This window comes from Prionailurus viverrinus, chromosome X (genome assembly GCF_022837055.1).
Source record: "Prionailurus viverrinus isolate Anna chromosome X, UM_Priviv_1.0, whole genome shotgun sequence".
Lineage (NCBI taxonomy): Eukaryota > Metazoa > Chordata > Mammalia > Carnivora > Felidae > Prionailurus > Prionailurus viverrinus.
The window spans coordinates 30,317,968-30,435,893 of record NC_062579.1 but is presented as its reverse complement, the minus strand read 5'-3'; the positions used below and the strand labels follow the sequence as shown (position 1 = coordinate 30,435,893).

At 43.8% G+C, this 117,926-nt stretch overlaps 1 protein-coding gene across 2 annotated transcripts; it reads left to right on the top strand.

The window, feature by feature from the left end:
• Nucleotides 1-5,844: 5,844 nt before the first annotated feature.
• SRPX (sushi repeat containing protein X-linked) lies at nt 5,845-117,338 on the top strand. 2 transcript variants are annotated; one of them, XM_047843435.1, is made up of 10 exons: nt 5,845-6,055; nt 56,448-56,507; nt 61,835-62,026; nt 63,962-64,138; nt 74,411-74,537; nt 77,431-77,552; nt 78,282-78,461; nt 80,021-80,154; nt 101,458-101,579; nt 116,792-117,338. In XM_047843435.1, the coding sequence occupies exons 1-10, from the start codon at nt 5,968-5,970 to the stop codon at nt 116,973-116,975; spliced, it is 1,386 nt and encodes a 461-aa protein (XP_047699391.1). In that variant the 5' UTR covers nt 5,845-5,967; the 3' UTR covers nt 116,976-117,338. The 2 variants fall into 2 exon arrangements, with proteins under 2 accessions (XP_047699391.1, XP_047699392.1); XM_047843436.1 differs by lacking the exon at nt 56,448-56,507.
• Nucleotides 117,339-117,926: the final 588 nt, after the last annotated feature.

The window sequence follows — 117,926 nt, the reverse complement described above, 5'->3', positions numbered from 1 at the left end:
GATTACATGGTAACTTGGTGACCCATGGTCAGGGATTCAGTCTCTAATAATGCCCAGTGGCAGGCCAGAATTGTTTCTAGAAAGGAGAGTAGTAATCAAGAAAAGGTGGCAGGGATTTGCCACAAAATTTGAAGGGTCAGGTTTTGCTTCACCTATAGGAGCTTGCCAAAGACTTCAACATACATCCCTATCTGCCACTGACACCTTGAGTGCCACCTTGACCCGCTCCAGGGCCAGCTTGCACAGTGGCATCTTTTCTCGTTCTGAGCCCCACTCAAAGCTAGCATTTCCTAGGTCACATTCATACCGTGCCTCTTTGTTTTAAAATTTGGGGGGCAAGCCTGATTGGCCTGCCTGGGATCCGTGCTTACCTCTCTAATGACGGTGTCTCAGGAATAAAGTTCTATCATTGACCCAACCTGATTCCTGTAACCACACCTATGACCAAGACTTGGAGTGGCTGTGGTTGTCAGGTCCCCTCCAAAACCACATGGGCAGTTCCCTGAATGATGTTTTTCTGGGAATCAATCATCAAGGCAAGTGAGGGAAATGCCCTTCCCTGAGGTGAGATAAGGCTTTGGTAAAGTCCTTCCCCTCACAGAGAGGCCCATTTGTGCAGAGAGGTCTCTGAGTATATTTCAGCATGATTATTCTTCCCCTCCCCCTGCCAGAGCAGGTGGGGTCTCTCTTGGACCTTCATCGTGAAAACCTGGTAGGGTTCTTGGAGGTAAAGCCCACAGCAGTGGGGGAGTTTCTGCCGTGGCTCAGCCCCAGGAGTTTCTTATGCTCCTAATTGTCCACACTCAGCTTCTGGCAATTTTTCTAGATGGCCATTTATGTGTTCCTACCAATGTATGGGTCCTGGTGTTTTCTGCTCCAGGCAAGCCGATCTCCACTGTGACTGTCTGAATATGCCTGTCTTTCAGGGTAGTGATGGGTGACGAAAACGCACTTCTTTGTTGGATCCGAGAAAAGGCACTGATTTTTCTGCTTGCCCAGCCTTTTCTGGTTGCCAAGACAGGAATGATGGCTTCCAAGCATGTGGCAATTGAAACTGAAAGCCGTTAATTACCTTTTTAAATCTCTGCGTTTTTTTATTTCTCAATTCTCGGTATGACCTCCTGTTCCTACTTTATAAAAGCATTTTCCTTGAATCTGTTACTGAATATGCCAAATAGATATTTTTTAAAATTGCTTTTCCTTTTTTGTAGCTTATTATTTTTATAAAAGAGGTGATTTCCTTTGAATCTTTAGAGCAAAAATATTCCCTTTCCCTTATGCTGGGGACATTTTTCATACCCTAGAGCTTGTATTGTTTCATTCTGAATATTTATCTTAAGGAAGAAATCTCTTTAAGCCAGGGGATTGTAAACAGATACTATTCTTGGACTGGCCTTAGCTTTTTGATCTTGATCTCAAGCATTCTTACCTTAACGCTCTCAGATCTGGATATTTGATATATACCTATCAGCAAAAGTTCCAGCCCAACGCACCCTATCTTTCTGCCATTCCTTTAGCATGATTCCAACAGACTGAGGTCAAATTTCCTTGTCCTTGTCTTGAGTTCCCAGAAACCTGCAGTCTACTATCGTCTGTGGTTCGTATGGCAACAGTATTAAAAAGCTAAATCCATGGGGCGCCCTCGATGGCTCAGTCAGTGGGGTGTCCGACTCTTGATTTCAGCTCAGATCATGATCTCATGGTTATGAGATTGAGCCCCGAGTCAGGTTCTGTGCTGACAGCATGGAGCCTGCTTGGGATTCTCTCTCTCCCTCTGCCCCTCCCCCAACTCAGGCTTGCTCGTGTGCTCTCTCTCTCTCTCAAAATGAATAAACTTTTTTAAAAAAGCTAAATCCACTATATCTCTGCCACTCACAGTATAGCCCCAGAGCTGTGCTGCCCTCCCTCTCTCTCTCTTTTTTTTTTCATTTTTTTTTCTAGTGAGTCATGTTTATTGATTTTATAAAAGCATTGGCCAATGATGGATTAAAAATTTTAAAATAATAGTCCCTCATGGGGCGCCTGGGTGGCTCAGTCGGTTGGGTGTCGGACTTCGGCTCAGGTCACGATCTCACCGTCTGTGGGTTCGAGCCCCGCGTCGGGCTCTGTGCTGACCGCTCAGAGCCTGGAGCCTGCTTCAGGTTTTGTCTTTCTCTCTCTCTCTTCTTCCCCTCTTGTGTTCTCTCTATCAAAAATTAATAAACATTTTAAAAAAATTAAACATAATAGTCCCTTACTACAGATAGTTTGAGAAGCATTGATTTAGGCTGCATCACTTCGGAGCGGCTCCTTGACTTTGAGAAACGCCAATCCATTTCCCAAGGTACAGCGAGCCACCAACTTTCCCCTCAAACTTCAGGCCCTTAACTCTGAAAGAGAAGAACTGGTTTGAAGGGGGAGGAGAATGAGGAGGTGTGGGAATGTGGCCGGGGTACGGGGATGGAAGGGCCTTGACTGACGTCCTCAGGAAATCTCTCTCCTGCAGCAGGTAGGTGGCTGTCAGGTCCTCCTTCAGTGTCGTTTCTCACTTGACAAGCTCAAGGCAGAAATTGGGGGTGAATCCCGGGAAGCCTCCTCCTTCCATGCACAGTGGGTCATTCTGCTCTGACTCGGGATAAGACTGTGGTGTTTAAGCCAACCTCCTCCTCAACATGGCACAGAGGTTGTGCTCTCACAGCACCAAGTGGGAAGCCACTCTCCCCTCCTCTCTATCTGTGTGCTTGGTTTTTGAGATCTAATGTAGAATGATCTACTTACCATTCAGAGTCCATACAGCATTGCTGCCTGGAGAGATGTTTGGAACCTTCTTCTCGCCTGCCTAGCTTGCTGTCTCATGCCAACAGTGTCTTTTTTTCAACTCGTTAATAGTTACGTCCAGCAGGACAGGAATGAGATCATAGCTCTGGGGCTCCCCCTGAGTGACTTCTCTTCCTGTTTCCATCAACTTATTACCACATCTTCTGGGTTCAGGTGTTAGACAGATCTATGAATCTACGTAACCCTCCCATTGTCTAGCAAGATACTGTGGGATAAACTGATAACCTCTCTTCCTCCCCTTCCTCTGCCTTCATCCCTTCTATCCGAGAGAGACCTAGAATAATAGTAATAGTAATGGGGCACGTGGCTCAGTCGGTAGATTATGTGACTCTGGCTTTCCCAGTTGTGGGTTCAAGGGTGTGGAGCCTACTTAAAAAAATAATAAGAGTAATAGCAATAATAATAAAATCTGACTGGAGTTTTCTTTAAGGTAGCAGAGAGAAAAACTTTTTTTTTTACCGTAAAACTTGGTATAACATTTTGTTTTTATTTTTAATTTTAATTTTATTACAGTTAACATACAGTGTTACATTAATTTCAGGTGTACAACAGAGTGATTCAACACTTGTCTGCATTACTCGGCGCTCACCCTTCGTTTATTTCACCCCTCACCCCCGCATCTGTAACCATCTGTTCTCTGTAGTTCAGAGTCTGTTTTTCGGTTTGTCTTTTTTCCTTTGTTCGTCTGCTTTGTTTCTTAAATTCCACATATGAGTGAAATCACATGGTATTTGTCTTTCTCTGACTGACTTATTTTGATTAGTGTTATTCACGCAAAGAGTGTATAACATCAAGAGTGGTATTTCGTCTAATTCAGCCAGACTCAGGGGCTAGGAGAGAGCCACGTGTTCCTTCTCAGCCCCGTGATAGAATAGAATTGCTAGTTTTTATGAGGAGAGCTTGCTTCAGAGGTGATCTAGAAAAGGAAGGCCACTGGACAAACTAACCTGGAATTTGGGGTGTGCATTCACTTGTGCTCATGAGCCTAGAACAGTTGTTCTCCACTGGGGGCAAACATTCCCCCAAGGAGATATTTGACCACGCCTGGCATTTTTTGGTTGTCATGACTTGGAAAACGAGGTGTTTTACTGGAGTCTGGTGCACAGAGGCCAGGGATACTGCTAAACATCCTTCAATGCACAGATGGCTACTCTCCTCAACAAAGTAGTATCGAGCCCCAAATGTCAATAGTGCCTAGGTTGAGAGATGCTGGCCTGGAATTTAGCTCATTCTAAAACCTGCCCCACTGAGCATGGGGGAACAAAAATATGCATCTGCTCAGGGGTGCCTGGGTGGCTTAGTGGGTTAAGCATCTGACTCTTGATCTTGGCTCAGGTCGTGATCTCACAGTTCATGGGTTCGAGTCCTGTGTGGGGGTCTGCACTGACAGCATGGAGCCTTCTTGGAATTCTCTCTCCCTCTCTCTCTCTCTCTCTCTCTCTCTGCCTCTACCCCACTCGTGCTCTCGCTCTCTCAAAATAAATAAACTTTAAAAATTTTTTAAAATATGCATCTGGTCAAACTCCAGGCCACATCCCTAAGGATTCTAGTTTCATCGGTCTGGGAGCCAATCCTGACATGGTATTTTCATGAAGCTCACCGCCCCCCCTGCCCCATTCTTGTGGGTGGAGAGACTGGTCTGATGGAGGCCACAGATGAGGCTGATCTCCCTCATTTTCTTGTGACTGGTGGGGGCGTGGTTATTGAAGGGCTGTTGGCTCCTTGGGGAGGGAGCAGCAGTGGAGAAACCCACAGATGCAGACCCCCCCCCCCGCCCCCCCCAGCCCTAGAAAAGATAAGATGGAAGTTCAAGGCAGGAGCTTTTGTGAAAATTGGGAAATGGGCTTGCCTCTAGATAAAAGAATTCAAAAACCTTCTGGATGGATGTTCCCAGGGCCCTTAGTCTACCTGGTGGATCAGACTGCTTGTGGCGAGGAGAAAGTTCCCTTCTACCGTGTATGTGGCCCTTGCCAAGGCACAGAGCTCCCTGCCCCAAAGGTGGCTGGATTTGGGCTCCCACTTGCCCCTGCCTCCAGGCACCTTTGTACAGTGCACAACCTGACACAGCAGCCCTGATCAGAATTTGCCTTAGCTAAGATCTCTTTGGGGGCAGGAAAGGAGCGAGGTGCTGCCTTGTGGGTTTACAAAAAAACAAAAAACAAAAAAAATGGGGGGAAAGCCTGGAAGAAGAAACCAGATCCATACTGCAGGCAGCCTAGAAACCCTATCCTGGTGCCAGGCCACAGGGTGGAGGTTTCAGGCTGGTCCTGGTGTCCTTGGAGGTGGTAGAGAACAGCCCAGGAAATGGGGAACTCTGGTTGCAGAAAACTACAACAGCTGGATTCCCCAAGACTGGGAGTGAGACAGGGAACTTTCTGTGCCTTGCGCTTGTCCATCAGCCGACCCTGGAAAGAGAACCTCAAGCCCCATTCATTCCAAACCGCAGTGCAGCTGGCACCCAGTCCAGCCCTTGATTCATTCCCTTACAAAAGAGAAACAGAAACGCTGTAGTGTGGACCTCGATGCCGGCAGAACAGCACACCTAAGTTCAAATCCCTTCTCTGCCCATAAGGGTGAACTGGGCAAGTTTCCAAGCATTGGTGTCTTCTTGGGTAAAATGGGCATAATATACCGAACTTGAGACGTGCTCATGCGAACGTGGCCGTTAATAACGGGCGGCAGCGGCCAACGTGGACCCGATCGGTTGCCCCCTCTTTCTGTGTGACTCACGCAGCTCTCTGCACAGATAACAGTGTGGGGGCCCAGGATCTGGGAGGCGGCTGGGCACCAGTGTGCGTAGTCGGGGTGAGCGGAATCGGAGAGCAGGAAAATATTCGGGATCATCTGGTGTCCTAGGGCACGCCCCTGGCGCTCTCTGGCCCTGGGGGGCCAGTCCCGCTTCCAGAAGAAGCGCTGGCACCAAAGGAGGGGCTGGGTCGGAGCCCCGGACCGCGCCAGCGTCCCGGGGAGGAGGAGGGAGGAGGGCAGGCCCCAGGCGGGAGGGAGAGAGGGAGGGATAGCGGCGAGAGGAGGAGTTTTCCAGCACGGCTTCGCCCGCTCGCCGCGCAGCCCCTCGGCTGCGTCCGTCTCCTCCACCCCCTTGGAAGCGCGCAGCGCAGCGCAGGGAGCCGAGCGAAGTGCCGGCGCGCCATGGGGAGCTCCGCACTCCGAGCCGCGCTGCTGCCGCTGCTGCCGCTGCTGCTGCTGCTGCGGGTCCCGCCGAGCCGCGCCTTCCCAGGTAGGGCCGGAGGCGGGGCAGCCTCCCCGGCGGGGCGCCTTTTGTCTGCCCCGGACTCGGCTTCGGCGGCCCCGGGGAGGGGTGGGCGGCGCGCGGCGGACTCGCCTCTGGAAGCCGGGAGGGGAGAGCCGGCCGTCAGCCCCCTCCCGCCCGGCGCCGCGGACCCTCCGCGTCTGGGCTTCCAGGGGCCCCGGGCCAACCCGCGTTGGCGCCCGAGGCCACGGAGGGAAGTTTGGCGGCGCGCTGCTTTCTCACCACCTGGAGTTGTGCCTGTCACGCCGTGGCGCGCGGCTGAGGCCCAAAGGGGCCGGCAGCTGGTCCTGGAAGGCGCCCCTACCCGCTCCCACCGGAGGTCCCGGGCCACCCCCGGGGCTGCAGGGCACGAGCCTCGGGAGAGCGGCTCTTGTGGACCGCACAGGCGGGGCCTCTCCCGCACCCCCCAACCCCCCCTGCTGGGGATTCCGAGAAAGTCTGCGCCTCTGGGAGAGAGGTGCCAGATGAGAGTGGTGACTTGTGGCATGCGCTCGGTTAGCCCCAGGGAAACTGGACGGCACACGCGCGACTCTGCGAGGCGGGGGGCGTGGTTCTAGCATCTAAGGGGCCCCCTGGTGTTTATTAAGACTCTCTTGGTGTTGAAAACCACCTAAAGCCTTTGGAGATGTCCTTCTAAAAAGCTTCAGCTGACTCCCTCATCTGGGAGTCTTAGGTTAGCTGAGAGCCTCAGGGGAGCGGGGCAACATGGGCGCACCCCCGTACCCCTGGAAGGGAGAAGAAATCCAGGGGCGCATTTTAATTTAGTGCCGATGGGAAAGTGGGTGACATGGGCTTTAGGGCGTGCAAACATTTGGCTTTGCGTTCAACGCTGTGGGCAGTTTAAATCCGCGGTCTGAGGAATGAACCTACCAAGTTCTGGGTGAAAGACTGGGGGGGAGGGAGAGGCGGTGGAGGGTGCCCAGATAGTGTGCTTGGGAGATGTAGGGATGGTTGCTGGAAATACTCCGCACATCCCCAAATGATTGAGGGAATCAAACGTATAAAGTGATAAGAAGGAACATTTGTGTTTTGAGCGGTCTTTAGTAAGTTTTAAGCTGTTTGGTTGGTAGAAACTGATTCAGGGCAAAGTCGAAAGGAGACGTAATCCTCGGCCCCAGGCAAGTGCCATTCCCATGGCCCCCACTCCGCTTTAGCGGGAGTTGGAGTTGGGTTAAAATGAACCTAGAGGAGAAGGGGAGGTCAATACTGGACAGGGAGCAGAGGAGAAGTTGAGTATCTACAGGCAGCCCTTCCCGCTGAAGCGAGAGGTGTCTCTGAGCTGCCTGTACATCTGCTCCTGGAGCCTTTCGCAGCCAAGGGGCCTCTTCTCTTTTTCCATCTGACCTCCCTCTGCTCTCCGTTCTCCCGGCTTCTACCCTTATATAGTGTAGCCTGCTGCCAGGGCCCAGCCATGCACAGAATCATGGGTTTGCCAGTTTGGGTACTCCTTTCTGTCTTTGGAGAACTGCCCCCTGGCTAGCTTGGCTCTCTCTGCCAGCCAGGAGGCTGCCCCCAATTTGGCATCTCTCGGTGGGGTCTCTCAGGAAATGTGCCCTGCTGGGGCTGTTGAATCCAAAGGAGTCCAAACCACAGGTTTGGGAAGGCTGGGGAGGGGAGACTTTCTAGGACAGTGGGTCCCCAGGCAAATGATGTCAGCTGAGGTCACCCCGAGTGCTGGGTGACAGAGAAGTGTTGCAGATCATTTCAGAGGCACTCCCGGAGGCAAGTGGATTATGTCTCCAGTGAGAGAAGGTGAAAGGCCTGGAATCAGAAACCTCTGAAAGAGGGAGATGGGGATGAAGGGCCCCATCACCACCCCCTTCCATTATATAACTGCCTGAGGTTTAACAGCCAATCTGTCAGAGTGAGAGTAAATCATTCCCATTCTGACTCCTAGAAGGTCTCTGGAGTTCTTCCATTTTTGAATTTGCAGCTTTCCTGGCCATCTGATTCATTCTTTAAATATTTTTTTTAACGTTTATTTATTTTTGAGGCAGAGAGAGACAGAGCATGAGTGGCAGAGGGGCAGGGAGAGAGGGAGACACAGAATCTGAAGCAGGCTCCAGGCTCTGAGCCGTCAGCACAGAGCCCGACGCGGGGCTCGGACTCACGGACCGTGAGATCATGACCTGAGCCGAAGTCGGACGCTCAACCGACTGAGCCACCCAGGCGCCCTTGATTCATTCTTTGTAGCCTAGCAGACAGTGTCTGTAAAAATCTGCATGAAATCTATAGAAAGTTCATAGCAAAGTTGTCTGTGTTTGTATGCCTATAAGAGGAGTTTTTATTCTGTTCTTTTGTTGTTGTTTTTTTGAGGTATAATTGACATGTAACATTATGTTTCAGGCATATATCCTAATGACTTGCTATTTATTTATATTGTGAAATGATCAGCACCAGAAATCTAGTACCATCAGTCACCATATGTACTTACAGGTTTTTTTCCTCTTGATGAAGACTTGTAAGGTTTACTCTCCGAGTAACTTTCAAATATGCAATACCGTATTTGTAACTGTAATCATCATGCTTTATATTATATCCCCAAGACACATTTTTTTCTAACTGGAAGTTTGTAACTTTTGACCCTTTTGGCCCATTTTGCCCACCCTCCATATCCCCCCCACCCCAGTTTTGCAACCACCAATCTATTTTCTGTGAGCTTGGGTTTTTTTTGTTTGTTTTGTTTTTTAGATTCTACATGTGAGATCGTATGGTGATTTGTCTTTCTGTCTGACTTATTTCACTTAGCGTAATGTCCTCAAGGTTCCATGTTGCCAAATGAGTATGGCAAGATTCTATTCTTTTTTATAGTTGAATAGTATTGCCTTGTATATATATACATACACCACATCCTTTTTATCCATTCATCTATCGGTGGACACCTGGGTTGCTTCCATATCTTGGCTGTTGTAAATATTGCTGCAATAGACATGTGGGTGCAGATATCTTTTTGAATTAGTGTTTTCATTTTCTTTGGGTAAATACCCAGAAGCGAGTGCTGGATCATAGGGTAGTTCTATTTTGAGTTTTTTGAGGGACCGCCATGCTGTTTTCCACAGGGGCTGCACCAATTTACATTCTTGCCAACAGTGCAAGAGGGTTCCCTTTTCTCCACATCCTGGCCGACACTTGTTGCTTCTTGTCTTGTTGATGATAGCTATTCTAACAGGTGTGAGGTAATAGCTCATTGTGGTTTTGATTTGCGTTTCCGTTTTTATTCTGCGCTTAAACGAACTGTTGCGACCTCATTCACACCAGAGAGTTTGGAGGTTCCCTCCACCTCCTCCTGCAAGGAGGGCTGAAGTTGGAGACTGAGCACCGGTGGGGACTAAGGCTCCGTGAACCTTACACCTGGAGAAAACCTGGCCAAGTAGTGTGGTTTCACCGGTCAGGAAAACCGGATGAGGTTTGCTAGAAGCCCAAGCAGACCACATCAGCCGAAGCAGTCCTCCAAAAGTGCCGCACTTGGAGATAAGTATTAGGAACTGAATACCTGGCTCAGGCTATACAATTAAAGTCTCTCCAGGAACAGCCTAAGCTGGAAATTTCTATTTGGGGTTAAAACATGTAAGGAGCTGATGGAATTCCTCTTCATTAAAAAGGGGGGAGGAAAGGGGGAATGCTGGAGAGAGCAGGACATTCTCATCTAGCATTTTCTTCACCGAGAATACTTCCAGTCCAGTGTATTGGTGTTACTGCTTCTCCTTTCACAGATGTGTGCACTGACAGACACCAGAAACCATCCTTCAAAGCACTGTCTTTTTTTTTTTTTTAAATGTTTTTATTTATTTTTGAGACAGAGACAGAGCATGAGCAGGGGAGGGGCAGAGAGAGAGGGAGACACAGAATCCGAAGCAGGCTCCAGGCTCTGAGCTGTCAGCACAGAGCCCAACGCGGGGCTCGAACTCACAGACTGTGAGATCATGACCTGAGCCGAAGTCAGACGCTTAACCGACTGGGCCACCTAGGCACCCATCAAAGCGCTGTCTTGAAACGCTCCAACCTCATCAGCCCTCACACCACAATTGAAATAGAGTCCCTCTCTTTTCGAGGATTCCTAGAACATTCTCACTTTTAGTCTCTCTCATTCTAACTCATGGCCAGATACTGTTTATTTATTTTAAAAAAATTTTAATATTTATTTTTGGAGAGAGAGAGAGAGAGAGAGAGAGAGCGAGCGAGCATGAGTGGGGGATGGGCAGAAAGAGAGGGAGACACAATCCAAAACAGGCTCCAGGCTCTGAGCTGTCAGCACAGAGCCCAATGCGGGGCTCGAACTCACAAGCTGTGAGATCATGACTTGAACCAAAGTTGGACACTTCACCGACTGAGCCACCCGGGTGCCCCCAGATACTGGTCTCTTAAAGTACAACTTCACTTTTATCATGTTACTCTCCTACTCAGACACCTAGAGCAGCAGCGCCCTGTCCTCTCTCAAGTTACCTAGAAAGTTCTCAACTGTTTGCAGGGGAGTGTACATTTGCTTCCAGTCTAAGTTTTCAGTCTTTCTCCCCTGGTTTCCTAAAATGTGGCCAAAATACACTACCTGTTTTTGCAGAGCTTGACTCACATTTTTCCTCCTCTTGACGATTACTATTTCCTGCACCTGGGATGCTTCCCGCGCCCCTCTGCCCAGCCACCTGTCTGCTCAAATTCTGCCCACCCTCCCATGACTTCCTCTCTTGGTTGAAACTTTTACTTGGTCCCTTGAATGGGAAGCTTCTGCCTTCCTTTAAACACCCACGGCGCTTCATGTTTCTCTTGTAGTGTTTGTGACACATGCCGTACGCTGACTTATGTCTTTTCATTTCCCATGGTGCCTAGCTGAGCCCCTTGAGCCAAGTGGGTATTTGCGCTTATGGAGTTAATAGCCCTATAATTTGGCTGATGGGCCATTGGAGAGAAAGGGGCTGAGTGAAATGTGCACAGGTAAACAGGGCTTTGTGCCACCATGAATCTACATGCGTAGGGACTGTGGCTTGCGGGCCATAGAGGTTGCTTTTAAATCCATGAACACCCTCTGTTTAAGCAATAACCTTCTCTGTTGGGGGCTGTAAGGCAAGAGACTTACTGCAGCCACAAGCTGGAGCGTACATTTATTATTTTTGTTGGCCACTTTGCTGCAGCCCCTTCCAAAGTGGTTGAATGGTTTCCTTAGTAAAGGAATATGTGTGCTACATCAGTTCCCCTTTCAGAGAACGCAACTAAAATGGGTAATTGAAGGGGAAGATTGAGTTTATACAGAGGAAGGTTACTTTTGCCAGGCTATAACATAGTACGAAATTGTGGCAGCCAAGTTATGATTAATACCCAGGTTAAAGATTAACTTCCAGCATAGCAGTGTGAATGGGCTCCAGGTCCTGGGGAGTTTCTCAAGCCAGCCCCTTAGTTCGCCATTGTGTGATTTCTTGACTGTCAGCTTTTTTGGGCCATTGTTTATGGGAGTCTGTTAAGCCTGAACTTTTCTCTTGGATGTTTGAATGTAGATCTGAAATGGAATCAATTGTTCCCTTTTCTAATGAAACCTGGGCTCTACCCAGAGACTGACTTTTTATTTATTTAATTTATTTTTAAAGCTTTTTTAAAAAAGTTTATATATTTATTTTGAGAGAGAGACAGTGCAAGTGGGGCAGGGGTAGAGAGAGAGGGAGACAGAGAAGCCCAAGCAGGGTCTGCGCTGTCAGCACGAAGCCCAGCATGGGGCTCGAACCCACGAAACCATGAGATTGTGACCCAGCCGAAACCAGAATGGGACACTTAACTAACTGAGCCACCCAAGTACCCTGATACTTACTTTTTAAAGTGGACACTGAATGATGGAGTGCTTGGGACGATAGGGCAAAGAAGGTAGGGAATTCCTTCTCTTACAGCTTTCTGTCTTCTGGAGAAATAGACACTGAGTTATCTATGGGGGCGGGGGGCAGGGTAAATGTTGTAGCACAGGTGGGTCAACGGGTCCTGGTAGCGCAGAGGGCGGCAACGCGGTTAGATGGCCAATGCCAGGGACAGTGGCACTGCAGGCCCAAGGAAGGTTAATGGAGGTTGCCTGTGGGCTTCTCTAAGAACACTTGGAAATTGGAAACAGAAATCTGCATGGGTGTTTTTTTTCTGGGGAGAAGGTCCTTATCCCAATTCCGAACCACTGTTCACTAGATCGTCTTCGCGACTTCTGTGAGATGTGCCTCAATGGGCACACAGATCCACATACAAAGTAAGACGAAATTGCCAGAGCAGGGGAACTACGATTGAACCAATAAGCGGGTGGGGGAGGGGGGAGTCTCGAGTTGTAACCAGTGGTGCAGTTTCTCATTCTTCTTGTTTAAAAAGCAACACCAAACAAAGCGGGTGTAATCATCGATTGTAGTTGTATTTTGGCCTGGGCTGGCAGCTTGGTGTACCCCTTACTTTGCATGGCATCTGTGCCCTGAGGGAGGGTCATTAGTCAATATTTGTGCATCAGTTGATGAACTGAAATAATTGTGACAGAGAATAAACATTCTTTTTTTTAAAAAAATTTTTTTAACGTTTATTTATTTTTGAGACAGAGAGAGACAAAGCATGAACGGGAGAGGGTCAGAGAGAGGGAGACACATATTCCGAAACAGGCTCCAGGCTCTGAGCTGTCAGCACAGAGCCCGACGTGGGGCTCGAACTCACGGACCGTGAGATCATGACCTGAGCCGAAGTCGGACGCTCAACCGACTGAGCCACCCAGGCGCCCCTACACATTCTATTTCAAGTATCCCTGCAGGATTTAACTGGAATTTCCAAGATGATAATTCCCAAAGAAAAAGGAATGCAAGGTAGCAAGATGTCAGAGGAAATTTGCACTGCTCTGAACAAGGACCTGTCTGGACAGGCAACAAGTCAGGGCATGGTTAATTGTTGAGGCTCTTGGATTTCAGATCACCCTGGGACACTATTCCAGGAGACTTAGAAACTCCAGAGAGCCCCAGGGGTGGGATTTTCAGATAAAGATATAAGGGGAAAGCTTGTGCAAGAGAAAGTCACCGGTGGCATTCATTGCTAAGCTCCCAAGTTTTCCAGATGATAATTGGTTTCACCTGGATTGTACGGTTTGCATGGCGCCCTCGACCCAGAAACCTCTGGAGTGCTCGTTCCCGAGCGGCATGATTCACTCACCCGTAATCCTTAGCTCATACTGGATGCGTCTTTATGCATTGTTCCCCAGGGAGAAGATAAATGGGTTTGGACATAATGGCTTGGATTATCCCAGAGGTTTGGGGTTGTAAATTGAGTATATTGGTTTTAAAACTTTTGTGTGTGAGTAATAGTTAGACCAATCCAAACATAGAATTGGGGGCCGACTTTCTGCCTTGGCCTTGAAATAGCATTGCACTATTTCTTCTGCCCTGCTCATACAGTGACCTGTCGTGTTGATGGGTCACGTGTACCAGCAGCTCGTTTCACCTGCTGTCACCGGCTGTTTGCAGTGTCTACCTAGTTGTGCCTAATGAACATCTATTTCTTCAATGCCGATTGTACCCCAGGACCCTCTGACTGATGGATGACCTGGCCTGCCATTTACTGTGTGGGTGGCTGAGCTGAATGGCCCTGCCAGTTCCAGGGATCCAGGAATGTTCACAAAAACTGGTTAAATTAGGGCCACAGGGCAAAGATTGAGCCAAGGTTTGGCAGGCCCCTTGTGGAGTGGAGAGGAAGTGGGGGCGTATAGGAACTCTGACAGACTTGTTGCCACTGACTCAGCATTTGTCAGACAAAGGCTCTAATTCCTTTAAATATCCAGTGTTGAAATCCTGTTTCCACTTAGATTTTAATTCAGCTTTCCAAGGGGTGGAATCATATTGTTTCCCCATTAGTTACTCATGGATCTGAGGCCTCCAGCCATGTGAGCCGATCTGGGCTCTCTGGTTCATTTTGTGTCCTCACGGCGGCTCTCAGTGGGTCTGTGGAATGAAATCTGCCAGGGAGAACGCCTCTAGCCAGTCTTGACCCTGCTGAGTGTCCCAGGCTCTGTCTAGATCCCCAGAGGAGTTTCCCATCCACATCTAGGCTCCCCGGTGTGGGCCACCTGATCTCTGGAACTGTGGAATCTCAGACTGGTGGGGCCCTGAGATGCAACTCCCTGTGTCTTAGTGATGAGCCTCCGAGGCTCAGTAAGTTGGAGGGGTTTGTTTGGGGTGACACAGGGCGTGAGAAGCAGAGCTGGATTTAGAGCTAAGTGGTGGCCCCAGAATTCCTATCACTCTCCCCCAGGCATGTGCCAAATTTGGTTTTTGAGTGGCTACTTCGCGTTCGGACACCATCCCGGACACCGGCGATGGGCAGGCTGGAATCAGTTGCCCCGTGCCCGCTTGCTGAGGGTGAAATACACCCGTCCGGGTGTATTTCGGCATGCTTGTGTATATCAACACTTAGCTGCAATGTCAGGCTCTCATGCCCGGGGCTGCTTGCACGTTCCTCCAGGGCTGTGAGCCCCAGATGCTCCCTCTCTATACCACTTGCTTTGAGCTCCCCAACTGGTATGTCAGGATATTATTAACAGCTTGATTGAGACATAATGCACATCCCATACTATTCATGCATGTAAACCAATTTGGTGATTTCTAGTGTACTCACAGAGTTGTGTGTCCATCACAATTTTAGGACATTTTCATTAGCCCCAGAAGAAACGCCACGCCCCTCAGCCGTCACTCCTCACCCCCAAGCCCCTAGCTCCAGGCACCCGTTCATCTTTTTTGTGTCTCTACACATTTGTCTCTTCTTTACACTCCATATAAATGGAATCATGCCATATTTGTCCTTTTGTGTCAGGCTTCTTTCACTGAGCATAATGTTTTCAGGATTCATCCGTGTTGAGGCAGGTATCAGTACTTGATTCCTTTTTATGGTTGAATTTTATTCCATTGTGTGGTTATAGCACATTTTATCCATTCATCAGTTAATGGACATTTGAGTTGTTTCCACGTTTTGTTTTGAGAGAGAGAGAGAGAGAGCGAGCGAGCGCATGTGCATGCAGAAGGGGCGGGGGAGGGAGAGAAAGAGAGAGAATGAGAATGAGAATCTTAAACAGGCTCCATGGTTAGTGTGGAGCCCAGCATGGGGATTCGATCCTACAACCTTGCGATCATGACCTGAGCCGAAATCCAAAGTCGGACACTCAACTGACTGAGCGATGCACGTACACCTCTACTTTTGGATTATAATGAGTAATGCTGCAAACATTCCCATAGGTTTCTGTGTGGGCATGTGGCTTCATTTCTCTTGGGTATATACCTAGCAGTGGAATTGCTGGGTCCTATGGCAATTCTGTGTTTAACCATTTGAGGAATGACTATTTTCCAAAGCGACTGCAGCCTTTTCCATTCCCACCAGCAGTTGTGTGGTGCTTCCAGTTTCTCCACACCCTCAGCAACTCTTGATATTATCTGTCATTTGATTGAGTGGTATCGTTTTTATCTCAGGTCATTAACAGCCTCCACTCAAGGACTGAACGAGAAAGCAGTCTCTGTTCTGCCAACTACGGCAGGATACTGGTGAGAGTCACCTAAGGCTGCCTGCCACCCTTTCACTGCTGGCTGCAGGTCACTGCTAGTCATCGGGCACCCTTGGGCAAATCAGAAGAACATGCTGTGGGGGCGCCTGGGTGGCTCAGTCTGTTGAGCATCCGACCTCGGCTCAGGTCATGATCTCACGGTTCGTGAGTTTGAGCCCTGTGTCAGGTTTTGAGGCGACAGCAAGGAGCCTGCTTGGTATTCTCTTTCCCTCTCTGTCTCTGCCCCTCCCCCGCTTGTCCTCTCTCCCTCCCTTCCTCTCTCTCTCTCTGTCTCTCTGTTTGTCTCTCTCAAAAATAAACATAAAAGAACATGCTCTGTGTGGTTGCATGTAATTCCATGGGCACGGGGCTTGGTCAGGAGACAGACTTTGGGCTAATTAGGAAAAGGATGGAGACCCACCCAGGAGTCGGGATTGAAGAGCACAGGGCAGGATGATTTGAGACCCCGCTTGCTCTTTTGGTGGGTGTGACGGTGTAGGGGATAACCCGAACAACCTCACGTGGATGTCAGTGGCTCACCCCAGGTGGGACGGAGCTATGGACCCCATATTTGTTCACAACTTGTGGCTGTCTAAAAGGAGAGAGAACAAAGCAAAACAGAAAGCGTGCTTGCATATCGGCAGCATCCTCCCACGTGTGAATCCTTGGATCCCCCGGGAGCAGGTCAGAAATGCTGAAGTTCAGGCCCCACCTGAAATCTACCAAATCAGCACATGCATTGTGATCAGATCCTTCCGCGATCCTTATCCACAGTGAAACTTCAGAAGTCCTGGTGTGATGAATGTGTTCAGCCCTTTGCCAAGTCAGGGCGGCTTGCCTTGTTTCTATCTGCCGCAGAAGGGCTCCCTTACCCGCCTCCCCCTTTTCCTGTTGGCTTTGCCTTCATCATGGTCCTCTAGACTTCCTAAGTTCCCGACATTCCTGAGATAAGCCTGCACAGCCTTTAGGTCTCTACTCCCTCTTATAACTCAAAAGCCAAGCCAGTCCTTAGGAGGACCTTGACTTCGTGTCCTTTGAAGTCCTCCCGCCTGGCCTAACGTCCAGCCATCCGGCCGCAGAACCGTCTTCAGTGATTGGTGACGGGGCCCTTGCATGGCTGTGCCCTGCAGCTAGGCTGGGCCTTAGAAATCTTAGAAGGCTCCTTAAGAAAGCCACAAGATTGTGGTCGGGCCCTACCTTCCCTCCCCAGCAAGACCTCGTCCTGTGACTGAGAATTGCTAAACAGACACAGGGACTGCACATCTTTGTGCTAGAAACCAATGCCCGTGCTTGAGGGAGGAGGCAGCCCCTGGGATGATGCGTGAGATCAACACCAGCGGGGAAGTCAGAAGAACACATGCAGCCACTCATGCTCAGCGCCCCAAACCCCACGAATTGGGCAAGTCGGGAAGACTGAACTGGTAACAGCAATAAAGGGGGAGCCTCCCACCTTTTCCAGGGGGTGGGTGGACTCTGTATTCTGCTTTGGCAGATCCGGGCTGGGGATGAGTCATCCAGGCCAGGGGTGTCCCAAGTAAGTATGGGCAGGCCACGTAGGGCCCACTGCCTGGTCTTGTGTGACCAGTGAGCCAAGAATGGTTTTCAAGTTTTGAAATGGTTGGAAAAGTCAGAAGGAGAATACTTTGTAGCATGTGAAGGTGTTATAAAGTGCAGGTATCTGTGTCATTGGAGCACAGCCATGCTTATCTGTTTGGGAACTGTCTATGGCTACTTGGTGACAGGATGGCACAGTTGGGTAGCTATGACCCAGACCAGGTGGCCTGCAATGCAGAAAACGTTTATTATCTGGCCCTTTGCAGAAAACGTCTGCCACCCCTAATCTCGGGCCTTGCTACTCAAGGTATGGACTGAGAACCAGCCTCATGGGGGAGCTTTAGAGGACTGTAGAATCTATTCTTGCCAATTCTCAGCCAAGGCCTCCTTTCCTAAGTCAAAGTTGGAGGCAGACTGGCCTTTGCTACTTGCTGACAGACCTCCTTGATGCAGTGAGGATTTCCGGGCGTCTTTCCAGATCTGCTGCCCTGCCAGGACCTTGCTATGTGGTGTGGCCTGCAGCACTCCACCGCCCCTTACCTTGGTGCTGAGGGCTTAACTGGACATGTCTTTTGCCAGTTGCTGTTCTTTTCAGGAGCCTGTCATCTTTCTGCCAGTCAGGACTGTCCCTAGTAGAAGATCTCCCAAAGCGGCTTCCTGGAAGTGCTTCCCAGAGAGGTTCATAGATACTCTAGGGGTAGCAGAATGCATTGTCATTGGGAAATGCAGGGTTAGGTTTCTTTATTATGGCAGGACTGCTGAGGGTCATTGATATGCTAATGACCCTGTTACCGTCAGGGAGAGGACAGCGGAGACTAGTGAAGACCACAGACCCGCAAGGGCAGCACCACCTGGGAACTTATTAGATATGTAAATTCTCAGGCTGCACCCCAGAGCTGCTGAATCTGGATGTGAGGGGAGGTGGGCCCAGCAGTCTATTTGTTTTCCTTACATTTTTTTAAATTTACATCCAAGTTAGTTAGCATATAGTGCAACAATGATTTCAGGAGTAGGTTCCTTATTGTGCCTTACTCCTTTAGCCCATCCCTCCCACAACCCCTCCAGTAACCCTCTGTTTGTTCTCACTATTTACGAGTCTCCTATGGTTTGTCCCCCTCCCTCTTTTGTTCATTTTGCTTCCCTTCCCTTATGTTCATCTGTTTTGTATCTTAAAGACCTCATATGAGTGGTCATATGATATTTGTCTTTGTCTGGCTGACTAATTTCGCTTAGCATAATACCCTCTAGTTCCATCCACGTAGTTGCACATGGCAAGATTTCATTCTTTTTGAAGCAGTCTATGTTTTTTTTAAATTTTTTTTATTAAACATTTTTATTTATTTTTGAGAGACAGAGACAGAGCGCCAGCGGGGGAGGGACAGAGAGAGAGAGGGAGACACAGAATCCGAAGCAGGCTCCAGGCTCTGAGCTGTCAGCACAGAGCCCGACGGGGGGCTCGAACCCACAAACTGTGAGATCATGACCTGAGCCGAGGTCGAACGCTCAACCGACTGAGCCACCCAGGCGCCCCAAGCAGTCTATGTTTTAACAAACCTTCCACGTGATTCTGATGTTCGCACAAGTGTCCGAATCACTGGTGTGGTCATTTCCAAATTGGTTTCTCAGAGCACCTCATCAGACTAGTGTTCCACATTTTGTTTTTGTTTTTTTTTATATTTTTTAAATTGAAGTACAATTAACATACAGTGTTAATTAGTTACAGGGGTACAACATAATGATTCACCAATTCTAGACGTTAGTGCTTGCCACGGTGAATGTAGCCATCATCTGTCACCAAACAACGTTAATGCAATATTATTGACCATATTCCCTATGTCTTTTCATCTCGGTGACTTAATTATTTTGTAACTGGAAGTTTCTGCCTTTTAATCCCCTTCATCTGTTTCACCCATTTACCCAGCTACCTCCCTTCTAGCAGCCACCAGCCTGTTCTCTGTATTTAAGAGTCTGTGTAGGGTGCTTTTTGTTCGTTTGTTTTGTGTTCTTAGATTCCACATATAAGTGAAATCATATGGTATTTGTCTTTCTCTGTCTGACTTATTTTATTTCATCCTGTAGGTCCATCCATGTGGTCGCAAATGGCAAGAGCTCATTCTTTTTTTTTTTTTTTTAATGGCTGAGTAGTAGTAGTGTGTGTGTATCACATTGTCTTTATCCATTTCTCCATCCACGGACATGTGGGTTTCTTCCATATCTTCTCTATTGTAAATAATGCTGCTATAAACATGGGGGTGCCTATATCTTTTCAAACTAGTGTTTTTGTTTTCTTTGGGTAAATATCCAGTAGTGGTATTACTGGATCCTATGGTCATTCTATTTTTAATTTTTTTTTTTAAGGAAACTCCATACTGTTTTTCACGGTGGCTGTACCAGTTTGCATTCCTACCAACAGTGCATGGGAGTTCCTTTTTCTGCACATCCTTGCCAACCTTTGTTATTTCTTGTCTTTTTGAGTCTAGTCGTTCTGACAGGTGTGAGGCGCTATCTCATTGTGGTTTTGATTTGCATTTCCCTGATGATGAGCGATGTTGAGCATATTTCCACATGTCTGTTAGTCATCTGGATGTCTTTGGAAAAATGTGTATTCAAGTCCTCTACCCATTTTAATCATATTATTATTTTTTTCTATGTGTGTGTTGAGTTGTGTAAGTTTTTTATATATTTTTAAATATTAGACCCTTATCGGATATACCATTTGCAAATATCTTCTCCCGTTCAGTAGGGTGACTTTCCATTTTGTTGGTTGTTTCCTTTGCTGTGCGGAAGCCTTTTATTTTGACGTAGTCTCAATAGTTTATTTTTGCTTTTGTTCCAAAACACCTTGCCTCAGGAGACGTATCTGGAAAGAAGTCGCTCCCGCTGATGTCAAAGAAGTTACTGCTTGTGCTCTTGTCTAGGAATTTTATGGTTTCAGGTCTCACAATTTAATTTACATGTAGCTGTCCACTTTCCCCAGCACCATTTTTGAAGAGACTGTCTTTTCCCACTGGATATTCTTGCCTCCTTTGTTATAGATTAATTGACGTGGGTTTATTTCTGGGCTTTCCATTCTGTTCCATTGATCTGTGTGTCTGTTTTTGTGCCAGGACCATAATGTCTTGATTACTGCGGCTTTGTAGTATATCTTGAAATCTGGGATTGTGATACCTCCAGATTTATTCTTCTTTTTCAAGATTGTTTTGGCTATTCGGGGCCTTTTGTGGTTCCATACAAATTTTAGGATTATTTGTTCAAGTTCTTTTTTTTTTTTTTTTTTTAATTTTTTTTTCAACGTTTATTTATTTTTGGGACAGAGAGAGACAGAGCATGAACGGGGGAGGGGCAGAGAGAGAGGGAGACACAGAATCGGAAACAGGCTCCAGGCTCCGAGCCATCAGCCCAGAGCCTGACGCGGGGCTCGAACTCACCGACCGCGAGATCGTGACCTGGCTGAAGTCGGACGCTTAACCGACTGCGCCACCCAGGTGCCCCTATTTGTTCAAGTTCTGAAGGGAAAAAGCTGCTGTTGGTATTTTGATAGGCATTGCATTAAGTCTGTAGATTGCCTTGGGTAGTATGGATATTTTAACGATATTAATTATTCCAGTTCATGAATTGGAATATCTTTCCATTTGTTTGTGTCATCACATTTGTTGTTTTTTAAAGGGAACTGTGTTTTTGGTTTCAGGACAGGACATTTGAGAAGATGAAATTGAAATTGTTGAAGCCAGTTGCAGTGACCGCTGCAGGCTCAAGGGGGAAAAAAAGAAAACAAAAATCCAACTCTTTGGGTAGCATCATCTGTCCCACATCTGCCCCGCTAAGCAGTTGTATGCATACTTGGTTAAAAGAAGTTTCTTCCGGCTTGGAATTCCTTCTCTCTCTCTCTCTCTCTCTCTCTCTCTCTCTCTCTCTCTGTTTCTGCCCCTCCCCTGCTCACGCACGCTCGCTCTCTCTCTCTTTCAAAATAAATTAATTAATTAAAAAAAATAAATGAATGAAGAGCAAAGGCCTGGGCAAGAGAACTCAGTGGTTCCTCTCACCTCCCCTTCCATTTTTGAACTAAGAGACAACAACACAGTGTTTACAAACTCTCAGATAGCAAACGATGAAAAGTGTCCATCTGCAGGCCCAAGGTTGTAACACCAAGCCGGCGCTGCACTGTTAGCATGGTGCCCGATGCAGGGCTCGAACTCACGAACCTCGAGATCATGACCTGAGCTGAGGTCAAGAGTCAGACGCCCAACTGACTGAGCCACCCAGGCGCCCCTTGCCCTTCGTTTAAGTGGAGGTGAGGCCTCAAGACGACCGCAAGAGGTGATGTGGATGGGTGGGTTCGTGACTTGGTTTTGCTTCCTAAATAGAATCTAAGGAAGCAGGGTCACCTGATTGCCAGGGAACAGAGGCAGTTTGGTGGGCCCCACATGTGAATGGGGCGCTAGAGTGAGCTCATCCCCTGCCCCGCGGCTCCTGCGCGTGCTGGCCAGCTAGGATGCCATGTGACCTCAGCCGGTGCCCAGCCTTTCTCCTTTCTTGGATTGGGAGTGTGTTTCAGTTGACCTCTGAGGAGGACCGGCGAGCCTTTGGGGGACCATATGGAGTTGCTTTTGTTCTGCTGTCTGGTCTTACTTTTAAAGGCAGACCTCTTTTTGTCTGTCCATGCCAAATGTGCACGGTCAGCCCCCAGGGTCTTGGGGGTGCCCCTTGGTGCCACCAGGAGTTACTGTTTGTTGAGGGCCTGTGCTTTGGGCTGACCTCAGATTTAGGTGCCCTGTTTCTCCTCTCTTCCAGCCTTCGGCGAGAGGCAGGAACCCACTTTGGCTCTTTCTAATATTAAACGATAGAAGGAGACTAAACTGAAAAAACAGTATTATTTTTCCCTCGAACGAGAGTAATGCCTTCATTTATAAAGCTGTCCTTTTAGCTTGCTTTTTGTTAGCTGTGTGAAATATGGCCACAATTAAAATTTCGTAAACCACATCCTGTCTTAATTGTCTTTGCTAATGAAAGGCGGGGTGCCTGGGGACTGTGGGTGCCTTCCCTTTGGGCTCTTGTGTGGAAGGGTTTGAGTACAGGAAGAAACATTCTGTCAGGCGAAGCAGCTGTAGAAGCAAGGCTTGTCTCTGTGAGCTCCTGTCTGGCAGGGATGGCTTTCTCGCCGACCCCCCACCATATTTACCACTTGTATTTTTTTTTCTGGAGGAAATAAAGTTAGAATGGACATTTAAGAGTAGCCTTAATGGGGAAAGAAGTTACCTAAGGTTGGTGTTGGGTACAAGAGAGGGAGGAAGAGCCCCCTCCCCCCCCCCCCCCCCCCCCCCCCGCCCAACCATAGGATGGAGTCCTAGTTGTCCACAGCAGTGGCCCAGTAAGCAGTAGACTTACTGCCTTCCCTCCCTTCCCGTCATTTTGCTTCCTGGGAATCTCCTCCCAAATGAGCTACTTGCACTTTATTATAGAGTCTGCTTTTGGGGCAACTCACACAGTGTCAAAGCTGGAACTTTACCCAAGATTTTAGGTTCTAATTCAGAGTTCTCTCTACTGCTGAATTGATTCTTGCTGAACAGAACTATCTAGGTCAGTAAGTGAACCAACCATAAGGCAGACTTCCATGAGGAAGCTTGGGGAGTGTTCCAGTCATCTGTTGCTGTGTAAGAAACCATCCTAAACCTTAGTGGCTGAAAACAGCCACCACCACTTATTGGCTTAGGAGTCTGTAATTTGGGCAGGGCTCAGTGGGGATGGCTCATCTCTGCTCAACATGCTGTTGCCTGGGGCAGCTCGTATGGGGCTGGAGGACCCAAGATGGCTCCACTCAACGTGTCTGGCACTTCATCTGGGATGACTGGAATGGCTGAGATGGCAGGGCCTCCCTTTCTACCTCTCTGCAAGGCTCCTATTCTCTACATCTTCTCTGTCTCTCCGTTTGCCTTTCTGTCCGGCGGAGGAAATGGGCCTCTGTACCCACAGGTAGCTCCTCAAGGGATGAAAGCCAAAGCTGCCGGGATGCTTAAGGCCTGGGTGCAGGACCATCACAGCACCGCTTTTGACACGTTCTGCTTGTTAAAGCAAATCACAGTGCAGGCCTAGTGGTGGTGAAGGTGGATAGACTCCACTTCTGGAAATGGGAAGAGTGGTGTCAGGGAATTGTTGGCGGCCATTTGCAAGCAGTCCCCTATGGGTTTGGTTTGGAAGAACAGAGTAGAAATGTCAGTTTAACCTCGCAGGGTGTATGCTGGGTGTGTTCTGATTAAATGCTGGATTAGCTCTCTGTGTATTAGGCTATCTAGCTATAGAATGTGCATGCCCTGATTCATGGCCAGTCCGTAGAAGTGAGCGAGTCTGTGTCCCGGAAATGTCCAAGGTTCATTTGCCAGTGCTTACTGGTACTAGCAGCAGCCTCCATCCTTTGCTTCCCCAGACCTCTTTTATTTTCATCAATGGCAATGACTGCTAAATGAAAGGTAACTCGGGGTACTTGGGTGGCTCAGTCGGTTGAGCGGCCGACTCTTGGTTTTGGCCCAGGCCACAACCTCGCAGTATGCGAGTTCAAGCCCCGCATTGGGCTCTGTGCTAATAGCACGGGGATTCTCTCTCTCCCTCTCTCTGCCCCTCCCCAGCTTGTGCGCCCTCTCTCTTTCTCTCTCTCGAAGATAAATAAATAAACTTAAAAAAGATTAAAAAAAAAAGGTAACTCAAAGTAGGTCATAGACAAAAATATAAAACCTGTAACTGTAAGACTTGTTGGTGATAATATGGGGAAAAAATCTTTGTACACTTGAGTTAGAAAAGATTTTCTTAGATATGACACCAAGAACATGATGTATTGTGCTCGCTCTGGCAGCACATTTACTAAAATGGGAAAGAGCGTGATTTATAAAGGATAAAAAATTTAAAAAAGGGGGGGGTGCCTGGGTGGCTCAGTCAGTTGAGTATCCGACTTTTGATATCGGCTTGGGTCAGGATCTCACGGTTCGTGAGTTGCAGCCCCGAGTAGGGCTCTGTGCTGATCGTGTGAAGCCTGCTTGGGATTCTCTCTCCCTCTTTCTCTGCCCCTCCCCCACTCACAACACACACACACACACACACACACACACACACACACACACACTCTCACCAACACACATGCGTGTGCACACAAAAATAAATAAACTTTATTAAAAATAAAGAGTAAAAGAAAGTACATTTTTCAAAAGACACAGTTAAGAGGATGAAAAGATAAGCCACAGACTGGAGAAAGTATTTACAAATGACATATAATCCTGACAAAGCACTTTTGTCCAGAATATATAAAGAGCTCTCTAAACCCAAATAATAGGAAAACAAGTAACCCAATTTAAAGAGTAGGCAAAATATTTTATTTTTTAAATGTTTATTTATTTATTTTGAGAGAGAGCATGCACGTGTGTGTGTGTGAGAGAGAGAGAGAGAGAGAGAGAGCGAGCAGGGGACAGGGAGGGAGAGGGAGAGAGAATCTCAGGCTGTTAGTGTCGATCCCGACTCAGGGCTCAATCCCACGAAAGAAGAGATCATGCGATCACGACCTGAGCCGAAATCAAGAGTCAGACGCTTAACCAACTGAGCCACCCAGGCGCCCCAAGGGTAGGCAAAAAAAATATTTTAACAGACACTTCACCAAAGAAAGTGTATGCAAAGATGCTCAGCGTGATTATCCACCTACTGGCTGGATGAACTTGGCCAGCTTCACTTCTGCTTTCATCTGCCAAATGTGAACCATGCCACCTGCTCCCCTGGGGAAGTGATTTGTAATGTGCAGCACAAATATAAGGTATCGTTGTAACTCCCCCAGAACAACTCGCGCACATCTTTGTTCCTCGTAGAGGGCTGACTAGCCATTTTCTCTCTCTCCCTCATTGGACCGTATGTGACAGACACCCACAAATTGCTGGCTCTGACGGCGAGGTAACCACTGGCCACTGGCAATTTGAGGCCAGTCATTTACTGTAAGCTCAAGTGGACGTGGGTGTCTCCCACCGTGCTTTTCCAAACCAGTCTGGTTTTTAGGGCTCCCTAAAAAAATCTCCCACTGTCTACTTCTTCTGCCCTCAAGTGTCCCAATGTCCTTTCATTTCAAGGAACTTGCATCATTTGTGCTCTGTAACCAAGGGCCTCAGTGTCCCTGAGTACTGTCAATACCTAAGAGATTGACCTTGGCCTTGATTTTTTTTTTTTTTTTGTCTTGGAATTCATTTGTTATCAGTGGCAAAGTCTGAGATGTATTATTTTATATTCTCACATATTATATATTTTCTCTAGGACCTCATGTTAAATTCAGTGCTGAATGCTTAGTAAGGACACTGATTGTGCGAGGAGTGAGTAAGAGAACATTTTTCATCAAGTTTCTAAATTTGGAAAAAGAAGCTTGGATGAACAGCTGCAGTATCCCAAATGATTTTCCATTTCTGTGAATCCCAAAGGCCCCTCTTCATGCATTTAAAATTCCTGGAATTCCTGAAATTAAAAAAAAAAATACTGTGAGAGGAACACACAGGGTTTGTTTTTTTTTTAACAGCTTTACTGAAGTCTACTTGACACAGTAAACTCCACTGAATTACCTTTGCAGCTTTTCTTTTTTTTTAAGTTTATTTATTTATTTTGCAAGAGAGGGAGCGCAAATGGGGGAGGGAGGGAGAGAAGGAGAGAGAGAGAGAGAGAGAGAGAGAGAGAGAGAGAGAATTCCAAGCAGGCTCCACATTGTCAGTGCAGAGCCCAATGTGGGGCTCAAACCCACGAACCTTGAGATCATGACCTGAGCCAAAGTCAGATGCTTAACCGACTGAGCCACCCAGGCGCCCCCTGCATCTTTTCAAAAATTAATTGGCACGTTTGTTTTTTGCAGGTCTGCTTCTGTGTTCTTTATTTTGATCCATTGATCTGTGTGTCTATCCTTTCTCCAGTGCCACATTATTTTGATTACTGTAGCTTTGTAAATAGTCTTAAAATTGGGTAGTGATGTGGAAAACAAAGACAGAAGAAAAAAATGAAAGTTCCTTACAACATACAGCCCATGGACAAGTCCTTGAGACAGGCAGAGTGACCTTCCTCTAGGAACTCAGCTGCCTCGATGTTAATACTTTGCTAAGGGCAAAAGGCAATCTTAGCTTAACATTAGCCTGACCTCCAGGATCCTGTAAGTCTCCTCTAATGTATAAAAATCCCTTTGGAAACTTCCTTATCTCTATCCCCCACCCAAGATACATGTTAGCAGTCATCCTCCAAAAATATGGACCTCTGATATACATCTGGAGGGTCTCATGACTAAAGGTTTTACTAGACACTAATAAATGACCTTATCCTAACAGCAACCAGCCTCTCAAGGTGCTGGAAACCTTGCTTCCAAATTCCTTAGAGATTTAGACTACCCCTAACCCCCTCCCAACTTGAAAGTATATAATCAGCCACCTGTCACAACCCCAGTGCAGCTGTTTGTGCCCATGGGTCCTGTCCCCATGCTTTAATAAAACCACCTTTTTGCACCAAAGACATCTCAACAATTCTTTCTTGGCCATCAGCTCTAAGCCCCAACATTTCCATATCAGGTAGTGTGCTTTCTCCAACTTTATTCTTTTCCAAAATGGTTTTGGGTCTAACCTCCATGTAAATGTTAGAATCATCTTATCTATATCTACCAAAAAAATCTGCTGGGATTCGGATCAGAATGGTTAAATCTATCTATCAGTTTGGGGAAAATTGACATTTTTTCTATTTTGAATCTTCCAACCCACAAATACAGCATCTCTCTCCATTTATGTAGGTCATTTTTAAAATTTCTTCTGTCAGTATTTTGGAGGTTTCAGGCTACAGATTGGGTGCATGTTTTGTTAGCTTTATACTTAAGTATTTCATTTCCTGGAGCAAATAGAAATGGTATTTTTTAAAAATCACTTTTTTTTTTAACTTAAAAAAATTTTTTTAATGTTTATTTTTGAGATGGAGGGAGACAGAATGCGAGTGGGGAAGGGGCAGAGAGAGAGGGAGACACAGAATCTGAAACAGGCTCCAGGCTCTAAGCTGTCAGCACAGAGCCCGACGCGGGGCTCGAACCCACAAACCGAGAGATCATGACCTGAGCTGAAGTCGGACACTTAACCGACTGATCTACCCAGGTGCCCCAAAAGTCACTTTCTAACAGTTGTTTGCTAGCAGGTAGAAATACAAGTGATTTTTGTGGGTTTTTTTAGTTGCAGTATAATTAACATACACAGTGTTATATTAGTTTCAGGTGTGTCATGATCCAACAATTTCATACATTGTACTCAGTGCTCATCACGACAAGTATACTCTTGATCCCCATCTCTTATTTCATCTGTCACTCTACCCACCTCCCCTCTGGTGACCACCAGTTTGTTCTCTGTAGTTAAGAGCTTGTGTGGGGGGTGTTTTTTTTTGGCTCCTTTTTTTTTCTTCATTTGTGGGTTTCGTTTCTTAACTTTCACATCTGAGTGAAATCGATTTTTGTGCTTTGACTTTGTATCTTGAAACCTTGCTAAATTCGGGAGATATTTCATAGATTATTTAGGACTTTCTACGTAGATAATAATGCCATCTGTGAAGAGGGACAAGTGTACTTCCTTTCCAATCTGACTGCCTGCCTTCTTTCCTTCCTTCCCTTGTTCCTCCCTCCCTCCCTCCCTCCCTCCCTCCCTTCCTCCTTTCCCTCCCTCCCTTCCTCCCTTCCCTCCCATATTGCCCTGGCTGGGGCTACCAGCATAATGTCGAATAAGACTGGTGAAGGTGAATGTCTTCACGTTTTCCCCAGTCATTCGGGGTGGGGGGGAAACACTCAATCTTCCACCATGGAGCATAATGTTAATTGTAAGCTTTTTATACATCTTCTTCATCAGGTTGAGGAAGTTCCCTTCCCTTCCTAGTTTACTATGAATTTTGGTCATGAATGGATGTTAAATTTTATCAATGCTTTTTCTGTATCAATTGATATGATCATGTGAACTTTCTTTTTTAGTATGTTAATGTGGTAGATTACATTGATTGATTTTTTCTTGATTGATTTTTTTAAATATTAAGCCAGACTTATATTCCCAGGATATAAATACCACTTGATGTTGGTATTTTTTTTAAATGTATTGTTGGTTTTATCTGGTAATATTTCACTGACTGTTGCATCTGTATTCCTGTAATTTCTTTGTCTGGTTTTGGCATCAGAGTAATGCTGGCCTCCTAAAATAAATTGGGACATGTTCTCTCCACTTGTTTTAGGAAGAGATTCTGTAAAATTTGATGTTATATCTTCTTTAAATATTTAGTAGAATTCACCAGTGAAATCATCTGGGCCTGGAGATTTTAACTACAAATTTAATTTCTTTAATATTTATGGGATTATTTGGATTATTGATTTCATTCTGGGTGAGTTTTGGTAGTTTGTGAGTTTTGAGGAGTTGGTCCACTTCATCTAAGTTGTCGAAGTTATGTGTAGGGTTATATGTAGTATCTGAAGTGATATCCCCTGCTCTACTCCTGATATCGGTAATTTGTTTCTTCTGTTTTTCTTTGTCATGTTTTCTAGAGTTGTACCAATTATATGAATATATTTAAAGAATCAGCTTTTGCATTGACTTTTTTTTCTATTGTGTTCTCTATTGTGTTGTTTCATTGATTGCTTTTACATTTATGATTTCCTTCTTGCTTTGGCTTTATTTTCTTCTTTTTTAAAAGTTTATTTATTTATTTTGAGAGAGAGGGAGAGAGAAAGTGCACGTGCACGTGTGCAGGCAGGGGAGGGGCAGAGAGAGGGAGAGAGAGAATCCCAAGCAGGTTCCATGCTGTCAGTGCAAAGCCAGTGCAGGGCTGGATCTGAGAGATCCATGATCTCTCATGAACTGAGAGATCTTGACCTGAGCCACAACCAAGAGTCTGATGCTTAACTGGTTGAACCACCTCTATTTTCTTCTTTTTATCTAATTTGTTAAGGTGGAAGCTTAGTTTATTGTTTTGATACCTTTCCTATTTTGTGATATAAGCATCGGATGCTATAAATTTCCCTCTATGCACTGCTTTAGCTGCATCCCACCACATTCGTTCTCTTCTCCTTCTTGAACTCTGTTGCCTTGAGTGGTAGACCTTTTGGTTTTGTCCCATAAGTCCCTGAAGAACAGAAAAAAAAGATTGGAAAAAAATTAACCAAGCAAGGGGAATACAGGGAAGGACAAAAAGCCATGGGTGATCGCCCCTACCTTTTGAGACCATAGCTTCTCTAGTTTTCCAGAGACAAAGGTTCCCCCTACTCAGGACTTTCAGGTGCCCACAGACCCCTGCTGCTACTTCCATAGCTGCCAATGCCATCACTCCTGCCTATTGCCACCACGAGGTTACCTGGGGCCCGGGACACAAGAGAACAAAGAAGACAAAGGAAAACTGAAGGATTTTCCCTTCTTTTTGGACATTAAGAGTCTCCTTTTCTACTCTGAGCCAGAGCTAAAGGGCTTCTTCTGGAACTGTGTCTGCACCCAGTGTCCACTTTTGTGTTTGGGCTGACCTGAATTCAGTCCAAGGGAAAGCTACCACCAATGCAGTGGCACTTCAAATTTTGTCTTCTTCTCCAGTCTGTCTGCTAATGTTTATGTTTCAGAGTCCTCAGATAGCTGTTCAGTGTACCCTGTTCGGGTTTGCTAGTTGCATTCTGTAGGAAAGTCAAGGTGGAGTGTATTTACTTCATCATACCCAGACCTGGAATCTTGTGAGCTGTTCTGGTAATGTTATATAATCTTTTTCGTGGTGGTCACATGGGTGATTTCCTTCCTCCTGTCTTCCTTTCTTTTGTTTCTTCTTTCTTTCCCACATTTTCTTCTTTTTTTAATGTTTATTTTTGAGAGACAGAGCACGAACGGGGAGGGGCAGAGACAGAGGGAGACACAGAAACTGAAGCAGACTCCAGGCTCTGAGCTGTCGGCACAGAGCCCAACGTGGGGCTGGAACTCACCAGCCGTGAGATCATGACCTGAGCCGAAGTGGGATGCTTAACCGACTGAGCCACTCAGGCGCCCCTCTTTCCTACATTTTCTTGACTGTGGTACCAAGTATATTGGTAGACTTTGATAAGTAACTTCTTACTTCATTGCAGATGCTAAAAATGCTTTTTGCATTTGCATGATGTTTTATAAATATTACAATTTTGAGAAACGACTGGAATGCTTTGCATTGGAACACACTTTCTGCTCACCAAAGATATATCTAGTAGGATGAGATTAGAAAACAATCGCAATTTAAAAAGTGGGGAATACTAATCTTATGGAGTCACTCTGAAAGTTCAAAAGGATAATATACTTCTATGTGACACAGGTGTAAGTTACTTTTGTTCCTTTAAATGAACTCAATTCTATCTAAAGTTTTTTTTTTTTTCATAACGTAATGCCGGTAATGATTGAAGGAACATGACTATGCAGAGCAATTATACACCAAAGGCCTCCTTCTTTTGCTTTATTAGATAGCTCATCTTAGTGGCGAATGAACGATCCTATCTGTAGCCTGAACAATGGAAACTGTGGAATTAATGGAGATTCAGTAAAACATGATTTTTCATACAGATGAGGCTCTTGGTGAACTTTTCAATTAATTACTTTAATTTTGGCACTCGTATTGGTATCATGAAAGTAAAAAGCTTTAAAACATAAGTGAAGGGGCGCCGGGGTGGCTCAGTCAGTTCAGCGTCTGACTTTTGGTTTCAGCTCAGGTCATGATCTCATGGTTTGTGAGTTTGAGCCCCGCCTTGGTCTCTGCGTTGACAGTAGGAATCTGCTTGGGATTCTTTCTCTCTCTCTCCCTCTCTCACTGCCCCTCGCCTGCTCTCTCTCTTTCTCAAAATAAATAATTAAACTTAAAAAAACATAAGTGAAATTATATCCATTTTATTTATAAAAGAGCGAACTCGAACTGTGTGGTTCTTTTCTACTTTAGTCAGGTGACTGCTTTCTGCAGTAGACCCATGAGCTGTGCAGGTCATGTACTAGGTGGCCCTAGCTCAGGTGATTGGTTCTGCTTCCTACTCCCACCCACGCTATTTCCAATCACAGAGGAACCAACCATACGTCCTGATTTTGCACAGACATCTGAAATTGACTGCAGCTTAATTCGAGTGAGAGCTGAGGTTCAGAAAACAACATTTGCATTAACATCCAATTTCTGTTCAAAACATCAGCAAAAGCCAGGGGCACCTGGGTGGCTCAGTTAAGTGTCCGACTTCGGCTCAGGTCACGATCTCGTGGTTTGTGGGTTCAAGCCCCGCGTCGGGCTCTGTGCTGACAGCTCGGAGCCTGGAGCCTGCTTCGGATTCTGTGTCTCCCTCTCTCTCTTCCCCTTCCCTGTTCACGCTCTGTCTCTTAATAATAAATAAGTGTTAAAAAAAATTGAAAGAAATCAGCAAAAGCCAAATCCCCCAGTTTAATAGGCTCTTTTGAAGTCTTCTCTTGTGAGACAACAATGTTGACGTGTAATCATCATTAGCTCATAGAAACGCTTCAGGAGTATAAGTCAGGATCGAATCTAAAATGGGGCCATGCTGCTTTTGACTGGAGCTTCCAGCCCCACGAGCCGAGACCTTCCCTCCTTTCCTCCAGCCACTCTGTCATCGATCAGTCTGATCGTCCAGCTCATCTGTGTCCTCATGCTCACCGTCTTGAAATAAGTCTTTCCCTCTGTGGCAATGCCTGTGTTGAGTTTAACGATCTTCAAAAGAATACACCAACTCCACTTTTCAACGGGAGGACAGTAAGACTCAGAGACGGCGGGGCTGGCCAAGGTCGCGCAGCAGCCGGCCGGTACCTCTGCTACCCACTCCACTGTTTCACTCCCAGTCTTCTAGAAAGGCACCGCGCTGTTCCCAGAACCTCACCTCTGAAGGTACGACACTGCATTTTTAGTCTGCTTACAACGTTCTCTCCGCACTTTTTAAGAATATGAAAGAAAACAACCTGTGACGATGTTAGAAGTCAGGATGGTGGTGTAATTCTGGTTGTGGTCCATTTCTCGAGCGGAGTGTTTTTACGCGGGTGTCTTCAGTTTGTGACAGTTCGTGGAACCGTGTACTTTTCTGTAAATAAAACATTTACAAAAAAGTATCCGGAAGAGAGAAGTGCACAAGAGGAGAGAAGTGGCATGTGGCACGACTCCTGATTTTTTGCTTGGGCCTCAGAACTTAAAAATTCATTTTCCTCTTTAAGACCTTTTATTCTGCTCACCAGGGTACTTCTGCTTCCTGGCACCTGCATCGTCTTTGTACCATCAGTGCTGCAGAATCCTACTTAAAAGGAGGTATTTGCCGCAGCCGAAAATCACAGTGATGATCATGCAGTGATTTTGGTCCCCACCCCGGGGTGCTTGCTTGTTTAATATTTGCTGTGCACGCTTTCTAACAAGCCAGGGCACATCTGGATTTATAGTTTCCCTGCACGTCTGTGCTCCAAGGCTCCGACAATATGTGCGAGGGAGTCTGTAGCTTATTTTCTAAATGACAGCACTGAAACCTCTTGCTTTTCTCTTTTTCCATTGGATCCAAGACATAGGAAATGATTCTTCTTTGAAGCTTCTCTCGTTCCACCCCCCACCCCCTTCCTTTTATAGCTGGGGAGGGGGCAGGAGCCCAAGTTTGTAACCAACAGTGGATTGAAAGCCATAGATTCTTCCCTCCTCCCCAGGGCTGACGAAATGATCTTGTGGAGGTGTTCATCACCCTGCCTTTTCATTATGTCTCTCTCTTATGTTTAGAGTCTTCTTTGGTTCTTTCCTCCACCCTTCTGCCCATCTGTCCCTCCCCAGAGCCTGCTTTTCGATGACATAGAAGCCAATCTGGGGGTCTATGTGTGATATATTATTTGGTATTATAGTTTTATAGACCCATAGAATCTTAATCTTGGAAAGGGCCTGAGATCTCCATGCTCCTCCCCAGCACAAGGATCCCTGGCTCACTCCCCCCTACCCCGCCAGCCTCCCCCAGCCTTGCAGGAACATTTCAGGCTCCTTGAGATTTGATGGCGTCTCAAGATGGTCTCAAAGCCTTAGAAAATTTTTCCCCAAATTGAGCTGAAATTAGCTTCTGGATAACTTCCAAACACTGTCCCTGTTTTTCACTTTGGGGATTATCCAGACCAAATATCTCTCTTTATATTTTCATCCACGAGAAATCGGAACACAGGCATTCTTGTTTACCCTGAAGTCTAGTTTTCTTCAGACAACAAATTGAAACTTTCCTCACCATTCAAGAAACATTTTAATTATTTGGTTACTTATTTCCTTGTTATTAAAGCTAGTGCATACTGGTCACTTTTTGGTTTTTCTTTCTAGCCTCTTGTAGCAGGTCTGTGTCATTCTCTAAATGTGGCCCTAGAGTTGGTCTAAATGGCCTGGTATTCCTGGTGTAGTTGGTTCAGTCTAGAATAAATTGCTCTTCTGTAGTTTAGCCTCTGCCCTCTTGCTGGTCACTGTTGCTTTCTCTTTTTAACAGGTTTCTTTTTTTAAACATTTTTTAATGTTTATTTTTGAGAGAAAGCGAGAGACAGAGACAGACAGAGCATGGGCAGGGGAGAGGCAGAGAGAGAGGGAGACACAGAATCTGAAGCAGGCTCCAGAGCCATCAGTACAGAGGCCAGCATGGAGCTCAAACCCACATGACATCATGACCTGAGCCAGCCGAAGTTGGACACCTAACCGACTGGGCCACCCAGGTGCCCCATGTTGCTTTCTCTTTTCAAGAGGGTGCTTCACCTGCTAGTTCACAGTGTGGACAACTAGCTGACCAAGTCGGCCAGGGCAGATCCCCCCACACTGGGTTTGTACAGCTTAGTGTGGGAAGAAATATACAAGACTTCATGTTTATAATCTCTATTCAGTTTCTCCTTGTAGATTTCCAACCAGCTACTGCCTCTGATGATTTCTTCATCTGTCCTCTTGCCCGTTTGTAGCCGTTGCTGCCGATGCCCTGCCCCATTTCCCCTCAGCCCACCTTCGCATTCTCCTGCAGCCCAGGTAGACTGTTCCCACTCATGCTGACGGTTTCTCGCCTCGGATGTCCCTGTGTCTCAGAGGCTTTGCCTGCAGGCTTTCACTGGTGCTGTGGGAGCTTGCTTAGCAGAAAGTTCTGGAAGAGTAGAAGATAGAACACCCCTGAGGCCAGCCCTCAGCCAGGTAGGGGCGGGAGTCAGTGCATAAATACCCACTCTGCAGAGCTTCCCCAGTTGGGAATGAGTGTGGTCTTCTCCAGAAGCAGCCTGCTCATTAGCACACCTTTGTGGACTTTACTCTTTTTTTATTCTTACTTCCCCTAACTTTCTCATTATGGTTTCTGCGGTCACCTCCCAAGTCACCTACCTGCACCCAAGTCCTTATCTCAGGGCCCGCTTTGGGAGGAACAAAACTAAGGACCTGTCCTCTCCAGCTTTGTGACTTGTGAAAAGTATTCTTAATTCTTCAACTCCTAGAACTACACAAAGCCCTACGGCGTATCTCCTGAAGGAGCGTCACCCATTAGTGGGTTATAAACTCCGTTTCCTGGGTCATGACCAGCACTTTAAGAAAAAAAAAATTAATGTTTATTTATTTTTGAGAGAGAGAGAGAGACAGAGTGTGAGCGGAGGAGGGGCAGAGAGCAAGGGAGACACAGAATCCGAAGCAGGTTCCAGGTTCTGAGCTGTCAGCACAGAGCCCGAGGCGGGGCTCGAACTCGGGAAGTGCGAGATCATGACCTGAACTGAAGTCGGAGGCTTAACCAACTGAGCCACCCAGGCACCCCTTCACCAGCACTTTTTTGAAACTAAAATGGAATAGAACACAAAATATGAGAAGGCATCACACCTTAAGTATTGTTCTGTGACACTTTTTTCCATCATGTAAATGTGTATGTTTACTGAGTCACTAGATACAGTTTATTTCTCACTGTGGGTTGTGGTAAGAAAAAAAGTTGAAAAGTCACTGCTTTTGCAAACACAGTATATAAATCAGTATATTTTAGGGTATTTATATCAGCTTAAAGTATTACTGTCCAGACACAGGGATATCAAGTGAGGGTGTGTGGGCCTTCATACAAATGCAATGTGCTGTATCAGAGGGCCATTCTATCAAGTAAACCAAGGAAATGAGGTTAATTTGGCCTGATTTTTCCTTTTGAACCAGGGCGGATTCCAAATTATCCCTATTTAAAAACATTCTCCTCATTTTTCTGTTTAAAAAGACCTTCTCAAACAAAACTGAGGGTAGAATTGAAGATTTTCCTGTCTGTAGTTTCTACACTCCGTATGTTAACCGGTTTGAAAATTGCCCGTCCTTCGTCTTTGACATTTCTTTGGTTCCCTTTTGTCTTTCAGTGATTACAAGGAATCGTTCCATAGCCTGCCCCGTATGTTCTTTCAGGCCCTGAGGTGGCTCTGGAAATTTGAGCCTGCTGGGGGTCTCGCTGCTCTTGTTTCAAACCCTCTTCTCTCTGTGTGCTGTTTTTCTCTACCTCTGATGGTAGTTCATCTCCACAGAGGTGCCGAAAACATAGCAGGAGTTGAGAGAAGCTAGTGTTCATCTGTTAATCTGTTAATGTTTCCACAGCCTCTCAGGTAGTATAAAATTCATCTTTATCTTCTTGTCACCATAAAACTCTCTGTTTAGATGAAAACATATGGAATCTGGGCACTTTGTGTCATAATAGGATGGACAGGATGCTGCTCTTGCCTGGTCACTAATTCAGCAACTCTTCCACGTGACTATGGGAGTAGCAGGCCATGGTGGAAGCTTCTAGATTCCTGAGAGGGCAAGACAGCATTTAGGGCCGGGTGTCGAAAGCCAGCTGGCGCAGCAGCAGCAGGGCCGGCATGGCTGCCTGGGCTTTGGGCTTGCTCCACTCTGCCCCACTCCCAAACTCACCCCCTTCCTGCTTTCCACCCTTGAAATACTTTAGCTCTATTCTCTACTTGCTTTTTTGGAAATAACTTATTAAATAATTGTAAAAGTAACGCCAGGCCGTTGAAAAAAAATCCAAAACGACTGAAAAGCATCACGTATGAAAAAGAAAATCAAGTCACCTGTAATCTACCACCCAGAGATAACCACTTTTAATGTTGGCGTTTATGTTTCTAGGCTCTATTCTCTACGTACGTTCACATAACGACACCAGTGTTATTTATCCATCTGTGTTTGGGTAATCTGCTCTTTGTAAACTTAAAATTTGCGGGGGTCCCCTTTCCATTCTAACTGATATTTTTACCAATAAAATGTTGGCAAAAATTTCAAAGACACTGAAGAGTTGGAGACATTTTTATGGTGAACAGCCATATGGTACCAACTCAATTCCACGATTAACATTTACTATACATGCTTCATTGCATATCTATCCATGCCTCTATCCGTCCATCAGTGTATCTAGTTTTTTAAAATATATTTCGCACGTATAGACCTTAGCACCCGCCCCCATGCTTTAGTCTGCATACCATTGTCATTTCAATTATTTTTTGTATCATTATTATTTAAAAAAAATTTTTTTTAATGTTTATTTATTTTTGAGACAGGGAGAGACAGAGCATGAACAGGGGAGGGTCAGAGAGAGGGAGACACAGAATCCGAAACAGGCTCCAGGCTCTGAGCTGTCAGCACAGAGCCCGACGCGGGGCTCGAACTCACGGACCGTGAGATCATGACCCGAGCTGAAGTCAGCCGCTCAACCGACTGAGCCACCCAGGCGCCCCTTGTATCATTATTTTTAATAGCTCTGTCATAATTTATTTAACCAGTCCCCTTTTGATGGACATTAGAGTATTTTCAGCTTCTTGTTAGGATAAACACCATCACAGTGAACATCGTGGTTTATGCACACTTCTCTGTTCCCTTAGGATGAATTTTGGAAGTGACTGGCATACGGTTCATGTGTGTTTTTAAGGATCTTCATGGGTATTGCCAGTTTGCTTTCCAGACAGACTCCTGCCAATTGCACATCTATAAGCGATATATGTTTCCCCACACTGTAAGAACACTAGATACTGATGATCTTTTAAAGTTTTTCTAATCTCTTTGGGAAGATACATTATATGAATTTAATTTATAAGCCTTTTCCCTTTTGTTCTTTCCCAGACTTCAGATCCTTTCTCGTCTTGCCATGGTGATCAGCACTTCCAGGCCCTTCTCTCCTGGGCAGTCTTCTTTCAGAACCCTAACTTCCCATTGCAGAGATGGCAAGTTCTATTGTCTGTGCACTTGGCCTTGCCTTCAGTTGACCTGAGCCCCGAGAGGCCTTTTCTGTCCACTTTGTTATATTCTCATCAGCCCTTTCCCACATGTATCTGACCCACACAGAAGGTTCCTCCTGAGCATTAGTGGTAGCGATGGTAGGATATTGGCATACATATTAAAGCAAGAAAAATTTTCGGTAGGCTTTAAGGAAGGACCGTGGACCATCCTAGAGGTAAAATGTTGGGAGTTGCTTGAGAGTTGGCTGGGACAGTATGTCCTTGAAGCTGGTGTCTGCATCAGATTATCTTCTGAGAGTGTTTCCAGATCTAAGACTCTCTAATTTCATTGGCAAAGCATGCCTTTTACTGGAGGCTCAAATGGTCATTCTTAAGAACTTCTAGGATAAACAAGTTCTTGTAATTGCAAACAAATGAAAAACCAAACTAACAAACTTTTTGCATCAAAGACGTTATAATTGCTCTGGTTAAAAAAAAAAGGTTTAAACATTGAATAGAACAAAAGAATATATAATATGGGTAAAGTCATAAACAACAACAGCAACAACAAATAGCTGTGTACTTACCAGCTAGTTTAATCAAACAAACATTATCAAAAAAGAACATAAGCATTATCTCAGAGTCCTTGCTACGTGTCTCCTGGATTCTATCCCTTCTATCACCTCAGAGGTAACCAATATCCAACCTTGAGGTTAACCATTCCTCTGGCTTTCTTCATAGTGTTACCAAATATGTTTATATCTCTAACAATGTATTATTTATGTTTGCATGTGTTTTTGACTTTTGTGTGAATGGTCTCATACTGAATGTATTCTTCCTCAACTTGCTTTTCTCAACATTAGATTCTTCAGATTTGTTGATATTATCGCATATAGTTTTCGTCGGCTCATTCACATTACTCTATAGACTCCCATTGCGTAAATATGCCCTCCTTTATTCATGGTGCTCTTGATGAGTATTTGGGTTCTTGCTAGTTTTCTGTTATCACAAACAGTGCTGTGAGGAAGCTTCTTGTGCATTTCCCTGAAACAATGTGCAGGAATTTTCTAGAATGAATACCTAGGTGTGGAATTGCTGGGTCACACTACATGCATAATTTTGAGTTTGTTCAGCAATACCCAATTGTTTACTAAAGGCACTGTATTGTACCAATTTGTACCAATTTAAAGTCCTACAACCGATGTGTGTTTCTTGGCGCTCACCATCGTTGTCAACATCATTGTGATCTCGTTAGATTTAAAAATTTTTCCCAAACTGGTTGGGTGTGAAATGGTATCACTGTGGCTTTAATTATTATTAATGAGATTCTGGTAATAATGCAATAGCAGTAATAGTGTAGTCATCAATTCTCCTGGGAGGGTTTTTTCATCTTCCATTCAGTGCTAGGATGTAAGACAAGAACTTTTCTTTGTAGGCCTGGTACGTGGACTGGATTTATTTCTAGCTTACTCTTTATGCTGAGTGTGTAGACGTTTGGCGTATCAGCTCTGTGTGGGTGATGAGGGGAGGAGAGAGGTCTCCTCTGAAACTTTCAGTCTTCAGTGAGTCCAGTCCATGGAAGTCAAAGTTCAATTTCAATAGTTGTCCTCAGAATGAAAGGTGAAACCCAACCTGTGCTTATCTGACCAGGTTCCTGCTTTTGCAAAGGTTTTGGCCTCTAAGTATTCCTTCTTTCTTGCAAACTTGAAGTAGATTTCAAAAAATTTTTCAAAAATTGAAAATTTTTACTTGATTTTTGTATGATCCCAGTCAGGCTACAATGGTTCACATGCTGCTTGAAATGGAGTCCTAACTGCTTGACTTTGCAACCGGTTCCCTTTCCAACCTATAGTTACTTTTAAATGTATTGTATGGGGGGCACCTGGGTGGCTCAGTCGGTTAAGCATCTGATTTCAGCTTAGGTCATGATCTCATGGTTTGTGGGTTTGAGCCCTGCATCGGGATCTGGGCTAACAGCTCAGAGCCTGGGGCCTGCTTTGGATTCTGTGTCTCCCCCTCTCTCTGACTTTCCTCAACTTGTGCTTGGCCTCTCTTTGTCTCTCTATTTCTCTCTCAAAAATACATAAATATTAAAAAATTCTAAGATGTATTTTATGGGATTAGACCAGCACAGTCTAGTAGTTTGATGGGTTGAAGGACACTTGTACCTCAAGTTCACATACTATAAAATTCTATGTGGAGATGGCTACCCCATCACTTGTTCAGCATTTTACACTAAAACAAAGGGTTGCCTTTGCTAAATTGCTGGGATGCTTCCTATGTACTGCCCGCTTTTAGTTTTCATTTGCAATTCCTTGGTCAGCATTTCATTGAAGAGTGGTAGTTTCTAGGAGACATCTGTATTCATGCTCTAAAAATGCTCATGTGTTGCTTCCCCAGTGCATCCTTACTGATGAAAAAGATTCCATACCTGATTTGATTTTGCTGTATAGGATTTGAGTGTGACATGACTACCATGCATCTAGAAAAAACTTTCAAAGACCAATACCACCCCAAACAATTTACTGCCAACTTTTGTAAGGGGTGCAAAGTAGTGTGTTTACATTTTTCCTTCTCTTTATGAAGGCTTCATATGAATACATTGATTAAATAAATACTTGATGTAAATCACCCAGGGCGGTGCCTAGGGTAGTGTCTGTTCATAAATGGTAGGTTCTTCTTCCTTTCAAGCTGTGAGCACCTGTGTTAGGACTCACGGGTGTCTACTTTGGCCAATAGGCCGAATAAAGTGGTGCTGCACAGAGCTGCTTGTGCAGGATGAAGGGTTGGAGGAATCACTGCTACTTCATTGCATTTACCTTTTATTTCGCTGTTTCCTTCTTACCCTGGACTTGCATCTGCTCATCAGGCTGCTGGAAAGTTGTGCAGAAAGATGTGACTTTGGCAAATTTCCCTTCAGGGTGCGTACTTCCTTCCTCACTGGCCCCTGGCTTCTGAGAACTGGCCTCAGCCCTGCAAATGGGGACTTGACCAGCTCCACCAGTACCCTCTCTGCTTGCAGTCTTGCCTTGACCCTGGGGCTTAGTGGTGACATAAGTTGCCGGAGGAAGGACAAAGGGAGCTCGTCACTGCAGGCCTGTCTCTAGCAAAGGGCTGGGAAGGAGCCAGCATGCCAACAGGCTCCTGTATTGACAAGTTGCAGCATCCTTTACAGCATCCAAGACATAAAAATGCGATTTTCTGTTTGCATCTGGAATTTCTGAGCTTTGAATTCTTGGACCAGAGGATTCTCAGTAAGAGAAACCAGGACGCACATGTAAGCATCCATATGGGTATTAGTCTCTTTGTTAGACTCTAGGTCAGCAGATCAAGACCGCCAACTAGCAGCATGATTGTACTGGGAATAGACTGAGCTTGAATGTTGTGTCCTGGGGCTGGGGCGGGGAGCAGCAGATGTGGGATGTTGCAGGAGCTGGAGAGAGGAGAATGCCCTCTCCTTTTAGTGAGGACTGAGTCACCCCCCGGGAACATTATGACTTAAAATGGCTCCTGTGGACTCTTCAGGGGATCTGATCACCATTTATAATATGGTTTCCAAGGGAAACCCAAGTTCAGGTTGTAAGCAGCTGACTTAAAATTGTACTTTTGGGACACTGACGTGTGTAGGCGAGAGGCACTTGGGCTCCACTCTCACCAGTGCCTGAAATCCTGGCAGGGTTACAAGCCATCCTGTGCCTCATTTTGGGCAGGAGGCTACATGTGGTATTTGTTGGATGATGACACCAGAAGCCCATTGATGCAATATACTGCCCCCCACTCCCTGTTCTGCTACCTGAAGTTTTCCTGTGAAGATCGTGGGGTTTCTACAATGAGAAGGAAGCCATTTTTTTTTTTTTTTTTTTTTTTTTACCTATTCTGATCTAATGTATTTTGTTGAAAATAAAGCTGGTCCCAGTGAATTTGTTTAACACACTAATGTGCTTTAAAACTGAGCTGCGGTATTGTTTTCAAATAAGGGATTGGAGGTGATAGGCCGAGACTGACTTGTTATAAGCAGCTGACCGACTTGTTATTCCAAACCCGATGTCATGCCCTGTGTTGTGGACACTCATTTTGCTCAGATGTGAATTGATGGCCTCCTGTTGAAGTCAGAAGTCTTGATGGTGAGTAATAGAAACCCGTCTTGAACTAGCTTTGGCCAAAGGGAGATGGTATTGTTTTATGTAAAGGCAGGAATATGCTGGTGGGCCCAAGGAATACTGGAGCCAGGGACTCAAATTCTGTGGCATCTCTCTTTCTCTCCCTCTTTCTCTGTTTTTTCTCTGCTTTTCTCTGGTGATTCCATTCTCTTGGAGATTAGCATTTTCTTTGAGACTTAACCTTTGTCATTGGCAACTACAGGGCTCATATCTTCCTTACTTTACCACCAGAGAAGAGTCCTCTGGAGGATCTGATCGTCCCAGCTTCATTCATGTGATTGCCCCTGTGGTCAGGGGATGGGATAAAGCCATCGCCACTAGAGTTGCCCAGGTGGCATGGGGAACGATGTAGTTCTCCAAAAGGAAGGGTCTTGTTTCATGTAGAAGAACACAGTAGATGTCCCTCACACCTAGACCCTAGGGATAGCGCCAGGCATTGTGTCCTGTGTCTTAGCCTCTCCCAACAAGTGTTGTGCGAGGCCTGCAGATTATCATTTTGAAAACCAGAATTGCCATCCGCTCAGTTCTATCTTCTTTTTTTCCCCCAGAGCTTGAGTCTGCCAGCGAAGATAATGATAACTGACAGCAGCCAGCGTGTGACTGTCAGTTCAAGGGCACTATATGGGAAATAGGTGCTTGCAAAACCAAAGAGAGGAGCTACCCCCAAAGAGAGCGTTCTACCTCCTATCATGGGTGGAGTTGGCTAAATAAATCATGCGTGAGGGCTTCAAGGGAAGGCCAGGTTTTCATCCTTGGGTGCTCGCGCTCCGTCTTCTGCCAGGGAACCAGAGAATGTTGCAGAAGGACAACGCGTCAGGTTTTAGCTGAGCAGGCTGCAGCCTAGCACTTGTAGACATTTTCACAATGTTCATGTGAGGGCTGTTGACTCGAAGTGTCTTTCCTCGCAGGCTCTTCTCTCTCCCTCCGTCTCTCTACCATTTAATCTTTATTAAAATATCATTGTACAGCTGTGCAATGAATGGCTTCCTGCCTACCATACCTGGTACACACTGCTGCGATTTCATTTTCTTTTCTTAGTAGCTTGCTTGAATCCTGTTATTCTCAGTTTTGCCACAATGTGCCAGAATTTTGTAAATTATACCACTGGTTCAGTGCCAGGAATGATGTACCAGTTGCCACTTTATTTGGGCAGCTTCTTTGAATCTTAAATACAGTATCTGTTTCTGTAAGTGCAGCCTTCACTAAGGGAGATGGGTGTCTCATTTTGACACTGATGGGACAGCTCGAACAGACCAGTGGTGTGGGGTACTTTGTTAGTTTCACTGGGGCAGGAAGAGGAAATGAAACCCCACCATATTCCTTGAGGAGTCTGATGTTTAGCTGGGAAGGCAGACTGGAACCATATGGGTGGCCTGGGACACACACGTCTAAAATGACTTCTGAAAATCCAAAGCAATAGAAGATCAGTCCTAATTCCAAAAATGTGAAGAGAGCCTAGCCATGTGAATCAGATTTAAAGTAAAGGTTAGAGAAGACAAACGAGAGGAACCGGGCTTTGAAATGGCTCTTAAAACAGGAAAGGGACTAAGAAGGAGGGGAAGGACTTTTCAGGTTGGTTGTGCCAGGAAGGCATGAAGACAGAAACGAGTGGTTGTAAAGTTGTAAAATCTGATTTACGGTCAGAGGAGTCCAAGCCTTCTTTCTCTTATCATTGATATTCACTTCATTCTCGGAGCGCAGCTTACAGTCGTGAACAAGGTAGCAAAGAGTTGCTGCCCTCCCAGCTTTACATTCTAGTGCCTGGCTCATAAACTACCTCATGGGGTTGTACCGAGGACTTGAAGAGGCAAGGAAAATGAGAGAACCTGCTGAACAGTAGTGATTCCCTCTGCTAATTGTTTCTGACTAGTCAGAGGGGGAGGAGGAGGGCAGGTTGATTTGCTTGACCACAGTGATCTCAACGACAGGTTGAAGGTGGGATTGTTGTGAGAGAACATAATTTGAAAATACATACTGTCCTCTATGGTCGCTCTCTTTTGCAGATGAGCAAATTGAGGTTCAGGAAAGGCGAGTGGCTTCTTCCCCAGTTGGGACCATACAGTTAGTAGAGGGGCTGGAACTTAATCACGGGGTTCTTCCTTTTATTTATTTATGTATTTATTTATTTTTAATGTTTATTTATTTTTATTTTTATTTTTATTTTTATTTTTTTTTAATTTTTTTTTCAACGTTTATTTATTTTTGGGACAGAGAGAGACTGAGCATGAACGGGGAAGGGGCAGAGAGAGAGGGAGACACAGAATCGGAAGCAGGCTCCAGGCTCTGAGCCATCAGCCCAGAGCCCGACACGGGGCTCGAACTCCCGGACCGCGAGATCGTGACCTGGCTGAAGTCGGACGCTTAACCGACTGCGCCACCTAGGCGCCCCTAATGTTTATTTATTTTTAATGTTTATTTATTTTTGAGAGACAGAGATAGGGTGTGAGCAGGAGAGGGACAGAGAGTGAGGGAGACACAGAATTTGAAGCAGGTTCCAGGCTCTGAGCTGTCAGCACAGAGCCTGTCGCGGGGCTCAAACTCACGTACCGTGAAATCATGACCTGAGCCGAAGTCGGATGCTTAACTGACTGAGCCACCCCGGTGCCCCAATCCCAGGGCTTTCAATTGCATCCTACCAGCCAGGGTGGCCATGGGCAGTTGAAGAAACTCAGTACCTGCTTGACTTCCATGGGCTTGAACATCCATGTCCTAAACAAATCAGGGGGAAGCAAAGGCTTCTGTCACAGCTCCTGGGGGCCTTTCTTAGGTAGATATCTTCATTTTGAGGGAAGAAACAAAGAATTAACACGACAAAGCCATTACCTATGGGTTTTTTAAATACCGTATTCAGAATCACTGTTTTTCCAATTATTTTGACTGAGACCCATAAGAAGACATATATATTCTACTGTGGCCTATTATTAGAGTGACTATATCATTTACTGTCCAATCAGGAGGCTTTCGAGTGTCAAAAGGAGCACTGTTGATAATGCTGGGACAACAGACACAAAATTGAAGTTTCCAATGCAAACTGGGGACACCTTATCACACACACCCATGTAATTGAAACAAAGTTGCACAAAGCAGCATTTATATTTAATATAGGTAGCAGACTGTGCTATTTTCTTTTTTTTTAATTGAAGTATGGTTGGCACACAATGGGTCCATTAGTCTCGGGTCTGCGACACCGTGATTGGACAAGTATATACATTACGCTCTGCTCACCACAAGGGTAGTTACCATCTGTCACCATACAGTGTTATTACAACACCATTGACTGTATTCCCTTTGCTGTGTTGTTATTCCCCTGACTTATTCATTTCATAACCAGAAGCCTGCCTCTCCCACTCCTCTGCACCCGTTTTCCCCATCCCCCTCCTCCCTCTCTTCTGGGAGTCACCAGTTTGTTCTCCATACTTAGGGGTCTGTTTCTCATTTTTGTTTGTTTATTCATGGTTTAGTTTTTCGATGGCACATGTAAGTGAGATCGTATAGCATTTGTCTTTCTCTGACTGGTTTCACTTGGCATAGTCACTAGGCCCATGTATGTTGCTGAAAATGGCAAGACCTCATCCTTTTTCATGGCAGAGGGGAATATTACTCTGTAGTATATAATTACATACATAATGTAATACATAATGTGTCTATGTATGGAGATAGATCTATATCTATGTCTATATCTATATCTATATCTATATCTATATCTATCTATATCTATATCTATATCTATATCTATATATCATCTTTAGCAATGCATTCATCTATCGATGGACGCTTGCAAACCCTGCCATTTTCAATTCTCTTTCACTACAGAAGTACCTTATGACCCATGACATTGGGTTAAAAAGTTTAAAACGCACTACTCTAGTTGATTGTTGGTACATGTCAGGGGCTTGGGAAGAGAGAGAGTGTGAAGTGAATGTCTTGAGATACACTCCACTTGTCCTATCTGAACATTTTGGTAAACATTCTCCCCCAAGAAAAACACTGGTGATAAACATTTCTTTCATTCTATTCCTCGTGATTCGGGAAGGGTTTAGATTGATTGTTCTGGATCCACTTGTTCCGCTCCCACCCCTTCACTTAGGTTTGGGCTTTCTTCGGTTAGCCTGCTACTGACTTGGATGAGTGAGGCTTCCAAGGAAGAGTGGCTCATTTACAGGTACTGGCCCTCTGCATGCTTTTTCTGGGCCTGCATCTTGAAGTTGAAGCTCTTGTCAAATTAAAGTGTCTAATCTGCTCCACTCCTTTAAACACACACATTTAGGGGCTCCTGGGTGGCTCAGTTGATTGAGTGTCCGCCTTTGGTTCAGGTCATGATCTCGCGGTTCATGGGTTTGAGCCCTGTATCGGTGTCTGTGCTGACAGCCCAGAGCCTGGAGCCTGCTTTGGATTCTGTGTCTCCCTCTCTCTCTCTGCCCCTGCCCTGCTCACACTCTGTCTCTCTCTGTCTCAAAAATAAATAAACATTAAAAAAATTCTTTTTTAAAAATTAAATAAACACACACATTTATACACAGCTCCTGGGGGTGCCGGGTGGCTCAGTCGATTGAGTGTGTGACTCTTGATTTTGGCTCACGTCACGCTCTCCCATGAGATCGAGCCCTGTGTCTGGCTCCGCGTGAGCGTGGAGACCGCTTGGGATTCTCTCTCCCTGTTTTTCTGTCCCTCCCTCACTCACGTGCACGTACACTTTCTCTCTCTCTCTCTCCTTCTGTCTCTCAAGATAAATAAACTTAAAAAACATAAATATTCACAGATCCTGGAATGGACTCAGTCTTGTGCTTCTTCAGTGGCCTCCCATATATTAAGAAACCTTTGTAAATTTACCCACGGAGGAGAGAAGGGCTACCACTCTGCCCCCTGTCTACCCTTCCTCAGGGCCTCCAAATATTTGAACCCTCCTATGTGCTACCAGGAGCCACAAAAATATGAGATGCAGTAGTAATATTCCACAGCAATAAAATCACTTTCTGTAGGTTCCCTGTTTGTCAAGATCTTAGATTGTGAAGGCACACAGTGGGCAGCAGGGGTTTTTCTGCCTCAAAGGATAAGCTACGGTGATATTTTGAGCCCGAGAATCACTTTTTTTCTAAGGCGAATCTTATCATCTGATCATCTGAATCCATAGACTAAATTTGACATAGTTTATTTTACTAGAGGATTGAATATGTGGCTTTTCCTGGTGGTTATTGAGAAAAAAGTATGTGTGTATACACACAAACACACACACACACACACACACATTATACAAGATGGTTTAGTTGCAGGAGTTTGAAAACATCCACAGTAAACTTCGGTAGCACTGAGGTTCCTGACTGTACTTAATGCTTTGAAAATTCTCAAAAAACATATTAGGCCAGATTAAGTTTGTCATATTTTAATATGTTTACCAGAAGCTCATTTACATGCATAATAGCTCAAGCTAATGGAAGCCTAAAATATAATACACATTGAATTCAATAGAAAAGGGGATTATAGACCATCAAATAAGAAATTTATAAAAAAAACCAAGCACTGTACCAATTATTGTATTTTAATATAGTACTTTAAAAACCTATACATATGCCATTTGACCTTTACAGCAACCCTATGGCACATGGCCAGTTGGGGTATTTGACAGCCAGATTCAATGGCTGTCTTAACTTGGTCCCCCAGAAGCTGAGTCTGTGGCTTGTGGAGGGACTGCTCTCAGGGAAAATCTACAAGTGAGGGAGGGGAGCAAAAAAGTGCCGAGCACGGATACGGTCTCAGGTAAAATCTAGCAGCATAAGATGCTCAAAACCATATATTCTGCCAGGTCGCACTCCCTCCCCCACTCAGCCATCTTAGGGGACGCATACCTCAGTCTGTACCTTCTGGCACCCAAAGACTCATGTCATTCCCCCATGCAGAATCCATTCACCCCCTCCTGGGGTCCCTAAAGTCTCATCTCATTCTACCATCAGCTCAGAATCCACAGTCTCATCATCCACATCAGGTCTGGGTAGGTATGAGCCCCTTCATCTATACTTCCTTAGCTGTTACTCCTTAAATATAGTTTTTTCTTTATCTGGAGACCTGTAAAACTAAAGACATAAGTTATCTGCTTCCCATGCACCCAGCCTACAATGGTGGAGTAGGCATAATATAACTGCTATAGACATTCCTTTTAAAAATGAGGTTAGGGGTGCCTGGGTGGCTCAGTTGGTTAAATGTCTGACTTTGGCCCAGGTCATGATCTCGTGGTTCACGAGTTTGGGCCCCATGCCGGGCTCTGTGCTTGCTTCAGATTCTGTGTCTGCCTCTCTCTGCCCCTCCCCAGCGTGTGCTCTGACTCTCTCTCTCTCTCTCTCTCTCTCTCAAAAATAAACAAAAACATTAAAAAATTTATATAAAAATGAGGTTAAATTGGGGGCACAAAGTAGTCACTGTTCTCTAGAAACTCAGAAATCTAGCTGCCTCAATTTTGGTAGTTTCTTGGTCATGTGTCACAGTCTGAAAATAATGCTTTTTATTTTTTTATTATTTTCAAAATTTATTGTTTATTTTTTTTAATGTTTACCTTTTGAGAGAGAGAGAGAGCATGAGCAGGGGAAGTGCAGAGAGAGAGGGAGACACAGAATCCAAAGCAGGCTCCAGGCTCCGGGCTGTCAGCACAGAGTCTTACGCCGGGCTTGAACTCACGAACTGTGAGATCATGACCTGAGCCGAAGTTGGACACTTAACTGATTGAGCTACCCAGGTGCCCATATTTTTTTATTTTTACAGAGAGAATGTAAGCAGTGGGGAGAGACAGAGGGGGAGAGAGAGAAAATCCCAAGCAGGTTCTACACTCAGCATGGAGCCTGATACGGGGCTCAATCCCACAACCCTGGGATCGTGACCTGAGCCAAAATCAAGAGTCAGACACTCAACCAACTGAGCCACTCAGGCGCCCCTGAAAAGAATTCCTTATGATTCTCTGCCCTCTTGATTCCAATCTCTGAGCACTATTTTATTTTATTTTATTTTATTTTATTTTATTTTATTTTATTTTTATGAAAGATCACACCTGTTGACAGCCAAGCAGTTCTGTGAGCCTGCTTCCTGACAGGACAGTTCTGGGAGTTCAAAGACCTTTCCTCATTCTGTAATGTTTCTGTCTTCTCCGTCATGCCGGGGATATTTCTGCATATAGAATTCATTAAGAACATTGTGGGTCTTCTGTGAATCTTCTTGGAATTCACTTCATTAGACAAAACCACAGCCACAGATTTTATAGATATAAACTCTCTTCTGCTGTTTGGTTGAAAGGATCTATGAGACACATCCTCATTCTCTTTCAGGGACCTATTGTATGATTGAAGATACTGAGGCACCACCTTGATTTAACAAAGGATTTGACAGTCATACCTTTGGCTTTGTCTTTAGCCTCTGTTTTCCTGGCAATGCCCTGGATTTGATCTTTGTTCATAAGCCATCCAAATGTCCTTTTCACTTTATTGCGGCTGCATTGTAGCCCCTTTGGCAAACCATTTGGTAGCACTAAATCGTCTGGCTCCCACAAATAAATACCCTCTGGCTTCCAATGGTACAAAATACCTTTGTCTAAACATCCAGATCTCTCCAGCATTGTCACATTTCAAATTTATGTACCGAAGCTGTACCGAGTAGGATAAAACCATTCCAGACACATAAGCAAAGAACACATGCTTTATGTGTCATAAGAAACTTAAGGGGATTTTTCTCTACCAATTCTGAGTCATATACTAGGTATACAAGGCATACATGGTTCTCACAGCTGAGCTCTTTAGAGATATAATCTGTCTCCACAGAGTATTTTTTAAGTTTATTTCTTTACTTATTTTAAGTAACCTCTACACCCAATGTGGGGCTCGAACCCAAGACCCCGAGATCGGGAGTTGCATGCTCTTCCAACTGAGCCAACCAGGCGCCCCTCCATAGAATATTAAGTCGAGACCTATGCTGCCTAATGTGGTCACTACCAGCCACGTGTGGCTATTTGAATTTAAAAGCACTCTGTTCCCCAGTTGTGCTAGCCATATATTTCAAGTGGTTAATGACCACATATGGCTAGTGGCTACAGCAGAGACAGCAGAGACAGCAGAGATATAAAACATTTCCATCATTGCAGAAGGTTTCCTTCAACATCAAAATCTAGGGGAAAAACAATACGATCTAATAAAGATAAGCATTTATCTCTGGTTTAAATGTATTTATCTCTCTTCTCCCATACTAAAGGAGATACTGCATGCTTCAGTAAACATTCTGATATGCTTTATAGTAAAGAATGCCATAAAACTGTGGTTCTTCATATCTTTTGGATCATGGACCCTGACTAAAAGCTGAAAGTTAGCAACTTTTCCCCCAGGAATGTGTGTATTCATGTACCAAAAGGCATGTCTGATTACAGAGGGTTCATGGACTACCTCCCACAAAGCCCTTCCATTGATTCTCTAGAAGGCCAGGGACTTGGATTAAGGATCTCTACTGTAAAGTGAATTTTATTTTGCTACTGACTTTCAGTATAAAATTGATGATGCAGTTTGCTATTTAATATGATGACTTCTGATAATAGTAAGAGTATATTTAGAATAATGATGATGGGGAAAAACAAAAATTTCCTACAGACATTAAGAATGCAGAGCTGTCGGGGCGCCTGGGTGGCGCAGTCGGTTAAGCGTCTGACTTCAGCCAGGTCACGATCTCGCGGTCCGTGAGTTCGAGCCCGCGTCGGGCTCTGGGCTGATGGCTCAGAGCCTGGAGCCTGCTTCCGATTCTGTGTCTCCCTCTCTCTCTGCCCCTCCCCCGTTCATGCTCTGTTTCTCTCTGTCCCAAAAATAAATAAACGTTGAAAAAAAAATTAAAAAAAAAAAAGAATGCAGAGCTGTCTTCAAAATAACTGAAACATAAACCCAACCCTTTGAACTAAAAATTAAAACTATAACATAGAACCAGCAAATCTTTCAATTTGGATCCTGTATCACAATCAATAAAGAAGTATATAGTTTTAGCAAATTGGCTACATTTTCATTAGTCTCAAATGCTCCCCCCCCACAACCACGAGAAAACTTTTAGGCTGGTAGAAGGAACATTCTACTAGCCTTCTAAAATCTAAATCCCCGGAACGTCTGGGTGGCTCAGTTCATTGTCCGACTCCTGATTTCGGCTCAGGTTGTGATATCATGGGTTCATGAGATTGAGCCCCACATGGGGCTCTGAGCTGACAGTGCGGGGCCTGCTTGGGTTTCTCTCTCTCTCTCCCTCTCTCTCTGTCCCTCCGCTACTCACACAAGAGTATGAGCATGCTCTCTCAAAATAAATAAAAATAAATAAAATCTAAAGTCCTGTTGTAACTCTAATACACATAACAGGAAGACCCTTATTTGAACTGTGGGGGAGAAAAGTGGCTATTTCTTTGGAAATCTGTTGAATTAGATGAAGTTTCTGCAAGGAGAGCAGAATTATAAATGGGATTGGCTCCAGGTATGGCTGAGGGACAGAATCCTTCATGGCACCGAGTTTCTGATTTCTGAGCCAATGTAGAATTTGTATTTGTGTGGAAGAAGCAATGAAGCATTCTTTCCAAAGAGTGGTAATCTGAACCATATGAGGACTGATTAATGGTTGTCATAATAAAACCTCAGTTAACCAGAATTCTAAAGGAATAGACTTTCCTAAATAACGAAGAATGTGTTAGGGAGCCTCCTTCTCTCCTCCCCACCCTCTGTCTGTTTCTTCCTTCCTTTCTTTTCATTGTAACCCTATGGAACATCCCCAATATGTATGAATCTCTTCTACTGCTTATTAAACTCTAGAAGTAAAAGCCGCTGAACAACATGTTCATCTTTGGTCCGTCCTATCGTATTGTTCAGTATGTTCCTTTTGTAGACTGGTCATTATTTTGTATAGAAACTGATGTATGCATTTAGGCTGAATTTAAACTGGACACTTTTGGAGAGGGATGGCTAATATCCATTTATTTTCTTTCCACTTCTTTTATCCCCTATCGGTAATAGGCAGTAAATTTTCCCTTCAGTTTGGATGCACTCAGCTGCGAGTACTAAACAATGCTACTCATAGAACCTTAAATTGAAAGGACGTTTATTACTGACCTAACAGGAAGTATGGAGGGAAGATGTCTAAGTTGATTTAGTAGCCCAATAAGGTCATTACAGACCCCAGATTCTTGTTATCCTTCCACTCTTTCATCCTCAGCTGAAAATCTTTAGGAGTCGCCACATCTTACCTCATGGTTGCAAAATGGCTGCCATAGCTTTAGGCAGTCATCCTTACACAATAGCTTCCAAAACAGGAGGAGTGAAAAGAGGGCAAAAGAGTTTTCTACTTGTGCGGTTCTCTCTTTTATCAAGGAGAAAATCTTTCCCATATGCCCCATCCCCCCAAATCAGACTTCTTTTTACTTGCCATTGGCCAATACTGGGTTTCTTGCCTACCCTTGGAACAGTCGTTGGCAAAGGGGAATTCCCGACTTACAGCCATTATAGTTCATCTCCTGGGGACGGGCATACTGCTGCTGAACACAACCTGGGGGTCTTTTAGCGAGAAGAAAGAGGAGAATGGCTGACAGGCTGACAGCAGCCTTTGGCGAACACAGATCCTTCTTGCTTTTGCGGGGCTCCCTCTTCCCTGGCGTACTTGTTATTGCAGTATGCAAAATCCATTTGCCGTTTGCCGCCTGTCAGTGCTAGGGAGACAGATAATGGTGGGTTGGGATCTAGGCGGAGGGGGATGGGCCAATGTAAGTGAGCTGCTAATCAAGATGCTAATAAAGGTAACCTCTGCCAGGATTCTGAATTGAGATAATCTGAAATGTCTGCCTTGCAGTCTCTAATTTAAGTAAAAGCAGTAGTGAGAATGCTTGACTTTGGGTTTGAGCCAGCCATCCAAAGAAACAAATGAAGAAAAGAAAATGGTTGCTTTACCCCTGCCAGGGAGAGCGCTGTGTTCAGGGTGGTCATGTGAACCATCTCTGTCTCCTTTCAGCTCATTATCAAGGTTTTCTCTTTTCTTTTTCCTGAGGCATATGTCTAGACGTGGAATGGCTGATTTGAAGGGTTGGTTTCAAACGCAGCGCAAAGCTTCTCTTCACCCTAGTAGTACCAGTTGTACTCCACCAGCGGAACTTGAGAGTTCCCAGTGTGCCTGGGTGGCTCAGTAGGTTGATGGGTTCGAACCCCGTGTCAGGCTCTGTGCAGACAGCTCAGGGCCTGGAGCCTGCTTCAGATTCTATGTCTTCCTCTCTCTCTGCCCCTCCTCCACTCACACTCTGTCTCTCTGTCTCTCTGTTTCTCTCTCAAAAATAAATATTAAAAAAAAAAAAAAGAACTTGAGACTTCCCGTATCAACACATTCTTGCCACTTAAATTTGTGCCAATCTGATGGTGTGAATTGGTATCTTGATATATATTGTCCTGATCACTAGTGAGGTTCAGGAGTCATTCCTAGTAACATTTTGTCCCATTTGCTTTAAATTCAGGAGTACTTGTTCATATTTGTCATTTCTTTCCATTGGACTGTTCTCTTCATATATCCTGGATAGTAATTCTGTATTATATGCATTGCAAATATTTTCTCCAAGTCTGGGACTTGTCTTTAAACTTTGTTCATGTGTCTCTTATTACAGCAAATTTTTACATTTTATTTTATTTTATTTTGTTTTGTTTTGTTTTATTTTATTTTATTTATTTTATTTTATTTTTTAAGCTTATTTATTTTTTGAGAGAGAGAGAGAGAGAGAGAGTGAGCGAGTGCACAAGCAGGGGAAAGGCGGAGAGAGAGAGAGGGAGATACAGAATCTGAAGCAGGCTCCAGGCTCTGAACTGTCAGCACAGAACCTTGTGTGGGGCTCAAACCCATGAACCGTGAGATAATAACCTAAGCTGAAGTCGTACACTTAACCGACTGAGCCACCCAGACATCCCCAGAATTTTTACATTTTAGTGTGGTGAAGCGTAGCAGTATTTTCCTTTATAGGTTATTGTTTGTAAGTTTTGTTTATTAGTCTTTCCTTACCTCATGATCATGCAGATATTCAGCATTTTTTTCTCCCATTTTTGGCTTTCAAATTTAGGCCTATAACCTCTCTGGAAATGTTTTTTTGGTGTGGTGCAAGATGGGACTCATTTTTTTCTTCATATGCATATCCATTTAATCCTAGCATATTTATTGACCTTTTCCCCCACTGATTAGTCCTCCTACCTTATCATATTCCAAATCTGACCCACATGGGTCAGTAGTATATGTATATGTGTGTGTATATTCAGTTTTATGCTTCATTCTGTAGATAGTTTGCAGTATTTGCTTTTTTCCTTGGCTGTATTTCATACACATTTCCCTATTGCAAACTTGATTAGTGGGTATATAATAGCTTGTTGATAGAGGATAACTTGGTTGCTCATTCCCCTATTGTCACATGTTTAATTTGCCCTCTAATAAACAATATGTGGTGAATGTGTCTTAAAATGCTGATCTCCTGGCAAAATGGGACTGTGCACCCCAGGGTCACCTGCCTCTCCAGTAGGTCTCAGCCTCTTCCCTTCTCTATGGAGTGTCCTCCCCCACCATGCACTTACATATCTCAAGTTATTTGTCAATGAGCAAGTGTTGTGGTGGTCATGGATTGCCCTGACCAGATCTTCCTTCAAGGAAGGGCCAGTGGTCTCAGCTGGAGGCAATGCTGGCCTTGGTCAGCCATTAGCTTTCAACCCCTTCAGAGACTGCCTCAGCTGTTGGGAGTGCTTTGCCCGTGGTCATGTCCTTCCAACGTGGGCCATATCCTATGGCTGATGGAGGCAGGAATATAAAGGCTCAGCCATTTATACCCAACCTGAGAGGGTGTCCTTGGGCTGACATCAAAGCTCGACTTGTCCCTCTGCCCAAACCTGTTTCCTTCTTAGTCCCTTCACAGGGGTTGATCCCTAATAGACCTCCTGTGCACTATACGCCATCTCACAAGCCACTTCCCAGAGAACCCAACCTGTGACAGTTGCCTTCTTTGCTTTGAACCAGGAATATAAGTCCAGAGCCTCTTACTGCCCAGGTAGATGATATGGAGGCCAGGCTAACTTGGGGGAAGAAGGAAGTGCTATTAATATGAAATAGATCTCTTGAAACTTAATATGAGCTATGCCATATGGACTTGAAGAATCCAGCAATTCTTTGAGGAATCCAGTTCAACTCTGAATGTGGAGAGAAATGGGGGCAGGGTGGGAGGAGAGGGACAGCAGATTCTTAAACATTTCTAATATATTCAAAATGTATTTTGGAAGCTAAGCTTCTCTGAATTCTATGCATAATAAAGTTTATTTTCCATTGTGAAAGTAATACATGTTTATAGTAGAAAATTTAGACGGGAAAGAAGAAAAACATCCAATTAGCATAAGGTCTTCTAAGCATTGTTTATTTTGAATTTGGTTGTTTTACATTGGTATAAATCACACCATTTGTATAACTTTGCCATAGCCCATTGTTTGCTTAATGTTATAACCTTTTCCCATGCTGTTGTATCTTTTTATAAACATTATTTTCAATGGACCCATTATAGTATAATCCAATGAATATGCTGTGGTTTATTTAACCATGATATTGACTATTTGGTCTGTTTAGAGTCTTCTGCTATTATAAGTGACGTTGCAAAGAAATCTTTGTGTGCAAATTTTTTTTCCTATATTTAATATTATTTCCTTGGGATAGATTCCCAGAAGTGGGATGACTCGATAAAGGGGTTTGAACATAGGCTTTTGATTCAGGTAGCTAGATTGCTTTCCTGAAGGGCAATACTGGTCTTCACGTTCACTTTTTGCTGTTGAGTGAGGAATAGTTTACGTAACTTTGTACCTGTTTGAGTGGCCAGAAACCTGGAGCAAAGAGAGACACAGAATTGGGCTTCCCTAGGTGGGGAGTAGGGGCTTTTTTCAAACGGACATGGTCCAGTCTTCATCACCTTCCCACTTTCAATTTCCATGCTCTCTCTCATCCAGAATATAACTAGAGCAGGGACCATGACTCATTCACTTATCCTGTGTGGGGATTTGAAAAGCCTCATGATAGAGAGTGTGCTTGCCCTTGCCCTTGCCCTTGTCCCTCTAGGTAAATGTGTGACCATGATGGTGCTAACTCCATGGTCAGTGATCAGACCAGGAAGTCTAAAGGGAAAGGTATGTAAATTTAAGATTGAGGTTTTGAAGTTTGGGTCCTGATACCAATTTAAAGATTAAGATTGTACCACTTACTGGAATTCAGTATTGGATATTCTAAAAATGATTTGGTTCCAACTGCTAAATGAGTTTAAATTTTAAAATTGAATACAGACTTTCCCTCTAAGGCTGTGGTTTTCAAGGGTAGCAAGACTCATCAAGAAACTTTACTTTAGTGATGCCTGGGTGAGAGGCTCCAAATAAACGTCCAGATTGTTGACTTCGGCCCTCTTTTCCTACAAATATATCAAAGTAGCTTTGCATTTCTTTTGTCATTAAGGTTAGACATTTGATTTGCCTCCTTATCCTCCACCCAAATTCATTTTACAAGATGGACTGATTTTCAGGTACCACAAACACTCGGTTCTCCTGGGTTTTCTTTGACTGCCGGAGAAACCGTAGGCCATGTCTGAGTCACACACATTTTACTGCGTCTCCCCTGGCATGAGATTCATATACATTGGCGTCTTCTCAGAGTGAAGTTGACTTTCTGTCCTGAGTCCAGAATTCCAGTTGGCTTGTGGTGATTCCAAAGCAGACGGAGGTTCGTTTTGATTGGCTCTGGCAATCTCAGCCCAGCCAGGTTCACTCTGAGAGGTGCCCCTGTCCCTTCGTGAATGGCCACCGAAGCTTTCACTCTTGGCTCTGCGTTCTAATAAGCCCCTCTTGCATGACTGTTGCCAAAGCAGTGCTTCAAAATATTCGTCCATATCATGTGGCTCTCCTTGCTGCAGTTTCTGTTCTTTTTTATTGTAGGATCTGGAGACTCACCGCTAGAAGACGATGAAGTCGGGTATTCACACGCTAGATATAAAGGTGAATGCTTTGCTTTTGTGCTAATGGGGACCTGCTGATGCCAGGAAAACTTTCCTTTTTGCCCTGCAGAGCAGACTATAATAAAGTGACCAGACAATGCATTAAAGTTCAAATGACCTGTCGGGGAAAAAAATGTATTTAAAAATTAATAAGCATATGCTCCCATTTAAAAACAAAATGAAAAGAAACGAAAGAAAGAAAAAGCATTTGGAATTCTCTGAAGTGCTGTCCTTCAGCACCGCGGTGGTCATTTTATTCTCGTAAATTTCTTTACTGTCCTTACTTCTGCAAAGCCAAGCTCTAGCTGATGAAAGTGAAAATCAAGCCGTGAATTCTGCCTGATTCGTACATTACAGCCAGAATGGTCCAGAGTAAACCACCTAAGGTTGAATCTGGACCCCGTGCTGCTAATGTACTGAGATGAATGGGGAATGGGAAAACTTGATTTTCATAAGCTCATTTCACTGTGCTCTTTCTGAGTCCAGCTTGGCTCCTGAAATGATAAGTAGAGTGTGTTGCCAGATGAAACTTTATTCTAATGATAAAGAACTCCATCTCTACACATTTCCAGCAATCCACCCCCCACCAGGTATAAAAAGCCTAATCAAGAAACTTCTAAGCAGGCTCAGGTAAGTATGTCCACAAATACTTCTACTGGTGAGTCATTTCTCTGACGCTTAGGGAGCCCTGGGAAAAGGGAAGGTACATTTAGGTGATTTCTCTCTGAAGCTGCTTCCTTTTTCAGTGGAGGGATGATGTGAAGAAAAATTGGTTAATAAAGTTCTGTTGCGGAACTTTTGCCCAAGAAATGTGCCCACAGGCTGGCAAGAGGACACTGCCCTGCTCTGTCGCGATATGTCCAAGTTGTAAGAGAATCAGGGTAGTACCGGCCAGTCCTTCGGTTGTTTTTCACATGAGTGAACAGTCTAATATAATGACCAGTGTCTGTCCAGTTGTGTTTCCCACCACATTCCACGTTTTCTTATGATTTGTGAATGCAGATACTAATTCCTATGCACAGCTCGTATATGAATTGCCTCAGGAACTAACCAATCAAAAAAGGACAAACTTGTTAATTAGGTGTTTGGGGTAAGGAGATATTCCAATTCCTAACACTTCTTAATTAACTGAGGGTTTAAAAAAATGTTTTTTTCCTTGAGTCCCTTCTTGAACAATCTTCCTAAAACACATATGTGCACATGTGATCCTTCCCTTGTGCAGTAGAGTTGCCCAGTGCCCTCAGCTCATCGTTCCCAGTGTTCATCCTCCCCTCATGGCACTGCAAGTGTGCAAGGTAGACCAGATGGCTAAAATATGTGCCAATATATTTAGATGGCTAAAATATGAGTGTTTAAGAATAAATATGTCTTAGGAAATTGTTTTTATTGTCAGGTTTATTTTAATAATTTCTACTCCCAACTTGGGACTCAAACTCACAACCCCGAGATCAAGAGTCACATGCTCTTCTGACTGAGCCAGGCCGGCACCCCAGTTTTTTTTTTTTTCAAGTCATAACACTTTAGAGGCAAACCATTGTTAACCAGGCCCCTGCACAGTGTCCGGCACAGAGTATATACTCAATAAGTGAAAGAAGGAAGAAAGGAAAATGTAAACGACATTTATTGTGTTCCCAGAATGTGGCAAGCGTTGCTTTTGATTCTCTTGCTTGGAATGCCATTGCGCAGTCACATGAATGGAGGGAAGGGGGAGGGCATGTTGAGATAATCTTGTTATTCCTTATTCATAGATGAAGGAACCACAGATTAGAGAGGGCAGGTGAGTTGCCCAGAGTCCTTCAGCTAGCCAACATTGCATTCAGGTGTGAAATCCAGATGTTTGAAGCTCTGTGTCCAGAGATTGGCTTCTCACTCATCTGCTCTAAGACATTGTCTACCCTAGAAACTCCAGGTAACTGGGAGGCTTACCGCTTTGGCCAAGGGGGGGCTGAAAAAGCTTTCCTGAATAACTGATTTAGAGTTCTCCCTAAATAAACCCCGTCTTAATTGAAGCAGCGTAAGGGCTTTGTTTCGCTAAACCTCTGTGTTAAACATCTTGCTAGTTCACTCTAACTCCTAGTGCTTTTGTGCACTTCAAGTTCAAGTCAGTCGCTAACATTTTAATTATGATTATGGCAGAGCTGTGAAACTGTCACAGTATCTTCCTTAGAAGATTTCTTGGAAAATGACCCCAAAACATTCCTTCTGCGAATAAATGAAAACAAGATTTTTTTCCCCACATGTTGACAACAGCGCAGCTTTCGATGTGCAGCCAGCACTTCTAGGAGGATTTGAGGACTCAGAACGAGGGACAGAAAGGAATCGCATTGAAAATATTGTATTGAAATATGTGAATTTGTGATGTATGTATACCCCAGTCATCCTCTACTGTACCTGCCAGCCTTAAATACTTGTCCTGGGTACATTTGTGGCAAAGCCGACCGTAACATGCGTGCTAAAGGGAAGGTATGCTGCTTTCACATTAGCTTCCTCAAAAATCGTGTCCCTCCTGAAAAAGAAGTCCAGAAGCTGGAAGGTGTGTGTTCAACATTTGAGTGAAAAACAAGTTAAGAATTGGACACTCTTCCCGTTTTTACATCAGTGGGGTTGTGATCGGGAGCCAGAATGCACAAAGGCTTTGCCTTCAGCTGGAAGGGTTACGAGAGACCACTCAGCAGGCAGAAGAAGGAGTAAGGAGGCGGGCATGGGCAGGGGATCGGAAAGGAGTAAGGCAGAGTTTGAAGCCTACAGCTTCAAAGCTAGATGGGACTTTGAAAATAATTTAATCCACTCCTGTGGCTTAGAGTTGAGGAATCTGATTCCCTGAAAAGTTTAGTGAATTGTCCAGGGTTGCTGGGAGAGGATGGAATTAGAATGTATGCCTGGGGCTCCTGTCCTTGCCTGGCATTACACCCCCCACACTTGACTAGTTCAGTACGTTTTCCTCCTCTCCCTCTGTGTCCCCCATATTCACTTCTCCCTCACCACCCTTCCCCCACCCCCAGTGCAGGCTTCACTTTCTCTCCCTGGAGGCCAGTTCTCAGGCTTCCACAGTTTGGCGTGTGAGATGGCAGAAAATAAGGCAGGAAAGGGGCCCAGTCGGCAAGAGGAGGAGGCCGGAGATGGGGAGCGCAGAAGCAATGCGGTCTAGAAGGAGAACAGGACAGACAGGGAAACTAAAAGGAAACGAGGCAGTGAAGGAGTTGAGAAGGGGTGGGGAAGATGATAAAGGGGTAAAACAACAGGTCGTTTTTAAGATCTTTTTTAGTTACCATGGAAATCCTCTGACAAACTGTAAAAAGTGCTTCTTTGAGACAAAACAGCAAGAGCATTTGGGAATTTCCTTGTAGGTGATCTTTCCTATTGGAGTTGGAAAAGAAAGGCAGAGAGAGGGAAGGAGGGAGGGAGAGAGACAGACAGGCAGACCTCACGTCTAGTAGTCACAGAAGCCGGTAGGTTCCAAATCTCAGTTTTATTTGACTGGTAGGCATCTATGGATTTTTCCAGAGTTTATCTTAAGATCATTTGATCACAGAAGAAATATCAATGCCTGTGATCGTGAAATCTCCTGGTTTCCTGGCTTTCCTGGAGCCATCACTGAAGAAAGGACCAAGGCATTTAAAATTGGTTCAAGAATTCTTTCATACCTAGAAGACAATAATGGAGACATGTATGCTGTTTTGTACTTTACTTCAGGGTCCAGATTATTCTTAGTTAAAAATGCTAGCACATGGGGCACCTGAGTAGCTCAGTTGGTTGAGCATCTGACTCTTGGTTTCGGTTCAGGTCATGATCTCATGGTTTCGTGAGTTTGAGCCCCACATTGGGCTCTGTGCTGACAGCATGGAGCCTGCTTGGGACTCTCTCCTTTCCCTGCCCTCCCCCCAAATAAATAAATAAACAAACAAAAACTTAACAAAATAAAAACGAAAAAAAATGTTCACACATACAATGTGTGTTAAGAGGAAACTTTGTTCAAGGAAGGTCCGTAGGCCTGATGTAACCTCCAGGAGGCCTGTGTCCGTGCGTCTGCATGGTCGAACTTAATCAGCCTCAGGCCAAGCCTGCAGGACATGACTTTTACCCAGAAAGTCCGGGAAATACTTGCTTGAGTCCTGACTGTAGGACCCACGTGGCAGCTGTCTGCAAAAACATTATATGATGAAAGTATTAGCCAAAGAAGTTCTGAAAGCACAAAAGAAAAAAAAAAAAACCCAAAACAGTCTGTGCACAAGCCCTGAACATGACTTGGTCTTCATGGCTGAGAAGCAGTCAGAAACACATCCTCAGAAAATTCCTTGGGAAGTCAGAGAAGGTGTCCTCCTTGGCCACATGATGGCGCACGCACCCCACTCACGGACAGCCCAGGTGCAGAGGAGCCTGGCAGCTGTGGGGAGGGGGCTCCTCTCGGAGGCATTGGGAGCGAGGCAGGCTCCACTCGTGGTAGATTGTGAGGTGGGCACTGTGGGAACTTCCCCACCAATGAGCCAGCCTTGCCCTAACAATTTTATGGCTTTCAGCAAGTACCTTCCAAAGGCACAGGGGAGAGGCTCTGATTTGTCAGCGTTCTCCTAGCTGTGCTCCGGGCAACTACTAGACAAAAATCAAAACACGCCAGAATTTTGCCATTTGGGAACTTTACCATTTGTGACACTTTCTTATCTGAATGGGGCCTAACCGGGGACGTCTGAAAAGGGGAGTTGCTTCCCTATGGGAAGCGATTGTTCTGTGACTTTAAGCCAAAATTATCTCCTGTGGTAAAACCTTGGAAATTGCAGCTTTGTTCACATGAGTTAAAATAGTATTATGAGTTTTTACAGAGAATATGCATGCAGATTTGGGAAAAAAAAAACCTAACCAATTATGGACTTCCTTGCCACTATGTATGGATGGTTGGGGTTAGGGTTTACAATGATATCAAATGCCTTCAAAAGAAGAATTATGTTATCTCCTCAAGGGAAATGCCAACAAGAACAAGCATGTATTGAATATTTGCTATGTGCTAGGCACTGTGCTAGGTGTTTGATATGCATTATTTTTTTTTAATCCTTAAAAGAGCCCTGGGACAGAGGTATTGGTATTGACTCAGAGAGGTTCAGTAACTTGTCCAAGATCACACAGTTAGTAATGGAGGAACTCGGATCCATAGACAGACATGTCTGACACCTAGTCCTGTGATCGTAACCTCCCCACCCAGAGACACCTTAAACGACTCCTTAAGAGATTCCAAAATATAGAGTGCAGTCAGCCAGGGACTTTGAGAATGAGGAGACACATTTTCTAAAGATGTCATTTCCTTTTTCTCCCCTCCTTTGTTTCTGCGACCTGCAGACACCCCATGGTGCTCCCCCATCAAGGTGAAGTATGGGGATGTGTACTGCAGGGCCCCTCAAGGAGGATACTACAAAACAGCCCTGGGAACCAGGTGCGACATTCGCTGCCGGAAGGGCTATGAGCTGCATGGTTCTTCCCAGCTCATCTGCCAGTCAAACAGGCGCTGGTCCGACAAGGTCATCTGCAAGCGTGAGTAGCTTGGCCCCGGTGGGGTGGGTTTTTGGGGCCCGTCAGCACCAAGGTTCTTTTGCTCTGAGATGAGATTAGAGCTTTTTTTTCTTTACCGAATGTTATGTGGTCTCTAATGAGAAAAACTGACCTTGTGAGCAGATGCCAGTGGGTTTGCGAGATTTGGTGGAAGGGAGAGAACACCTTTCAGACACCACAGTGTGATCAGCTGTTCAAGAAAGGGGGAGAGAACAGAGGTTTGCTCCGCAGACAGGTTTTGTTTCAATATGTGCTAGACCCTGAAAAGGTGTTGGGGATCTCGAAACAAATAAGACACACGCAGGCTCTGCCATCAAGGGTCTCACAGAATAGCATCGGAGAGCAGAGCAGGGGTGCAAATCGTGCAGAACGTACCAGGTACGAAGTCACGGACTTGTGTTCCTGGAGACAAGAAGTGTTCACCCAGAGGGCAGAGCTGACGGAGGCCGGCCGGCCGGGAAAGTTACTGAAGAATGCTATTCCAGGAAAGGGACCGTGCCTCAGGGGAGAAAGAAGATGGGCAGAGCGTTTCAGGGGCTCACTTTTAGCTGGAGGAGAAGTCACATCACATTCAGGCAACTGCCAGAGGTACAGCATTGTTGAAGCACATTTCAGGTGCCATTGTTATTCGAAACAGCCACCATTAATTGAGCACCTGTTGTATGCTGGGCGTTTGACATATGTCCAGTTTTTGCATTGAGGCTATTGACATGGGTGCCAGTACCTTAACTTTATCGTTGGGGAAACTGAGGTTCCGGGCTGCAGCCATATGACCCCGCCTATGCAGACCATGTGACAGGGTGACTGTATACGTAGTGGACATTTTTGGTGCTTCGCCCGGATATCCTTGGGTCCTGTTTTCCCAATTCTGGGTGTCCATCCCCCAGCTTCTGACTTGCATGTTAGATCTTCTTCAGAGGAAGAGAGGAGACTGTGTTCCTTCCGAGGACTGTTCTCTTTGTTCTGACAGGGAGGGCATCCCCAGTAGGCCTGGAGCTGCCCAGTACTGACTGGTAAAGGATTATGGGTGCCCAACTTCCTTGTGTGGAGACAGGACAAACCCCGGTGTCACTCTGCTCCAGAGCTCCCCTGGGGGGGGGGGGGGCAGGCCAAGGCTGACTTTGCCTGAGATCCCATCTTGCCTGGCCTCCTTCCTTCCCCTGTCCTACCTTCTCCGACCCTCGCTGGTCTCCCTTGGGAGAACTTTCTCACTAAATCACTTGCACACAAATCCACGCCTCAGGGTCTGCTTCTGAGGAACCCGACCTGAAACACTGGCTTAGCTAGGATGCCAATCCAAGCCAGTCTGATATGAAACTGTGTGCCCCTTCCTTGTAACAAGCAGCCACCCATGGTTTCTCTGGTTCTAGCCATGATCTTTTAAAAATTGTATTATGTTTATTTATTTTTGAGAGGCAGAGAGAGACAGAGCACCACCAGGAGAGGGGCAGAGAGAGAGAGAGGGAGACACAGAATCCCAAGCAGGCTCCAGGCTCCGAGCCGTCAGCACAGAGCCAGATGCGGGGCTTGAACTCGTGAACCAAAGTTGGATGCTTAACGCACTGAGCCACCCAGGCGCCCCTCTATCTGTGATCTTCTTTTTAAATTTTTTTTTAACATTTATTTATTTTTGAGAGACAGAGAGAGATAGAGCATGAGTGGGAGAGGGGCAGAGAGAGAGGGAGACACAGAATTTGAAGCAGGCTCTAGGCTCCAAGCTGTCAGCACAGAGCCCGATGCAGGACTTGAACTCACAGTGAGATCATGAACTGAGCTGAAGTCGGACACTTAACTGACTGACCCACTCTATCTGTGATCTTTAAATTGGCTTTGCACTCTGTGTTTTCAGAGTGTCTGGGCTCAAACTCTATGGACAAACACTAGGAAATGCTGAGTGTTTGGTTTTCTCTTTTTCAGAAAAGCGGTGCCCCGTTCTGGCCATGCCAGCGAATGGAGGGTTTAAGTGCGTCGATGGTGCCTACTTTAACTCCCGGTGTGAGTACTACTGCTCACCAGGATACACGTTGAAAGGGGAGCGGACGGTCACGTGCATGGACAACAAGGCCTGGAGCGGCCGCCCAGCCTCCTGTGTCGGTAAGAAAATACCCATCTTCAAGGAGCGCATACTTTGGGTGGGTTCCTACAGTGGATTTTACAGGAAGCATTAGCACCCCGAATGTAAAGCATAAGTACCCAGCTTTGCTTCCGGAAGCTCTCTTCATCCCTAGTCCTGTGGCTTAGCCCAGACCTAACCTCAGGCTCTATCCTAGAGCCCACTTCACCGCCAGGGGCTTGCATCTGATGCCTCTCTTTCTTGGCTTGCTCCTGAGGCCGCGGCAGGCTGTCAGGGGTGCTGCTTCAGTCCAGGGATCTGCCCTAAAGCACCGAGCAGAGTGGTTGACGTTTGCAGGACAGGCCCACAGAGAACATCTGTGTGTCTTTGAGCTGACAGACGGAGTTCATTTGTTGTAGACTGCGATGGGATGGTCAGTCAGCAGCACTCCCTTTGCTAAGCTGGGATTTGGAAATGTTACCTGACTCTGGGTTTGTTGAGCAATGGTTCTTAAGGTGTGCCCCTGGGAGCTACAGAAGCACTTGGGAATTCTTTAGAAAGGCAAACTCTTGGCATTGCCCCAGATCTGCTGAATCAGAGGCTCTGGGAGTGGGGCCCAGTGCTTTGCACTTTAAGGAGCCCCCGGGGCATTCTGAAGGGCTGAAAGAGAGCCCCTGGTGTAAGGCAGTACTTCTCAAACTTTAAAGTGCATTGGAATCACCTGGAAACCTTGGTGAAAATGCAGATTCTAATTCAGCAGATCTGGGGTGGGGGTCTAGCAATTGGCATTTTCTTAGGCCCTCCAGGGGATTCTCATGCTCTGAAGTTTGAGAATCTGCCTTAAGAATATCAAACTTGGGGGCGGGGCGCCTGGGTGGCTCAGTCGGTTAGGTGTCTGACATTGGCTCAGGTCATGATCTCGTGGTTCACCAGTTCGAGCCCCACATCAGGCACTGTGCTGACAGCTCGGAGTCTCGAGCCTGCTTCGGATTCTGTGGCTCCCTCTCTCTGTGCTCCTCCCTCTCTCGCACTGTCTCTCTCTCTCTCTCTCTCTCAAAAATTAATAAACGTTAAAAAAAATATCAAATATGGGAAGAACTTTAATACCTTTATGCCAGAAATAGTGCCCTTGGACCAGCAGTGTTAGCACCAGCAGGAAGCTTGTTAGAAATGTAGAATCTTGTGACCCATCCCACACTTGGCAGATGAAAATCCACATGTGAATAAGATCCCCAGGGGATTCCTGTGTCCTTTAAATACCGAGGCAGACTGCTCTGGGACAGTGGTTTTTCAACTCTGGCTTCTATTTAAATCTGAATCACTGGGGCCCTGGTATTTTTCCAAAGCTCCCTCCAAGTGGTTGAGAACCACTCTCCCAGAGGATCATTTACTTATGAACCATTAGAGCTGCCAGGACCCACCCTTACAGAATATTCTAGTCCCTTCCCCTATTCTACAGATGAGGCCTGAGAGGTCACCTGACATAAGCAAGGTTGTATAGAGCCAAGCCTGTGTCTCCAGGCTCTCAGGCCCAAAGTTCCTGGATCCAGAGATACCTCTGGCACTGACGTGCTAAAGCAACTGCCATAGGCGCTTGGCTCCTCCCTTGTTGGTATCTGCCCGTCCTCCGGAGAACTGGTCAGCTCAGTCTGCAAATGTGCCTTATGCCAAGGAGTCGTTCCTGACTGTTCATTGTCTGGGACATATACTTCAGGAGCAAGACTGAAATTGGATGCTACCCTCTGGGGGCAGAAATATAACAGTAACAACTCTGGCCTCAGTCCCAGGGCTGTCTTCAGGACGGCACCTCTGTCCATGGTCTTCCCTGGCAGCCATTCTCGCTCTTCAGTTCTGTGGGTACTGAGCTATAGCCGAGGGATCTTGCCCAAGATGTGATATGAACCCTTCTAGGTCAGAGTCACAGCCTGGACCATACCTTGTATCCATTTGCCGAGAGCAACAGGTCCAAATAAACCCAGATAACAGACTCAGATTGATTCTAGGCTTCTCTTTTTCTATGTTTTAGGTAGGAGTTCGTATTGGTCAGTAATTGGGAAAACAGAAACCATGCTAGGTATTTCAAATGGAGGAGACTTTAACACAGGGATTTGGTTAAAAAATATAAAAAGAGCTGGAGGAGCAAATGGTGCCATGGTGTTGTCACCCAAAGTTCATAAGCCTGGCCTTATTGCTGACATTTCTGGAACTGATGCCATCGTCGATGAGGGTGAAATCAGGAGCCCACACTCCTGCCGATAGTTCAGGAGTCCAGGAAACCCTCCCTGAAGCTCCACCTTCTTCTTGCCTTCTGTTCTCTGACAGGTGCCTCCTGTTTGCAAACTTATCTGGCACCCAGCAGGCAAAAAGAGTCTGGGAGATAGAATGTTGAGACCTTCAGTCCAGGTGGTAAAAGGGAGATTACAGAAAAACTGAGTAGCAACGGGATATTTGGTTCAGCAACTTTTCTCCGAGGGTTTGGACTTCTCCCCCTGAGTCACAGTAGTTCTCGGTGAGAAGATGGCAGAGTAGTCCTGGTCAACCGATGCAGGTAGAGTGGTGCTGAGGACACACACCTCTTGAAGGACATGACCTAAGGCCAGGCGGTCAAGTCAGCAGGACCTCTCACAGGTGTTGTTTTCAGTATCTCCCCTGTGACTTGCTCTGTGCAAGCTAGCTCTTCAGAACAGCCACCCAAATTTTAAATCTCTCCTCCCTCATGTCGGAAAGGACGGAGGTGATGGGAGGAAAGGAGATGTTTGAAAATCTTTCTGCTAAGCAAGCATTGGCGATGAGTTCTCTAGGGATCACACTGTTCAGGTGTCCAGATTGTGTGCAACAATGGAAAGAAAATGCTGATTGTTCTCAAAAAGCAACAGGCATGGCTTAAGCTGGACCAGATGGGGCTGGAACCTTCCCAGAGGGAGAGAGAAAGGACTAAGAAATGAACCCCAGTTGCAGGGAATCTATCTTAGAGTTTTCCAGGGCAAGGTTCAGGCATACTGGGCAGGGGAAGGGATATTGTGCATACAATGAGGTGGGAGAGGCGAAAAGGGGACCAGTGAGCCATAGGAGAGCATAGAGCTCCCAGGAAAAAGAGACAAACAGACAAAGCCAGCAGGCACTTCTTTCGTTAATTTTGGTGACAGAGAAGCTGGAGTTTGTCCCCAGTGACTTTTACTCCAGGGATGTCATGGACTCTGTTGGCTTTAAATGTATTAAATTAGCTTAATAACTTTGTTCATGTGTAGAGGGTCCTTGAGCATAGCTCAGAGCCTCAGCCTATTTTAGATGCTGACCCACGGTGGCTGAGTAGTTCCCAAATTTCCGCACAACTTCCAGCAGCGCGTCTTGGCCGGAGCTTTGCTGAGTGCTGAGAAAATGGTCCCAGCTCTCCTCCAGTCCTGGAGGGAGGAGAGAACACTGGCCATGCTTTTGACTCTGAGGTGGTCAGTTCTGTGGTCTGGCTAATTTGAAAGTACCATGAGTTAAAATTAATTCTCTTAGGCAGACCGCACTCTGGCAGTGGACTCAAGTCCATGGTTATTTCCAAAACAGATATGGAGAGAAAGAAGTCAATGCAGGAGAAAAATCCTGCTGCAATTGCAGGAGGGTTAAACTAAAGAGCCACAACTTCCATTGATCTATATCTATATCTAGGTACATAGATATATGAAAAAAACCTTGGAATTAAACAACTATTGTTTTTAGGGGATTTTTTTTCTTTCTTTCCATTTTTAGTTATTTTTGGTTACATTGGCATTTAGATAGAACAATGGACAGTTAGAATTACAAGCAAGCCCTCATCTAGATGCCAGATTTTGAGTTGATGTGTGACTTCTCCCTGAGACCAACACTTTTCCCTGAGCAAAAAGAGGAAGAGATAAACATTAAAGAAAATTAAAAATCACCAATAATAAAGACCCAGCCGATACCTTTTGACATGCAGAGAGCCCCCATTTAGTTGTTTTTTTTTTTAATTTTTTTTTCAACGTTTATTTATTTTTGGGACAGAGAGAGACAGAGCATGAACAGGGGAGGGGCAGAGAGAGAGGGAGACACAGAATCGGAAACAGGCTCCAGGCTCCGAGCCATCAGCCCAGAGCCTGACGCGGGGCTCGAACTCACGGACCGCGAGATCGTGACCTGGCTGAAGTCGGACGCTTAACCGACTGCGCCACCCAGGCGCACCCCCCATTTAGTTGTTTTAACAAAGGACAGTGTACAAACCAACTTGATTTTTGGAATTGCTCTCTGCTTCTTTTGTATTTCCCGCAGAGTAGAATAGATTGAGACTTAGCACACACGAAATTCTCGAATAAAATATCATCTCTGAGATTTCAGATACGCACATTGATGGATTGCTTTTGTGGCTTCTCAGCTCTCTGACAGCTGGGCTTACCCACTGACCCACAGGGACATTCGATAGACTGCCCTGCCTTACTTCCAGAGATTCAGTTGAAGATACACACATTATGGGGCTAAGAATAAATGTGTCAGTGCATCGTTATCAGTGATCTTAAATTATGCTACATTTTTCCTGGGTTGACAAGCACACATCCTTTGGCAAACCTTCAGGAAGCTAGTTTAGCTTTGAAACGACTCGTTGGATTGAGATACTGATCCACATTTTACCTGGCCTCAACAGGTAAACTCGTAGTGACCTTGTATAATATAAACATATCACCAATGAATTTTCAGTTGGGCATCTTTCTGGTGAAGATGGTGACTTTTTTTAAATTAAAAAAATTTTTTTTAATGTTTGTTTATTTTTGAGAGAGAGAGTGAGCGAGCAGGGGAGGAGCAGAGAGAGAGGGAGACACAGAATCCAAAGCAGACTCCCCGGGCTCTGAGCTGTCAGCACAGAGCCCGATGCAGAGCTTGAACCCAAGAGCTGTGAGATCATGACCTGAGCCGAAGTCGGACGCCCAACCAACTGAGCCACCCAAGTGCCCTCAAGATGGTGACTTTTAATTGTGGAATTCACTGCCTCCATTTCTTGCCTCTTGCGTCCACTGGGGAAAATTTTCTGATACTTTATATGATAGCAAAAAAACAGAACCACCTCTGAGACACATCCACAAGGATTATATTATACTAAAGCTGGGGGAAGCAAACAGTTGGGCAAGTTTACAGAGTTCAGGTTTGTTCTGCCTTTGGGAATTACTCTCTTCCTGTGCCCCATGTAGTGGCCACTTCCTTCCTCTGTCGCCAGCCTCAAACTGTTTTATATTTGTATCAGTAATCTATTCCTGCACAACGGACAACCCAAAATTCAGTGGCTTCAAACGACCATGTTATTGCTTCTGGTTGTTTGGGTTGGGGATTTGGGCAGGACTCAGTGGAGACAGCTCATCTCTGTTTGACATTGTAATAGCTGAGGTGACTGGGGACAAAGGATCCAAGATGGCTTCACTCACGTGTTTGGAACCTCAGTTGGCTGTGCTGGCTGGGGTTTGGCTGAGTGTGTCTGTCTGTCTCTCTCTCTTCATAATTTCTTGTCCTCTCCACACGGCCTCTCCAGTCAGATAATTAGACCCTTAGATGGCAGCTGGTTCCCAAGATAGCAAAAGTAGAAGGTGCCAGACTCTGTTAAGGGCCCAGACTTGGGACTGGCATAGATTTACTTCCCCTTACATTCTCTTAGTCAAAGTGAGTCACAAGGCTGGTGCAGATTCAGAGGGAGGGGAAATAGACTCTACCTCTTGGTAGGAGGTGCTGAATATATATAAGGGGATTATGAGTAGCCATCTTTGCCAGAAATTCACCACAATATTCTTTGTTTGAAAAAAAAGTGCTTAGAAATCATTAATTAAATACATCTTGGAAGATGCCATACAAGATGAAGAAGTTTGAAAAAAAACAGGTGTGATTGCTTATGTACCTGTTCGGCCACTATTAACAAGGCTAAAATCATAATGCTTTAAATGAGATACAGGTTCTATTCTCCTATAAACGTTTATGCTTAAGCAGCCTTGGGCAGTATCCGAGGCCCAACTCCTCACTTGTTCTTCGGTCTAAGATGGCTGCTATAGCTCCCCCACCATATATCCACATTCAAACCAGGGTAGAGGAGGGAGGAAAAAGGGAAAGGTGCGCTCTTCCCACCCTTTTTAAAAGCACAACCCAGAAGTTGCACAGGTCACTTTTCCTCATAGCCCACTGGTGGAGCCCATCACATGACCACGCCTAACTTCAAAGGAGGCTGGGAAATGTAGTCTTTCTTCTAGAAGGCCAAAGGCCCAGGCAGACTCCTTTGACTACAAAAAAGGGGATCAGAGAGTAGGTAACTAACCAGTCCCAGCCACACTGACTGTACAGAGTGAGAGGAAGTTGGTGTGAAAGATCAGGGGATAAAAGAGGTGAGAGAAGTGGGGTGCCTCGGTGCTTCATTCTGTTAAGCGCCTGACTCTTGATTTTGGCACAGGCCACCATCTCACAGTTCCTGGGATCGAGCCCCACATGGGGCTCTGCACTGACAGCTGACATCTCAGAGCCTGCTTGGGATTCTCTCTCTCTCCCCCTCTTGCTGTCCCCGCCAAGAAATAAATAAATAAACTTCATGGTGGGAGAAGCAGCAGGTAGAAAGCCAATTTGTACGTAGGAAGTCGGGAAAGGGACAGTGAAGAGTCTGTTTCTGTGAGGAGCCGTGACAACCTTTTACTTGGGTTAAGACCATCATCTTGCCTTAGAATGAGGCAGAGAGAGGGGACTCCACCTCAGGTCCCGCAGTGTCTGATAAAGGTATTGCCATGCTCTGAAGCGCCTGTTAATCATACGCCATCTTCAAACATGGCTCTCCGGTGGGAAACACTATTTAAGGAAACATTTGAGGATGCAGTTACTTTATAGCCTCAGTTTAAAAGGGTTTTTTTTTTTCTCTTGGAAAAAAGTGACCTGCTGGCCAGGACACTGTCCTTTTGAACCTCTTTCTTATTTCCACCACCTACCTGGTTAGATGTGTTAAGGATTCCCAAGCTTCCCCAATAAATAGTAGGTGATACAGTGAAATATGTTTGTTTCTGATATTTTATATGCAGAGGGGCAGCTAGAGCCCTGAGAAGGGGAACAGTTGGTCAGATGTCTCCTGTGCATGGCCTGGGTTCTCCCAGAAGTTTTAGGGCTTCCACACAGTAACTGGCTCTGCGGTCATCCTGACTCAACAGGGAATTGCAATTACATTTCTACAGTAACTGTGTTCATTCATGGAAATTTATGATCGCTTCTAGAAACCAATGAGGGCCATGGCTGTGTAATTATAGGCTTAGGTTTCTGGAACATCTGCTGAAAGGCAGGCTAGCTGGTCTCCTCAGCTGAATATGAGGGCAGCATGCTTGAGGGTGCAGCAGAATCTGCTCTTCAGGGATCGATGGCGAAGCTGTACCAGGCGACCCCAAAAGAATGTACGTGTTGGGAGGAAACTTACCGGGTCAGCAGCAGGCAGACACCCAGACGTGTTTGGCTTATTAAGATTATTAAAAAATATGTGATCATGTCTGAAAATCCCAGACCGTGGAGAAATTCCACAAGAGAGGAAATACTTCCTGGTATATAAATGGGGATGTTAACAACAATACTCAGTCTGGTGGGTGGCCGTGAGAAGTCAGTGACATAATGCATGGAGTGGGCAGGTAAGTTGGTTCCGTAAACATTCGCTGTTATTTTTAATGATTGATTTTTTTCTTGTTTCTAGTTTGGAAGAGCACTGCTTCTGAAAAACTAGGCCAGTTTCAGCTAATCACTGTTAGCCCGGACATAAGCTGGCTCTGGGAAGCTCTGAGAGCCTTCACCCAGATAATCTAATTTAGAGCACATTTGCTCACAATGGCGGTACGGATGGTTAAATACAGAAAACCCAGCATGTCTTCCAGATGTTTACTTTCCATGACACAGAGGCTAAATGTATCTCTTCACTCTGACAATGTCACCCCAAGAAAATAAGGAAACACCGTACAATTTTGCATTGAAATCTATCTCCTTTTCTCAGCCCATCCTTTTCTGCTTTAAATTAACAAAAAATATATATACTTTCTTTTTTATTTATTAAAAATTTTTTTTAATGTTTATTTATTTTTGAGAGACAGAGAGAGAGAGAGAGAGAGAGAGAATGAGCGAGCATGAGCGGGGGAGGGGCAGAGAGAGGGAGACACAGAATCCGAAGCAGGCTCCAGGCTCTGAGCCATCAGCACAGAGCCCATTGTGGGGCTCCAACTCATGAACTGGGAGATCATGATCTGAGCCGAAGTTGGCCGCTCAGCCGACTGAGCCACCCAAGTGCCCCTAAAAAAAATACATACTTTCTAGGATGAGATTGCCAGCTAGATTTGACCAGCAGGGGGCAGGTACTGTATACTCATCTTTGTGATTCCCCCAAAGCTGTGAAATGTTCATCTCAATTATAAATGTATGTCTTCTATCATCTATCATAACAGAAGTTAAAAGGATTATTTTTAAAAACTTAGCAAATGAAAATAGGCACCTCAAATGCATTTAAAGCAGCTTCCATTTTATCAGAACATGTATATACTTTATCAATTTTAGGAAGCATATTTGTTTACATTTTAATATCCCTGAAATTGGGATGCATCTCAAAATTGATTGTAACTTAGACGCAGTAAAATATGGTAATTATTCAATTTAGGATTAGCGTATTAAGGTTTGTAAATTCACACTCCATTGAAGCATGACATGGGAGGCATATGAATTTGCATAGCCGAAGGCGAAGTTGTTTACCAAGTTATTCATAACTTCTTGCCCTAAATAAAATGAGAAGTTATTAGAAAAGACATAGAAGGAGGGATGGCTGGGTGGCTCAGTCAGTTGAGCATCCGACTTCGGCTCAGATCACGATCTCAAGGTTCGTGGATTCAAACCCCGCGTCGGGCTTTGTGCTGACAGCTCAGAGCCTGGAGCCGGCTTCAGATTCTGTGTCTTCCTCCCCTGCTCATGCTCTGTCTCTCTGTCTCTCTCTCAAAAATAAATAAACATTAAAAAAAAAAGACAAGAGAAAGCATATGAAGACTTTACTTGGTGCTTTAGTCTCTCAAGGATGTTTCTGACTCAGAATGAAATGACATTTAATTTTCATTCAGGTTGTAGCATAGCGGCATTTAAATAATTATCAGTTGATGTCTAAAGCAATGCACATCTAAGTGTTGTAACTTGCCAGGCTGTCTTTAAATATCTTCTCTACCTGTTCAGAATCATCAAATGGAATTTTCGAAAGTTTGAATTCCCCCTTCTTGTGATTTCACTTTAGCTACGACAAAATGAAACCCAACCCAGTGAGGATTGACATCTCATTTATTTCTAACCCTCATTATCAACCCATCCTTGATACTGAGGGAGCAGAAATTCTGTTCCCAGGTAGAGAAACTACCTGGGCAAATTCAGGAGGCCTTTGGAGGGCCAGAGGCAAGGTAAAAACTGCTTTCCCGAAACACAAAACCATGGGTGTTGTCCAGTGGTAGTTGGAGAGCACAGTGCAGACCATTGTTTGTTGTAAGCTATTGAGGAGTGGGGAGTGGACTTAGCCAGAGGAGAGAGGGCTTGTTCTAGGAGTAAGTGCTTGGACTTCAGTTATAATTCACACTATCACTGTTTACATGCCTGGCCTTAAATAAATCACTTAAGCTCTCTAAACCTCAGTTTCCACACTTGTAAAATAGAGCATTGGGCCGTTTCTTTAAGCCTCTGTACCATTTGCTTCTGCCTCACCGGGGGCGGTACCATTTTCTACCTCGTGTCCTATTTTATGTATGGTGACAATAATCCCCCCAGTAGACTATAAACTCTTGAGAAGCACGTAATTCCCTTGCCTTTGTGCATCCCTAAACCTAGCAGTTGGAATGGTGCCTTGAGTAAGGCAGTCGCTCACTAGAGATGTGTTGCCTTGAATTGCATTGAACTAGAAGACAGCTAAGGTGCCCCTTCTGATGTTGTCATGCTGTCCTTAAAGCAGGAGGGACTCCCTATGGCTGAATGAGTTCTACCTGGGTGGCTGCAATGTTGTGAAGTCAGTAAGCAGACTCTGGAAGCGTGGGGAGAAGTTGCCATAGCTAATCAATTATGCTAGAAGACACCTTGCAAGGCCAGTTGATTGTGGGTCTGGCCCTGTGAGTTCTCAAGCAATCTTTAAAGCTCAGCAGGAGAGAAGAGGCAAGATGAATGGAGGGAAGAGAAATACAGAGGGGTGAACAGACTCTTTGAAAATGGGGAGCATGTGGAGCTACCAGCAGGTCGATTGCTGGTTGTTCCAGCCCAAGCCGACAAGATATTTCTTCGTGATGGTGACTGTACTGTGGTTCTGTTTTCAGATATAGAACCTCCTAGAATCAAGTGCCCAAGTGTGAAGGAACGCATTGCTGAACCCAATAAGCTGACGGTCCGGGTGTCCTGGGAGACGCCGGAGGGCAGAGACACGGCAGATGGCATTCTAACTGAGTAAGTGCACCTTTGGCAGTGGGAAGGATGTTGCTTCTTTTATGAGAGACGTTTACTGCCCAGAATGGGGAAGTGTATCTCTGCTGGTCCATTTATGCTTTCAGAGCACTCCTTTAGCAATTCCTCATTCATGCGCTATTTTTCTCCGTAGTGGTCTTCAGCACCTGGCATACTGTATATTTTACTTATGTATTTGTTTATTGCCTGTCTCCACGATAGCATGTTTACTGCCATATCCCTAATGCCCAGAAACAGGCCTAGCACAGAGTTGGTACTCGGTAAATATTCATCAAAGGAAAGGGAAGAAGGGAAGAAGAGGGATGGGAGGAGAAAGAGGACGCTAGCTGGTTAACTCTGGGATAAAATCACCCCCGTTGCCTGCCCACGGGGCTCCTACTGAAGCCCTTGGGCCTCGCTAAGCCATCACCCGCCTCCCTGATAAGCCTCCGTGCGTCCCAGGTAGAGCCAGACGCTGCCCTCCTCCCCTTGTGCTCTGTGAGTATGGTTTAGTGCAGAACTTTCTATCCGTTGGTTTTTGGCAACTGCTCCTTTCAAAACTTTGACTTCTAGTTAAATTTTTTTAAACTTGTGACCACAATGGGGAGCGTGGATGGCTTAGTCATTTGAGCATCCGACTCTTGATTTCAGCTCAGGTCATGATCTCACGTTCTTGAGATAGAGCCCGCCGTCGGGCCCTGTGCTGACAGTGCAGAACCTGCTTGTGATTCTCTATATCCCTCTCCCTCTGCTCCTCTCTGTGCTCTATCTCTCAAAAATAAATGAACTTAAAAAAAAGTAAAAAATAGAGGCGCCTGGGCAGCTCAGTCGGTGAAGCATCCAACTCTTGGTTTCGGCTCAGGTCATGATCTCGCACTTTGTGAGTTTGAGCCCTACGTTGGGCTCCACATTGAGAGTGCAGATCCTGCTTGGGATTCTCTCTCTCTCCCTCTCTCTGCCTCCTCTGACTTTCTTTCTGTGTCTCTCTCTAAATAATTAATTTTCAAACACTAAAAAAAATAAAAACTTGTGACTACATTAAAGACTTACAGAAGAAGTTTATAAAACCAGAGGAAGGGTCTTCACCTTTCTTCCCCACCCCAACCCCATTCTCCGGGACATACATCCAGAATGCTTTTTCAAATGTATGGTTCCCTTTGGGAAAGTTCAGCTACATGTTGTTCTAGTCTAGCACCTGGGCCTGTCCCCCTGCAGCTGTCTGATTGGCCTTGTTCCCTGGATGCCACTACTTCATGTCAGCACGTTCACATCTGTGTCTTAAAGTTCACGGCCCTGTCAGACCTACTTGAGTTTCCATCTGCAGACAAAGGATACCTCTGACTTACTGCCTTATGAGCTACACGGCGGGGAAAGCCTTGCTAGAATCCTATCAGGCTCACTGCGCAAGAGGAAATATCTTAAGCAATTATGGGCAATGAGAGAACATCTACTGGGAAGATGTTCAGTCTTCACCCCTAAGCTCGGAAACAAGTGTTTCCTGTGAATTCACTTATTGACTCCTGGTGATGGTTATTTTCATGTCGCAGATGAAATAGAGTCTCCAAGAGGTTAGCGGCCACTCATATTTGAAGTATGATTCCTCTCAGGTTTTTTTAAATGTTTATTGAGAGAGAGAGAGAGAGAGAACGAGAGAGAACACACGGGGAGGGCCAGAGAGAGAATCCCAAGCAGGCTCCGCACTATCAGCATAGAGCCTGATGTGGGGCTTGATCCCAGGAACCGTGAGATCATGGCTTGAGCTGAAATCAAGAGTCAGATGCTTAACTCACTGAGCTACCCAGGCGCCCTGCTCTCAGGTTTATGTGCATCTGAATTGTGCTTCCTGAGGACCTTTGAGCATCTAAGACCCAAAGTGACACATTTCTAATGGTGGGATTTCTGGCACTTTCCTAAGACCCTTCAGTTCATACCTTATGAACAGACACCATGTCCACCTCTCTGGGAGGATCTCTTCAGTGGTGACAATGATAATTTCACATATTCATTATATATCATCATTGCTGAGAACTGTAGAGAGAAGGCCAATGAACCATGTGTTGGACAACCAACCAACCTGGCATGTGATCATGCCGCACTTATTGGTATTCTCCTCAGACAGCCAAGAAGAAAGCTACTAGAGTCGCCCTAGTTATGTGATCTTGGGTGAGTTCCCTAAACTTTTGATGCCTCAGTTTCCTCATCTGTGAAATGGAGATAATAATACCTATCTCATAAGGTTGTTGTGAGGTTTAATATGTGTAAAATGCCTGGAACTGTGCCTAAAATATGTATATAAGGTTTATGTAAGTACAAAGAACTTATTACTACACCGGGATAATCAATGAATCACAATAAAGTTGCCTTTTTCTCAGGAAAGCTCTCCACTAGGCCAGATAGCAAAAAAAGAGACAATTCTAGCACCCCCCTGCAGGCCCAAATTTCCAATGACTACTTGGACTATACCCTCAGATGATTTTCCTCGCAGAAAATTCCCTCACCCTCTCCAGAGTGAGGCAATTAAGGGTCCCCCTGGAACAAAGGTGGGCCTGGAAGAAGACTTGGGCCCTGGGTTCTCAGCATGCCCCATCGTCTGTTCTACCTCCCAGTGAGAAAAATGAATCTAAATTTGCCAGGAATTGGCGACTTCCTTGTTCTGGTCTCAAACTGCTCTTCCAAAGCAGAATAAAGCTCAGGAAGTTCTGTTCTTCAAGAAATCTTTGTTCTAGTCAGATTGGCCTAATGGCTCTCCCTCAGTATCTCCACATCCAGGGCAGAGTGGGTGCTGAACACGTGCCCGTAATGATCATCATTGATCCTTAGGCCCACAATGGCCTAGTTGTTGTTAGGCCCTTAATGATCATCTTTGGTGTTTCTGTTTTTTTCCCCCTTCTTTAAGTGTTATTCTAAAAGGCCTCCCACCAGGCTCAAATTTTCCAGAAGGAGACCACAAGATCCAGTACACAGTCTATGACAGAGCTGAGAACAAGGGCGTTTGCAAATTTCGAGTTAAAGTAAGAGGTAAGAATACTGCTTATTGGCTTTTTCCTCTCTTTACAGGAGCAAAGGGAAGTAGGCCCTCAAGCAAGAACCCTTTATGAACTCCTGCTGCCATGGAGATACTTGCCAGCTTTGGATTGGCCTCTGATGATGAGGCTAGGGGAAGTGGGCCATCTTAATGGCTGAATTTCAGAGTACAACTCTGGATGAGGTGCAGTGCTGGCAGATTATTTATGAGGTCTGAGGGAGCAGTAAGCCAGTCTGGCATGAGCCCACAGCTGGCTGTCCCAGAAGAATCTTATTTTGATAACTTTTTCATCCCCGGGCTTGAGTGACCAGCTAAAGCCTCTAAGTCCTTCTATAAAGGAGGTTAGGAGCCCCCTAGCTTGGGCCGTCAGGAGTCCATGTTCTTGGTGTTCCAGAACCTTTGTTCTCCCTGAAAAAAATATTTTTAAGATTTATTTTATGCCTCATGGCTTGGGCAGCTAATTCCTAACCATCTTTATTCTTTATTCTTTTGGGTTCAACCTCCTCATGTATAGCACAGGGACTAAACCAGTTGATCTCAGTGGTCTCATTGGTATGAATGGTAAACATTCCAAGGCCCACCCACTGGCCAGATAGTCATATGTGCCCCCTCACTCATTCACAGGCCAGTAGAGAAGCTTGACTGCAAGACTGCTGCCTTCCCTGGTTACTCTGTAGAGGGTAGCTCAGCACTGAGCCTCCTCTGGCCTTGTGTCCCTACAGTCCGCCGCTGTGGCAAACTCAACGCCCCAGAGAACGGTTACATGAAGTGCTCCAGCGATGGTGATAATTACGGGGCCACCTGTGAGTTCTCCTGCATCGGTGGCTATGAGCTACAGGGTAGTCCTGCCCGAGTCTGTCAGTCCAACCTGGCCTGGTCTGGCACGGAGCCCACCTGTGCAGGTATGAGTACAGCCCTCTACCCAGCCAGCGGCAGAACCCGAAGACCCTTGCGTTCTGGATTCCAGTACAGGGAGCGAGGACTTCATTCTGTACACTTTGAAAGGTTCAGCGCCATCCCTCTTTATCTGAGGAGGGAAAATGGTCCCTGAATCTGGGGCAGCTCATCTCATCCACCTTCCTCCTTTGCCTCTGTCCGTCTCCTGATTTCTCTCTCATGCCCTCTAAGGAAGAAGCTGGAGGTGGGAACCCAGGGCCCGCCATTAGTGACTTTGCAAATTAGCAAAGTCCGCTTTAGGTACCCTTAGCCTTCCCTTCTACAAATGTGAGGGTCTTTTTTGGCAAAGCCAGGATACTACCGCGTATGGACAGTATAATGCCTGCTTTGCAGCACTGGCTTGAAAGTCACACAGACCGTGGGCATTCAGGATGTTTCCTCCTCAGGTCAAATGAGGAAGACCATACCTTACTTACTACTTGAGTTGTCGTAAGGAGTAAATGAGGTCATCCATTGAACAGTGGACTAGAGCAGTGCCTGTCACAGGGTAAGGGCTCAATGCATGTCCGCTCTTATTACCAAGGAACACAGATTGGGCTGGGTAATGATAATGGTGTGAAATTTGGACTAGCCAGAAGATTCTGGGCATAGCTTTTATTTATATACTCCACTTCTCCTTCCCCCACCCCGCATTTCCTGGTACTTTGTCATCTTTATGCTTCCTTTTAAACCCCAGCCATTCAGAGTTGGGTGAGAGAGAGACACATGTAGACCATCAGCTAAATGCCCAGTGTTCTTCAGTTTCATACGTTAAGGTACAAATAACTTCCTGAGGCAGGGAGAGTAATGCCCATCCTCCAAAGATGTTCCACAGCCTAATCCCTAGAACCTGTGACTATATTACCTGTAATAATATATTACCTGCATCTATTACCTGAATAATATATTACCCAAATACATTACCTAGGACCTGTGAATATAAAGGGGACTTTGCAGAGGTAATCAAGGATTTTGAGATGGGGAGGGTAGCTTGGATTTTCCAGGTGGGCCCAATGTAGTCACAAGGGTCCTTATAAGGGGGAGGCAGAGAAAATGATGGAAGCAGAAGGTGGAGAGGAGAGAAAGGTGAAGATAGCACGCTGCTTACTTCCAAGATGCGAGAACGGCCATGAGCCTGGAAATGAAGGTGGCCTCTAGATGCTGGGAAAGGCAAGGATACAGGTTCTTCCCTAGAGCACCGGGGGGAATGCAGGCCTGGCAACCCTTTGACTTTAGCCCAGTGAAACTGATTTTAAACTCCTGATTGCCAGGACTGGAGGAGAATTTGGTGGGTTAAGCCCCTACAATTATGGTGCTCTGGGATAGCTGTAAGAAAAAAACTGATATACTTCCCCATTCCCCAACCCTGTGCTTCTTGGGACCATCTCCCACATGAACCACTTACAGGTGAAATTTTATCTTGGGGTTTACTTCTTGATGCATACACTTCTGTAGGTTATCACAGGCTAGGTTGAGCCAGGACAAGCAGAGACTTTCTCACGCATCTGGCCATTTCTCATTCCAGCCATGAATGTCAACGTGGGTGTCAGAACAGCAGCGGCACTTCTGGACCAGTTTTATGAGAAAAGGAGACTCCTCATTGTGTCCACACCCACAGCCCGGAACCTTCTATACAGGCTGCAGTTGGGAATGCTGCAGGTGAGTCCTTGCAGCAGGGCAAAGGTGAGGGGGAGACCTCTCACAGGAAGGGCTCAGTGATTTCATTAAAAGCAAAGGCCAGATTCAGTGCCTCATCTAGTTACCACAAACTTCAGGAACTGGCACTTTCAAGCTATCTCCATTCATTTCTGGGTCTGGGGCATAACCTGCATAACTCACAGAGCTAACCCACTTGTTTTCCAACTAATAAGGTTTGTCTTCACTAGCAAGCCTCATTCACCTGCCATCCAGAATAGTTGTCTTTGTTGAACCTGTCCAGGATATGCCTATGCTGGAGGTCATCATTCAGTTGTTTGCCCAAAAGGAATGAGGGGAGTCCAGGAGCCCTCAGGCCCCAGATCCTGCTCCAGGGAGCTTCCCCAAGTCTCTTAGAGTTCCTCAGAGAACGATGGCTCTCTTTAAGAACAGTGGTTCTCAAAGTGTGGTCTGTGGACCAGCAGCATCCGCATCGCTTGGGAGCTTGTTAGAGGTACAAATTCTCCCCCATCACAGACCTACTGGGTCTAATCTACATTTTAACAAGACCTCCAGGTGATTCCTAAGCAACTGAAAGTTTGAGGTACACTTTTCTAGAAATGTGCCTTTCTCCGTGATGTAAATTTTGTAGCTACAAACTGAGGCAAGCAGGGTCTTCTGAAAACAAACAAACAAACCAAAAACCAGAAACAGAAAAGGATAGAAGTAGATCTTGCTAGATGTTGTCCAGAAGCTGCTATGCAACAAGAATGGCCAACCTGACTGAAAGCTAAAGAGGCAGAATGTTATGCTGGGTCATGGACAATGGTGCTTCACGTTTTTGTTTTTGTTTTTGTTTTTGATCTATTTTTTTTATTTTTTTTTTCAATATATGAAATTTATTGTCAAAATGGTTTCCATACAACACCCAGTGCTCATCCCAGAAGGTGCCCTCCTCAATACCCATCACCCACCCTCTCCTCCCTCCCACCCCCACTCAACCCTCAGTTTGTTCTGTTTTTAAGAGTCTCTTATGCTTTGGCTCTCTTCCACTCTAACCTCTTTTTTTTTTTCCTTCCCCTCCCCCATGGGTTTCTGTTGAGTTTCTCAGGATCCACATAAGAGTGAAAACATATGGTATCTGTCTTTCTCTGTATGGCTTATATTTCACTTAGCATCACACTTTCCAGTTCCATCCACGTTGCTACAAAGGGCCATATTTCGTTCTGTTTTTGTTTTTTCATTTCATCTATTACAGTGAATAAGACTAAGTGTTTCAAACAATCTTGGTTTAATCAAAAGCTACAATTTTACGTCTCATATCAGCATTAATGCAATGATAATGATAAGTCTTTCTTCCTTTTCCCCCGTGTACTTTTACGGCTTCATGTAAACTCTGAAGAATCGTGCAAAATGTTTTAGGCTCCTTTGACAGGAACTCAACTCATTACATCTTTATTCCCAATCCCTACCACCTTACTTCCATCTTTGTAACCTTTTGTCCCAGCTAGGGACTTGCTCTCAGGGATCACCAGCTTACACGGCTCCACTGTGTGGGAAGCTGGCCTTGCAGGCTACATTACATAAGCATACATTTCCTGACTCCTTAGTTTCATAGAAAAATGAATAAGCCAGACAACTTGCTTTTCCTCTACGTTGGCAAACTATGGCTTTTGCGAGTGAAATTTGATTGGAACGCCACCACCCTCATTCATTTGTGCATTGTCTGGCTGCTTTTGCACTCCAGTGGCATAGCTATGTAGTTAGGACAGAGACCATCCGCCCCGTGAAGCCCAAAATATTTACTATCTGGCCCTTTACCAAAAACTGTTTGCTGACCCCTGTCTGAGTCTATCTCATCCTTTCGGATACTTGCTAAATTACTGATGAAATAGTTGTGATGCCAGCAGGCAGGGTCCAAGGACCCAGAGAGGGCGTCCCTTAGGACCAGCCAATCGGGTCCCAGTCTGCACACAAGAGAGAAATTAAGTAGGAGCCAGCAGGAGGTGAAAGTGAAGTTTACTGAAGGTATAGAAAGCGTGTAGGTACAGAGCGTCTGGGAGACTCAGAAAGGAAAGGAGAGAGTGTCCCATCTTTGTTCCGGGTCTGAGGCTTATACTGAGGATCGTGGTCTGGTGCACGTGCCCTCTCAGGCATCCAGGAACCGGTCAGAACAAAGACGAGGGCCCAAGTGTTAGTCTTTGGAGCCAGGAGATCTTGGCGTCGAGATATCTAGCGCTAGTGGTCTGGAATATGCCTGTGATGGCTTCCTCTGGTCATTCTCACCTGGTCCTTCCTTAAATGTTATCTGTTCAAAAGAAGTCATTAATTTCTTGTCCCTTAGGAGGAGGACATACACTATTTGCATTATAACATATGTGTAAAGCGGGGGTGTGAGAATAGCAAGAATGGAAGCAGGAAGAGGAGCAAAAAGCAGATTTTTGTAGAGTCCTTCAGTTTGCCTGTCTCGGTTGGACAAGATATTTGGTATCGAGGTCCTCATGTGTGACCCCCATGACATATTTACATTGGCATTTTAACCAGAGCTTTCAAGGAAAGGTTTGATTGAGATAGGTGGTTCAGTTACAGTAATAAATCTATGTATTTTTATACTTTTTACCAATTCTGTTACCTTATAGAGAGTTGTTTCAGTGCAGTGGTACTGTAGGAAAATGCTTGGTGTTGTAATGACTCAGGAGTTTAAATTTTCTTTCCCCATTTAGCCAGATTCATCTTACATTACTTTCATGTTCCCTATTGCCATTGCTGTTCCTGATGTGACCTCCGGGCACATGGTTGAGGGCCACATTCCTGAAGCTCTTGCCAAGGGCCAACTTAGAGGATTGGAACTTGCTTTTCTTTCTCTGCCTCTTTTTTAATGTTTATTTATTTTTGAGAGAGACAGAGCGTGAGTGGGAGAGGGGCAGAGAGAGAAGGAGACACAGAATCCGAAGCAGGCTCCAGGCTTTAGGCTCTGAGCTGTCAGCACAGAGCCTGATGCGGGACTCAAACCCATGAACCATGAGATCATGACCTGAGCTAAAGTCAGATGCTCAACTGACTGAGCCACCTAGACGACCCTGGGATTTTCTATATATAGTATCATGTCATCTGCAAATAGTGAGAATTTTGGATGTCTTTTATTTCTTTTTGTTGTCTGATTGCTGTGGCTAGGACTTCCAGTAGTATATGTTGAATAAAAGTGGTGATAGTGGACATACTTCTCTTATTCCTGATCTTAAAAAAAAATTTTTTTTAATGTTTATTTATTTTGAGAGAGAGAGATACAGCATGAGCTGGGGAGGGGCAGAGAGAGAAGGAGACACAGAATCGGAAACAGGCTCCAGTCTCTGAGCTGTCAGCACAGAGCCCGACACGGGGCTTGAACTCACGGACACCGAGATCATGACCTGAGCCCAAGTTGGACACTTAACCGACTGAGCCACCTAGGCACCCCCTCTTACTCCTCATCTTAAGGCAAAAGCTCTCAGTTTTTCACCATTGACGATGATGTTAGCTGTGGGTTTTTCATATATGGCCCAGGGGCACCTGGGGGACTCAGTCGATTAAGCATCCAACTCTTGATCTCATCTTAGGTCTTGATCTCACGGTCATGAGTTCAAGCCCTGCATTGGACTCTATGCTGAAGGCTTGAAGCCTACTTAAAAAAAAAATTAGACTACAGAAAAACAGTATTTTCATATATGGCCTGTATAATGTTGAAGTATATTCCCTCTAAACCTACTTTGTTGAAGGTTTTTATCATGAATGGATGTTGTGCTTTGTCAAAATGCTTTTTCTTGATCTGTGGAGATAATCATATGGTTTTTATCCTTTCTCTTATTGATGTATCACATTGATTTGTGAATATTGAGCCATCTTTGCATTGCAGAAATAAATCCCACTTGATCAGGGTGAATAATTTTTTTAATGTATCCTTGGATTTTGGTTTGCTAATACTCCGTTGAGAATTTTTGCATCTATGTTCATCAAAGATATTGGCCTTCTTTTGTGGTGTCTTTATCCGGTTTAGGTATCAGGGTAATGCTGTCCTCATAGAATGAATTTGGAAGCTTTCCCACCGCTTTTATTTTTTGGAATATTTTGAGAAGAATATGTATTAACTCTTCTTTAAATGTTTGATAGGATTCAACTGTGAAGCCAACTGGTTCTGGACTTGTTTCTTGGGAGTTTTTTGATTACTGATTCAATTTCATTGCTGGTAATCAGGCTGTTCCAGTTTTCTATTTCTTCTTGATTCAGTTTTAGGAGGTTACATGTTTCTAGGAATGTATCCATTTCTTCTAGGCTATCCAATTTGTTGGCATATAGTTTTTCATAACATTCTCTTAATAATTATTTGTTTTTCTGTGGTGTTGGTTGTTATTTCTCCTCCATGATTTTTGCTTTTGAGTGCTCTCTTTTTCTTTTTTTGATTAGTCTGGCTAAAGGTTTATAAATTTTGTTAATCTTCTCAAGAAATGAGCTTCTGGTTTCATTGATCTGTTCTGTTGGGGGTTTTTAGGTTGTATTTCATTTATTTCTGCCCCAATCTTTATTATTTCCTTCCTTCTACTGGTTTTGGGTGGGTTTTTTTCTGGTTCCACCCACTCCTTTTGGGTGTTTTTTTTTTCTGTAAGATTAGGTTGTTTGAGATTTTTCATGCTTCTTGAGGTAAGCCTGTATTGCTAATAAACTTCCCTGTTGGAATGGCTTTTGCTGCATCACAAAGACTTTGGACCATTGTGTTTTCATTTTCATTTGTCACCATTTAAATTGTGATTTCCTCTTTGATTTCTTCCTTGAGCCATTCATTGTTTAGTAGCATGTCATTTAACCTCCATGTATTTGTTTCTTTCCAGATTCTTTCTTTTCTTATAATTGATTTCAAGTTTAATAATGTTGTGGTCAGAAAAGATGCATGGTATGACCTCAGTCTTTTTGAATTTGTGAGACTTTGTTGTGGCCAAACATGAGATCTGTTCTGGAGAATGTTCCATGTGCACTTGAAAAGAATGTGTATTCTCCTGTTTTGGGATATAAAGTTCTGAATATATCTGTTAAATTCATCTGGTCCAATGTGTCATTTAAAACCACTATTGTCTTGTTGATTTTCTGTTTGATTGAATTGGCCATTGATGTTAATGAGATGTGAAAGCCCCCTACCATTATTATATTCCTATTGGTTACTTCCCTTATGTTTCCTATTAGCTGCTTTATGTATTTGAGTGCTTTCATGTTGGGTGCATAAATATTTACAGTTATATCTTCTTGTTGGCTTCTCCCCATTTATAATTACATAGTTCCCATCTTTGTCTCTTGTTACAGTCTTTGTTTTTAATGTCTATTTTGTCTGATACAAGTATTGATACCATGGCTTTCTTTTCACTTCCATCTGCGTGATCAATATTTCTTCATCCTTTCACTTTCTTTTTTTTAAAGTTTATTTATTTTTGAGAGAGAGAGAGTGAGGGAGGGGCAGAGAGAGAGAGAGAGAGAGAGAGAGAGAGAGAGAGAATCCCAAGCAGGCTCCGCGCTGTCAGCACAGAGCCTGATGTGGGGCTCGAACTCACGAACCATGAGATCATGACCTGAGCCAAAATCAAGAGTCAGTTGCTTAACTGACTGAGCCACCCAGGGGCCCTCTATCCCTTCACTTTGAATATGCATGTGTCGGGGCGCCTGGGTGGCTCAGTCGGTTAAGCGTCCGACTTCGGCTCAGGTCATGATCTCGCGGTCTGTGGGTTCGAGCCCCGCGTCGGGCTCTCTGCTGACAGCTTAGAGCCTGAAGCCTGTTTCAGATTCTGTGTCTCCCTCTTTCTCTGACCCTCCCCTGTTCATGCTCTCTCTTTGTCTCAAAAATAAATAAATGTTAAGAAAAAATTAAAAAAAAATATGCATGTGTCTTTAGGTCTGAAGTGAGTCTCTTGTAGGCAGCATATAGCTGGGTCTTGTTTTTTTTTTTTTTTTTTTTTATCCATTCCATCACCATATGTCTGTTTTGATTAGAGTGTTTAGTCAATTTACATTCAAAGTTGTTATTGATACATTTGTACTTATGCCATTTTGTTACTTGTTTCATGGTTGTTTTTGTCTTTCTTCTGTTTCTTCCCTTGTTCTCTTTTCTCATGAGTTGGCTTTCTTTAGTGATAGACTGGGATTCCTTTCCCTTTATTTTTGTATATGTAGTACTGTTTTTTTTAATTGTGGTTACTTTGGGTTTATATGTAACCTCTATGCATTTTAAGTTGATGTTTGAGTTTGAGACCATTCTAAAATCACTAATTTTTTACTCTTCTCTGCTCCCAGGTTTAGGTATGTGATGTCAAACTTTACATCCTTTTATTTTGTGAATCCCTTGACTGATTTAAACAAATTTTTTAAATTTATTTTTTGAGGGAGACACAGAGCAGCAGAGCAGAGAGAAAGGGACAGAGAGAATCCCAAGCAGGCTCCACACTGTCAGTACAGAGCCCGATGCAGGGCTCAAACTCATGAACTGTGAGATCATGACCTGAGCTGAAACCAAGAGTCAGACGCTTAACCAACTGAGCCACCCAGGTGCCCCCTTTGACTGATTTTTATAGATATAATTATTTTTACTACTTTTTTGCTTCATACTTTTCTTATTCTTGATTATGGTCTTTCCTTTTTCCACTCAAAGAATCCCCTTTAGCATTTCTTGTAAGGCTAGTTTGGTGGTGACGAATTCCTTTGACTTTTGTTTGTCCAGGAACCTCTTTATCTCTCCTTCTATGCTGAATGATAGCCTTGCTGGATAGAGCATTCTTGGTTGTAGGTTTTTCACTTTTAGCACTTTGAATATATTGTGCCACTCCCTTCTGGCCTGCAAGCATTCTGCTAAAAAATCAGCTGATAACCTTATGGGGTTTCCCTTGTGTGTAACTGTTTTTGCTGCTTTTTGTCATTTTAATTACTCTGTTTCTTGTGGACTTTCTTGGGTTGATTTTGCTGGGGATTCTCTGTGCCTCCTGGACCTGGATTCTGTTGCCTTTCCCAGATTCAGGATGTTTTCAGCTATTATTCTTTCAAATAATTTTTCTGCCCCCTTTTCTCTCTCCTCTTTCCCTGGAATCCCTGTAATGCAAATGTTATTATGCTTGATGATGTAACTGAGTTCCCTTAATCTATTTTCGTTTTTTACTGTTCTTTTCTCTCTATTCAGCTTGATTGCTTTTCATTACTGTGTCCTCCAGGTCGATGATCTGCTCTTCTGATTCCTCTAGTCTACTATTTATTCCATGTAGAATATCGTTAGTTCCAGTTAAGTTCATCTCTGATTGGTTCTTTTTTATGTTTTCTCTCTCTTTATTGAGGGTCTCACTGAGGTTCTCCACTCCTTTTTCAAGTCCAGGTGAGTATCTTTATGACCATTACTTTAAATTCTCTGTCAGACATAATACTTCTCTCCATTTATTTTAGCGCTCTTGCTATGCTTTTGTTTTCCTGTTCTTTCATTTAGGACATATTCCACTGTCTCCTCATTTTGCCTCTCTATGTGTTACAAAAGAGGGATATATTTCCTTCTCTTCCTTTAGTGCCCTGCAGTGCAATGTACCGTGTTCACCAGAACCTGTTTGCCCTTTGTGGACAGGACTCGGTCCCTGTGTTTTTAGTGAGCCAGTCCAGGGCTGCCTTGGACCTGAGTTGGGTCAGACCAGACATTTGCCAGAACTGCAGGAGCACCGAACTGCAGGGTGCTCTCTCTGTGTTGTACCCTGAGAAGTTTTCATTGGTGGGCGGTGCCTGTAGTCAGACAAGATGTCTGCTCCCAGCCTACTGCTGGAGCTGAAGTTAAACTGGTGTGTGGGGTTTTCTTCCCCTCTCCCTGGGGCAGGAGACACTTTGACATGGTGCTTGCCCCTGTTGGGGTTGTTTGCACACTGCTGTACTTGGGGCACCACTTTGGATGGACTCCTGCTAAGGGTGTGTTGGAGGGGGTGGGGCCACAGGAGAATATCAGGGCAGAAGGGAGTTGCACAGTGCCAGCAAGGTGCCAGGGCAAGATAGCAAGATAGATGAAGAGTGTTAGTGCTGCACTGGTTCCTGCAGGTGTCGGTGTATCTGGGCTGGAGGGCTTGGGTGGGAAATGGGGCCCTCCAACTCTTTTGGTCTTGGAGAAGTCAAAAATCCCTGCCCCTCCAGCACATGCGCTGAGCTTAGGAAACAAATCTTTTCCCTGTATACCCCAGGCATTTTTCAAACTGCTGCTTTTCTGCTGTATCTCAGCAGGGCTTTTGTTGCGCTTTAAAAAAAATTTTTTTAATGTTAATTTATTCTTGGGGGGGGGGGAGGAGGGGCAGAAGTAGGGAGACACAGAATCTGAAGCAGGCTCCAGGTTCTGAGCTGTCAGCACAAAGCCCGATGCAGGACTCAAACTCTAACTCATGAACCTCAAGATCATGACCTGAGCCGAAGTCAGAAGCTTAACCAACTGAGCCACCCAGGCTCCCCTGTTGTGCTGCCTTTTTAAGGGTGGTGACTCAGTTTCCTGTAGCCTTCACATCTGAGCCCACTGTTTCAAAGTTCCATGTGTTGAGCCCCACTATACGGATTCACAGAGTTGACCCCTGTGCTTTTCAAACCAAATATTCTGGGGACTCATCTTCCCAGTGCTGGTCCCCCATGCCTGGAGTACCTGTTGTGGGGTCTGTTACTCTCCCCTTTCCACACCCACAGCATTCCTCCTTCCCATGGACAGTCCCACCAGTCAGTTTGTCTCCTGATTGCATCTCTACCCTTCCTAGCCTCTTTGCTGTGGCCTCTTTCCTATATTTAGCTGTGGAGAGCCTGTTGTGCCAGTCTCTGGGTCATTTTCTGGTTGTTTTCACTGATCTAGGTGTTATCTAGGTATATACATGGGATTCGGTGAGCCTAGGATCCTCCTATTCTGCCATCTTCCTGAAAACCTTTTGCCTTTCTTTTGATGTCAAATTCAGACTATTATCACCAAAATCTATGTCAAGGAGCTTATTGCCTTTTTTTTTTTAGCCCTAGGATATTTATGGTTTCAGGTTTTATATTAAGTGTTTAACCCAATTGATTTTATTTTTGTATATGGTATAAGATAGTAGTCCAGTTTTCCCAAGACCATTTATTGAAGAGACCATCCTTTCCTTTCCCTATTTTATACTCTTGGCTCCTTTGTCATAAATTAGACCGTATATGTATGAGGTTATTTTGGGATCTATATTCTGTTCCATTGATCTATGTGTTTTTATGCCAATACCATACTGTTTTGTTTACTATAGCTTTGTAATATAGTTTAAAACCAGGAATCGTGATGCCTCCAGCTTGGTTCTCAAAATTGCTTTCGGTTTTCAGGATCTTTTGTAATTTTGTACAAATGTTAGCATTGTTTGATATATTTCTATGAAAAATGGCTTTTGAATTCTGATAGAGATTTCACTGAATCTGCAGATTGCTTTGGATAGTATGGACATGTTAACAGTATTAATTCTTCCAGTTCTTGAAGATGGAATATATTTCTATTTGTGTGTCTTTTTCAGTTTCTTTCATCAATGTCTTATGGTTTTCAGTGTACAGGTTTTAACTTCCTTGGTTAAATTTATTCCTAAATTTATTCCTTGGAAAACAATTGGGATCATTTTCTTAATTTCTCTCTCTGATAGTTTGCTATTAGTGTACAAAAAGGCAAAAGATTTTTATATGTTGATTTTATATCCTTTAACTTTACTGAATTCATTTATTCTAACAGTATTTTGGTGGAGTCTAGGATTTTCCATATGTGTCATCTGCAAATAGTAAGTTTTACTTCCTTTCTAATTTGGGTGGCTTTTATTTCTTTTTCTTGTCTAATTGCTCTGGGAAGGACTTCGAGTACTATGTTGATGAAAGTGGTGAGAACGGGCATCCTTGTCTTGTTCCTGATCTTAGAGGAAAAGCTCTCAGCTTTTCACCATTGAGTGTGATGTTCAATGTAGGCTTGTCATATATGGCATTTACTATTTTATTTGTTTCCCCTATAACCACTCTGCTGAGAGTTTTTATCGTAAATGGATATTGAATTTTGTCAAATGCTTTCTCTGTATCTATTGAGAGGATCATATAATTTTTATCCTTCATTTTGTTAACATATCACATTGATTGGCAGATGTTGAACCATCTTTGTATCTCTGAAATAAATGCCACTTGATGTTGGCATATGATTCTTTTAATGTATTGTTGAAATACAATACATTATAGGTTCGCTAATGTTTTGATGAGGATTTTTGAATCTATGTTCATCAGGGATATTGGCCTGTAATTTTTTTCCTATGGTGGCCTTATCTGATTTTGGTGTAAGGGAAATGCTAGCCTCATAAAATAAGTTTAGAAATGTTCCCTCCTGTTCTAAATAATCGGAATTCATGATAGCTGCTCTTCCAGTTTTGTGGAGGAAGAATTTATTAATTATAAGGGAAAAGGAATGTAAGGAAATAAACAATTATAGTAAACTTAAAGAGGGAGAGAGGTACAGAGAAGAACAAAGAAGGCTTGACATATCGAATCAGGTACTTACAACATCCAACCTTCTGGCTGGGGAAGCCCTGCTGAACAGCCTGACTGGAGTCCCAGCTGACGGTCCTGGGTGAAGCGTCCTCCCCTCAGGTGAGACTTCCAACCAGCTCTTCCTGCCAGGGCAATATATACACTACCTGTGTGTCATTTATGGTTAGTCGTTAAGTTTGTCCAAGCACAGTCCCGAGCGAGCTGGGTTTGTTTTTTTTTTTTTTCTGTTTCTCTTATCATACCTCACAATCTTAGGAGTCTGGGAATCTGCATATACCTCTTCCCTCCCTGATCCATTCCAGGAGGCCAGCCTGGTCTGACTCAAGGAGGAAGATGAGGCACATTAATCCCTCCTGGCATCAGGAACAGAAGAGCCAGTTCTGATCCCAAGGCCAGATATGGAGTACAAGCCAATTAAGCCCCCATGATTGTATATGTGCAGCTCTGGGCAGAAATGGATGCCAAGTCACATAAACAACTTCTATGCAGAACACTTGCTCTTCTGTTTTTTGTTGTTGTTGTTGTTGTTTTGGAAGCACTTGAGAAGGATTTGTATTTTCTTTGAATTTTGGGGAGAATTCACAAGTGAAGCTGTGTGGTCCTGGTCTTTGGTTTGTTGGGAGGTTTTTGATTAACAATTCAGTATCCTTACTAAGTAATAGGTCTCTTTAGATTTTCTATTTCTTCATGATTCAATCGTAGAAGGTTGTATGACTCTAGGAATTTATCCATCTCTTCTAGGTTGTCAAGATTCTCGATGTGTAATTATTCAGAGTAGCCTCTTATTATCCTTTGTATATCTGTGTTATCAGTTGTAATGTTTCCTCTTTGATTTCTCATTTTGAGTCCTCTTTTTTTCTTTGTGAGTCTAGCTAACGGTTTGCGAATTTTATCTTCAAGGAACCAACTCTTATATTCATTGATCTTTTGTATTGGCTTTTTAGTCTCTATTTCATTTCTTTTCTTCTAATTTTGGGCTTTTCCTTTTTCTAGATCCTACAGGTGTAAAGTTAGGTTGTTTCATTGAGCATTCTCTTGCTTCTTGAGATAAGCATTTATCACTCTGGACTTCTCTGAGAGGATTGCTTTTAGCTGCATCACATAGTTTCTGGTACATTGTATTTCCATTTTCATTTGTCTCAGGGTATTTTTTCAGATTGCTCTTTTGACTTGCTGACCATTCCTTGTTCAGTGGCCTACTGTTTAATCTTCAATATTTGTGAATTTTCCAGTTTTCTTATAATTGATTTCTAGTTTCATACCACTGTGGTCTGAAAAAATATTTGATACGATTTCAGTCTTCTTAAATGCATTAAATGTTTTATGGCCTAACATATGATCTATCCTGGAGAATGTTCCATGTGTCCTTGAGAAGAATGTATTCAGTTGCTTTTGTATGGAATGTTCTATATATATCTGTTAAGTCCATCTGATCTAACATGTAGTTTAAGGCCAGTGGCTCCTTATTAATTTTCTCTCTGGATGATCTATGCATTGTTGTAAGTGGAGTATTAAAGTGTCCTATTACCAGGGGCACCTGGGTGGCCCAGTTGGTTGAGCATCCAACTTTGGCTCAGGTCATCATCTCATGGTTGGTGGGTCGAGCCCTGTGTCAGGCTCTTTGCTGACAGCTCAGAGCCTGGAGCCTGCTTTGGATTCGGTGTCTCCTTCTCTCTCTCTCTGCCCCTCCCCTGCTTGTGTGCTTGCTCGCTCTCTCAAAAATAAATAAATAAAAATCCTTAAAAAATTTAAAAAGAAGTGTCCTATTATTGTACTGCTGTTTCTCTCTTTAGGTGTGTTAACATTTGGTTTATATATTTAGTTGCTTCTATGTTGTGTCCATAAAGATTCACAAATGTTATATCCTTTTGTTGGATTGATCCCTTTATCATTGTGTTCACTGTATGATACCCTTCTTTGTCTCTTATTAGAGTCTTTGTTTTAAAGTCAGTTTTGTCTGATGTAACGGTAGTTACCCCAGCTCTCTTTTGGTTACCATTTGTAAGGAGTATGTTTTCTTAACCGTTTACTTTCAGTCTGTGTGTGTCCTTACATCTGAAGCGAGTGTCTTATAGGAAACATATATATGAGTCTTGGTTGTTTTTTCTTTTTTTAAAATTTTTTAATGTTTGTCTTTGAGAGAGCGAGCAAGCATGAGTGGGGTAGGGGCAGAGAGAGAGGAGACACAGAATCCAAAGCAGGCTCCAGGCTCTGGACTATCAGCACAGAGCCTGACATGGGGCTTGAACTCACGAACTGTGAGATCATGACCTGAGCCAAAAGTGGACACTTAACCAACTTAGCCACCCAGACACCCCTTGTTTTTTTATATATACATACATTCAGCTACTTTATGTCTTCTGATGGGAGAATTGTTTTTAATTTTTTTAATGTTTATTTTTGAGAGTGAGAGAGACAAGAGTGTGAGCAGGGGAGGAGCAGAGAGGGAGACACAGACTCTGAAGCAGGCTCCAGGCTCTGAGCTGTCAGCACAGAGCCTCACACAGGGCTTGAACTCACAAACCGTGAGATCATGACCTGAGCCGAAGTCAGATGCTCAACTGACTGAGCCACGCAGGTGCCCCTGATGGGAGAATTTAATACATTTACCTTGAAAGTCGTTATTGACAGATATGAACTTATTGTCATTTTCTTAATTTATGGCTATGTTTTTTAAAATATTTTTTAAAGAGAGAGGGAGAGCATGAGCTTGAGGGGCAGAGAGAGAGATAGAGACAGAGGATCTGACGCAGGCTCTGCACTGTCAGCATAGAGCCGGATGTGGAGTTCAAACTCACACACCATGATGAGATCATGACCTGAGCCAAAGCTGGACGCTTAATCAACTGAGCCACCCAGGCGCCCAAATTTCTGGCTATTTTGTACTACCTGGGTTTCCTTACTTCATCTCTCACTCTTTTATTTGTAGTTTGATGACTTTAGTAGTATGCTTAGATTCCTTTCTCATTATATTATGTTTCTTTTTAAAAAAATTTTTTTTAACCTTTATTTATTCTTGAGACAGAGAGAGACAGAGCATGAACCGGGGAGGGTCAGGGAGAGGGAGACACAGAATCTGAAACAGGCTCCAGGCTCTGAGCTGTCAGCACAGAGCCCGACGTGGGGCTTGAACTCACGGACTGCGAGATCACGACCTGAGCCGAAGTGGGCCGCTTCACCGACTGAGCCACCCAGGCGCCCCTCATTATATTATGTTTCTACCATAGGTTTTTGCTTTGTGGCTACCATGAGGCTTACACATAACTTTTAACAGTCTATTTTAAGGTGATTAGACCTTAAGTTTGAATCCATTCTAAAGCTCTGCATTTCTTCTCTCTTTCCTTCATTTTATGTTTTTGATGTCATAATGCACATCTTTTTATCTTATGTATCCCTTAACTAATTATTGTAGTTAAAGTTATTTTTAGTACTCTTTTAACTTTGATACCAGCTTTATGTGATCAATCCACTACCTTTACTATATATTTATCTTTACCAGTGAGTCTTTTATATGTTTTTTTTGTTATGAATTAGTGCCCTTTCATTTCAACTCAAAGAAGTCCCCTTTAATAGTTTTTTTAAGGCTAGTTTAGTGGTGATGAGCTCTTTAACTTTTGTTCATCTGTAAAAATCTTAATCTCTCTTTAAATTCTGCACGAAAACTTTTACTGGGTAGAGTATTCTTGGTTGGAAGTTTTTTTTTTTTTTCCTGCAGCACTTGGAATGTGTTTTGCCACTCCCTCTGTCCTGAAAAGTTTCTGCTGAAAAATCTGAAGGGGGCTCTTGGGGACTCCCTTGCACTTAACAAGATGTTTTTCTTTTGCTGCCTTAAGAGTCTCTCCTTGACTTTAACATTTGAATTTTTAATTATGCTGTGTCTTGATATGTGGGTCTCTTTGGGTTTCTCTTAGACTCCCTGTGCTTCCTATATCTGGATAGTTGTCTGCTTCCTTACTTGGGTTAGAGAAGTTGTTAGCCATTAGTTCATCAATAAGTTTTCTGCCCCTTTCTGTTTCTCTTCTCACTTCCAGGACTCCTTCAAGGTGAATGTTTCTCCAATTGACATCCCACAAGTGAGTTAAGCTATCTTCACTATTTCCATTCGTTTTTGTTTTTATTGCTGTAATTGTGTCCCACTGCTTTGTGTGTGAGCTCCCTGATCCTTCTGCATCTAGTCTGTTATTGAACCACTCTGATGTGTCTTTCGGTTCATTTAGCGTATTCTTTAGCACTGTGACTTCTCTAATATTGTATTCTATTTTTTAGCTGTGGGTTGAAGTTCTCACTGTGTTCATTCATTTTTCTCCCAAGTTCAGTAAGCACCTTTATGACTATTACTTTGAACTGCTTATAAGGTACATTACATATCTCCATCATTTCATTGAGTGTTTTAAATTTAATTTACTCCTTGAGAATCCACTGTATGCCAATGTCACATTCTCTTTTCTCTGGATCTTTTCCCCCTAGTTATAGTTACATATAATTGACCTACATCCTTGTATGAGTTAAGATGTACAGCAAAATCGTTTGACTTACATATATTGTGAAATGACCACCACAGTAAGTTTAGTTAGCCTCCATCAGCTCATGAATAAAAAATGGAGGGTTGGGTGAGTGGCTCAGTCAGTAGAGCATCCCGACTCTTGATTTCAGCTCAGGTCATGATCCCAGGGATGTTGAATGGACCCCCGCGTCAGGGTATGTGGTGATCGTGGAGCCTGCTTGAGATTCTCATTCTCTCTCTCTCTCTCTCTCTCTCTCTCTCTCTCCCCCCCCACCCCTCTCCCCCCTCCCCTGCTCATGCATGCTCACTCTCTCAGTATAAATTAAATAAATATATAATAGAATGGAAAGCAAAAAAAGAACAAATTTTTCCTTGTGATTTGAATGCTTAGGTTTTACTCTCAACTTTCTTATATATCGTACAGCAGGTGCTAACTATACTTATCATGTTGCAGGTTACATCTCTAGCATGTATTTATCTTGTAACTGGAAATTTCCACCTTTTGACCACATTTCTCCAATTCCCCCTCCCCCCAACTCTCACCCCTGATAACCACAAATTTGAATTTGATAATAGATTTTTCTGTCAGTTTTCTTTTTTTTTTTCTTTCTTTCTTTCTTTCTTTCTTTCTTTCTTTCTTTCTTTCTTTCTTGCATTTCACATAGAAATCAGATTGTACAGTATTTGTCTTTCTCTATTTTATCTAGGACAATGCCCTAGATTATTCAGGGTCCATTTGTGGTGTTGCAAATGGGAAGGTTTCATTCTTTTTGGCCGAATAATCTTTCATTGTCTGTGTATCTCCCATTTTGTTTATCCATTCATCCACCAGTGGACATTGAGGTTGTTTCTGTATCTTGGCTACTGTGAATAATTCTGCACTGAACACCTTTCAAGTTAGTGTTTTTGTTTTCTTTGGATAAATATCTAGAAGTAGAATTGCTGTATCATATGGAGGTTCTATTTTTAATTTGGGGGGTAATCTCCATACTATTTTCCATGGTGACTGCACCAATTTACATTCCCAACAGTGCACAAGGATTCTCTTTTCTTCACATCATACCAGGATTTGTTATGGCATTCTGACAGGAGTGAGGATATCTCATTATGGTTTAGATTTGCATTTCCCTGATAATTACTGATGTTGAGCATCGTTTTGTGTACTTTTTTGACCTTTCGCGTGTCTTTTTTGTAGAAATTTCTATTCGAATATTTCCCATTTTTGATGAGATTGTGGGTTTTTTGAGTTGTTTCGGTTTGGTTTTGCTACTGAGTTGTAGGAGTTCTTTATATATGTTGGATTGTAACCCCTTAGGTATATGGCTTACAAATATTTTTCCCAGTCTGTAGATTGTCTTTTCCCTTTTTTTTTTTTACTGTTTCTATTGCTGTGCAGAACCTTTTTAGTCTGGTGCAGTCCTACTTGTTTTTTATTCTGTTGCTTGTGCTTTAAGTGCATATCCAAAAAGTCAATGCCAAGATCCATGTCAAGGAGCCTTTTCCTTAATTTTCCTTCTAGGAATTTCATGGTTTCAGGTCTTATGTTTAAGTCTTTAATCCATGCCAAGTTAAGTTTTGCAAGTGGTATAAGATAAGGGTCTAATTTCATTCTTTTACATATGAATATTCAATTTTCCCCTGCACCATTGATTGATGAGACTGTCTTTTCTCCATTGAGTATTCTTGCATCCCTTGTCAAATATTAGTTGACTATATATACTTGGGTTTACTTCTGGGCACTTGAGTCTGTTTCATTGATCTACATGTCTGTTTTTATTTTTTTTTTTTAATTTTTTAAGGTTTATTTTTAGGAGAGAGAGAGAGAGAGAGACAGAGAGAGAGAGAGAGAGATAGTATGAGCAGGGGAGAGGCAGAGAGAGAAGGAGACACAGAATCCAAAGCAGGCACCAGGCCACGAGCCATCAGCACAGAGCCTGATGCGGGGCTCAAACCCAGGAGCTGTGAGATCATGACCTGAGCTGAAGTCAGACACCCAACCGACTGAGCCACCCAGGCGCCCCTACATGTCTGTTTTTATAGCAGAACCATCCTGTTTTGATTCTGCAGCTGCTTTGTAGTATAGCTTGAAATCAAGAAGTGTTAATACTTCCCGATTTGTTCCTCTTTCTCAGGATTGCTTTGGATATTTGGGGTCTTTTGTGATACTATAGAAGTTTTAGGATTTTTTTTCTACTTCTGTTAAAACAATGCCATTGCAATTTTGATAGTGATTGCATTGAATCTATAGATGGCTTTTGGTAGTATGCACATTTAAACATTTAATTGTGTTTTATTTCTTTCATCATTGCCTTGATGAAAATACGTTCTGGGTAGAGATCTTTTACCTCCTTGGTTATTTATTCCTATGTGTTTTACTGTTTTTGATGCTATTGTAAATGGGGTTGTTTTAGTTCTTTTTCAGATAATTCATTGTTAGTTTATGGAAATGCTGTGAATTTTCTAAGTTAATTTTCTATATTGTAACTTTATTGATTACATTGATTATATCTAACATTTTTCTGGTGGAGTCTTTAGGATTTCTTATATATAAGGTCATGTCACCTTCAAACAGAGAAAATTTTACTTCCTTTCCAATTCTGATGCCTTTTCTTTCTTTCTATTGCCTGATAGCTCTAGTAAGTTCTTCCAGTACCGGTTGAATAGGAGTAGTGAGAACAGGCACCTTTGTTTTCTTTGTTATCAGGAAAAAAGCTTTCAACATTTAACCATTTGGTATGAAATCAGATTTGGGCTTTATTATGTTGTGGTACATTCATTCTATACCTAATTTGTTAGGAGTTTTTATCATGAGCAGATGTTAAATTTTATCCATTTTTCTGCATCTATTGACTTTCTTCTTTTCATCTGATGTATTACATTGGTTGATTCACATAAGTTGAAAATTCTTGCATCTCAGGAATAAATCCCACTTGATCTTTGTTGAATTCTTACCTTGTTCATGCATTGCTGTCCTAATTATGCTTCCAATGTGCTGCTTAATTTAGTTTGATAAGGGGCGCCTGGGTGGCGCAGTCGGTTTAGCGTCCGACTTCAGCCAGGTCACGATCTCGCGGTCCGTGAGTTCGAGCCCCGCGTCAGGCTCTGGGCTGATGGTTCAGAGCCTGGAGCCTGTTTCCGATTCTGTGTCTCCCTCTCTCTCTGCCCCTCCCCCGTTCATGCTCTGTCTCTCTCTGTCCCAAAAATAAATAAACGTTGAAAAAAAAATTAAAAAAAAATTTAGTTTGATAATATTTTATTGAATATTTTTGCATTTGTATTCATCAGGGATGTTGGTCTGTAGTTTTCTGGTAGTATCTTTTTCTGGCTTTGGTATCAGAGTAATGGTGGCCTAATAAAATGAAATTGGAAGTATTCCTTCCTTTTCAGTTTTTTGGAAGAGTCTGAGATGGATTGGTTTTAATTCTTCTTTAAAGCTTCACCCGTGAAGCCATCATGTCCTGGGCATTCTTGTAGTTCACTACACTTTCAGAAAATTATTCTGAATTCTCTGACAGTTCATAGATTTCCATATCCTTAGGATCAGTTATTAGAGTTTTATTCCCTTTGGTGGTGTCCTTTATTGGTTTCCTTTGGTGGTTCTTCACAATCCTTGATTTCTTATGTTGGGATCTATACATTTAAGTAAGTGTTCTCTTCCAGACTTTGCAGGTTCACTGTGGCTGAGACCATTCCTTAGCAATAAGCCCAGTTTTGGTTTTTTGGACATGTCTGCTGATAATGTCCTTGGGCAGGTGGGGCCCGTTGTTAGGGTCTATTTTGGGGCAAGGCAACTGTTCAAGTTCTAGGGTCAGTGGCTGGGGGTGGGGTGTGTGCGCCACTGCTGAGAATATTGGGAAAAGTCTGCTGGCTGGGTTCCCTGTCCAAGTGAAGCTGTAGGATGGACTTCACCATTGCTTGGAATCCCTGGTCAGGCTTATTAGTTAGGACCAGATACTATACTCGGCAGTGGGGGGCTATGAGTTATCTTCGCTGTTCTGGTGGGGCAACAGGACAGAACCCAGGGCTTGCACAGCTCACTGTGGACCTGAATCAGAAAAGAGTGTGCACTGAATATCGCAGTCAGGTGAGGCTACCAGTTTTGCTCTGTAGACAGGGAAAGCCATGGGCAGCGCTCTCTGTTCAAGTGCCACTCTAAGCAGGGTTGTTAACTAGGCTATGCAACATCCCTTAAGCTGCGGTAAGGTTCCCTGGTTGGGCAGTCTGAAGACTGTATTCAGCAATAAGTGGGGCTACAAATCAGTGGGCTATGCACTAGTTTCCCTGCTTGGGTGCAGTGGGAACAGCAGCTCTGCGGCCACTAATGCTCTTTATTTTTGGTCTTGACTCAAGCTGACGCAAGCTTCAAGCTCCATGGCTGAACAGGGCTACTGTGTGTGTTCTGGGGACAGTCGGCTCTTACCATCCACCTCCCAGCTCTGGAGTTGCTGGGTTATGTAGTGTCCTGGCATTCTTACCAATCTTCCCTATTAGACGGGGCTAGAAGTCATACTCCATAGCTGGTGGGGCCATGACTCATGCTCCTGCCTGGGCAAGACTAGGAGGGTCACTTAGGGCAACTCCCAAAGTTTCCCAAACAGGCTTTCTGTTCAGGAGTGGCTGTGAGCCTTCATCCATAGTGAGTGGGGCAAGGAGTTCCCCTGCCTGGGCATAGCAGAGAAAACCAAGAGAGAGAAAGGGGGGGGGGGGCGCACGTGAGAGCGCAAAGATGGTGTGTACTGGCCTATGTTCTAGAGCATCCCTTTAGGGCTCTAGATGTGTGCCAAACCTGAATCTACCCCTTTAGCCAAAGATCCCAGACAGATGGGCTTCTTTCATAGAAATCCTGGGGTTGTACTTCAGTCTGCTGCCCGTGAAGTACCCTGGGGGCGATAACCTGCCAAGAACTGTCTGATTGTCACAGTTCCCTAGGACCCAGGAATGTAAGCCTTCCCAGCCACCAGAGCCAGGCCATCAAGGGGCATCCTGTGAGTAGCAGCGATAAAAACCAGGGCACCAACATGAGAACTGGGGCACTGCATACTTACAGAGCTCTCCTCCAAGAGATGCTGTCACTCTGGAATGTGGGAGAGGGAGAGCGTGAAGAGACAGGGCCTGCCCTCCAAGTTCTCTGGAAAGGTTGACAGCCTGCCCTTAGAGGCATATTTATTTGGAAGCCCACCCTTCAGGCTGCAGCTATGATCATAAACTCACAGGCCTCTTCCACAGAATGACTGAGCTCCTGGATCTGTTACCTCTTGCTGTGCCCTGAGGGTGCTGGCTGTTTAAGAACCCTCTCTCCTTTGGCTCTGGTCCTGTGGGACTGCTAGTGCGAGCCTCACTAGACACCACAGCTGGGTGTTATAGAGGTTTGCCCCGGCAGCAGCCATAAAAGTCAGGTTACCAGACAAGGGAATACGCTCCTTTCCGGAAGATCCCAGTGAGGTGGAATGAGGCAGAGGGAGAGCACAAAGATTGCACCCACTAGTGTCCATTCCCTGAGAGTCCCTCTGTAGGGCCTCAGATGTAGGCCCTTAGATGCCAAACCAGAAGCCTGCCCTTTAGGCCAAACCTCCTGGACAAGCAGTTGGTTCTTTTTCTCAGAAAGGCCACAGGTGTCTTTCAGTCTGCCATCTGTCCTGTGCTGTAGGAGGTGTGGTTCACCAGTAACCATCTCTCCAATTGTTATGGTTCCTTGGGACCCAGGATTGCAAGCCCCCACCCCTTACCCTCCACCTCTAGAATCCAGTGATCAAAGGGTGTCCTATGAGAAGCAGACATAAAAATCAGGTCACTAGATGTAAAAACTAAGGCACCAGATGAAGATTGAAACCTTTTATTACTGTGTGTTTTCTTTCTGTGTTTGGGCATGAGGAGTTTAGGGCAAGGGCATGGATGGTGGGGGGAGCAAGGCAGATAAGGGGACTCTGGAAGTATTCTTCTCTCCTTGAAAATACAAATAAGAATTCTCTGGGGCTGGTTTTGGATACTTCCTGGGATATTAGGCTCATGCAAATTCACACCACACCTGGAAATACGCAGATTGCCATCTTGCTTACATTTTCAAAATCTTATGGCCAAGCCATTTCTGAATGATTTCTCTAGGAGAGTATTTATAGGTTTTGTAACCACTAGTTGAACCAACATTTCTCACCTGTTTTCAAGACCATTGGAGTAGGCAAATCAACTTCCCAAAACAGAACGGTGCTGGTTCTGTCAGTCTGTAGTTTGACATGGGAGTCTCTTTCTTGAGTTTGCTCATGCCTTTCCTGTTGGGTTTTTTTTTTTTCCAGCAAGCACAGTGTGGCCTGGATCTTCGACACATCACCGTGGTCGAGCTGGTAGGTGTGTTCCCGACCCTCATCGGCAGGATAGGAGCAAAGATTATGCCTCCAGCCCTAGCTCTGCAGCTCAGGTAGGCGGAAGTTCTCTCCTTAAATTGTATCCCTATGAAGGTACTTTTTTTAGATCAGGTTCCCTGATTTCTTGCTATTTGGTATTGATTCCAAGTAACCTTCAGTGTTTAATTGCTTTTAGCCTGAGAGCTCTATAACCATGCTAATTGGCATGGTGCTGCTTGTCCAAATATATCATGCCGTGGGTAATTTCCAGTGTTCTCTTCTTGTCCCTTTTAACCAGGTGTCTTTGTTTTTTCTTTCTTTCTGCTTGGGGGGTGGGGGGGGTGGGATGGAAAGGGAAGAGCCTGAAAAAACGGACCTATGCAATCCTTTGTGTTATTAGGAAAGCAGGCATCCAATTAACCTTTCCAGGCTTCTTCTCTTTTCCCTCCATGCTTCCAGGCACTTGCCCATACCCCCATTTTAACAGCTAGATTTTATTTTGGTAATACTTACAAAGCTAGAATCATGGTGCCCAGGCTCTGTGTAATGGTGTGTTACAAAAAGCAGAATTCAACAGCCAAAAGGTAATTTCAGAACAGTCTCCAATTTTTACTTGCATCTCTTGACCACTCTGAAAAGGATAATTGGGCTAAAGAAAACCCAAAATCTTGCTTCCTCACCCATCCTTTTTCTCACAACGCAAGGGAGGGTGCTTTGTTTATAGTCTATAATCGCTACTCTTTACATTCAGGGTCCCAGGCTGATGGTGGCTCCACCATCTTGTAGCATCTTTTGGAACACATGACTTCCGGGTTTCCACAAAGGGGGAGGAGAGTAAAAACGAACCTCACCACTCTTTCACGCTTCATGTTGGAAGCCTGAAATTGCTCTCGCCAAGTCCATTGGCCAAAACTCGTCACGTGATTGCAACCCAACTTCAAAGCAGGCTGGGAAACGCAGTCTTTCTGTGTTCCCAGGAAGAAGAAAATGAAAGAGGACTCGATGAGCCCCATCACAGATGTTCAAAGAGGTTCACAGAAATTCCTTGAGAAATTATATGCTAGAACTATGCCCTTAGCCAGTGATATTATAGATTGACACAATAGATTGTTTAATTTGCGTATTTTCCATCTGCCTTTTGACCCCCACCCCATCTCTGATTTATACTTCTTCACCCAAAAAGAGTGCCCCATCCATACCATACCAAGGTAAAAAACTCAGAGGGTGAGGGATGCAAAAAGAAATGAGGATAACTGAATTATTTTTAGTTGGCTGAAAGAGGGAGAAGGCTGGGTATACTCACAAGCATAAATGTGTGTGTGTGTGTGTGTATATATATATATATATATATATATATACACACACACATTGTATGTATATGTGTGTGTGTGTGTGTGTGTGTGTGTGTGTGTGTGTGTGTATATATATATATATATATATATATATATGTCTGGCTACATTCAGTAACACCTCTCTAGAGTGTAACACTTTGAGGTCAGTACCAGATCTCCACAACAGTGCCCGGCACCATGTTGGAGGTAAGTGGAGGCAATGACTCTAAACTGAAACAGGTTTACTATTTCCAGGAGCGAGAGTGGCCTCTAAGAGTGTATTTACAGTTATATTTCAAGTTGAAAACAGCACAACTCGAGATTATGTCGACATCTGAAAAATTCCCAAAGTAGGTGTTTGAAGCTGTTGGTAATTTGGAACTACCTGTCTGTACCCTGTGTTAAAGATTTTTTAAAAAAACTTGTCACAGAATTTGCAACATGTTTCTCTTTGGATTGCAGATCTATAGAGAGGGAATCTTGATAAAATATTAATGTGATGTGATTTTAAACTATTGCAATTTGAAGAAAAGAAAACTCTGATTCAAGAAAAAAACTCTTGTCATTCAGGTTGTATATGTTGGGGCTACTCGAGACCCCTTCAGGCTGAGGATGATTTGAGCAACAAAGAAGTTACATACATGAATTACACAGTGGTTCTCAAACTTTAACCTGCCCTAGGATCCCCCCGGAGCACTGTTATAACATAGAACGCGGGGCCCCACCCCCAGAGCGTGTGATTCAGTATAGGATGGGGCCTGAGAATTTACATTTCTAGCAAGTTCCTGCTCCTGTTCCCCTGTTGTTGAAGCTGCTGGTCTGAGGATCACACTGTGAGAAAGACTGGCCTAGCATTTTACCAAAGGCTTCACACAGCTTTGAAATGGAAATTTTGCAAAGCAGCCTGTAAAAGGAGGGTCAGTCATTATTGTGTAGCCAGAAGATAGTCCGGGTCAATGTCACACAGAGATGATCCATCACATGCATTGTCTAAGGGATATGGTGTCAGGCTACATGTCCCCTTTATCAGACCTATCGGTGAGGAATAAGGGAGTTCACAGATGGATGTTTTATCTTCTTCCCTTTGAATTCGACCCCAGAGTCTAGTGCAGATGAAAAGAGCCAATTTAGGCAAAGAATGGGAAGCGTGAAAGAAAAGGAGAGGCAGAATGACTGGAGAATCTAAAAATTCTCCTGTATGGTTAGAATACTATTTTCAAATAGCACTGAGGCCATGATAAAACAATAAAGGGCATCAGCAGTGCCTGGTGTTGTAAAGATACCACCTTCCGGCTTCCTTGCGCTCGTGTTTTTTTAGAGATGAAGGTACGAGCAAATTCATGTTCCCTAGAGTAACTTTCCAGCAATTGCAAGGGTGACAGGGACCAAGAATTCCATGATTTTTATTTCCATGTTATTTTTCAGCTAGAATTAACACTATTAAAGTATACAACCTAATGATTCAATATTTGTATATATTGCAAAATGATCATGCTAAACTAAGTCTATTTAACATCAGTCACCATACATAGTTACATTTTTTTCTTATGAAGAGAAATTTTAGGACTTACTCTTAACTACCTTCAAATATGTAATACAGTATTATTAACTATAACCACCATGCTGTACATTAATTAATCCCTATGACTTTTTTATCTTTTATGAATTCAGAGACTTTAAATAATTTATTAAACCTTAAGTCAGAGTTTCTTTTTTCCTTCCAAGGTTTTTAGATTCAAATTAGTTAACATATAGTGTAGCATTGATTTCAGTAGAACCCAGTGATTCATCACATATACAACACCCAGTGCTCATCCCAACAAGTGCCCTCCTTAATGCCTGTCACCCATGTAGCCCTTGGCCCCCGCTCCCTTCCACAAACCCTCATTAAGACCCATGATTTATTTTATATCTAGGTTTCTATCCTTTGACCCCCTTCACACATTCTACCCACTCCTAACCCCCTGCCCTCTAACAACCAAGAATAAGTTTTTGTATCTATGAGTTTGGGGTTTTTTTGTTGTTATCTGTTGTTTTAGATTCTGCAAGTAAGTGATACAATATGGTATTTGTCCTCTGATTTATTTCACTTAGGATAATGTCCATAAGGTTCATCCATATTTTCACAAATGGCAACATTTCATTCTTTTTATGGCTGAATAATATTCGTGTGTATGTGTGTGTGCCATATTTTCTTTATCCATTCATCCATCGATGGACTCTTAGATTGTTTCCATCTCTTGGCTGTTGTAAATAATGCTAAAGATGAGGGTGCATATAGGTTTTCAAGTTAGCTTTTTTTTAAAATTTTCTTCAGATAAATACCCAAAAGCGGAATTGATTAATCATATAGCTCTTAATTTTTTGAGGGACATCCATACTGTCTTCCAAAGTGGCTGCACCAATTTACAATGTCACCAACAGTGACCAGTGTTCCCTTTTCTCCATATCTTCACCAATACTTACTTTTTGTATTTCTGATAATGGCCATTCTAACAGGCATGAGGTGATATTTCACTGTAGTTTTGATTTCCATTTCCCTGCTGATTAGTGATGTTGAGCATCTTTTTGTGTGTCTGATGGCCATCCTTATGTCTTCTGTGGAAAAATGTCTATGCAGTTCTTCTGTCCATTTTTAAATTTTGTGTTTGTTGTTTTGGTATTGAGTTGTAGCAGTTCTTTATATATTTTGGATATTAACCTCTTATCACATGTGAGTAGTTGCAAATATTTTCTCCAATTTAGTAGGTTGTTTTTCATTTTGTTGATAATTTACTTGGCTATACAGAAACTTTTTTATTTGATGTACTCCCACTGGTTTATTTTTGTTGTTACCTTTAATTTCGGTGTCAAATCCAAAAAAAATCATCACAGTGATAATAAACTTACTATCTATTCTTCCAGGAGTTTTATAGTTTCACGTGTTATATTCAAGTCTTTCATCCATTTTTTAGTTTATTTTTGTGTACAGTGATTGACGAAATTGTCCCGTCCCCATTGTAAACTCTTGGTTCTTTTGTCATAAATTAATTGACCATATATGTATGGATTTCTGGGCACCCTATTCTGTTCTGTTGATCTATGTGTCTCATTTTATGCCAGTATAATACTGTTTCGATTACCGTAGCTTTGCAACATAGTTTGAAATCAAGGAGCATGATACCTCCTGGTTTGTTATTTCTCAAAATTATTTTGGCCATTTAGCATCTTCTGTGCTTCTATACAAATTTAAGGTTTTTTTATTCTATAATTATATAGTTGGGATTTTGATACATATTGCATTGAATCTGTAGATTGCTTTGGGTAGCTTGGGCATTTTAACAATATCCCAATTCATGAGCATGGACTATCTTTCCATTTTTGTGTGTCTTCAATTTCATCAATGTCATATAGATTTCAGTGTTCTGGTTTTTCACCTCAAATTTATTCCTAGGAATTTTATTCATTTTCATGCAATTGTGAAAGTGTTTTCTTAATTTTCTGATATTTCATCATTAGTGTTTGTATCTTGATTTTGTGTCCTGTAGCATTACTTAATTCACTTATTCTAACAGTTTTTTTGGTGGAATCTTTAGGATTTTGTATTTCTATATATAATATGTTCTCTGCAAGTAGTGACAGTTTTAATGGATGCCTTTTATTTTTCTTTCCTAATTTCTGTGGGTAGGATTTCTAATACTGTGTTGAAAATAGTGGTAAGAGTGGGCATCCTTGTCTTGTTCCTGATCTTATTAGAAAAACCTTCAGCTTTTCAACATCATGTATGATGCTACATGTGGGCTTGTCATACATGGCCTGTATTATATTGAGGTATGCTTCCTCTATACATACTTTGTTGACAGTTTTCATCATAAATGACATTGAATTTTGCAAATGGTTTTTCTGCATCTTTTGATGAGCATATCATTTTTACCACACATTTTGCAAATGTGGTGAATCACGTTGATTAACATAGGTTGAACCATCCTTACATCCCTGCAAATAAACATTACTGGATAGGTGAATGATCCATTTGATGTATTAATGAATTCAGCCCTCTGATGTTTTGTTGAGGATTTTTTCATCTCTATTTACTAGGGATATTGGGCCTGTCTTGTAGTGTCTTCATCTGGTTTTGGTATCAAGGAAATTCTGGCCTCATAAAATTAGCTTGGGAGAGTTCCCTCCTCATGTATTTTTACAAACAGTTTGAGAAGAACTGTTATTAAATTTGGAATGTTTGGTATAATGCTCCAGTGAAGCTATATGGACATGGTCTTACGTTTGGTGGGAGGTTTTTTGATTATGAGTATCTCCTTACTGAGAAATTGATGTGTTCACATTTGCTATTTCTTCATGATTTAGTTTGGGAAGGTTATGTGTTTCTAGGGTTTTATATATTTTTCCAGATTATCTAATTTGTTAGTGTATAATTGTTCATACTAGTCTATGATTTTCTGTCTCCTCTTGCATTTCTGTTTGAGCCCCCTTTTCCTTGGTGAGTCTAGCTAAAGGTTTATCAAGATTGTTGGTTTTGGTCAAAAAGCAAGCTTTTCTTTCATCTTTCCTGTCCTTTTAGTCCTTTGTATTTATTTTGACTGTGAACATAATTTAGGGCTTCCCCTGTTCTTTTTCTGGGTGAGGTGTAAGGTTAGGTTGTTTCAGATTTTTTTTTCTTACAAGTTTTAGTATATTTTCATTCGTTCCATCTCAGGGCATTTTGTTGTTGATAAATGGAATTTTTTTTTTTCTAGAGAACAAACTAACACATAAAGTATTATATGAAGAAAATAGGGCACTCATCACATGAAACATTCTCTAGAATAGATCACATAGTAGGTCACAAAACAAGCTTCAACGAATTCAAAAAGGTTGTAGTCCTACCATGCATCTTTTGCCACCACAACGCTAGGAAACTAGAAATCAGCCACAAAAAAAAAAAAATTCTGGAAAGACCACAAATATATGGAGGTTTAATTTACATACTACTAAACAATGAATGCATCAACCAGGAAATTAAAGAAACAAAATATACATGGAAACAAATGAAAACACAATGGTTCAAAACCTTTGGGATGCAGCAAAAGCAGTTCTAAAAGGGAAATGTATAGCAATATAGACCTACGTCAATAAGCAAAAAAATCTTGAACAACATAACCTTACTCCTAATGGAGCTAGAAAAAGAACAAACAAAACCCCAAACCAGCAGAAGGAAGGAAATAATAAAGATTAGACCAGAAATAGGTGATATAAAAACTAAACACATCAATGAAACCTGGAGCTGGTTTTTTGAAAAAAATTAAATTGATAAACCTCTAGCCAGACTTATTAAGGAAAAAAGGGAAAGGACTCAAAGAAAATCACAAATGGTAAAAGAGAAATAACAACCAACACCATAGAAATACAGTTAGAATATTATGAAAAACTCTATGCCAACAAATTGGATGAACAGGAAGAAATAGAAAACTTGAACAGACTGATTACCAGCAAGGAAGTTGAGTCCATAATCAAATAACTCCCAACAAATAAAAAGTCCAGGGCCACATAGCTTCACAGATGAATTCTACCAACCATTTATTTTTATTTTTATTTATTTTGGGTGAGTGAGTGAGAGAGAGAATCCCAAGCAGCCCCACAGTGTCAGTGCAGAGCCCAACTGTGGGGCTCAAACTTCCAAACCATGAGATCATGACCTGAGCTCAAACCAAGAGTCGGATGCTTAACCAACTGAGCCACAAACATTCATTCATTCATTTCTGTTTATTCTTGAGAGAGAATGGGGGAGGAGCAGAGAGACAGGGAGACACAGAATCTGAAGCAGGCTCCAGGCTCTGAGCTGTCAGCACAGAGCCTGACACGGGGCCCTAACCCATGAGCTGTGGGACCATGACCTGAGTCAAAGTCAGACGCTTAACCGACAGAGCCACCTAGGTGCCCCAGTGAGCCACAAATATTTAAAGAAGAGTTAATACCTATTGTTCTCAAACTATTCCAAAAAAACAGAAAAGGAAGGAAAACTTCCACATTCGTTCTATGAGGCCAGCATTACCCTGATACCTAAACCAGATAAACACACCACAAAAAAGATGACTACAGGCCAATATCTCTGATGAACATAGATACAAAAATCCTCAGAATACTAGTAAACCAAATCCAACAATACATTTTAAAAAATCATTTACCACAGTCAAGTGAGAATTAATCCTGGGTTGCAAAGAATGTTCAATATTCGCAATGTGATACATCATATCAATAAGAGAAAGGATAAGAACCATACGATCATTTCAATAGATGTAGAAAAACCATTTGACAAAGTACGATGTCCATTCATGATAAAAACCCTCAACAAGGTAGGTTTAGAAGGAACATACCTCAGTATCATGAAGGCCATCTGTGAAAACCCCACAGTGAACATCATCCTTAATAGGGAAAAACAGAGCTTTTCCTTAAAGAGCAGGAACGAGACAAGGATGTCCACTCTCACCACTTTTGTTCACCATAGTACTGGAAATCCTAGCCACAGCCATCATACGACAGAAAGAAAGAAAAGACCTCCAAGTAGATAAGGAAGAAGTAAAACTTCCACTATTTGCAGATGACATTATACTATATATTGAAAGCTCAAAAGACTTTATCAAAAAACTGCTAGAACTGATAAATTCAGTAAAGGCACAGGATACCAAATCAGTGTACAGAAGCCTATTGTATTTCTGTATACCAATAATGAAGCAGCGGAAAGAGAAATTAATAAAACTCATTTACAATTGCACCAAAAGCCATAAGACACCTAGGAATAAAGCTAACAAAGGAGGTGTAAGGCCTGTACTCTGAAAACTGTAAAACACTGACGAAAGAAATTGAAGAAGACACAAAGAAATGGAAAGACATTCCATGCTCATGGACTGGAAGAACAAATACTGTTAAAATGTCTATATTACCCAAACAATCTACATGTTTCATGCAATCCCTATCAAAATACCACCAGCATTTTTCAGAGCTCGAACAAACAATCCTAAAATCCGTATGGAACCGCAAAAGACCACAAATAGCCAAAGCAACCTTGAAAAAGAAAAGTAAAGCTGGAGACATCAGAATTCCAGGCTTCAAGATCTATTACAAAGCTGTAGTGATAAAAACAGTATCATACTGGCACAAATATAGACACATAGAACAATGGAACGGAAAGGAACCCACAACTCTATGGTCAATTAATCATGGACAAAGCAGGAAGGAATATCCAGTGGGAAAAAAATCTCTTCAACAAATGGTGTTTGGAAAACTGGACAGCAACACGCAAAAGAATAAAACTGGACCACTTTCTTACACCATACACAAAAATAAGCCCAAAATGAATTAAAGACTTAAATGAGAGACATGAAACCATAACCATACTAGAGAACACGGGCAGTAACCTCTGCCATCAGCCACAGCAACTGCCTTCCACATAGGTCTCCTGAGGCAAGGGAAACAAAAAGAAAAATAAACTATTGGGACTTCATCCAAATAAAAGGCTTCTGCACAGCAAAGGAAACAATCAACAAAACTGAAAGGCAACCTATGGAAGGGGAGAAGATATTTGCAAATGACATATCTGATACAGTGTTAGTATCCAAAATATATAAAGAACTTATACAACCCAACACCCAAAAAACAGTCGAATTTTAAAATGGTCAGAAGACACGAACATTTTTCCAAAAAGACATATAGATGGCCAACAGACACATGAAAAGATGCTCAACATAACTGGTCATCAGGGAAGTACAAATCAAAGCTACAATGAGATATCACCCTCACCCCTGTCAGAGTGGCTGAAATCAACACAAGAAACAACATGAGTTGGTGAGGATGTGGAGAGAGGGGAACCCTCATGCCCTGTTGATGGGGATGCAAACTGGTGCCACCACTGTGGAAAACAGGATGGAGGTTCCTCCAAAAGTTAAAACTCAAACTACCCTCTGATCCAGCACGTGCACTACTAGGCATTTACCCAAAGGATGCATTTTATGTTTTTGATGTCACAACTCTATCTTTTTTATCTTGTGTATCCCTTAACCTATTGTAGTTATTTTTACAACTTTTGTATTTTAACCTTTATACTAACTTTATGTGATGAATCCACTACCTTTGCTATATATTTCCCTCTACCGATGAAATGTATACTTTCATATGTGGTCTTGTTAGTAACTCATGCCCATTCTTTTCAGCATAAAGTCCCTTTACCATTTCTTGTAAGGCTGTTTTAGTGGTGATGAACTCTTGTCTGGAAAACTATCTCCTTCACTTCTGAATAACTTTGTTGAACAGAGTATTCTTGTTTGGAAGCTTTTTTCTTTCAACACTTTGAATGTATCATGCCACTCCCTTTGGCTTGCAAAGTTTCTTCTGCAAATACATGCTGATAGTCTTATGGGGGTTTCCATGTATGTAACAAGTTTTTCTCTTGCTGCTTTTAGGGTTGTCTCCTTGTCTTTGGCATTTCATTATAATGTGTTTTGGTATAGGTCTCTGGTTTCTTATTTAGAATTCTCCTTGATCTGGATGTCTATTTATTCCTCATGTTGGAGAAGTTTTCAGTCTCTCCCTCTCTCTTCTCCTGCTGGGACCCCTTGCATGTGAATAATGGGACCATGTTATATATGAAAGTCTGCTTGATATTTTTCCATATGTCCTTTAAGCTATCTTCATTGTTTAAAATTCTTTTTTCCTTTTGATTTTCTGAATGGGTAAATTCTTCTTCCCTGTCTTTGAGTTCACTGATTATTATATCTTCTGCTTCATCTAGTTTGTTGTTGAAGTCCTCTTAAGTATCTTTCAATTCAGTTATTGAATTCTTCAGTTCTGTGACTTCTGTTTGGTACTTTCTTATATTTTTTTAACCTTTTTGAAATTCTCATGATACTAAACCATTCTTTTTCCAAGTTTGGTAAACATTTTTATGATCATTACGTTGAACTTTTTATCGGATAAATTACTTTTCTCCATTTCATTATTTTCTGAGGTTTGATCTTACTATTTTGTTCGGAACATACTCTGTTGCATTAGATGAAACATCCACCTTTCTCAATGTTGAAAGAGTGGTCTCATGTAGGAGATGATCCTTATTGGTCACCCATGCCCTAGCTTTTGGTTGTCTCTCAAACCTTTCTGATTCTCTAAGCAGGCCATTTTATTTTCAATCATTTCCAATATTTGAGAGTGTGTCAATATGTGTCAGTGTATGAAAGATGAGAATCTCAGCACTTACATTCAGGCTCACTGGAAGCCAGACTTTCAATCAGCAGCTGTTAAGTATGCAAATGATAGATGGGTAGATGGATGGATAGATAGATAGTGCTGTGGGACTGTAAAGTGTTAGCTCCACTGGCCACCAGTAGGTGATTGGGAGGTGTTCTCTGGGCATCAGCCACAAAAATTGGGGCCTCAGGCACTGTATAAGCTCTTCTCTGGGACATACTGGTGAGCTGTAGTGAGACAAAGGAAGAGCACAAAGATGGCATCCCTTGGTGTATGTTTCCTGAGAGCCCCTTTGGAGGTTCCTAGATGTGTTCTAAATCTAAAGCCTGCCCCTTAGGATGAAGCTCCAGGATAAGCAAGTGGGGATTTTTCACAGAAAGATGGGGTCTGTTGTAATCTGTCTGCACAGTGCCCCAGAGGTGATAGACTGCCAAGAACTGCCTTCTTGATTGTTAGTCTTGTGGCACCCAGGAGTGCAAGGCCTTTTGGCCACTGAGCCAGGTGATCAAGTGGTATCCTTTGGGTGGCATCTGTGAAAACCATGGTACTAGATATAAAAACAGGGGCACCAGACATATATGAGCTCCCCTGCAATAGATGCTAGCACTCTGGAGAGCAGCAGAGGGACAGTACAAAAATAGCGTCTCCCCTCCAAGGTCTCTGAAAGGTTTACAGTCAGTCCGTAGATGTGTATTTAATTAGAAGCCTTTCCCTCATGCTGTAGCTATGATGATAAGCTAAGAGGCCTCTTTCACAGGAAGATTGAACTCCTGGGTCTGATCTTCTTGCTGTCTCTTGATGGTGGTTGCTGTCCTATACAGGTGTAAGCAACACTGGCCGAAGAGCCAGATGATGTAGAAGTGTCCCAGCAGCAGCATCAGCAAGTATTAGGGAGCCAGATAAGGTATAAGCTCCTTTCTTTAACATACTAGTGAGCTGTAGGGAGGCAGACGGAAAGTGTGAAGATCGTGTCCTCCAGCTTGAGTGAAGCAGAGGGGGAGTGTAAAAGATGGTACTCACTGAAAAAGGGATAAAAAGACAAACGGAGATGGAGAGGGACAGAGCAAAGGAGACACGCACATAGAGGGAGAGACAGAGAGTAATGAGGAGATGGTTAGCGGGAAAGAGGAAATGGAGAGAGGGAGGTGGGAGTAGAGAGAGGAGAAATGAGCAAAGGAGAAAGACACACAAGGTGACACACAAATACAGAGAGAGATGCAGAAAGAGAGACATTGGCAGAGAGAGGGTAGAGGGAGACACAGACCAAGATGGACAGAGAGAGACAAGAACAGAGATGGGAATAAGAGGGATGTAGAGAGAGGTAGAGGGAAGAAGAGACGGGAGAGAAAGGAAGAGAAGGGGAAGCTGGGACAGAGGAAGACTGAGACACACAAAGGGGGAGAGAGAGAGATACAGAGGTAGAAAGACCCACCCACATAGAGAAAGGGTGGCAAAGAGAGAGAGAGGGGTTGGAGAAAAGGAGAAACAGACACGCCCAGAGAGACAAAGCAAGAGATGGACACACACACAGAGGAGAGGGAAAGGGAGAGAGAAATGAAAAATGAGAGTGCACAAAGGACAGATGGAGAGAGGATGAGTATGACAGAGACGGTGTGTGTGAGAGCTGGGGAGCAAGAGGTGGATAGAGCCGGAGGGAGGGACAGCATCAGGAACAGATTGGGAGCGAGAGAGCTTGAGTGTGCAAGCCAGGGAGAAAGAAATGGATGGAGAGGGACAGAGGGAGAGAGAAAGGTGGAGAGAGAGTGACCATGCCCACCAGTTATAGAAGGCAGGATAACACAAAGATGGCACCCGCTGGCAAGAGTGTGAAGAAGTAGCCCACGGGCCAAAAATGAAAAAGAGATGACTGCCACTGGCTTTAGCAACACAGAGGTATAGTGTGAAAATGGCACCCACCAGCCTCTGTCCCTGGAGAGTATCCCTCAGGCCCCTGCCCCTCAGTGACACACTTAAAAATTATCAAAGGAGGAGCACCTGGTGGCTAAGTTGGTTAAGTGTCCGACTCCCGATCTCGGTTCAGGTCATGATCTTGCAGTTTGTGAGATTGAGCCCTGTGTCAGGCTGTGTGCTGGCAGCACAGAGCCTGCTTGGGATTCTCTCTCTCCCCTCTCTGCCCCTCCCCTGCTCATGTGTGCGTGCATGCGTGCTGTCTCTCTCAAGGAGCCTCTTCCACCTGATGTCTGGGTGCTTTTCAGATGGCTGCTTTTGGGCTGCACCGTGGGGTGAGTTTGCACATGAGTCCTATAAAAAACCATTTCTCAATTTACCACAGACCTACAGGTCTCAGGGGTTTCAGCCCTGTTGGTTTTCAAAACTAGACATTTAGGGGACTCTCTCAGGTGCAGGTCTCAAAAGATAGGGTTCCCCAAGTGGGGTGGGAACACTTTGATCCTCAAAGAGAAGTTCCAGGTTTTCAGTTCCCTCCTGATTTGGGGTCACTGCTAGGTGTGTGAATTTTTTGGTGAGAGAGTGTCTCAGCTTTTACTTACCCACTTGGATGTCGCTTTGTTCTCATTTCCTGAAATGCTGAGTTGCACTGCTTGGTTTCGGGTTTTTTCCCCCAGAGGAAATTGTTCCAAACGAAGTTGTAAATTTGTTGTGTCCATGGGAAGAGGTGGGTTCAGAATCTTCTTCCACTGCCATCTTGAACTGGAACATCCCACATTATTTTTTGAGTCTAAAGAGTTTTCTACAGTATTCTTCAGGAAGAGCTCATTCCAATCTGATGACAGGCATTCATGTAACTCCAACACACTGCTGGCACCACCCCTCAACCTGTGGGGTGTCCCAACATCCATCTCCAAGATTTCTGTGGTCTCTTGGCCATGGTGGGACATGTTCTAGTGACTGTTGATAGCCTGCTGATCTGAACACTCATTTCTTCCCATGGTAGTTTTTTCTTTTCCTTTATGCTCTATCAAGGCACAAGGCTCACGTGAGGAATGTGTGTGGTCGCAGATGGTGGCATCATGGGAGATTTCCATCCTAGCCTCAGCACTATAACATCAAATGTTCCAATTTCTCATTGGTTGCCCTTTCCCACCGGTTGCAGCTACAACATTGCTTGGCCTTTTTCTCCCTCCAAACCTATTTTCTTTTCTCTTGTTTTCTGGGACCCCTCTGCCATAGGTAATCCCTCTCCCCTCCCCCAGAAAAACACTAAATATTCCTCTTTTGAAGATGCACAGCAGTTTCTCTCTCCATTTTGATTCACTTCATGGTCTACAAACACTCATTAATGCATTTCTCAGTCATCTTACTACCTCAGGAGACCTGATGGAGATATTTTAATGTCTTTTATTTCTAGTCACTAGCAGTGGATTAGCAGTTTAGCTTCCCACTGAGATAAAATATAAATTGTCCTCATCTTCCCTGAAACTCCCTCTTAAAAGGCAGAAGAAAGCGTAATCAGTTTGGATTTTGAGTAGTGACTATTTTTCCCTTGATCCTTTTGTGTGAGGAAAAATATTTCACTTTACATACAGATGGCAGTGTGTATTCTACCTTACACATAATCTCTAGATAACTAAATTAAAAAATAAGCCTACCCAGTCTCTTCTCAATGTTATCAGTGGGCTCAGTTTACCAGCTTGTTTGCTTTCTCTGACTTCTTTCATCTAAACATGTTTCTGTTGATATAAAAATAATTTACCCAGTATAAATTCTAGTGTGGTAGAGTAGAAAAAAAAATCAGACTTTGAGGTACAAAGAAAGTATAGTTAACCAAATTAATATACCTGGGGTATAGACCACATTTAATCTCCTCTAACTGCAGTCCTGAGCTGGCTACTGAATAAGCCAGAATGGGCCAGAACTAGTGTTTAGAAACTTATTTTAGTCAGCTTCACCCAGTCCAGGGTTTCTCAACCTCAGTACTATTGATCATTGGAACTGGATAATTCTTTGTCGGAAGACACTTTCCTGTGGGTTGTATATTAAGCAGCATCCCTGGCCTCTACTCACTAGAAGCCACAAGCACCACTCCACTGTGACAACAAAAAATGTGTTCATACGTAGCCAAATATTCCCTAAAAGGTCAAATCACTCCTATTAACCATTGACCTAGTTCTAGTATGTATGTGGTTATGCAATCCTAGTCTGTAAATTTCAGTTGACTCCAATTTAAGGCAAAAGAAATGTTAGCATTGTTGGACATACCTTGTAGCAGCTATTGGCATAGAGCACCAATGCAGGCCTAGTATCTTCCTGACCACCATAAAGCAATGCTATCTGAGGTGCCTGGGTGGCTCAGGCGGTTAAGCGTCCGACTTTGGCTCAGGTCATGATCTCGCAGGTCATGGGTTTGAGCCCCACGTCAGGCTCTATACTGACAGCTCAGAACCTGTAACCTGTTTCAGATTCTGTGTCTCCCTCTCTCTCTGCCTCTCCCTCACACACTCTCTCTCTCAAAAGTAAACATTAAAAAATTTAAAGTAGTGCTACCCAACCTTACGTGTGCATACCAGTCATCTAGGCATCTTGCTAATAATGCAGATTCTAATTCAGTAGGGTTGGGGTGGAGCATGGAATTCTCCATTTCTAACAACGTCCCATGTGATGGCTGTCAGTCCAAGCACCATCTTTTGAGTAGCAAGAGTCTTTAGATGGGTAAGTCCTTCGTGGTATTAAGCCTTTATGCTGCATACCGTGTCACTATAGGGCGCTGGCTGGTCCAACGGGACCCTTGAGAACCAGGTTTGACAATCTTCTCTTTGCCGTAGGTTGTTGCTGCGAATCCCACTCTATTCCTTCAGTATGGTGCTAGTGGATAAGCATGGCATGGACAAGGAGCGCTATGTCTCCCTGGTGATGCCTGTGGCCCTCTTCAACCTGATTGATACTTTCCCCTTGAGAAAAGAGGAGATGGTCCTGCAGGCTGAAATGGGCCAGACCTGCAACACCTGATGCCATGGCTCTTCTCTTCGCAGTTCCTCTTGTCGTCCAACAGAGTGCCATGCACACGGAAAGGCCTTAAAAGTATCCTTGATGTACAGATTTTTATTTGTAATTTTTAAAGTCTATTTTAATATGAGCTTTCTTTGCACTTAAAAATTACCATGATGCTTTTTGTACTTGGAAGTGTACCAAAAAATGATGAATATGATATTTACTCTTTCTCTTTATTCCATCATGGCTGGTTGATTTTATAGAGAAATTAGAAACCACAACCATACACATGCTTTCAATGTGTTATTCAGTGTAACACATAACTTCTATTTTGTTTTTTTTTTATATAAAACTTATATGAATAAAATATTTTGGAGCAAATTTGTTAAAACTCATTTTGTATTTCAAGCACAAGCCATACTTGCTCAATGTGGTCAGGGGTTTGAGGGCTGGGCTTCTTAGTGGTGCTTCAGGAAGGGAAAACTGAAAACTGTCATTACTTTTGTCAGGAGGTGCTCAGCTGAGCTGGGAGAACTGTGCTTTAAGGTGATAGCATAGCTGATTGAAGCAACAAGCCAAAAATTAAAGAGTTAAGCCCTTAATCACTAGCTGTGATGACATAAACAGGAGGCTAAAACCAGAGGAAGCACCAATTCTGCCCTTTTGTTTTTCCCCAGTGGACCATTGCATCAGTCAAAGGTCAAGTGGATCCGCACCCTATTGGGTCATCACCCTATTGAGGGAAGTCCATGTTCTGGGACCCTCCACTCGAAGATAGCCCTACTAGTCCGTGGCCACACCCAAAGCCACAAAAGCTAAACACATGCTTCCCCCACCTCCCCAACTCTGCCACCACCTTTTATTCCCGACAGCTTTTTTAATACATGCACTCACCACCTCAGCAGCAAGTCAGCTCCCCCAGGAGAAACCAAAAACTTTTGCTGTAGCACTACTTTCTGGGGGGGAAAA

Bases quoted from the DNA above. Each gene is read 5' to 3' on its own strand.
- SRPX (XM_047843435.1), top strand. From the start codon at position 5,968: ATGGGGAGCTCCGCACTCCGAGCCGCGCTGCTGCCGCTGCTGCCGCTG. The intron at 77,553-78,281 runs GTAAGAATACTG...GTGTCCCTACAG, and splicing joins ATTTCGAGTTAAAGTAAGAG to TCCGCCGCTGTGGCAAACTC. The intron at 101,580-116,791 runs GTAGGCGGAAGT...TCTTTGCCGTAG, and splicing joins GCCCTAGCTCTGCAGCTCAG to GTTGTTGCTGCGAATCCCAC.